The sequence below is a fragment of the Rhipicephalus microplus genome, chromosome 3, assembly GCF_043290135.1.
Source record: "Rhipicephalus microplus isolate Deutch F79 chromosome 3, USDA_Rmic, whole genome shotgun sequence".
Lineage (NCBI taxonomy): Eukaryota > Metazoa > Arthropoda > Arachnida > Ixodida > Ixodidae > Rhipicephalus > Rhipicephalus microplus.
In genome coordinates, this window is record NC_134702.1 from 115852172 (window position 1) to 115996350 (window position 144179).

General features: G+C 44.7%; 1 protein-coding gene across 5 annotated transcripts; it reads right to left on the bottom strand.

Moving 5' to 3' along the window:
• Positions 1-6817: 6817 nt before the first annotated feature.
• LOC142803886 (neprilysin-1-like) lies at positions 6818-69148 on the bottom strand. Of its 5 annotated transcripts, none has more exons than XM_075890155.1 (12): positions 69044-69148; positions 60392-60583; positions 48442-48744; positions 43087-43224; positions 38029-38208; positions 30860-31022; positions 23486-23578; positions 20050-20334; positions 18636-18833; positions 9283-9515; positions 8672-8818; positions 6818-7605 (listed from the first exon to the last, which is right to left on the bottom strand). In XM_075890155.1, exons 1-12 carry the CDS (start codon positions 69044-69046, stop codon positions 7267-7269), a joined length of 2274 nt encoding a protein of 757 aa, XP_075746270.1. In that variant the 5' UTR covers positions 69047-69148; the 3' UTR covers positions 6818-7266. The 5 variants fall into 5 exon arrangements, with proteins under 5 accessions (XP_075746270.1, XP_075746273.1, XP_075746269.1 ...); XM_075890154.1 differs by lacking the exon at positions 69044-69148 and adding an exon at positions 60684-60791 and having other exon boundaries at positions 6819-7605; XM_075890156.1 differs by lacking the exons at positions 8672-8818; positions 69044-69148 and adding an exon at positions 60684-60791 and having other exon boundaries at positions 6819-7605.
• Between the last annotated feature and the right edge of the window lie 75031 nt (positions 69149-144179).

Here is a 144179-nt window from a genome sequence, read left to right on the forward strand (position 1 = left end):
GACACATAATAACTTTGCAGTGGCATAGTATTAGTTGTTATTTTACACATATGAGCTGAGCAACATCGCAGTTGAGGCCAGCAGCAAGACATACATGCAGTGCACTGGAGCATCACCTCACATAGTGTACAGTCTTTGCCCACCAGTAAACTCAATATTTTTCAAGCAGACTAATAGACAGCTGTATGGGAACTGTGTTGATGTGCAAACTTTGAAGTCTTCTTGAGGAGTGTTTTTAATCATTGTTGTCCAAGTGAAGTAGCTACCCAAGGCCACAACTGGTGGGAATGTGGTGGTTTCCTCTCTCCAAAAGCCCTCTTACCAGCTGCCTCAATGTTAGCATAAGGCGAATTCACGAACTGAAAAAATAATTGGTCTTTGTTTTCTTGGCCGAAAGAGTCGCTTCCACCATTGAGCCACCACGACGCGCCAGAATAGAAACTTTTAGCTAAATAAAGTTGATTCTACTTTTGAGAAGTGTTTTGGGAAAACGAAATGACAGCTATAGCTGTCAATATAAACACTGTTTGCACCAAGGAGCTTAGTAGCTTATAATTGTATTATTCATGTTTTGTCTAGAATTTACTCGTGCTGTGCCAACTTTCAGCCCAAGTGTCCTAACATGCTTTGTTAGTGGGTTGTGAATGAGCCAAGCTATGTAAATAAACAGAGTGATATTGCAGACATGTACAAAATATTGATGCACAGCCCTTTTCTTTAGCATGACATTGTCAAGGGCTTTATTCTTGTGTTTTTTATAAAAACTGCTTGTCACTGGGCAGCAGCAGAAAACTATGCATCAAGCTTTTGCGAGATAATTCGAGAAACACCGTGTTCAGACATAACAGTGCCGGTGGATATCTCTCGTAAGTTACTTTCTGTAGTATATTCAAAATGAGTGTATTAGAATTGTTTTATAGCCATTCATTTTAATATTTACACCTGAGTGTATGTATGTATGGGTGTACATATGTATATGTGTGTGTGCGTATATGTATGTATGTATGTATGTATGTATGTATGTATGTATGTATGTATGTATGTATGTATGTATGTATGTATCTTTTAAATGAGAATCGGTTTATCATTGGTGAGTAAGTTTGGTAATGATTTGGCTGAATTTGTTTCTAGTTATTTCTCTTTTGAGCCATTATAGATTTCAATTTGTTTTGTACTGCATAAAAATAAATGTAACCTTACACAGAATATGTGTGTTCGAAGAAGTTTCATTTACCAACCTACAGTCATGGGCAAGAAATTGGGTAAAATGTAACGAACCTGCGAAGATTACTTTCGAGCATAGCTACTCTACATGGCATATCTCGTACACATTGCGTTGGTTGAATATGTCGATTTCAACCTTTCAATTTTAATCAGAATAAGCAAGCTATCACCCGTGGTTGTATATGTGTGTGATATTTATGCATACTGTGATACCGGTTCGCAATTACAATTAAGGTCACAAACCTAGTCAAGCTAAATACACGATTTTTGTCCATGCTCCTTTCATCTGCACTGGATCTGTTGTTAATAAAAAATAAACTTCAGTTTAGAAATTTATTCTAGTAGCCAAAAGCAGGGTATCTCTTTATCACACAAATCAAATTGCCATTGTTCTGTTCCATTCTGGACAATACGAGACCCTCTCAGCAGAACTCGATTAAATGCTATAGTTCATTTTAACCATTGACAGCGACATTACACTGAAGCGTGCAGCATGACAAATAGCGGGAGAGAAGACACAAACTAATCACTCTGTTTGCATCAGCTCTAACTGTCCGTGCTCTTTGGTCTTGCTGCATGTGATGATGCCCACCAAATTAACACGAAAGCGTGTCCCTACAAAGGCAGTCAACTTGGCTGCAAGCAATTAGCTCACTGCATGTGTAGATTTTCTTCAAAACACCGTGAAGACTGATTGCTGGTCGAATATCCAAACACGTGAAAAGTAATATACCAGGTATGATATTGGTATTTAAGCACTGGACACTTTTGCGATAAGAGAGGATGGAGGAGAAAATTATGAACCCTGAATTGTTTAATTTTTGAAGGAGCACAGTACAGCGCTTTTGGGTCAAAAGGGGAGTGAAAGAAGCAAGTGCGAAAGCCTACTTCTCAAAAACTTAGTACCCGCCACCACGCATAATGTCAGGCCGGGCAACCTCTCGAAAAAAAAAAGTGCTCAGTGATTCTGCGAATCGAACCAAGTACCTCCTAGATTGTAGTTGAGCGCTGTAACCGCTCGTCCACTGCAGCAGTGCTTGTGTTCGCCTTATTGCTGATATATCGTCATTCCTTCGAATGAAGCCAAATGCAAAAACGTCCCGTGAAACTTTGTCAAAAATAGAAAAAATAGTTAGAATGCGTTTTCCCAAGGTTACTAGAAGATAGAAACCGCCACGTGTGATTGTATAACCGTGTGCTATTTATTCTTGTACATTACTGTCATGACGTTGGGATAGCCGGCTCTAACGTATGCTACCTTCTCATAGTTTTCCAAATATAGATAAGAAAATAAAAATATATATCGGCCTGTGACAACGCTAATCAACTATTATGAGTTCACTGTCACTAGTGTCACTTTCACTAGATGAATGCTCAGTTTGCTTTCATTATCGTTATTTAGGAAAGTTTTGGCTCATTAACTCAACTCTCTTAATTAGCATTGATTCTCACACCTAAGGACAGTCACACTTCATCTCGCTTTCTGAGTGGCTGTCACTCTCATATAACGCGTACTCCACTTTTTTATGCTCTCCGAGCATCTGACCCTGTTTTGCGGAGACTTTCCCTGACGTCTGCTGGGCCAGAAAATTGTCTTTATTATCTATCAATTTCAAGCTTTCGCGAAGCCGAAATGAGAGTCTCTCTCTCTTTTCATTCTTTTCGCACGTGTGATAACGTCTCTCGACCTCAAGACTCGTATACACGTCCCTTGCTTTGCGCACTCAAACAATCCTGGGCGAAATATTTGCACCGTGTTTTGTGAAAAGCATTAGCACTGAGATACCTCCCGACGAGTCTCCCTCATTTTACGTAGACATATACCTAAGCGTAAGCGTAAGCACGTTCTCGCATTCCGGCTTTATAAAAATGCTGCGGTGCATGGAACCAGCGAAATTGCGCTCACAATTTCATTTGATTACTGCTGTTATCTATTTCCGCACAATTCGTCTGCAGGCACTAAAGTCGCTCATGTGTCTTGTAATAAGAATATTGTAACAAAGGCTACCTTTGACTATAGGTACAAAACACCCTTACGTTCACCACTATACCGTGCTTGATTGCACCGAATTAGTTAAGTAGCAGCGCAGCTTCAATGAAATGTAAGGTAACTGGTCGCGTTAAATAGGGGAAGACATTCGAGGCACATTTTCAAACATTGCATGCATCGATTTATGTGTAGTTTCATTTATGTGGTACACCTGGAGTGTTGTTTACTTGTACTTGGCGAGATAGTGCATGGATTGCTCGATGACTTAAGGCCATCGAGCAATTTCGTTTTTAGCTACAGTCGTTGATGAAAGGCGAGTGCTTGGCTTTGCACAGCCCGCCAAAACGCCTATTACAACGTACGCGGCATCCCGTAAGCGCTGTAGCAGACGCTCGCGGAACTGAAACTTAGATGCAGCAAATCATTGGCTGTCATCGTATACTCTCGATGCTAGACGCTTTGCGTGCTACCTTGATATTATCGGCACACGCTTCTTTCTTTCCTTGTCGTTTCATCAGCTATCGTGTGTCCTCCTTGCCCTCTTAAGTGCCAAATAAGTTAAATTCATACCCGCGCTATAGTAATCCCTCCAGATAAGAGAACTTTTGACTAAGAAAATGCGTAGCCAAAGAGAAAGCTTTGTGAATTCGGCCCCTAGTTTCTGCCGACAAAAAGTAACTGCAAACTAGAGCTTTGCGTCTAGTAAATCAGCCTCTTCATTATAGCCTGCCGCTTTCCCTTATTACGAACGCCATAAAACTAAAACAACAATATGACGATTATGAAGAGATAGCTGTTCTATCGGTCTCCTTCGCATGCTCTAGTGCTGGCACAGTTCGTTCTCTACAAATCCATGAGAATATATAACACATCACCATGTTTCGGCAAAGTCCGTGGGGGCCTTACAAGAGCAGAGGTGTACGCGACAACCTTCGTTGGCGCTAACTGGCTGTCAACGTATGATGATGATGATGATCCTTGATACTCTGGCGCACACCCACAAAGGGGTATCGGCCAAGAATCGGGCGTGGGCAGACCACTGGCCGGGTTTCTTCTTCTTTTCTTCTCATGGTTCATACGCAATGCAGGAGTTGGCCGAGTATAAGGCAATTTGTTTCAGTATTCTCTTCGCAATATTTTTGTATAAGCTAGAAATAGCTAATATAACAAACCTAGTTACGGATTATTGGTATTGATTTGTTTAATGGATTAAGAATTCAGCTCAAGATTCTTTTAGGCTCACTGACTAATTCCTCCATGGCATAGAAAACATCGTTGTGACTGTAGCCCAGAGTAGAGGTGTGAAAAAAAGAACGACTCATTCAGATAATTCCAAGGCCAGATATCGAAGAGATGGTGGTATGAATGTTCTCCTGAGTACGTGTACCGGTGACAGGATCAAAAGCAATGACTAATTGTTTCTTTCTCATCACAGGAGATACACAGAGGAGATTGCACTCGACTTGCTCTATGCAAGTAAAAGTTGGAGGTAATCTGGCGGCGAAGTTTGGTTATAGCCACCTCATTCATTTTAATCCGCCATAAGTCACTTTTTCAGGGAAATAAAAGGGGCTTTACAGAGGTGCTTCCATGCTTTACAAGCACGTGTCCTGAATACATGTTTCACAGTACAACATCAAATAGATGCTAATATTGCGTAGTACAAGCGCACATTGTCATCGGCCGTCGAAACATGGGATTAATATAATGGCATCAAAGTTTAAAGCCAGTCAGCGTAATTATCTTGAAAATGTAGTAATCATGAAAAAAAATATTTGTAAAAATAACACAGTGAATTTTAACTTGGGCACTTTTCAAGCAATCCATTGAAAAAGTTATATTTACCTGAAAGGTAAATAAACTGAATGATCACTAGATTGCAGAACGGCACTGGCCCCGCCGTAGTAGTTCAGTGGCTAAGGTCACTGCGGGTGAGCATATTCAATGGAGACGAAAATGCTGTAGGCCCGTGCGCTCAGATTTAGATACACGTTAAAAACCCAGGTGGTCGAAACTTTTGGAGCTCTCCACTACGGCGTCTCTCATAACCATAGAGTAGTTTTGGGAGTGCACATATCAATCATTACAGAACAGCGCTGGGCCCAGCATAAATGAAGTCCAGCGCGTAAAAAGCAACACATTTAGAAAACAAACACGTAATTTTTATTCGGGCTGGCGCCCATAATTGACAAGAAGAGACTATGCTGTTCAGATAGTGCACGCTTCTGTGCACTGCTTTTAGCACATCCTATCACTGCGACACGAAGTCTTGCAACTTTCTCCTTCATCGTACAGCCTTCGCTAGATTCAAGATTTGAACCTGGCTCTGCGATCACTTCTTCGTCACACTATTCTTTTGCTCTCGGGCAAATACTGGAAACAAGTTCCAAATCTCATAATTCTTCTCAGTTACCGGAGCACCCGGGGCTTGATCGTGCTTCTTGGGCGGCCACTTTGCCGCGGCAGCGTTCCTTGACAAGTGATGTCGCAACGATGCCCATATTTGGGCGATTTTGGGGTGGCATGCATCGGCTACCACAGTACTGCAGAGCGAAAAACTTGGCTAAATTGATCAAAAAATTTACCCGGGTTTGCAAGTCACGTTAACTCTATTGAAATATACACTATTGAAGGGTTGTTTAATTCAAAGATTGTTGCACGGAATACATGAGAAAACCAACATAGATTTTCCAAAAGTTGGTCGTTCTGAAATAATCACTCATGCGAGATCCGGATAATAAAGAATGAATAATAATAATAATAATAATAATAATAATAATAATAATAATAATAATAATAATAATAATAATAATATTAATGAAAATATTAATAATAATACAACTACTACTATTATTGAATTAATGGAAATTATTACGGCGTTGCGCGCAGCGAAGAACATCTGATTTTGTTTGTATAGTGCCAATACAGCATACGTCTATACTGTCCAGTTTGTGTTCTTGCTGTGGAACATTGTCATATATATTGGGCATCATAAACTGTGCTATGCAACCATGAAACTTTACGCATTTCTTGCTCAAATTTGTGTATCATTGCGTTTTTGAGGTCTTAAATACAAAAATGAATGCCTAAGCGTGCTATAGCACATGCAAGGACACCAGTAAATCCACCCATTTTTTAGCCGGAAGCCGGAAGTCATTTGGTCTCGGTCTGGCCGTTTCCAACGCTTCTAGAAGGCAGGGAAACGCAGCGAGTGCACTGACCAAATTTGCTAAATGACAATGCGGATTGGTTGAACACGTGCATCCGATGAAGACACAAGCGCTTCGGCAGACGTTGCATGCTGTGTTCAGTTGTCGTAAATGTTGGACAAATTGCCTGTTGATAGGTCTCAGGAGGTTATAACGTAGCCACGTGAACAATAATAAACGCACGAATAATGATGATATTTTGGTGCGGAGCGCTTCAGAGGCCCGAGCTAGTTCATGTTCATTCATTAGTAAATGCATCATAATAAAAGCCTGATAAATGACACTATAAAATAAACAGATAAGATATTATTGGTACGTTAACATGAAGCAACATGACAAAATGCTGCATTTATTTTCAAACAAAAACAACAAATATATTTACCGATTTTAAACTTTCAGTCATTTACCCCACTCAAAATCGGTTTGATGTCTTCACTGTCGGGTTGTAAATATTCACATAGACATTTGTGTTCAATTGAATATTTCGTGATACAATTTTGAAACACAAACTTGCCGAAGTGTAATATTTTTTCTTTAAGAGTACCTCTAAAAAGATTGGTCATATTTATTTCCTTATCCCTAAAACCTGAGCTCTTTCATACAATATCTTTCTGACCTCTTCGAAAGTCTGGACTAAGCTTTATTTACCCGAGATAGTGAAACACTTGTAGGTAAGCTGATGATACCGATACAAAGGTGTGTACCAGGTAATATATGGCAAGCATGATATTTCAAGTCGGAATAGCATGTTCAACTGTTGTTTTTTTATCTCGTTTGTTTTATTGCGCAATTATAAACAAATTACTATGCGTATAATTGAAGTGTGTAAAGATGGACATCACTTTACGACCAGAAGTTGCACTTCTCTTTCGGGTTCATCGGTTGTCCCGCAGCACAGCCAAACGCATTCGAGAATTCCGGCATGTTCATAATCGGCACGACACACCGGGAGCGAAACGGCGCGTAATGGTCAGCTACGTTGCTCACTTCGGAGCACCACTTGATGCAGTGGCCAATGAAGAACAGACGTTCTGCCGACATGTTGAGGCCACCCAATGTGAGCCTCCGCTCGCGGTAAGGCAGCGAAGAGAAGGCTCTGTAAGCAATTTTCACGCCCACAAAGTCGTCTATGTTCTCGGAGTCGCTGAAGTCATCCAATTCCTGACGGGCCTTCTGCCGTACCTGCAAATTTTGAAATCGCGATAGTGTGAAGTCTCAGAGTAACACCACGCCAGTAATAATTACAGAAGGTACAGCGTGCAGCTTCAGTTTACTGCAAGCTCCTTCGCAAAACATGCCACGCTGAAAATAACAAGAATGAATGTTCCATGGCAATTTCATTATCCACAAATATTGAGGAATATTGCTACTTTATTGAAAAACGAAAATTATCTCTACCAAATTGAGTGCATAGCTGACGTTAGTAGTAAAGTACCGACAGCACCTGTTACCTTTTCAAGCATTTGATCTCTCATAAAAGGGAATTATGGATGGCCATGATAGTTCAGCAACTGTGACAGTTCGTTCAGTTAATAAATAAGCATTACATTGTGCATGACGTTGAGGCACAAAAGAGCCCGATACACACCCAATAAGCGTATCGTGTAGTTGCCTTTTGAGAGCAATATTCGGTTCTGCTCAGTGCTTTGCTGTCAGATGAAAGCTTTGCAGGTTAACAAGATCTCCTCAGCTTTTTACGTTACTGTATTTTCTTCAGTTATGCGGTACGACTTAGCGCAACCATAAATCTCTTACAATCAGCTCCTTGCAAGTAAAGTACTCCCAATGGCCAAGCTCCAAATAGGCTTTGGACTGCCGGAAAATTGCGCTGCAGCATTGACATTTCTGTCTCACCCCCACTCAGCATCTTACGCTTGAAGATCTTTGAAACGATGAGCATCTGAGCCCTCCATATGTGCAGTCAGTCGACAGCTTCGAGCCCAGGCAGTCGACATCACAACGTCAGCTTTGAACTAGTTACCAATGGCTAGAAATACAAACTTTATGGACGTTTAATGAAGAATCATAAAAAGAGCCCATTTTTAATGAATTAAGAATTAATCTTAGTCTAAGTGCTTCATAAAGTAAAAAGTATTGGAGGGGCAAAGAAAGGGACCTATTCGCATAGATCTCTTAGTTGTCTTGGAGCTTTTATTTTTCTCATATACTCCATTTTGTATGTATTTTGTGTTTAAAAACGAAGTTTCGCTTTCTCTTCATATCCAAGGGTCCGAGTTCACGTACTTACAGCGGCTCCGTGAGACTGTCGTAAACAGAGCGCTCTCTGAGTGTATTCCCTTGTGAACGAAGCTGAGGCCCAGGGACGTAATTCGGCCATTTCGTCGTATGCTATTCCTGTGACATCATAGGCGTGCATCATCTCGTTGCCTAGTATCTGCAAGTTGGTGATTTGTTCGTTGTTTATAAAACTGTGCAATGGGAAAGAACTTAGAAAACACTTATAAGTCTCTCTGTAAATAGGAAACGCGCCTAAGCACAACATGTAGGAGAAATGAATAATGCTGCAGCAAAACACATATGAAGTGAAAACACATATTGAGTGACAAGCACAAATGAAGCACCTATAAAATTATTTATATGACATAAGGGAAACGCTTTCTTTCCAGTAACGCTTTCTCATTTGTCGCTTCCCCTCCCTCCATCCCCTCTCAACGCTTGTTTCAAGTTTATTCGCTGTCCCGGCCCATAGGCGACTAAATTTTGGGATCATGGCGTGCTAGATGAGGTGAGCTTGAGACACGAGTTCCAAAAGCTGGTTGCCCACTTTTATTGCCACGAACCAAAATTTTCGAATGCTTAGCTTAACATCGTTCATTTAATTGAAATGACAACACTCACCGTTCCCAAGGAGCCATAATTGAGAGCCGGTGAACTCTCGTCGTAAAAGAATGGACGCGATATAATGGCTGTCGGTATGACAAGGGCGTTCTGGGAAGGTTCGTAATATGCTTTGACTTGAGTCTCATCGTAACGCCACGTCCTCGAGTCGGCCCACAGACTACGGACGGAAAGCGATAGCGCCTTTATCCACGATGGGAAGAGGCGGTCGAGGGGTACGTCTGGGCACGAATCTGTTGATTTCAAAACGAAAACCAAATGTGGTTTAAAGTGACTTTATTGATTTAGCACGTGTGTGCTATATATATATATATATATATATATATATATATATATATATATATATATATATATATATATATATATATATATATATATATATATATATATATATATATATATATATATATATATATATATATATATATATATATATATATATATATATATATGCTACATTGCAACATCTGCGGACAAGAATATATCGGCCAAACAGACACGCCATTTCGGCTGCACTTCAATAATCACCGGTACCACGCCACTTCACTGCCGAAGCTACCTTTATCTAGACATCTGCGCCTGCCAAATCACAGTTTTGAAAATATCAGCGTAACTCTTTTGCAGTCAGGTTTCTCAAACAGACGCGAGCGCGAACAGCGTGAGGCATATTTTATTTTCAAATTTCGAACATTAGTAGCCGGCATAAACGAGGACCCCGGAAAACTCAACTGCCTCCGAGAAGTAAGCCAGGAGGAAATTGGTGACAAAGATTGATAGCTGGAGACCATGCTTTTTTCTGACTGACTCGTACGTGTACACTGTTCTTTCTTGTTTTTGTTTTTTTCTTTTTTCACCTTTTTTCTTCCTTTTTTTTCCACATGCACATACAAAGTGTTTACGTTCGCCTACCAATTGATGACCACTGAAGGGAAACGGACGAAGAATAAAGTAAATAGCCGACCGACCCATTACCGAGAAACCCTTCCTTTACGTACGCCGCACGCCGACCGACCCATTACGGGGAAACCCTTTCTTTACGCACGCCGTCACGGACCCTCCCGGCACCGCGGCGACAATCTTGGGTCGCCCGACACACGTCGAGAACTGAACAGCACGTGATATGAACCGTATGTGGACGTACACGGACAGTTGGTTTCGTTCTCAGTGTTGACAGTGGTTCTTCCTCTTTTTTACTTTCTTTCTTTTCTTTGTTTTTCTTTTTTCGTCTTTCTTCTTTCCCTTTTTTTTGTTTTTTTTAGTTCCCTCTCACTCTCGCAAACATCTTGAAGGCGAGAGGGACGCGGCAGCAACGAAGTTTGGAAGTTCATGTTAGTAAAACCAACACCACCTAGATAAGTTTAGGTGGTGTTGGTAAAACTCATCCCCTGATGAAGGGAGGACCCCTCCCGAAACTGTTGGGAAATAAATATATTTATCCTTGTTGACAACGTTCCTGTTGTGCCATATCCCATACCTATATACATACATATATATATATATATATATATATATATATATATATATATATATATATAGTGCGTGGTTGGTTCAGTTGAAATAAAAGATATTCCACAAGAGAAATCACAAACATTTCTGGAAAGGTACCCTTAAAATTAAAAGCCCCACTATGCAATCAAAACCTTATTTCTCACAAATGTTTTGCACAATTCTAAGCTGAGTGTGCTTAAAGTCAGTCTCAAACGCATCGTAGCCGAGGCACGTTACCAACTGAAAGATATGCCTAGAGCAACTTTCCGCAGTACCAGTACTCACTAGAGACATTTCGTCAATTTAAAACCTGTGACGAAATCGTAGTTGTTACATTGAAAACCACCTCTAAAAATTGCCACTGTCATCTTTCTGGACCTTTATGCCGACGCTTTGCTCACCAAAATTCCTTTCGATCACTCGGTTTATTTGCCCCTTCATTCAATGATCAATCAATTCATGCTTGTTCAATTAACTTGATACCGAAAGTGGTTACAAAAGTATGTTGGACCTACAACCTTGTTTACCTAGTTAGTGGGCGAATCTCTAACATGCGCTTTTTCATGCGGGGCATTTTAGGCGCGAAGTTGCTTAACCCGTGGGGCATGATCACCGACGTGTTTAGTAGTAGTAGTAGTAGTAGTAGTAGTAGTAGTTGTGGTGGTGGTGGTGGTGGTGGTGGTGGTGGTGGTGGTGGTGGTGGTGGTGGTGGTGGTGGTGGTGGTGGTGGTGGTGGTGGTGGTGGTGGTGGTGGTGGTGGTGGTGGTGGTGGTGGTGGTGGTGGTGGTGGTGGTGGTGGTGGTGGTGGTGGTGGTGGTGGTGGTGGTGGTGGTGGTGGTGGTGGTGGTGGTGGTGGTGGTGGTGGTGGTGGTGGTGGTGGTGGTGGTGGTGGTGGTGGTGGTGGTGGTGGTGGTGGTGGTGGTGGTGGTGGTGGTGGTGGTGGTGGTGGTGGTGGTGGTGGTGGTGGTGGTGGTGGTGGTGGTGGTGGTGGTGGTGGTGGTGGTGGTGGTGGTGGTGGTGGTGGTGGTGGTGGTGGTGGTGGTGGTGGTGGTGGTGGTGGTGGTGGTGGTGGTGGTGGTGGTGGTGGTGGTGGTGGTGGTGGTGGTGGTGGTGGTGGTGGTGGTGGTGGTGGTGGTGGTGGTGGTGGTGGTGGTGGTGGTGGTGGTGGTGGTGGTGGTGGTGGTGGTGGTGGTGGTGGTGGTGGTGGTGGTGGTGGTGGTGGTGGTGGTGGTGGTGGTGGTGGTGGTGGTGGTGGTGGTGGTGGTGGTGGTGGTGGTGGTGGTGGTGGTGGTGGTGGTGGTGGTGGTGGTGGTGGTGGTGGTGGTGGTGGTGGTGGTGGTGGTGGTGGTGGTGGTGGTGGTGGTGGTGGTGGTGGTGGTGGTGGTGGTGGTGGTGGTGGTGGTGGTGGTGGTGGTGGTGGTGGTGGTGGTGGTGGTGGTGGTGGTGGTGGTGGTGGTGGTGGTGGTGGTGGTGGTGGTGGTGGTGGTGGTGGTGGTGGTGGTGGTGGTGGTGGTGGTGGTGGTGGTGGTGGTGGTGGTGGTGGTGGTGGTGGTGGTGGTGGTGGTGGTGGTGGTGGTGGTGGTGGTGGTGGTGGTGGTGGTGGTGGTGGTGGTGGTGGTGGTGGTGGTGGTGGTGGTGGTGGTGGTGGTGGTGGTGGTGGTGGTGGTGGTGGTGGTGGTGGTGGTGGTGGTGGTGGTGGTGGTGGTGGTGGTGGTGGTGGTGGTGGTGGTGGTGGTGGTGGTGGTGGTGGTGGTGGTGGTGGTGGTGGTGGTGGTGGTGGTGGTGGTGGTGGTGGTGGTGGTGGTGGTGGTGGTGGTGGTGGTGGTGGTGGTGGTGGTGGTGGTGGTGGTGGTGGTGGTGGTGGTGGTGGTGGTGGTGGTGGTGGTGGTGGTGGTGGTGGTGGTGGTGGTGGTGGTGGTGGTGGTGGTGGTGGTGGTGGTGGTGGTGGTGGTGGTGGTGGTGGTGGTGGTGGTGGTGGTGGTGGTGGTGGTGGTGGTGGTGGTGGTGGTGGTGGTGGTGGTGGTGGTGGTGGTGGTGGTGGTGGTGGTGGTGGTGGTGGTGGTGGTGGTGGTGGTGGTGGTGGTGGTGGTGGTGGTGGTGGTGGTGGTGGTGGTGGTGGTGGTGGTGGTGGTGGTGGTGGTGGTGGTGGTGGTGGTGGTGGTGGTGGTGGTGGTAGTAGTAGTAGTAGTAGTAGTAGTAGTAGTAGTAGTAGATAGTCACCTCTGGTTTAGTCCTTGGAAGGTCCGCTGAATAGCGGTACTTGTATATGATGAATATATGATGAAAAGATGCGAGATGGCGCTACTTTGAATGTTCAGTATATTAACGGACGGATGAACAGACACACAGACCGACAGACAGAAAAAGCCTTTGCAGACAAGGCGAATCGCCGGACAAACAGATGGAGAGAACGACGAACTGACATACATGGATGGACGGATGGACAGACTCACAGATGAACGAACGCATGAATGGACGGGAGGGATGGACGCATAGACACTGGAGTTGATGGAATCACAGACGAAAGTATGGGTGGAAGGAAAGATGGACATACGGACGGATGGACAGAACCACGGATGCACACACGGACGCATAGACGGACGGTGGACGGACGAACTGGCGGACGCACAGACAGACACATGAACGGTCGCACGGACAGGCGCAAGGATGGACGGACTGATGAGCACTTCACCCCACTCATCATCATTCACTCCGCGAATATGGTGTAATTCGTTTTAGTAATACGTAGTCCCCAAATTGGCGTCGGCGGTGTTGTATACACCCCCACTACGCATGCTGGCGTCTGCGTCTCGTGCCAAAGGTCGCCCTCCCCGCCCCCTCTCACTTCGTAAGGAGAAGCAGGCACCGTCTGCTAGAAAAAACGAACTGCTCACGCTGCACATCTGTTCACTTTCCACCCCATAGATGTAGGCACCAGATCGCGTGCTTGAATAATTCAGTCCAGGGCATCCCTACTTGGTTTCGCTTGACTTGGCGCTTTGCTTGACTCGAGTATCAGCGATGGAAGCAACAATACCTTCAGCAAGTAGTTGGGCAAAACCTGACATTAGCGTCATACCACTCGTTCGTGGCAACACTTCTCCTTCATTCAATAAATAAGAATAATAAAGACAAATTACACTAAAGCTTTCCCAAATCATACCCAATTAGGCGACATTCAAGCGATACCCCCCCCCACTCTGCGACGCCTTTACTCGTGTTTCTCCCCCCCCCCCCCACGGAAATCTGCCAGTGGCTTTTTTGATTACATGTGAGGAGCAAAGGTGTAGTCAATATGTATATGAATCAGTACATATGTATTGACAGGATAGCTCCAAAGGTATATTATATCTAATAAATATAGATGGCAACAAATAGAAAACTTTTATAGTATTCTAAATAGAGCAGCATTGAAATCAACATAATGTATCCCCTTTAAAAATACAGCAGATAGACGTAATTGTGCATTATTTGCGCTAAACACTGTGCTGAAGAACCAAAACTGTCGTGTTTACATGAGAGGTAAAAGCAGAAATTTGTATATATCAGGTGACTAGTCCCAAAGTGTAGACATGAGCTCAGCTTTAGTTGTGAATATGAAAAATATACCAAAAAAGCTTTTCTCAAGTCAAATTAGGATTGCGTGCAATTTTAATTTTATGTGATTTTTCTGTTTCAAGTTTCAGTGCCAGTTGATTGAATTAACCATTCGCTATATACATTCTTACAATTCAATCTGTTAAGGTTTCCATCGCCTGCATGCCTTGTGTTACGGGCGGGTGCAAAAAAACGTTCGCACAGAGAGTGGAAAGTTGGTGTCAATGACAGAGTTTATCAACGCCCCAGTTTTATCATTTTGTTGAGACATGAAAGGCATCACATCAGTAGGTAGAAAATTCTGAGCTTTTGCAAGAGGAGAAAGAGGTAGCGATTTTCAAGGCACATTTTTGTAATCGTATGGTCGGTTTGGTTTAAATAAGGGCTAAAGGAAGGGGCGAATAATAATTTGCCCCATAAATTCTTGATGCCAACTTATGTAAATACCAGTAAAAATGTTTCTTCGCAACAGACGTAATTTGGGCAACAAGAATCAACATGTAGACCTGATGACCCATTCTCGCCTAACTTTCTATAGTTTTCTGATCGGAGTAAGCTTAGCTTAGGAAGCATAGCTTTGTATCTGCCGCCCGACAGCAATATCTCCTCATAGCCTTATTCACGGAAAACTGGTATATGCATTTGCGTTTAGGCCTCTTCGAGCATAACTTATCTTCCTCAGGTGAGATTGGTTCGGATAGAATCATAATTATATTATTATACCCTTGTTACTAATACCAGGTCAAAGCTGCAAGCATTTAGGCGAAACAGAAGCAGGTTTTGATGGCAATGAAACTAGCTTTAGCAATATATTTCGGTGTAAAATTCTATCGCGCGTTTATTGCAATCGTACTCTAGGACGCCTATCACTTTGAGACAGTGGTAGCCTCCACAACTTGTATCCTCCACTTACTTTCTTTCTCTAAACGTTCTCACTGCTTTGTTTCGAACAAATAACTCTACGTGGTCAAAATGTGATAAATGCTATCTGTTTCACAACCTTCTATCATTCGAAACAGTTTATTTATATACTTAGTTGGATTAATAGTGTCACCCAATTCCTTCAATCTTCTAGTATTTAAATAGACTCACTATTACAAGATGAAGTGCGCAGAAAGATAAATTTTCAACTCCATAGTATCTTGTTGTACGAGTCTAGTGTTAACTAAAATTTCCATAGGCTCATTCTTAGCATCTCAATTACTACTTTCGTAGGAATACTTTGCACTCAGCAGTCGACGATAGAAGCTATAGAAGTCTTTCTGACTAACGAATTTTCGTTCTCGTAGCAGTGGTATGAAGGTGTGTTAGGACCATAACTAACGCATCTGTATCTCACAGAAAAAAAAATGTTTACTATAAAATATTCTTGTTGCAGATTCGCGCTAATGCACTCGCACTCTTGTACATACGGCATATAAAACTAAGTTGTCTTATTTCGGAGGATATTGAATGTACCGAACGATTGCTATGTCTTTTTACGGATCAGAAGTAAAATTGCGAATGTTCAAATCTGTTGACCTTTCTAAAGACGATAGTCTTTCTTGTGGACCTTTGACCCAAAAAGTTTGTCCCTCTGTCTTTCCATTTGTCTGTTTGTAAACGCCTAACGATACCCTAAACGGTCGAGCTCATCCGCAGCGCCCACCAATATTGCTCAAGATTTAGCATTCAAACTTGTGCGATTGTCAATAAAAAAGGAATTATTGCGCATATCTTTGGACCATAACAACGCGTCAATATTTTGTTTGTGTGACTCTTTTTTTAGTAGGCAAGGCGCACATAAGTAATTCTAAGGGCCGTAGCACTTTTCACGCGGCGCTAACGATTCAACGCTTGCACGAAAAGGCAAGTATTTCCAACGTTTTGCTCAGACGGCATGGTGGTGGCACCTATTCATCGCCTTGCGTTCTACACCTTATCGCCCCCAAGATGGGCGTGCAGGCTGCGCAATTTGTTTTCCAAGATGACTGCCAGATAGCGCTCGTGCCTAACGTGTGACGCCACTCGATGCGCTCGTTCGCCTCCGCTGCACGCTCGAGGCACTCTGACGGAGCGCCTCCAGAATACGATTCACCAATTTTTTTTTTTTTTTGTGAACAACTTCAAATACACGTTTTTTTCGCTCTCTCGAGACGCAAGACTTTCATCTTTCGACGAAATTCGCAGTGTAACATGCAGATACGCGGCCGTTTTTTTGTTATGTCTCACACGCAAGTTGCTGTTGGTTTTGTCCAACAACTACTAGTCTTTGCTTTTCTACCACATCAATGTTGCAAGGTGGGTACTTCACTTAATAGCAGTAACCGTATATGTGGGTGCCATTTTCATAACAATGTTTGCCTGATACAGCACACTATCTCAAGCAGTAAACAATGCAAAATTACGGCTACAACTACATTCAATGTCTGGAACTTTTTTGTTCCATGTTTCTGCCCAAAAAAATGATGTCTCGGGGTGCCCCCGTTGGTAGAGGTTGCTGAGATCCCTAAGCAGACCTGGAGCTCCGCTCTCGCAAGTTGGCCGAAAGACTACCGTACAACATGACTGACGCAGTCGCCAACCAGCCCATCCCAGCACAGCCAGCACCATCGGCTGCCCCGTCGACCTGCCCCGGTGCTACCCGTCAGCGGGACCCACCAATCTTCAGCGGCAGTAGTGAGCAAGAAGTCGAAGACTGGCTCTCCTTGTACGAACGCGTGAGTGCCAGCAACAAATGAGACAACGACTCTAAGCTTGCCTATGTCATCTTTTATTTGGCTGACGTCGCCAAGCTATGGTTCACCAACCGCGAAACCGCCATCGCCAGCTGGTCCACCTTCAAGACCCTCGTGACCGAAGCGTTCGGCCGACCAGAGGTCCGCAAGCTCCGCGCGGACCAACGTCGGCGCCACCGAGACCAGCAACCTGGTGAGACCTTTACTAGCTATATTGAGGATGTGCTCGACCTCTGCAGGCGTGTTAACTCATTCATGCCTGAAGAAGAGAAAATTCGACATATTCTCAAAGGCATCGAGGATGGCGCATTCCAGATGTTGCTGGCGAAGAGCCCGACCACGGTGGCAGTCCTCGTAAGCCTGTGCCAGAGCTTCAATGAATTACGTCGTCAGCGTTCCATCGCCCGACAGAGTGTCCCATCACCAGATTCGATCTCGGCCGTCGCACTCGCCAATAGCAACGTTCACCAAGGAACTCTGTCGAACCAGATTAGAGACTTCATCAGGGAGGAAGTCGCCCGACAGCTTTCCCTGCTGCCGCATAGTGACGCGCCCACGACAAGCCTCCCTTCGAATATGCAGCAGGCCATACGCACTGAAATTTGCATTGCACTCCCTACAGTCCCGGCCTCTTACCCGTGCACTTCGGTGCCATCTGATCTCTCAACTGCTGGCTACGCACCAACTGCGCCGCCTTCACCTCTCAGCTACGCAGCTGTGGTCGCGCGGCCCCCACCGCATCCAGTCGCCTTATCGGCACCACCTCCTCCGGCCTCGCCTCCAGTCTACAGGAGGCGAGGCCGGAGGAGGCCGGGTCTTTTTTATTCTTAGTTAAATATTTCGGATCAAAATGTTTACTGAGAAAATGAATTCTTCCCATGTAAAAAGGACAAAGGATGCCCCGCCACGGTGGTCTAGTGGCTAAGGTACTCGGCTGCTGACCCACAGATCACGGGATCAAATCCCGGCTGTGGCGGCTGCATTTCCGATGGAGGCGGAAATGTTGTAGGCCCGTGTACTCAGATTTCGGTGCACGTTAAAGAACCCCAGGTGGTCGAAATTTCCGGAGCCCTCCACTATGGCGTCTCTCATAATCATATAGTGGTTTTGGGACGTTAAACCCTACAAATCAATCAATCAGGACAAAGGATACAAAGAAACAACCCCATAAGCTAGAACAGCAGGATATTGTGTAATTGAATTAAAACATGAGTCCACACTGTCTGCAATGCAGCGACGGATATCTGCAGCGAAAGGAAAACCTAAAACGCCTTAAATCGACCTGGTAGGATTTGTAGTTGCCATAGCACGTACATCAAGAAAATGATACTATTCCCAAATGTGATACGTTTTTGAAGACTATTTGAACGCACCTTCGCACATAACTTTGAGTGAAACAACCATGTTGGTTCTTGAATTGCTAAGGTAAGTCAAGTTACAGTGCAAGGAAGCTCGAGAAATTCCATTATAATCGCACCTATTCTTCAGAAGACTAACGTTTGATGGCCCACTCTAAGTCACGCAAACTGTATAAAAAAAATCAGCCCTTACTGTAAAGTTTTTCCAAGTAGTCATTTTCAAGACGCTGTCCTGGACTTCCCACGAAGTTCCTCATGTAGGCCAATTTTTTGACTACCACTGTTTGATCTTCTCCTGTGACCCAATTTGATAACTTGAATTCTTCATGTAAAGCATCTCGAATATTAGACAGCATTGTCTTTACTGCTTCCACCATAGACGACTTGACCACTGCATAGAATAAAAAAATGTTCACACAAATACAAAAATTAAGCACAATTCCTGCACCATAGAATTGATGTTTCATGTAGCCACATGCCAAGATCAGGTAATATGCCGTGCTCTCTGACGTGGAGTGAAAGGCGATGAGGCAGGCATGCATTTTTTTCAGGTAGCGGAACGTGCACCATCCCAGCATGGGTGTACACCGAATCGGCCCCTAAGACCATCTTACAAATGAGGCCTGCTGAATGCTTTGGGGCGTTGGCATGTTTGTTCGAACTGCTTTTGCACGAAGATTGGCTCGTTTCTGTGCTGTACGTCAATACGAGACTTCTAAGAGACAGGCACAGAGGTGTCAGAGGAAACGTACGGTTGATAAAAACTTCCACAAACAAGTTTTCCACAATGCGTTGCGACAGTAAACACTAACAAGCCTATCCCAACCTTGCGGGAGAGTTCGCTAAAGTTAGCTGAAACTGCTACAAATTATGCAACAAAAGTTGAGGGTTTGCAGACAATTGGTCAATCTTAGTTGGTTCTGGCGAAAAAGGAACAGATTAGGCACCACTATTCAAGGCTAGCTGGTAGTTCGTCAAACTTAGCCGGTGCTGGCGAAAAGCTAGGTGAGAAGAGCCAACACGAGGCTACGGTAGCCGACATTCAGTGCCTGCAGTGGTCGTAATGGGTGAGAAAACGTGGCAGATTTGTTTAATGTGCATTGTACAATACGTGTTATTTCGTTCTGATACTACGATTCTTGGCACTGCCGTTAGACTGGTGTTTTTCATAGAAACAGGAAAATGGATAGATATTGAGAGATAGATAGATAGATAGATAGATAGATAGATAGATAGATAGATAGATAGATAGATAGATAGATAGATAGATAGATAGATAGATAGATAGATAGATAGATAGATAGATAGATAGATAGATAGATAGATAGATAGATAGATAGATAGATAGATAGATAGATAGATAGATAGATAGATAGATAGATAGATAGATAGACACAATCATATTTACAACAATGTGTGAAAAATAGTGAAGTCACCGCCAGGATGCTTTGAATGTTTGTCACAACGAAGAAGCTACCGGTCTGTTATGGGTAAATATTAGTGAATGTCGCAGTTCATCATCACTCGTCGGAGTAATTTTACTGTAGATTCAAGCGTTGTGACAATCACCTCAAATCACGAATGATGAAATAAATAAATAAACACACCTCCCTGAAGGTAAGGGCTCATGAGTGCCAAGTGCATAGCCTTGCCCGCGTGCTCGTAGCAAGCGTCACTCGCGGGTCTCCGCTTAGCCAGCAAATCAGGCACTGTGTATCGCACCAGCTGCCTGTAAATGCTCCAGGCAACCAGGTAGCGAAGACCAATCTCACCCACAACCTGGTCCTTTAGTGCATCCACAAGAATATTCAGCGCAGGCTCTTCGACGAGAATCTCATCTATTGCTGTATAGGTGCCATTGGTGTAGGTTGTGATGGCATTGACCCATCGATCTGTTAAATATTCAAACAACGGAACACAAAAATTTGGCTGAGAATTTGAGCAGTTGAAGTAAAAACATTATTATTACTATTTCGCACAATAATGCAAGCAGGCAATAGGGTTTCGACAGCGAAGTTTCTGCACTTGACCATTGATCGTCGTATTTCATGCGTTCGCTTAGATTCTGTGCATACACCTCGTTACCTACCATACGCGATCCCTGAATCGCACATATTTCCGTCAGCCTAAATGGTTTTGTGCAGCAATATTTTTGAAAGAGGGTACTTTTTTGGTCTTAAGTGGGGTCGGGCAGGCACATGGTTATTCGCGCTATGCATGCACGACGAAAAAATCTTCAGAGAGGAGAGGAGACTGGCCGGAGAGTCATGCATTGGCTATGCTACTACCGTGAATACACCATCACCTTCATTTCTTTAGTGATTATTCAAGCTTTTCTGTTTCCAGCCTTTTGTCACTTTGGTGAATTCGAGGTGGATTTGCGAAATAAATTTGGCTGGTTCTTGCTACCAAGAGCAAGGTATACGTTGCCCTGCAAGTAGAGCATGTTTTGAGAGCATTCTGTTGAGTCACGATTGGTGTACATGTTGACCCATGGACTTACATTGGGCTATGAGACCTGATTTTGTGAGTAGGTGAGACTCAGCGAGATCTTTTATATTTCGTTGCTACTCAGCGTAAAGCGTACAGCATATTTCAACATTTTAGTCACCCACCCCACAGCGTTCTACACTTTCAACTGAACACATCATCGTGCACTTTTTTCCACCCATACAAAAATTATGCATTTACTTCTGTGTAACTTATCGAGAAAAACAAACCACTTGGTGGCAAGAGCCATCTCCCCCACTGAAAAGAAAGGCTTCTGATATCAATGCAACCATTACATTGACAGTGGATCTAAAGCGGGAGCCACTTTCACTGAAGCCACATCCTCAAGTTGAGATACATCTGCATCTCAGCTCTATTACAAATGCCTCGCAGATTCTGCTCTGAATCAAATGAACAGTATAATCAGAAACAAGACATGCAAATTTGGCAGATCCCACATACATTGAGAATCAACATTATGCGAAGAATGCGGAACTTTTTTTGTAGAGGTAAATTGTATGAAATGACCCTCTATATATGTATAAATGTACACGCACAGACATACCTCGAAAAGTTGCAGATGTTCATATAACCAGTTGTTTGCACTTGCGAAATGATGCTAACAGGACAACGAGTATTAGCGAAACCAGAAACAAAAAGCTTATATTAGGCGCTGGTGCTCACGATGATGGCAGCCCTGACAACTGTGAATTAAATCAACACCAGTGCATGGCACTTAAATACAGTTATCGTTGACACGACATGACGGCTGTATCATAGAAGTCCATATGAAACGTTTATAAAATTGATATCGAGAACGGCAACCACAATAGACGTTGCAAGAACATTAGGGTCGATTTGAAAGGTAGTTCCGAGACCTGGCGTTGCCTTGTGGTAGCATGCTTGATTGCCACGCAGAATGCTTGGATTCGATTCCTGCTGGGCCCCTGACAATTATTTTTGCATGCCTCGGGTCAACGCTGCCGATGTCCGGTTTTTCTTATCGCTCATGCGTTAAGATTGTATATGTGTTTTTACTGTTCCTGGATAGATATTAAGTGTCAATAACTTGTGGCACATACCCTGATACCAGTGGCAAATACCCACCCGTGGTTATTAGTTTGACGACGTATTGCACCGTAGTGTTATTGGTACGATGCAATATACATCAGAGTACTTATTGGATGCGAAGCAGCATATGCTCCAGTCTGTGTCCATCCTTCTCTCATGTGGCAGCTTCCCTACTGCACATACCTCAATTCTTCCCACTCCCCCTCTTTTTGCGCAGATGGCGATAGCGCTGCCTGCACTTTTTCTCATCTCCTATTCCTCTCTATGCATCACAGCTGTGAGCTCATATATATTGAAGCGCACGTGCTACCGTTCCGCTATCCTTCGCAACGGCAATATATACCTCAGCGTTGGCGCCAGTTGTAGCGGCATTGGCAGCGTAAGCTGTGACAGCAACGCAAGCTATGAAAGCTTTAGCGCAAGCAACGTAAGCAGCACGTTTGAGCAGGAGGGGCCTCTGGACGCAGATCGTAAAGGCCACACTGGCAAGCGAATGCACCCTAAATGGCAACACTGGCAAGCGGATTCACAACTCCGTGCTCACGAAGCTGAACGTCGACGGTAACGCCGCCAAGGAGACTCGCTCGCTGGATTTCATGCCGACCAGTTGTGCCCTCGCGATCCCCGACGACAGCGTAGCTTTGGCCGACTGGACTTGCCCTACGCCATCTCTTGACGCCGACAAGAGCGCTCGCCATCGGACTCCTGCGACCGTGTCCATCTTTCCAATCTACCCTTTACTTCTGTCACTCACTGTCCCTTCGCCTCGCTCTCTCCTTTCTCTCTCTATATATACCTTTTATTCCTATCCCTCCAGCTCCTTCTTACCCCCATCTTTTGTGAGCCTCTGTTGAGGTGTCGCACCTGATGCAGACAGTTACGGGGCTCACTCTTCTCTTTTTTTTCTCTTTAAGAACCACATAAGAAGAAGCCGGCAAGTCAGTCTCGAAGGTGCGAGGCAACCCGAAGCCGAAGCGCAACGGAAACGCCGAGCTGCGCTAGGTGTTGACATTACGGTGCGATGATTACACACACAGAGTAATATATACTTTGGAGGAAGGCTTAAATAGGTTGTACACAACATATGCATAACTAACTCCTTACACAAATTAAACACACACGGAAACATACGATCGGAAGTAAAAAAAAACAAAAGAGAATAGCCAGTGCTGCTTTGCATTCTCACCTGGTTGCCTTTAGTGGAAGATAGCGCTGTTTCTTTTCCTAATTAAGCACCTCTAGCCGAATTCATTTGCCACGTTTCATGTGAACAAGCAGGAAATGCAGTATATAGAAAATATTTTCCACGCGTTGTAAAACATGTACACCAGTTACTTTTATTTTGGTTTACAGGTATTCAGCATTCGTCTCACTGTTCCGAAAGTGTTCGTCAATCTCATTTAATTATTAGCTTCTAGTACACACTTGCGCATTTTGAGCAGGACAGTTCAAACACGATATTGGCAGAAAACAAGCACGAACCTTTAGTGACGTATGGACTCGTGTATGTGTGGAGGTCGCCAACGGCCACAAAAGAGGGGATGTCAATGGTATGATCGTTGACGATGCTCCTAACTGCAAAACCGAATACGCACGTTAAAATGGAAAATAGAGCGCAGTACAACAAGATTTTAGATTTACATATTTAGATTTTAATAGGCCGTATCATCCTACCTAATTGCTGCAACGCGGCTGCATGCCCTAAGTAGGAATCAGTTGATGTTTTAATGAAAACCTACAGAGTGAGAAACTCGCTGTGGATATTCCAAAAGTGACATTTTAGAAGCTACTTAAGCGATAATTATAACGCAACATTAAAGTGCATGAAATATTTCAACGAGAAAATAATAATGCTCAACTATGGTGGTTTCAAAAGAAGAGATGCAACCCGGAACTTATTTTGCAACAAATCATCATATTCAGTCTCATTTATTAGTATTATTGTGATGTGTTGCTTGACTCCCATTCAGTGTAACGTCTCACATGAATATATACTGGGTTTCACGTCATTTGAATTTAAATACCAATGCTATACATTTCATTCAAAACTTCTCCGTAACCTATGTCTTGCCACTATAGCACCGTAATTGAAGTGAGGGCTGCAACCACTGTCCCGGCACCCGGCAGTGTATGCTATGGTAGTCCTGCACCATATTGTTCACGTTACTTTGGTGCTCACGCAGGCGGTCGTTAACGTAAATGCTGGTCTGACCTGCATAATTCTTTCCACCCGTCACCAGAATCGAGTAGACGGTGCTTTCTGCAGAGGGAACGCTATTTCTCACAGGTTATTTTCAATGGGCATGCCATTTCGCCTTGGTTAAAGAAGATTAGTCAGGCCTAAAGCGTTTACGTGGCATACAGAGCATTTGATACACTGCAGAGACTATGCAAGCAAAAACAACACTCCATTTATTGATCTGTTGTGGACAGGTGAGGCAACGTTCTCTGCTATGTCATCATCATTGTCATCAGCCTGACTACATCCACTGCAAGACAAAGGCCTCTCCCTTGATCCGCCAGTCAACTCGGTCCTGTGCTTGCTGCTGCCATTTTGTACCCGCAAACTACCTAATCTCATCTGTCCACCTAACTCTGCGTCACCCCCAAGCCCGCTTGCCTTCTCTGGGAATCAAGTCAGTTATCTTTCATGACCAGTCGTTATCCTGCCTACGCACTACATGCCCGGCCCATGTCCATTTCTTCTCCTTGATTTCAACTATGATATCCGTAAACCCGGTTTCTTCCCTGATACAATTTGCTCTCTTCTTGTCTCTTAGGTTTAGACATAGAATTTTCTTTTACATCGCTTGCTCCGTCGTCACAGTAGGCGTCGTGTATCCAATTCAACTGACGTGTTGAAAAGTTTATGTCGGGAAGAACGATTGCATGCGTGAACACCGAAAACACGTGCATGATGCGGTACAGGGACACCAAGGCATTCACTGCCGAGACTGTGGAGGCAGTCCTTTTTTTCAATCAATGCTCCATAATGTCAAGGCACTGGTTCAAGCTAACCCACCCGCATTTGCGCCTCACTGGATTAGTGGCAAAAGTTATGGGCTGCATACCCGAAGATCACGGGTTATATCTCGGCTGCCGCATTCTGACGGAGGCGAAATGATAGAGGCCTGCGTACTGTGTGATGTCAGTGCATGGAAAAGAACACCTTAGAGCCCTACACCACGTGGCGTGTCTGATAACAACATGGTGGTTCTGGGGCGTAAAAGTCCACATAATAATATTGTTACGTCTACGAGAGGGGTTTATTCAGAGCCGACGCAACGGTCGACTGGACGGTATATAGGAGTGAACGCGCACCAGCGAGCTCTTGTCGTTGTTGTTGTTGTTGCCCCTTCGCACTGGCACATACCCACTATGGGGGATTGGCCATGAAATCTAGAAGTATCCTATATGAGATATATTAAAAGGTTTATCCTTAATGAAAAAACTAATGATGTAATAGAAAATAATAATTAACTAAAAAGGAATATTAAACTAATCAAATAATTGAAGATTGAATCAAGAAGAGAAAAGGTGAGGTAATACTACAGTGGAAGACAGAAATTTTGAGTAGACCAGACAATCGAGCTTATCTCACCCGGTCACAATCAAATGAATATGCAAATTTCATTCAAAATTAGACAAGTGTCTTCAGAAATATATTTAAGCAGGCATTATTATGACATGCGCTTTGATTCTCGAATGAAATTGCATACAGCATCGAATACGCTCCTGTGGCAATGTCCCAAGCTAAAGGCACCGAAACTTAGAACATTATCTGCAGTTAAATTTAAACCTACTGCTTGAAACGGAACAATTAAAAGTCTTTTCCTAATTAATGAATAGTTTTTACATGTTATAAAGAAATGCTCTATTGTTTCCGTTTCTTCGCAGAATGGACACAGGGGGGATATCGCCAGACCAGCTCTGTGCAAGTAAAAGTTTAATGAAGGGACACGAGCTCTTGTCATCAACCGAACGTCCTCTTCTCTTGCCACCTACCTGTTCCCCGCTACACAAGTGCACATACCTAAATTACATATGTGATAACATTTTCCTCCGCGCAGACGAAACCCACTGGGCGAGTCAAACAGTCTTTCGATGAATAAAGCGCTTCAAACGTGCAACATGAGCAAGTTCAGTTTTTGCAGACCGTCGGTCGTTCGAATGGAGACGCGCTATGCGGTAAACTAAAGCACTGATACGGTCTAGAACAAAATAAGGCTCCGCATAGTGTGCTAGCAGTTTCTCGCTCAAACCGCGTTTTCTAGTTGGTGTCCACAGCAACACTACGTCGCCGCGATTGTACGTCACGTGTCAGCGTCGGGGGTCAAAATGTGCCTTCGCGCGATCTTGCAAATCAAGAATGCGCAAATAAGCAAGGCGTCTAGCTTCTTCTGCCCAACAGATGATCTCAGATATGCATTGATCATGGTGGTCCAAACACGGGAAGATGGTATTCAGGGTATGACGAGGTGGTCGAGGATATAGAAGAAAGAAAGGACTGTAGCCGGTAGTTTCATGCTGTGCGGTGTTCAATGCATATGTGATAAAAGGCAGAATACTGTCCCAGTCCTTGTGATGTGATGCGACATACATAGACAGCATGTTCGAGAGAGTTATGTTCATTCGTTCAGTTAGACCGTTGGTTTGCGGATGATATGGTGTAGAGTGCCGGAACCTTGAGTCACAGACACGAAGCATCTTTTCCACTACGTCTACTGCTAATTGTCGGCCACGGTCACTGATTACATTTTTGGGAGGTCCATGTCGAATAATTACAAAACGTAGCTAGAAGAGAGACACATCGGCTTCAGTTGCAGATGGTATGGCAGCTGTCTCGCAGTATCGTGTTAAAGGGTCGGTGCAGACGACTATCCAGCGATTTGCATGAGAAGACCGGAGAAAGGACCCAAAGAGGTCCATCCCGGCTTGCTCGAATAGAGTTCTAGGGGGCGGCAGCGGATGTTTTGCCCTGGAGGAGCACTTATTGGGCGCTTATGACGTTGGCACTCGTTACAGCTGATACGTATTGTTTCGTCATCTGGTGCATTTTGGGCCAGTAGAAGCATTCTTTGAGACGGCAAAGAGTTTTTGCTGTGCCTAGATGACCGGATGTTGTGTCATCATGCATATCCACTAAGACACAAACCCGAAGACTCTCCGGAACAAGCAGAAGATATCGTGAGCCGGTGCAGGTGTAATTCTTTTTGTAAACTAGCCCGTCTTGGATGCAGAAGCGTGTAGGCGATGATTTTGGTTTGGTAGCAAGAAGTTGCTGTATGGTGCTGTCCCCTTGTTGCTCATCCTTAAAGGCCTTGGCATCATGAAATGGTTGGTACAGTGATGCGATGTAGGTGTCGAGTTGTCGAAGTTGTCCGCGTCACATTCCGTCGTTGGAAGCGGTAGTCGCGAAAGACAATTTGCATCAGCGTGTCGTCGGCCGCTTTTATAGGAAACCCTGAAGTCGTATTCTTGTAGACGAAGTGCCCAGCGCGCCAGCCGACCAGATGGGTCACGCAGATTGACCAACCAGCAGAGAACATGATGGTCTGTCATGACGGTAAAGGGGCGTCCGTACAGGTAGGACCGGAAGCGCTGCACTGCGAAGACTACTGCAAGGCATTCTTGCTCTGTGACTGTGTAGTTAGGCTCGGACTTGCTGAGTGAGCGACTTGCATACGCTACGACGTGTTCTTGGTTATCCAAGCGCTGAACCAGGACAGCACCTACACCAGTACCGCTGGCGTCTGTGTGAAGCTCAGTGGGAGCCAGAGGATTGAAGTGTCGAAGAATCGGAGTAGACGTCAAAAGAAATTCAACTCCGAAAAAGCAGACTCACACTCAGGGGTCCAGTCAAGCTGCGCAGCTTTCTGAAGCAGACACGTGAGCGGGTATGTGATATTGGCAAAGCCAGGAATAAATAGGCGAAAATATGAACAAAGCCTCAAAAAGCTGCGGAGTTCTTTCACCGAGTGAGGTTGCTTGAATGCTTCCACTGCGGCCGTCTTGGCGGGATCTGGTCGTATGCCTTCTTTGTCTACTAAGTGTTCAAGGACGAGTGTTTGGCACTCTCCAAAACGACATTTCTTTGAGTTAAGCACCAAGCGACCTTTGCTTAGGCAGTCCAGCACGAGGCCGAGGCACGTGTTGTGCTCACAAAAGGTGAGCCCAAAAATTACAACGTCGTCCAAGTAACACATACACACTTCCCAGTTCAATCGACGCAGAATGTTGTCCATAAAGCGCTCAAAAGTTGCAGGTGCGTTGCAGAGTCCAAACGGCATCACAATAAATTCAAATAGTCCATGTTGTAACAAATGCCGTTTTTGCCTTGTCTTCCTCGTGCATTAGAATCTGCCAGTAGCCTGACCTCAAATCCACAGCCGAAAAATAAGAGGCCGATGACAGACAGTCGATAGCATCATCAATCCGCGGGAGTGGGTATACGTCTTTTATAGGGATGGCGTTGAGATGGTGGTAGTCAACACAAAATCGCCATGTCCCATCCTTCTTCTTCACTAAAATTATTGGAGCGGCCCACGGACTACATGATTCTTGAATTACATTTTTCTTGAGCATCTCTCAAACCTGTTCATTGATCACTGCACGCTCCGAAGGTGATACACGATATGGTTTCTGCCGGAGAGGTCTGTGGGATGTCGTGTCGATTTGGTGCTTTATACGAGAAGCAGGAAATGACGGTGGATCGTGCTGAGCGAAATCAAATACTCCGGCATGTTTGCGCAGAATACTCGCCAGTTCAATACGTTCCTTGGGGCTGAGTGACTTTTCAATCATAGCCATAATGGCATGCAGAATATCGCAATGGGTCATATCCGGGCAATCGCTGCTTTCTTAGAGGATGGCAAGCGAAAATACTTGATGTTCACGAATCTCTGCAAGTTTCCGACCCTCCGGAAGCACTGTTGGTTCATCAGAGCAGTTAATCACCCATAAACCAGTGTGCCCTTGCGCAACCAATAGCGTGCAGTAAGGTATTAAAACTGTCTTCTTTATGACACTGAGATGCACGGGCTCCACATTTGCGTCAAATGTTTTCTCGCTTGCAGGTGAACAGACAACAGGGACACATTTCGCAGACAATGGCGGCACATTAGAGTCCCCGGAAACGCAAAGAGCACTTTCCTGACAGGGCGAGTTTTCTATAAACGCAACTGGGATATCAGAATATACTGTAATTTGTCCTGTGCGACAATTGACAGTGGCACCACATAGCTTCAAGAAATCGAGTCCCAGAATAATGTCATGCGTAGTATGAGGGAGAACAGCAAACTCTGCAACAAAGTTCTTGCAAGCCAAACTAACAGTCACAGTGCAGACACCAACAGGTTGTAACACCTCTCCGCTCACTCCACGAAACGTATCAGGACGGTTCCAACAAAACATAACTTTTCGCCCAAGAAGGCTGGTGAAAACTAAACTCATCACTGGCATCATTTCACCTGTGTCCACCAACGCCATTGTTGGTACACCATCGATAAGCACTCGAACCTTATTTATAAACATGGAAGCTAATGGAGGTATATCTGTTGAAATTGAAGACTGTCTGGCGACCTCACCTCCACCGGCCGCGCCGGCTAGTTTTCCGTAGGAGGCTTGGAGTGGCGGCGCCGATGAGATGGTGATCGGTTGGCGCGAGGGGCAGGCGGTGGTGTCACACTGCGGTCAGAGGCCGGAGATTGGTTTTGTAGTGGTCCTGAAATTTTATAAGACGCGCTTTCCGGAAATTTCGGTGCTCGGGTAACGCCGGAACGGTTATAACTCGGTGATCGGTCAGTCCTTGGCGGCTGCCGGTAGTTGAAATACCTGGCAATGTGGCCTTCGAAGCCACAGTTGTAGCAGACGTGTAGAGGACGCCCACCGAACAAATACGGAGACCACTCAGATGTGAAGGGTTGGTGACGACCTTGCTGAGCAGGGGCAGCCCACCTCTGTGTGGTGGGGCCGTGATGAAGGCGTTGGCCATAGCGCTGGTCGGCCGCTAATGAGTCACGATGTGGCCGCGGATTTCCAGTTTCGCTGATGTCTGCCATACATACCGATAGTGGCAAAGGAGCTAATGGCGCCGCCGTGTAGTGGGGTGGATTGGTAGGAGGATAAGGAATGGTCTTGTCAACCCCAATACCTTGTCGCTGCAGCTCTTTACGCACTATTGCCCGAATGGTAGCGGCAAGGTCGGTGGGCGGGCTCACGTCGACGCTGGCGACAGTTGTCACATTTGCCAGCCTACCGAATTTCGGGGCCATGCGGCGAGTCTTCAGTTTTTCAAACGTGTGGCAGTGCTGTTGGACGTCGGAGACAGAGGTGAGGTCATCCCTGCCTATTGATCTCGGCCGTCTACGAGAGGGAATAAAACCCTCTAGTAGACGTAACAATATTACTATCCCGCACGATATTGCCGAGGAAGACGCACAAATTAGGCAACGAATGAATAAGCACCCCATTCCTGGCACAGTCATGGTTTAAGGATGACTACTTAGCCGGGCTTTGGGACAAACATGAACACGTGTTGCGATTTGCTGTTAAAGTATTGATTAGGCTGGTCGTTATTCTAATTTTTACGTACAAATTTTGCAATGGTCCAAAATAAATATAAATTAGAGATCAGCACTACTTTTTGCCCGGCTCTATGATTTTATTATGTTCTTGCTCTGTAAAATTTGCCATCATCATCCCAGACCTACTAGGCTAAGCTTGAACACTTGTGAATCAGTAAGAAATACTGTGTCCTATATTGAAGAGTACCCAACTACAGACCCATTTTAAAAACTTTAACCTGCTTTTCTCAATAGCGTCATTCTCAATATCAAAAAGAAGAATGTTACTCACGATGTTTTTCGTATTTGACGATCTTCGAGGCCAGCTGATTATTATGGCTGCTGGGCTTGCCACCATACCAGCGGAGCAACTTTGCGTAATAATCCTGGTTAAAGCTGTCTGGGTAGTTGGTGCGACCTTTCAACCAACTTCTTTCTTCGCCGCTGAAACGAAGCTGCCAGAAAATTAGAAAAAAAAGAGGTTTAGGGTGCGACACTTTGTTAAATACTACATATCTCATCATTTGGTGAATTACAAGGGAAATGTTTTACGCTGCACAGAGCACACGTGTTTTGCGCATTGACAATATATTAAGATGCACAGCATTTCAGGGTCTTGCAGTTGTACGCTGTCGCTACCGCTTCTCGTCGTCTGGCATCGTGTAAGCAAAACCATGCACAACGTACTGTTAAGGGCTCGAGGTCGATGGCATGTACGGCGGGTTTCTTTACGGTAGCTGGCACCCCGCCATTGTCTACATAGCCGATGCTCACCAGTGAGGAGACGCGTTTTGAAGTGACTGAACGAACGTTTATTTACATGACAGTTGAAAGATGAAAGTGTACAGAGATTCAGCAAAGAATCAGCTATGTACAAAGATTCCACTCATGATTCAGCTTGTCATTGAGCTATTATTTACAAAATTTTCTGGCTTTTATAGCCGGTTGATTTTTTACACGGCAGTCCGGAGAAGGCGGTGACCACTGTTGCGGCGAATCCGGGGGCGTGATGTCTCAGTGGTCCACCAACCAGAAAAGGTGCAGCAATTGGGCCACTCGTGAGTAGAAGAACGTGGGTGAACATGTACAATAGTAATCACGAGTGCACCACACAATGACGCACTCGGCCCACGCCTTGAAGGCACCGCAGGGTGAGGAGGTAGAGTCAGAAGAGGTAAAGTTGAGCTCCTCCTGGAGTGATGAGTGCGGCGAGTTGGGCAGGTTGGTAACGATGCATGACTAAGAAATCTTAGCGCCACAGAACGGAAACAAAAGAAAGAAACGTAGACAACACGAGCGCTAACTTCAAACCAAGTTTATTAGGAAACACACATGAATATATACGAACTCAAATCACAGAAATCTCACGCCTACTTTTTTACACATATATTGTTATACAACGTCATACAAAAACAAAAAATGTAATATCAGGAAATAAACAGGTAAACGCGCATGTGTAAATGGAACCAAGAAAACTTAGAAAAAAACTTAACAGCCCCCCGAAAAACCCTACAAACGAAAAATGTGACACCAACTGCGCATGCTTACCTCGGTGAAACTATGAAAACGTGCTCATTAGGAATGAAAATTCTTTATCGTGAAGGAGTACAGACGGATGACTCACGCACTTCTCGCCACGTTTTCGGATGAAGCAGGCCTCAACTAATTCTCGGGTTAACTGCTCTCTGTGACGGAATAGCACAGCTGTTTGATCGAACATTGGAGTACAGCCACACTGACGGCAATGTAATGCCAAGTGGGATGTCGGTGTGCCTTTCAAAGAGCTGTGGTGCTCGCGTAGACGGATATTGAGACACCGCCCAGGATATTGAGACACCGCCCGTTTTTCATAGTTTCACCGAGGTAAGCATGCGCAGTTGGTGTCACATTTTTCGTTTGTAGGGTTTTTCGGGGGGCTGTTAAGTTTTTTTCTAAGTTTTCTTGGTTCCATTTACACATGCGCGTTTACCTGTTTATTTCCTGATATTACATTTTTTGTTTTTGTATGACGTTGTATAACAATATATGTGTAAAAAAGTAGGCGTGAGATTTCTGTGATTTGAGTTCGTATATATTCATGTGTGTTTCCTAATAAACTTGGTTTGAAGTTAGCGCTCGTGTTGTCTACGTTTCTTTCTTTTGTTTCCGTTCTGTGGCGCTAAGATTTCTTAGTCTCCTCCTGGAGGATGGCCGCTGAGACGAACGTCAGCAGCGGCCCTCGACTGCTTTCAGCTACAGGCTTCTAGAACTCTCTCGAACGTGGCAGTCCAAACGTTCGGTCCCTGAAAACGGCTTCTTCGACGCGTTTCCACGTTTCCGGGCTGTCGGTACTTTTGTGGCAATTCGCATCAGTGACGACAGCTGAGTCGGGAGGTTGACTCTCAGAGAATTGCCACAGTGGCACCGTCCCACGCTATTCCAGCCCGTTCGACAAAAGGGTTGTCTTGCGAAGCTTTCGTTGAGACCCGACCACTCCCTGGAACCTTTACAGGATGTCATATAGCTGACTGGGCGCCGATGGGGTTGAAAGCATCCTAGCAGACTGGCTTGCGCGCCATGGCGTCTGCCTAGATGAACTGCTGGGCCAAACGTAACTGTACCCAGATGCAATGAATTAATTATAGTAGGGCAGCAAAACAGGAAAGTAATAGTGGAGGAGTGAGGAAAAGGAGTGGATAAGGCAAAGCAGAGCATATTAGCCTATAGCTCCACGTTGGCGAATTGATGTGTAACACATTAAGTGTATAGCATAGTCACGCACCGCAAATTAGCAGCCGAAAAGGAACGTCAGGCTGCGAACCGGAAGAATGTGGGGAGAAAGAAAGGTGAGACCATTTATGTAGGTTGTGAAAAAAGGTAAACCGTGTATTGCTTAGCCATGTATAGTGTGGTGTGGAAAAAACGAGGGAAGGGAAAAAGAAGAAAAGGAGGAACAAGAGTGTGAAAATGTTTTTGCACGTGTCAGGGCGTTCTGTTCAGTTATGCTCTTGTTTTGTCAGGATGATCTTTTGATTAGTTATGTCAGGCTTTTATTTACTGTATATTTCAGCCTATCCTGAGCTACCTTGGCACTCGTTGTTTTTTTATTGTGCCGTCAGCGTTTATTGAAACCCGAACAGCGGCAAGCCTAAGAGATGTATAGTGCGCGCCATCTAGTTATTACTATTGACAGGCGCACGCATTCTTTGTGGCAGGTCTGTGCATATATAGTTCATGGTGAAAACTGGACGACGTGCACTATACCATTCCGAAGATTTGCCACTATTCGGGTTTGATTTAACACCAACATTACTTGCAGAGTATCCAAAGGGTGCTAACTGTTCCGATTGCGGACCCTCCGGAGTAGAGCATTAGCTCGGGTGGTCGGAAAAACAATGACTAAAATTACCACCTACGAACATGTTCTGACCTTGCTTGTGTGCACCTCACTCCAGCTTCTAAAGCGGAATATTGACTTGCATAAATTAGCAAGTATTTATGCGTTTCTCTGCGTGGCTTTGAGGTAAATAACTTAGCCAGCCACGCGAAATGGCTTTGTAGCATTGAAGTTGTGCACAAGCCTGCATGCAGCGAGTCCGTCGGCTCGTCTGTCTACCTCTCAAAACGCCCTCCCGCACCGTTAAAGAAAAAACGCAAGGAGCACGCAAATATGTTCAGTGACCTTCATTTCGGGCCCAACAAGGTCAAGCACGTACGAGACAGTGGTAAAATAACTGACACCTTTTGAAGCACACAAGAGTTTGTGTTGCGTACTTGAATCCTAGCTCAAGAAAGGCCACTTGAGAAATATAGTAGTGACTTGAAATATCAGGAAGCACAACGTAACTTTCTGGCATTGCAAGAATTGATAATAAGGGAAAGAGTGTTGTTTGCTTCGCACTATCCAAAACCATGCGAGAAAATGCTAGAAATCAGTTGGCGGTACAAAAATCAGAGAAAACATGCAGGGTGGTGGATAGGGTAGCACAGTGAAACTAAGTATGACTTAAAAGGGAGAAAGTGCACATGCGGTCTCAAAGCATCGACATGAAATCTACCCCCCCCCTCGCCCCCCCTCCAAAAAAAGAAGAAACAAAAGCGAAAGAAAGTTGCTGTTGCAGGTGCAACCACTTTCACATACGCAAACACTCACCAGTCTTTACAAAGAAGGGTTCGTTGTGTCACAAGCCTAATCATTTTGCGAATTGCTGTGCATCAGACCCCGCAAGCGACGTTCGCAAAGGGCAAGGAGAGGACTTTCACATCCTCGAGATCCCCACGGCAAGGCTCCAGAGCGATACGGTGGTTAAGCTCAAGTTAACAAGCATGATATCCAGTTTATAGTTAACACCACATCGCAAGCGAGCTTGTTCTCCTTGTCCATTTGCTGAAACTACGCGTAGCAAATATGTTGAAGCCGATGAACTCGGCCCTGCTGTCATATAGTGGTGTCACCAAGTTGTGTTTGGGAACCTGTACGCAAGCAGTAAGCTCTCAGAATATTACTAATTCGGTCACGCTTTTAGTTCTGAAAAATCATCGGTAGGCTATTCTCGAACTTGAGGCAAGTGAATCTCTGTTACTAGTCAAGAGGACACAAAGCGTCTTAGACATTTCTTAAAATTACGCAGAACAGCATGCGTTGTCACGAGCTAGATGTCCTGGTCATTCAATACCATTTGTCTAATTCCTGATCATAAAGCTCAATATTTCAAACTTGACCTAATCCATCATTTGCACAACAACGCATTATAACTCCGTTCAACCTGTCGCATTTTCTTGAGGAATGGAGAATGATATCTATATGCCCGCTACAAGAAATCGAAATATCATAAAGAAAAGTGATAATTTACCAATGATGAAGGCTATTGTTTCAAAAATGCAACATCCTAGGCGCGTACCTTACTCGAATGAATAGCTTTACTAGACCAGAGCAGTAAACAAAGCTCGAACAAGTACTGTGGAAGGAATATCCGACCTCGATATACCATATGCCACCTGTCTCTGTCATGCTCTATTTCAAAAAAAGTTCTTTGAAAGAAAAAGTATAGACTTTGAGAAATAACGACGCAAGCACTGTGACATACCTGGCTCATGAAATTACACCATTTTCAAAACTTGCTTGTGAGCCATTGACAGACGTGAATGCCCTTGGGATAAACTTGAAGACAATAATACACGACTGCATTGCCAATTTTTTCCCATTAAAACTAGGAAAACAAGAAAATACAACCAATAGGTAACGCGTCAAGTAATACATGCCAAATGAAACGTCAAAAGGTGACGTCGTTCCTTGAAAAAGACAAAGTCAATCAGTCCAGAAATTTAAACTAATGAGCGCCAAACGAGAGCTGAAACTAAAGCGGAACGAGTCTCGAAAACAATACAATGATACCCTCTCACCTTAGTTTCAAAAACTGGTGCAAAGAAGTTTTGAGATCACTTTCGTGCGCGTACCACTTTAATGCCGCAACGTCCTCAGGACGAAAATGTTGTTCAAGCTGATGCAGTCAACAAATATTTTCCGTTTGTATTTATTACAGACAACGGGTTTCTTTCCCCAGCTGCTTTGCAGGATCGAGCATGCATCTACTTACCATATCTGATTCGAAAATCTTGAACCTTCTACTCGGAATAGATGCGAAAAATTCTAGCGGTCCTGATAATGTTGCAAACCAATTTCCGAAAAAATACGCAGAATACTGCAGCCGACACGATCGCATCATTTATCACATGTCAGTTTCAACTGCGCGTGTGCCAAATGACTAGAGGAAAGCAAAGGTAATACCACGTCATAAACCAGGTGACATGAACGCTTCTTCTAACTACCGAACCATTTCTCTTATCAGTACATCATGCAAGATCCTAATACATATAATATTGAAACACGGCACTGTAAATCTTGAAGAAAACCACGTACTAACATCTAGCCAGCATGGGTTTAGACGCGGGATGTCAACCGCAACGCAGTTCACTGAAGTTGTTCACGATCTTGCACGGGTGATTGACGATCGCGGCCATAAAGGAAATGTATTCCTAGATTTCAGCAAAGCGCTTGATCGTATTTGGCACAGCAAGGTAATTGCAAAACTAGAAGCAATCATTGGCAGTTTCAGCATTTCTGCTTGAATTGGTAATTTTTTCTCCTAGCGTTCGCAATTTGTCTTTCTCAATAAAACATTATCCAATATTGTTTCAATCTCCTCTAGTGTGCGACAAGGTTAGGTCTTAGGACGACTTTCATTTTATATATATAATATTGACATTGTTACTGACGTGCAATGCGACATAAAGCTTTTCGCGGATGACTGTGTTATGTATGAAGAAATAAAATGTTATGAAGACTACGTCCCTCTAAACAGACAACTTAACGTAATGAAAACATGGCGTGAACAATAGCGAATGCCTATCAACCCTATAGCGAATCCGTGTCAATGACGGTGTCAACAAAAAAAACACTGTAGAGTTTGCCTACTCATTTAATGGCACTAAACCTTGAAGTTTATAAACACAAGTATCAAGGACTAACGCTGACATCTGACCTCAAGTGAAAGAAACATTTTGCCAACATCTCAAAAACCACCCGTACGTTGTTCTTCCTTAAAAGGTCGCTCAAGTCTTCTCCCAGTCACATCACACTACAAAGTTATACAACCTTTGTGTGGCCAGTGCTGGAATCCGCTAGCACTGTTTGGTTCCCCACAATGTTACCAACGTACCCCAACTAAAAAAGTCTGAGAAAAAGCGATACGATTCATTGACAACAAATACAATTCCACTGATTCACCAACTAAACTTAGATTCTTTCAGACCACACATTTGCAGAAGGAGCAAAATAAGCTAGCTTAAAGCTTATGCACAGCATTCTGCATCATCGCTTTAACACAATTTTTTCAATTTACATCACCTTTTCTAGGTCCCGTATATCACGCAATCGACACAATAAAATGCTAGCTGAATACTTCTTTAACTCTGACATATTCCAATATTCATTTTTCCCTACTGCAGTTAGGAAGGTGAACCTTGACCCAACAACTGCAAACATTCAATCACCGTCAACCTTCTGTGGTGCGATAGAAAATATGCATTAAACACGAAAAAGAAACGATTTATGTTTACGCACATTTTTCTACCATTGTTTACATGATTGTTTATGTTACAATACGTTTTGGTAGTGTTATTATTGCGTTGTAAATACTAATGTTGTACTGAAGAAAAACATGATTTAAATGTACACTATGCATTTTAGACATCTCTACCCTACCCTATTTTTATATACGATACACAATTGTGGTCTGTAACGTGCTGTCTTTTTTTCCTTGTGTTATGCTTGCTCACATTGTGTCAGTATGTCTACCAGTCTTGGTCTCCGTGTGAGACTGGCAGTATTGACACAAATAAATAAATAAAAAAATAAATATTATGAGTATTATATGACGTGCTTTATGTACAACGTCTACGCCGCAAAAAAAGTTTGCTCACCTCAATAACTCGTTTTTTATTGGTGAATAGGTAGTCCTGTGGTTGAAAGTAAAGTATGGCTGGCACTCCCAAGTCCAGCGAACATCTTACAATCATATCAATTGGATCCACTAATTGAATTCTTGTCTCGTTGTGGATATCAAGGTTCATGTTTCTCATCCACGTCACCAGATCCTCAGCCTTCAAATATATATGAAGTAAAAGTGCATGTAATTGATGAGATAAAAGCGCACAAAATCAACAATAAGGTTAACGTTGTGATTTTTTTATTTACTAAATTTCCCTTTTAGCCTTCTATGAGCTACAAAATGTTATGCTTTCAAAAAGACTATAACTAGGCATGTAAAATGAACACCGTTGCCTACATACTGAAGAAGTAAGTGAGCAAATAGGATGGCCTGTCTGCCGTGAATTCCTTTTCCGAATATACGCTACTTTTCACCAGGCACTGCAATGGAATGAAATGAAGTAGTGGTGGACGAAATGGCCGAGAACTCCAACTAAAATGATAAAGAAGATATTTCCAACAAACTTCATGCATCGCGCTAATATAATTCATTCAAATTGGTCAGCAAAGTTTTGCTTTGCGGCATCTCATGGCCGCATACGCACCGCATAATAAAGGGGTGGTATTCAGACGTACACTATACTTCAACGGGGGAAGGGGTTTGTTGGCGCACAGGATGGGATCATCAGGTTGCTGATGTTAAGAGCTGTTGATTTTGAAACATGCAATTCTGTTGAAACATGCAACTCTACCTGTGACACTTTTTGTATGCAACAACATAAACGAACAATGTAAACATGACAAACTGGGCGTGTCAGTGCTGGATATTGGAAGCGTAAGACTGGACGACGGTAAGCATCAAAAGGAACAGTACACACAAATGGAGCGCCATTGTGTGCGTACTGTACTTTTTGTCTGCTGGCATCATCACGCCTTGCACTTTGAATAGGACTACCACGATCAGCAATAGATTATCTATCTATCTATCTATCTATCTATCTATCTATCTATCTATCTATCTATCTATCTATTTATCTATATATCTAGTTATCTATTTATCTATCCATCTATCTATCTATCTATCCATCTATCTATCTATCTATCTATCTATCTATCTATCTATCTATTTATCAATCTTTCCGAATGGCTTCTACTTTGGACTGTCAATCGAGGACCCCATTTTGCACGTTCAGCATTACAAGCTGGGCGGGATCTCCGTCATAAGAACCAGAGATTTGAGCTCACAAAAGCCTTCAGCAACATTGCCCATTATCTGTTTTTGAGTACCTGCATCAACACAGTTTGTGTGGGCGAACTCACTCCTATGTCCGAGTTTTTTTTTAACACGAGAGGACAGCAGAGGTCAGCGTTGAGCTCTGCTGAGCTCTGTTGAGTGTTTTCAACTTGAGCTCAAAAACACTCAATTTAGGCAGTCGAGGTACTCCTCAAAAGTAAGCTTTAGCTCATCTTCTCTTTAATTTTCGGGATATAGGATTGTCATTGCTGTTGTCTCACACTTTAAATCTCAAACACAGCACCAATGCCTATGACGTCATCATTAGGTAACCAAAGGGAGCTGTGCATACACAGAAAATTCTACAGCAGGCGGTACGGATAATTGAAGCTTGCGTCAGACGTCAAGGGCTTTAATGCTTGCCTCAGAAGTGCATATTGCTCACCCTTCGGGAGAAGCACAAAAAGCAAGATTTTTTCACCCCCCTCCCAACTTTCCCCTCCAGGATAAGCGTCTTAGCGCGAAATAAACCAATAGCAAAAGCCTCTATGATAAGGATGCTCAGCCTTTATAAACAGAATGTTATTATGACCAGGACATGCCGACATTTGAACGTAGTGCCCTCTTTCGTCTGCGACAGCGGTGGCCGGTCGCAACTGTATGCAAGATAGACAAAAAATTATTACTGCCCACAAGAAAGCTGGTTACCAGAAAGGACCACGCTTATATGTAGCAGAGACCCACTGCCACATTTGTTAAATTGACAATATAGCACTACAAACCATGTGGCTTTCTAGAGTGTTTATCATTTAAAATTGAGACCACTTGTGTTTCCAATCTGGGGCTGTTAAATTGACCCGAGAACCCATAACCTTAGTAGTTCAATAGTGTAATTTAACCACAATGCCCCAGTTCTTAGCTGGTCAAAGTAAAGAGAGCAAAAAACAAATAGAGAGTAAATGATGAGCATAAGACGTGCGCTGTCTAGTATCGTTTGCTCTGCATTCGTTTTTTTTTTTTTGCTGTTTTCCACGACCAGCTATGATTCGTTACCAACTTTCTCAGTTTTTAATGCTACTTAGTGCCTCAGCCTGTTTCTGCTACATATACCTGGGAGTTCTTTTTGATAACTGTAGCTTCTTTTTCGTAAGATAGAAAACTTTCGGTTTATTTTCTATTCGGTTGTGGCAACATGCTGTTGCTTCCGCCAAGCTATGGCACACGTAAAAATGTCCTGAAATCCTGGCTATTGCTAATAAACACTCAGTAGCTTGGAAGATGTCTCACTAGAAACACTCAGGCGAATACACATGTTTCCTAAAAAGTACCTTGGTATGAAACAACCACTCTCTGGCTCTTTTATGACTTTGGTTCAGAAATATATAAATATTACCTGTTTATCTGGCAAGTAGATGGGGGATACCATTAGGCAGCTTCGAAGAGACATTTTCGCCCTGGGACTCAACAGTACGTTAGAGGAGATGGTGGAGACCCATCTGACCACGCAGTACGGAAGGAAATTGTGAATACCAGCCAGAAAACGGCATGTGTTGCAACCCTACAATATCTCACAAAACCAACATATCCATTCAAAGAGCGTGTCTAAAATAAAGTTTGTATACCCCACGTACAGAAAGAATCGATTATAGTCCAAGCACGAGTGAGGAAGGTTGAATTGTCACAATAAAACCAGCACAACAATTCGAGGCTGACGTCTATTGTGCCGTACATAATTTGCGTGTCATCATTATCATGTTTGCGCCTGGCATTCGTGCTCGTTGTCCATTGAAGCCATGAAATACTAAAATTGGTATACGGGATGTTTGCAAAACTGCAACGAGGGCGCTGCAGTTTCGTAGTCATATTTTACGTGACGTGCATGTTTTCATTATCGTGTTGGACGTGTAATTTATTTTCGTCGTCAATCACGTCACCTGATAGCGAATTTGGTATGTGAAGCTTGCGAAACAACCGCGAGGGCATCATGAGCGTGGCATGTTGTCACGCTCCTATATGACACGCATGTCAGGAATATCATGTTTGCACCAGTCACATGCCTTCGTCAGCGATTTACGTCACGTAATACCAAATATGATATATATGAAGCTAGCGAAACGATCACGAGCACATCATGGACGTGCAAAGCAGTGATGTTTTACATGACACGCATGTCATGATTATCATGTTTGCGCCAGACATATAACTTTATCTTCTATCCACGTCACGTAATACCGAATTCGGTATGTGTGAAGCTAGCGAACCAACCGCGTGGGCATCATGAGTGTGGAATGTTGTCATCTTTTTACATGACACGCATGTCATGATTTCCACATGAGGAAAATCATGATGAAACCATGCAGCCATGTCACACCGTGCCAGATTTTCGATATGTCACGCGTACAAAACTACTACATCAGCAGCAAGACCTTGGCATGTGAATCATAACATTAATGAAACGCATATCACGATTTTGATGTTTTGATTAGTAACTTATGATTGTGATGCAGTCATGTTATACCATACGAATTTTTTGTACAGATTCCGTTATTCAAATGGCCATGATAGCTAAAAGTTGTTGGCGACTAGATAGATAGATAGACAAATAGATAGATAGATAGATAGATAGATAGATAGATAGATAGATAGATAGATAGATAGATAGATAGATAGATAGATAGATAGATAGATAGATAGATAGATAGATAGATAGATAGATAGATAGATAGATAGATAGATAGATAGATAGATAGATAGATAGATAGATAGATAGATAGATAGATAGATAGATAGATAGATAGATAGATATGGTTAAACTCACCGAACTTTGCTAAGAAATGTTTCGCATTTCTGAATTTCCCCATTCCTAGAAATATAAAACTAAGGCCTCCTATCACACGAAATTGCGGATGGAAAAGAAAAGGCCAAGGCTCCGAAAAAACGCTTTCAAAGCAATCAAAAAACGGATTATGTTGACATGACCGAGATCCACAGACACCTGGATTTTTCGGGCACCGTGGTGAACTATAGAAGGCGACGCATTATCAGGAGCGTCAATCGAAACTAATGCACAGGAGGTAGAAGATGCGGTCGTCGCATTAGCCTTTGCCAAGATTACCGACACAGACGTCAGCAGTTATCTGAATCGGTTGTTCGCAATTACTACACTACTGAGCGTATTTGTGCAAAAGTTGATATATTCTTAATTAGAACACTCAATATCACGCCAAGTTTTTTGGTCATGAGCCTACTTCTTACTTCTCGGTAATGAGGCCAGCCACAGTCTGCCTTGACTTTTCGTCTCCGGAGCCCGAAGCCCGACCCAGAAAAGAATTGAATATCTGAAGAAATTACGTAAGTGACACGCGACAGAAATGAGGCTGATAGTTAAATTAGGTAACGTTATGTATTTGTCATGCTTCATTATCCCTCCGGGTGCGAATTTCTAACTAAACTGCATGAAGTCGTGTGGAGGCGATACCAAATGTGCTTATTTTCAATTCCACATATGTTCCCTGACGTCGGTCTAACTACATTTACACCTCAGTAAATGCGGCGCCGACCTCTTCCACACACTCTGGAGCTGTACCAGTATACGTGTGCATTGTAGCCCACAGGACGCATGTGACCACGACGCAGCAGTGCCAGGCCACAATGCTCAGCTGCGGAACTATCTATCGGGCATGGGTCACGAGGTGGGGAGAGGCACCCGCCAAGGTCCAGGGTTTCCTGGCTGAATAAGCGTCCTAGCTTTTCGCGATCGAGAAAACCCTTTCCGTTGGTTTGTGTTTGATAGGTTTAGTCTTGCTACAGTAATTACCTCATTTCTGTTGTTCTTCAGGAGAGACATGCAGGATTTGTATAGTCCAGCCGCTTTCTGCCATGGAGCCTGGTTTGTAAGTGGTATTCTGCTTTCATTCAGGAATCTTATGATGAGATATCGTATGGTGACAGCAATCTGGAATGTACGAAATGATAAACAAGTTCACGCGTAAGTTCTGTGCAACGGTATGATATTGTAAAATGAATCCTCAATAAGTTACAATACTACCACGGACAGTTGAGAGTTGGACAATAATCCTACATTTGCTAAGCTTGCTTGCTGCTTTCTTTACCGAAAAAGTACACCATGTGCCAAAGTCAGTGCATCTACCGTTGCAAAAAAGCAACAATACATTTGTTACAACGCATCCAACTGATTCATGCAGCCCCGACACGGTGGTATTGTGGCTGAAGAACTCGGCTGCTGACCCGCAGGTCGCGGGAGCGCATCCCGGCTGCGGCGGCTGCATTTCCGATGAAGGCGGCAATGTTGTAGGCACGTGTGCTCAGATTTGGGTGCACGTAAAGAATCCGAGGTGGTCGAAATTTCTGGAGCCCTCCATTACGGCGTCTCTCATAATCATATGACGATTTTAGAACAATAAACCGCACATATCAATCATCCATCACTGATTCACCCAAGCCAACTTGGAACGTTCTTTATTTCAAGTCAGCCCAAAGCCAGGCTAATTTGAGGGCACTGATATTGCGAGTGTTACGTATTGGCCCAGCCCCGTCTCTTGATTCTGGTGTTCAGGCGTTTTTTAGAAGACGAACACTACACATAAATAATCCGTTTATACGTCATGAATGTGAAAGGGTGATAATTCTAGCGAATCGTAGCACGCAATATAACTTTGAAGTTGACAGCTAAATTCCAAATATTCGCGACATGTCAAACGTAGAATTACTAGAGGAGGTGAATGTTTCATATGGGGAATACGCCACGTAGTCCTGCAAATACGTTTTGTAAAACGGAAAAGTTCTTGCTTACGCTCCAGTTCTCTGTACGTTCAAATTAAACAGATATTCTACACTGAATTTTCGGCGCCTCCATTGCAAAAAGCTTGTGATTGTTTTAGTGACGAAGCTCCTTATTTTCTAGGGCAATCCCTTCCTCCAGCGAACCCAGTAGCGTCTCTCTTATCATACAATAGATGGTGCTCTCCCATAAGGATGCATTGATGTACCAGCATTGATGTATGCAAATGATAAAGTGCAAATGACCGGCAACAAGGAAGATTTGCGGAGATTGATGGACACCTGCGGTAATGAGGGAGATAGGTTATATTTCAGATTCAGTAAGGAAAAATCAGCAGTTATGAATTTTAATGATAATGAAGGTAGTGAGCTTAGAATACAGGAGGTCACGCTAGAGAAAACAAATAAATACAAATATCTGGGCGTACGGATAAGCAATGGGGCCGAGTACCTAAGGGAACACGAAATATACGTGATGACTAAAGGTAACAGGAATGCAGCGGTGATGAAAAACCGGGCACTGTGAAAATACAGTAGGTATGATGTTCTGAGAGGAACATGGAAAGGGGTCATGGTTCCTGGTCTGACGTTCAGCAATGCGGTCTTGTGCATGAGATGAAAAGTTCAAGCAAGATTGCAAATTAAGCAACGTGGAAAAGGTAGGCTTGTCTTAAGAGCTTAGTGGAATACACTAAGTTAGTGTGTGCAAGGTGATATGAGATGGACATAATTTGAGGGCAGAGAAGCTAGTGGCCAGATAAAATTTTAGAAGCAATTGAGAGAAATGGGGGAGGAGCGTTGGGCTAGGAAGGTATTCGACTACTTGTACTTGAAGAATGTCAATACAAAATGAATGAAGCGAACCATAGAATTGACTGGTAAATACTTAAAAAACAGCAGGGGGCCGAACTAAAAAGAATTGTCAGTTAAGGCGAAAGTGAAGGAAGCTGAGACTGATATGTGGAGAAATGGCATGATTGAAAAGTCTGCACTGGAAATATATCGAACTTTTCAGCAGGAAGTTGTCAAGAAAAGGGTATATGATAAAACTCGGGCTGGTTCTCTACTGTTTGAGGCCAGGACGGGAGTATTGCGAACCAAGACATATTGGACCAAATACGAAGGGGGAGACACGGTATGCAGTGCGTGAGGAGAGGAAGAGGAAACTGCCGAACACTTGATAATTTTTTATAACAGGCTTCACCCATCATCCAAAACTATAGTTCAGGATGATGGCGCAGAAATTTTCAGAGCACTGGGGTTAAGGGACAAGGAGGGCAAAATAGACTTTAAGCGGGTAGAATTACTAAAAGGAGGTTATTTGATTGGTGCCTAAAGTTAAAGCATGCGTAAAAATGAAACCCTAACTGCAAAGAACGTGTCCTCAACCTCACTATTTTAAGAAAAAAAAAATAAATCTAGTTTTTGGTTCACTAAGAATAAAGCTTGGTGGCGTTAGCCACCGCCTGATCTAAAGGGTACAGCCATATCAATCCATCCAATCTATCCATTCATGCACACTGCAGTTGGGTGACGATATACTAGATGGCGCTGTACAAATTTCGTATCGTCATGGCCACTTCTCGCCTAGTTTTCTAGATGGCGCTGGCCTAGAGAAATGTGCGCAATATGGCGGTCAGTTAAATAAATACTAGATGGCGTTGGAGATGAAGCTGATCTGTGATTGGCTGCTACGTGGGGATTCACCGGCGCGCCCGTTATCTCTCAATCTTCTAGAGCGTCGCCGTACGTATAGACCACGAGCGCGGCTGCAGGCGGATCCCAATACGCTGCCCACTGAGGACGCTGCATCGAACCATGCGCATCGAGAAAGGGATCCCGATAGAGTGTGAGTAGAGCAAGGCGCTGGGAAACAAGCTTATAGAGATGTGGACTCCGGAATCGCGAGAGCGGGATGCAGCGAGGTTGTCGGAGTTTTGTCAGGCGAGGCTTTCGGAAAATTAACGGTATTAGCAAAATTCTATGGTTCTTCGCCCCACCTTACTATGATCCACTCTGGAGAGATGTTGAAACTTTTTTTCATCTCGTTCTCGTTAGAACAGACAATTCTAAAATACGTGCGTAAACGGTGTGGGGCTGGAATGAAGTTTCATATATATTGTATATATCGGTAGGATAAGTATTATATTGTCTATGTTTTCATTTTTCGTCCCGAATTGTCGCTATAAATGATGACGTCCCTTCCTAGCACGCGCACTTGTATACTCACTTATGCAAAAATATACCAAAAAACCGTAAACGTTAGGCACGGAAGATATAACTTTCTTTGAATCTGGAACGATACGAATCACCTTGCCCACGTTGCCACACGTACAAGCTACGTGCACTGCAGCTCTCTAAACAGAATAGCAACGTCAAACTACACAGCCCACGCTATTCCGCAGCAGAGCCAATTTAATTGGGCCAAGCAAACGTGACGTCCAGGCCCTCGCCACATGCTTGGTCTGCAATGCATCTCTCGGTCTCTTCGCAGCTTCACAGGGCTGCTGCTCAGTCAAACGAGTACACGCAGCTCGTATGTCAATTGTGAATTTCTTACGAACGCTACAGCTTCTAATTGTTTATAAGACGAAGTATGTGTGAAGCGAGTGCGTTTACCTTTTTCTCACTTTATTGCATTTAGGCAGACCTAGGAAGCATGGAGCCTTAACAATATTGTTACAAAGCATGCGCGCTTGAAACTCTTTTTCAAAACGTTCTTCTCAAGAAACGTTTAAAAGTCACTTTCAAATATATATTTTGATAAAAGTCACTGTAAAGGAGACTATTTGCTGCATTCCGAAACATTGAAAAGACTGAATTCCAGCGCAGGACAAGGGAAAGAAGAAGATCAGTGATAGAAGTCGAAATGCTGTTGATTAAATTTCACCTAGTGTCCTTGTTCTTTCCACATAAGAAATACATGAACCGAAAATGCTTCGTAGGAGGTGCCTTGCGGCCAACACATTATTATTAACGTTTTAAGAAGGCATCATGTCCCGGTTTCGTCACTTCTTTGAAAGTAAGAAATCCACAGAAAAGTAAGCGGTGTAGAAGTGAGCACACCCAGTCGGGCGATTGCGTGGGTGAGCTAAGCACTGCAGATGAAGCACGTATGTTATTCTGTCGGCATTAAAACAGCGTCACAATATCAATGTAATGTGCGGCATCGAGTGAAATGCGATGGTTGATAACTAATGGTGCTGCCTCTGCCCAATATTTCATATCTTCCCTCACCATATGCTCCAGCTCTCAATATCGCAATGAAATAATGAACGTGGCGTTTTGTGGGCTCACGTTATTTTGTGATATTCACCCCAGTATTGAAAGCTGTGGAAAGCGCTTTTTGAAAAATTCATATTTATAGACTTGTACAAACCTACAGCCTGTTCATTCATTTATTGGCACGCCAACGTTTAAATTATTATGAGGGCAAGTCAGTAATTACCTGGACTTTTTAGAACTTTTGTGATATTGCACAGATTGTCTTCTGTTCTCGCGAAATTCATGGATATAATGTTGTGGTAATGCTGTGCAAGTTTTAGCTTAATTCCTCTTCTTCTTTTCTCTTGATATATCCTAGCTGCTGCTATAGAAGTGTGCACCAAAGCGGTACAACGAGCAGTGAACAGTTTCCTCTCGACAGAGGGTGTGAGAGGATCAGACATTCGTTGCCGACCCTCGGGATATGTTACAAAATACACCGTCACGTAAAGGTGTGGTTTTGGGGATCGAGAACTACTGGCAAATTGCAACAAAGGCCAATGTTTCTTTTTGAATAAACTTTTTGTTTCCCCATGACAATGCACAACCAAACAAGACTTATCACATCATTTAAAAAGATCAACAATATTAGGTTTGAGTTATTAGAACGCCCTTCTTACAGCCGAGACTTAGCTCCATGTGTATTTTGTTTTCTTGAACCGCTCAAGATTTAGCGAGGTGGCCGATTTGCCACAGATTTAGACGTGGCTTCCCGAACCATCGAAAACCTTTAATTTAGAAAAAAAACGTAAATCGCTTGACTATTGGGCAAAGTGCATTGCGGAGAAGAAAATCAAGTAAAAATGATGTGCATAGTAGAACCCTACATTTACACTAATCAATTGTAAATGAAAAGTATAAAATACAAGATATTCTTGATTCCCACTTGTATACTTTTTATCAAGCTACGAAGGTTCAAAGAGCTTTTGCTTTCATTCTTTTCTGCAGCAGTGCTTCAAATGATGTTCTTGTGAGTGCTTTTGAGAGCATCAATGATGCCAGAGGTGGTAACCAAAGCTATTTTGCTTTCTTGTATCACTTGCCTTGCATTTAGCACATTGGCTATTGGATTCAAACGAAATATCGAAAGTCACCGTTTACATCATACTTGGGACAACTGGCTCACTCCTCTGTGGGTTCCGCAAACATAGCTGTAAAAATCTTGGCATGGGTCTTTCGTTTCGTCGAGCTTTGACTGCAGCCACTGTGCCGCGAACCGGCAAGTGTACGATGTGCACGTGTCTTCGTCTGAATTTCGCTGCGGTCGCAGGTGATCAGAAGGTCGTGCGGGTGGCAGAGGCTCAGCGGGTGGTGTAACCGCTGGTCCATGCTCAACAGGTGGTGGATGCGGCATTTTCGAGGAGAGAGACATCGGAATCACGAGCCCGTCCAAGCTGTCGGTCTTGTATTCCTGACCAGGCATAAAACATGAAGTTAGTTTTTGCAAGTCAATTCTTCATGCAGTTTCAAACGCCGCTCCGCAAAGACGATCCTACATAGGGTGGAACAGTCAAAATGATTTTTCACAATATTTGTACCTTATAAGAGCAAGCAAATAAATATATAGGTAAATAAAGATAAGGAGAAGAACTCGCATCGACTTGCTTCAATTCATTAGGGCTATCAGGCAGAAAAGAAACCCAGTGTTAGTTAAGTGTTTTTGGATATTGGCTCCTCACCATTTGGACGATTCCTAGTATGGACTGAGCGGCTTTATAATTTTCAGCAGTATAGGTTCGTAATGACATAGCATGTGTTATCAATGACAATGACAGACTAGGCCTGTAATGAAGGCGAACAAGTATGTTCACTGTCGATTAATGTTTTTTTAAACTGATTAGCGATCTGTTTGTTGCTTCGGTAATCGAGAACCAATTTAAGTAATCTGAGGCAATTCATAAACAAGTCATAAAAATGAACAGTCTAATATTTCACTTGAGTGTACACATGAGTGAGCAAAAAAGTACAATGTCAATCGCCACTGCACAAAAATACAAGCTCCCTCTCTCTCAGTCTACTGAAACCGTAATAAATAACTGACAACACACAATTTTCGATTCATCAGACAGCATTTGTAAAAAATTATTTTGAGGAAACGAAGCGTGCCAACTAGAAGAAACAACGACCTATGTGAGGCATTTTAATTTCAATTCTACAAAGATACTACTACGTAAAAAAGTAGCTAACGCTCTCATTTAACAATCAGTATAGCACAAAAGTGTAAACTATAATTACAGAGGTAGTCGAGTGCTTACTTGCGTTGTTTCAGCAACAGCGAGAAATCGCAAGATCTGGTTAGGAATGGCAAGCAGCTCGCAACTCACTGCCCACACCTCAAGCACAATTCACGCAAAAAATAGCACACACAAGACGACTGTGCACTAACAACTGTTACATTTCGAGAGCTAGGGCGCGCTCATTGATTGATTGATTGATTGATTTGTGAGGTTTAACGTACCAAAACCACCATATGATTATGAGGGACGCCGTAGTGGAGAACTCCGGAAATTTTGACCTCCTGGGGTTCTTTAACGTGCACCCAAATCTGACTACACGGGCCTACAACATTTCCGCTTCCATTGGAAATGCAGCCGCCACAGCCAGGGTTTGATCCTGCGAGGCGCGCTGTTCAAACAGAAAAAAAGACGCACGAAACGAGCTGAGCGCACACGTTACACAAGGCAAGCGCGAAGAACTGCTACAATTCTTCCTGCGTCAAGTGTTAGCAGCGAGGTCTTTTATAGGCGCAGCCGTGGCAGTTTGCGAAGTAACCTTTTTGCTCAACCGAATACAAGTCTGATAAGCGCAAGCGCAGGAGAGACCATGCTTGGTGGAGACAATGACGTTGAGAGTGCACCCAACCCACTGATATCTCGCCACTAATAACAGAAACGCGCTCATGTTCTGAAGCTCTGAGCACTGCTAAATGATTTATGATGAATATTGCTGCATGCATGTTGACCTTTTGTGGGACGATGCACGTGTGTGCCGGACGAAGAGGATGATGAGTGGTCGTCACTCGGTGTCTGGTGAACTAGTCACACCGCTGTTGCTGGTTAGAAATATATTACATCCACAGCCTCGTCGCTACGTCGTTTCAACTATTCCGTAACATATTTGGTGGAGGTGAAACATTCCCCGTTTTCACCACGAAGCTTCGCAGTGGCTGCACTGTCCAGCCTCCGGCTATGGCTTCCAATGATAACAACCCGTCACCACATTCAGTTGGAGCACCAGCTACTACGTACCTTGCGATGTCCCACCCCCGTAATCCCGGTACGTTCTCCGCCCAGCCTGGCCTTGACGTCGACTACTGGCTCCACATGTACGAGCGCATTAGCCTGTCTCCACGATGGGACCCTACCAGGATGCTCGCCAACGTAAACATTTACTTGGATGGCATCCCGCGTGTATGATTCGACGCTCATGAGACCGAGCTCACCAGCTGGGACATCTTCGAGGAACGATTACGCGACATCTTTGGGGACCCGTCCGGTCGACAAATGGCCGCACGACAAGAACTTGCCATCCGTGTACAGTCATCAACCGAGTCGCATGTCTCGTACATACAGGACATGCTCGCGTTGTGCCGCAAAGTGGACGAGCAAAAGACCGAGAGCAACAAGGTGGGCCACCTACTCAAGGACTTCGCGGACGACGCGTTCAGCTTGCTCGTGTACAACAACGTCACTACCGTTGATCTCATAATTTAGGAATGCCGCCAATTTGAAATGGCCAAAAACCACCGAGTTCTGCCTCAATTTTCGCGGCTCCCAAACACGGCTGTCTTGTCAACCTGTACTGATCTCGGTTCCACACAACCCTTGTACGAGAATGTTACACGCATCGTTTGGCGCGAGCTTGAGGTGGCCCGTTCGGCGCCGTTTCATCCACTTCCACTCGACGAGGGCACCGTGCAAACACCTCCGGTGGTGTCAGTCATTCGGGCAGTCGTGTGGCAAGAAATTGCTAACATTGGTTTTCCTGTCGCCTGATCCGTTTCCCGACCGGACTACAGACCGATCCCAATGAATGCACCACGCCATGACCCATAGTTTCTGCCAAGCTCCCACAATCCGACGGAATGGAGAACAGCAGACGACAAGCCAATCTGCCACCGAGTTGGCCATGACTCTCGCTACTGCCGCAGCACTTCGACGCCACCCCGTTGTAGCCAATTTTCTTCTTCTCCTTGGCCATACGCGGACCCCTGTCGGTATTCGCCCAGCCATGAGTACCCTGCTTCTGACGCACCTAAAAGCCGCTCTACCACTCGTTCACTGCTACCGCAACGCCGCCGTTCTCCGTCGCCTTAACCCCCCCGCTATCCATCACTGACTAACTATGGATGTTTCCAGACGGAAAACTAGGGTTTGCAGCTCCTGGAGGTAGTGCTGCATCATAGGCGACTGACCCAAATCCTCTGTTTACGCTCCCTACTAATAAGAACTTGCTCAAAGTGCATGTGGACGGTCTCTCTTTGACGGCTTTAGTTGACACTGGAGCTCAGTTGTCTATAATGAGTGCTCGTCCCTGTCGCAGCCTCAAAAAAAGTACTAACGCTTGCCGCAACATAAGCCATCCGTGTCGCCAATGGTGGAACTGTGACCGTCATTGGCATGTGTACCGCTCATATTTGCCCTGCCGGCCGCCATGTTCCTGCTTTATTCACCGAGCTCGAAAATTGCCCTCGTGACCTCATCTTCGGGATGGACTTCTTATCGACGCATTCTGCCCTGATCGACCGTTCTGGTGGCACACTGTTTAGAACTTCCTCTTATTCCAGATTCTCGCCCCGAGCTGCCGAAAAGCTTCTGTACCGCAGACTTCAGTCAGATACCGCCAAAAGCCCTCAAATTCTTTGATTTGGCAACAGAATCAGCCGTTGTTGATGGTGATTATGTCGTCACGCCTATTCCTGATGTTCTCCTGGCATGCAACATCACTCTGCCACATTCCGTCGTAATCATGACCTCTAACCAAACATGTCTGCCAGTTATCAATTTTGGTTTCACGCAGCAAGTACTACCACTCAGAATTTCAGTCGCCACGCTTCGACCCTGAATAGACGACAATGTCACTGCTTTTGCGGCAGACGCATGCTGTGGTCTTCCATGTTGCCCGCAGGATGCCACATTCCTCAATGCGGCCTTGCGCCCAATGATCGACCCGAAACTCAAACCTGAGCAGTCTGACGCCCGATACCGCCTTTAGGCTTCGTACCGTGACATATTTGACATTAACAGCAGTCCACTCGGTCAGACTTCCCTCCTGAAGCACTGCATTAATAATGCTGATTCTCCTCCTATTTACTGCACACCATACCGGGTGTCTGCCGCAGAGAGCAAGGTAATTCAAGAAGTCACCAAGATCCCAGCCAAAGGAGTTATTGAACACTCCTCGAGCCCTTGGGCACCTCCTGTTGCGCTCGTTAAAAAAAAGATGACACGTGGCGGTTCAGCGTTGATTACCGCCTTCTTAATCGAATCAAGAAAAAGGACGTTTGTCCTTTGCCCCGAATTGACGACGCCCTCGATTGTCATCACGGCACGCGATAGTTTTCTTCAATTGACCTACGTTCTGGCTATTGGCAGATTGTGGTGGACGAGAAAGACCAAGAAAAGACTGCGTTTGTAACTCCCGACGGCCTATACCAATTCAAGGTGATGCAGTTTGGGCTATGCAACGCCCCAGCTACGTTTGAGCGTATGATGGACTCGCTATTACAAGGTTCAAGTGGTCATCATGTCTGTGCTACTTGGATGATGTCCTTGTATATTCGTTACATTTGAGACGCACCTCCAGCGTTTGTCAGCGGTTCTCGACATGTTCCGCACTGCTGGCCTTCAACTAAACTCGTTGAAATGTACCTTCGGCGGCCAGCAGATTATGGTGTTGGGCCACTTTGTCGACACATCAGGTGTGCAGCCTGACCGTGAGAAAGTTCGTGCCGTCACAATCTTTCCTGTGTTCTAGTCTGTCAAGGATGTTCAGAGATTGGTGGGACTTTTTTCTTATTTTAAAAGGTTCGGAAAGAATTTTGCAGCGATCGCTCGACCACTCACCGACCTTTTGAAAAAAGACGTGAAGTTTACGTGGGGTTCCGCTCAAGCTGCTGCTTTTTCTCACCTCATCACCCCCCTCGCGGCTCCACCTATATTGGCACACTTTGACCGTTCACTCCGACAGAAGTTGGAACCGATGCGAGTGTTCATGGGATTGGAGCGATTTTAGCCAACGCCAGCATGGACACGACCGAGTTATCGCCTACGCTAGCCGCCTTCTCACAGCTGCCGAGCGCAACTAATAAATAACAGAGCGTGGATGCCTTGCTCTTGTTTGGGCATTCACGAAGTTCCGCCCATATTTTGTATAGTGCGAATTTCTCTGTAATGACGAACAACCATGCGCTACGTTGGCTTTCGTCACTGAAGGATCCTACTGGCCGGCTTGGCCACTGGGCTCTGCGACTGCAAGAATATACCTATACAGTCACGTACAAGTCGGGACGCCTACATCAGGAGGCAGACTGTCTCTCCCACCACTCGGTCGATGAATTGAGCACCATCCCTCACACGGACACCGATGCTTGCGTCTTCTCCGTTTCGCAACTCACCCGCATCGGTGACGAGCAACGCCGTGATTCATTCTTGCGTGCTATAATAGAACATCTCGAATCACCATTTTCGACAGGTCCCATCACTCATACGTCCCCCACGATGGTGTCCTACCCAGACGGACCAGCCCAGCTGCTCGTCATTTCAAAACACCTCCACTCAGCAGTTTTCCACGAACTCCATGAGCTTGCAACTGCCAGTCACCTCGGTGTGTCACGCACTTATGACCGGATTTATCGGTGCTTGTTTTGGCCAGAGCATTCACGTTCAGTCAGAAGATATGTCACGGCTTGTGATAAATGTCACCACCTCAAAACACCAGCGATGCTTCCCGCTGGGCACATTTAATCACTTGACATTTCGTCAGGACCTTTCTTCTACTCGGCCCTTTTCTCTTGTCTTCTTCTGGCAACAGGTGTATAGCAGTGGCCACAGACTACGCCACGCGCTCCGCCATCACACGAGCACTTCCAAGAAGCTGCGCCACAGATGCCTCCGACTTCCTCCTCAAGGACGTGATCTTGCAACATGGAGCTCCACACGAGCTGCTTACAGACAGTGGCCGCACTTTTCTATCAAAAGTCACAGCCGATATCCTTCAGTCATGTGAAACGAGGCACAAGCTCACTACGTCGTACCACACGCAGACAAATAGACTCACGGAGCGTCTGAATCGAACACTTACAGGCATGCTTGCGAAATACGTTTCTCCAACCACTGTGAATGAGACCTTGCTAAGCCATACGTCACATTTGCATATAACTCTTCTCGGCAAGACGCTGCCACTTACTCCCCATTTTTTCTGTTGTTCAGCCGAGAACCTACATTACGCCTAGATACAGACATTCTGTCCACCGCGACACCGACCAGCGAATACGCCCTTGACGCTATCACTCGGGCTGCCCATGAACGCGAAATTGCCCGCACTCGCCTTCTGGCCTCTCAAGATAACCAGCGGCGTTTGTACAATTAACGGCACCGCGAAGTGCACTTCTTACCTGGTTTATTGGTACTGTTGTGGTCCCCGACCCGTCAAGTCGGCCTATCGGAAATCTTCTTTCGCGCTACAAAGGTCCATATTGAGTCCTTCGTGAGGTTACTCCTATGACATACGAAATTCGCTCTGCTGCCCCATCGCCTTCAACTGCCCCACAAACCACCGATATTGTACATGTCGCACGCTTGAAGCCTTACGACTCTCCCGCTGACGTTGACATCTACATGCACCGAGACGGCGCTTCTGCCACCGGGGATTGTGCTACATGCATGTTGAGATTTTGTGGGATGATGCGCGTAGACGCCGGACGAACAGAACGAAGTGTGATCTTCGCTTGGTGTCTGCAAAACTCAGTATGGACTGCACTATCTACAGCAAACAATTTGACGTTATTGAGTATGATTAGCAGTTTATTTTAGCAAACCTGAAAAAATTTCACTTGCTATGGATACCTGGCCACTGCGGGATTTATCCAAATGAGATGGCTGACTCGTTAGCTAAAGCATCTTTAAACGGACCACTCTTACCTATTTTACCCGATTTCGCCTACGTAATAGCACTCAGATATAGAAATGCTTGTTTGCACAAAGAAATAGAAAAATTATCATTAGATAAAGGCAGAGACTTCGTACATCTAAGGTATTGCTGGAACAAACAGTGGTGTGTATCTCAGCAGTTAGAAATTACAATCACCAGATTACGATGCTGAATTCCGCATCTGAATTACTACCTACCTAAAGCTGGACTAACAGCATCTCCGTTGTGTCTCTTTTGCAAGGAATCAGAATCAATAGATCATTTCTTTTTATCCTGTCAATGATATGCTTATCAAAGGAAAAGAGACCTGGTCGAATCAATTGAGAAGCTAGGTTTAAAATTAAACGTAGAACTAATTTTATCCTTCGGAGGGATTACATTAGGTCATAGCCACAGGGAGGTTTTCTCTGCTGTGTGCGAGTACATAATGGCAACAAAAAGATTACCCTGTTAGCCTATTGTTATTATTCACGGCTATGAGACTACCTGAATGCCTGACTTAGCACACTTGATGATCCTGCCGCCCGGTTCTTGGCCAATGCCCCTTTGTGGGTGAGGGCCAGCAAAGCTGAAGGTTCATCATCATCATCATCATCACCGGTGAGTGATGCCGCTGGTGCTGGTTTGAAATATATTTCATCCACATCCTCGTCTATGCGGCGTCCCTTGTCTTCCGTAGCAAAATAAATGGCTTGACGTTATTACCAATATGAATGGCTTGGCGTTATTATAACAGATAACGTACTGTCTATGGCGTAGTGGTTAGCGCTGCGCATTGAGATTAGAGAGGGTGCTGGTTCGGGGCCGCGTGACAGATGTTCACATTGTGTTTTCCCCACTGGAATTTTTGAGTATATATTTTGTGAAGTCACTTCTGTGATTGAAGGACGTCAGCATAGCCGTTGTGAAGCGCAGCCTGAAGCACTTTTGTGTTAACAAGGCGAAAGCACCACATCAGCTTAAATAAACACTGTGAATGAAATGCATGAATTCGTACTGCCCATTCAACAGTACAGAAGTTTTGTAAAGTTCATAGAGAATTCAGCTTTAGGAGACTAAAACCTCATCTAAAATCATCTACGAGGTCAGAATGACTTTTGAAGATATGAAACCCAAAAAAGCAGTCAGAGCCGACGACGTAGCATTCAATATGATTCAAGATAGTAAGACTTTGATCTTGTATATTTAGAACGCTCCACTAAATGCGCTAGGGAGATTTGCAGATTCCAAGCACTTTGTCAATACAGCAGAAAAGGGACTTGAACTCCTTCAAAAATGTTATTCGTCAGCGGACTTTCTGTTGATGTCAAACATTCCTGGGTACATTTAATACGACAAGGCCGAACCTCCAATTTAACAACTGAGATTGCGCTATGGCTTCGTAAAGTGGTAAGCTTATGGCGTTTCTTCCATTATTATGGTAATTCATAAATCTGCTGAATACAATACCTACTCTGTATAGCTTTCATGCACTATAACTAAACATTCGAATCGGTTGAGGCGTTTGCAGTACTGCGAGTCTTGCGTCAGCATGGGCACATGAAACATATCGGAAGGTATTACTTATCGATTACAGCATGTCATTTCTACTACCGTTGTGTTAAAGAAATTACGGCAAATTTCGATGAAAGAAAGCCGCCTTCACCAGAAAAAGTTTCTCCAGTATTATTCACTGTCTACGTAGGGTAAATCTCCCAAAAATAGAACACCGTAATAACAGCAGAGAAGGTTAGCGTACTCGTGAGCAGTGTGAAATCTTCCAATGACATGTCGCTCGTGAGCAATTGTGGCAACTTTTTTTAGATAAATTGCAAATTATTAGGCCAGATTTAAAAATCAATGCCAATAGTAGCAAGGCAAGAATAACAGCAAAGCCATGTTTAGCAACCTGGAGAGAGAAGGGAACTTTGTTATAGACTACCCAACGCTGGAATGAATATAAGCATATGAAAAAACGTAAATAACCGAAATATATTATGGAGCTAGAAGCTATAATACATACATCTGCAAAGCATGTCCGGCAAACGTGACCTTGAAGTGTGGAATTGGTATAGTAATGCTAGCCAGTAAGTGTTAAAAGAAAAACAAACATGAGCTAGTTGCTGTTTCATCATTCAGTAGCAAAAAACAGCTTACTCCTTTAGTGAGCCGCCCCGCCGTGGTGGTCTAGTGGCTAAGGTACTCGGCTGCTGACCCACAGGTCGTGGGTTCAAATCCCGGCTGCGGCAGCTGCATTTCCGATGGAGGCGGAAATGTCATAGGCCCGTGTGCTCAGATTTGGGTGCACGTTAAAGAACCCCAGGTGGTCAAAATTTCCGGAGCCCTCCACTACGGCGTCTCTCATGATCATATGGTGATTTTGGGACGTTAAACCCCACATATCAATCAAATCATGGGACGTTAAACCCCACATATCAATCAAATCAATCAAATCCTTTAGTGAGCCACCAGTATTATCTATTGGGAGTGATACATGATGGACCACCAGGAAGCTTGACTGATGACGGAACAGCAATCATTCATCCACCAATACTATCTATTAAAAGAGATGCATGATGAACAACAAGGAAGCTGAACTAATGAAGGACCAGCAATCAATTCAGTGGTATGTGCCAGACATAGAAAAATAGTAGAGCAGTGGAGTGCATGAGATAACAAAATTAGCCCATGTTCGTTGACTCACCACTTCAAGGCAACGTGAACTAACTGCGTGAGAGACGTAGCACAGCACAATGACTTGAATGTTGTTATTTTAATTGTAGTAAAAACTGAAAAAACGTACACTCACCAATTAAATTAAACGAAAAACAGGAGATATGAGATATCGGCTCCCAATACAGACGCCGTGTTTTTATGATACTCGCATTCTGCGCTGCAACGCCAGTTTTATTTTTTTATAGTCGTACATAAGAGTGTTTTCTTTGGCTATTATGTTTTCTCGTCAGATGAGTTTTTTTTTCCATCCATCATGTTAAGTGTATCGGGAACGTCGTTGCGGAAGACTCTTGCTATTTCGGCCACCTGGGCTATTTACCTTGCGTTTAAAGTGAAGTAAACTGAGTACAACCTATTGGCATGCATCTGAGCGGTGGCCAGTATGCGACCAAATGTAGTGCTGTGAAGTACATGTCAGCAGTAGAGTACCGTACTCATCAGGTACGCGTGCCGGCACCCCGAAAACGCCAGCGTACATCAAGCCAAATGTTGCTAAAACGGAAAAGTAGAAAAAATGTGCCCTCTCTCTTCCGGCTGAGTTTGCCGCTTTAGAAATACACGGGAACAAGAGATACTAGAACGCATTGACGCTAAACCAGTGGTGGTACCCTGCACGTGTTTCCGGCAATACTAAATTGCGGCAAGTACCCAAATTGCGGGAATCAATGCTATTTCAAGCTGCCAGGAAATGTAGTGGCCATACTGTAATGCGCAAAAAAAAATGGACGAAAACAAGATGTATAAAAAAAGGACAAACAAATGCTGTTCTTTTTCTCTAATCCATGTTTCTGCACATTTTCGCGCAGTACATTATGGATAAGTACTAACTTGTCCAACAAGCCATTCTTTTGAAGTGTAGTAGCCTTTGTAGAATTATAAAGCTCTAGTCAAGCGTTACGAGGTTGTTCGGCATCTTTATGTAAATTGAATAGCGGGGGGCATGCTGAGTGCTTACGAGGCATGCCTAATATTATACGTACATGTTATCTCATGGTACAGTGTAACCTCTGAATTGACGCTGGGGCAGAGGGGTTAGTAGCCCCATGAAGTGCACGCTCGCCAATCATGTGCACGTAACATGCAGCGATCCTGATTATTTTTGCTCCAAGCTTGACTTTAGCTCGAACAAATGAAAACATGTTAGTTATGTGATATAAAAGTGGATAACCGACACTACCACCCCTATACCGTCGTAGTTCTGACGCAAGACTTTGTTACAGCCCTTTTGGCAGACAGCTTCCATCACCAGAGAGTCTCTGTTGTAAAAAAAACGGTGGTTCCTACGCCAAGTGAAAATCAGTTTCATGCGACACAGTCAGCGCGTAATTATTCATGCCATTTTTTATTTCTTGATCGTGCTTTACGGGGTGGTTTCGCGCAATTTCTTAAGTGTAGCAGTGTTGCACGAAACTTTGGCTTACCAGCAACGTCTACTACACTGACGCTTAAAGGGTTACTTCTATCCGGTCGTAACATCAGCATTACCATGCGACCATGGACGCAAGTATTATTGAAACTAAGTCCACTCTATGGTGCGATGCTCTAAATGCCGCGAAAGGTCGGAAAAGCGCCCGACCTGTCTTGTTCTATTTGTCCGGTCCACGTTAACAGCAGTTCAGGAATAGTTCAAATAAAAAAGAATAACCAACCATATTCTGTTCGGTAGTTATCGTACTGCGAGCACTGCTCGTTTCACGTGTGAGCAAACAGAAATAATAAATACCCCACGCGCATAATAAATTCCTAAATAATTATAGGCTTTACGTTAGATCTGAGCGTTCATGCTCTTTTGTGGAAAGAGATTGGCTAAATACAAATCTAATAGGACGTAAATATTGATAACAGCGTACGCCACTGTGTACCTCGAACTGATTTGAACCGCACGGCTTGGCTCGTTAGACAATCTAAAATCGCATTACTGTGCAGGGGCATGGGCCCGCCATGGTGGTCTAGTGGCTAAGGTACTCGGCTGCGGGCCCGCAGGCCGCGAGATAGAATTGCGGCGGCGGTGGCTGCATTTCCGATGAAGGCAGAAATGCTGTAGGTCCGTGTGCTCAGATTTGGGCGCACGTTAAGAACCCCAGGTGGTCGAAATTTCCGGAGCCCTCCACTACGGCGTCTCTCATAATCGTGTGGTGGTTTTGGGACGTTTAACCCCACATATAATAACTGTGCAGTCGCGTGGTACTCACCGCATCGGTAGTAAACTCCTTGAGCTGTGTCGACAGCAGAAAAAGAATCACGCACAAGCTGAGCAAGACTACTGGCAGAGCCGCGAGCAGGCACAAAGAGAAGTTGCTCCATATGTTATCTCTCCGACATCGTGGATCTTCGTAACTGCCGTTGACAAGTTGGTGCTTCTCCAAATTGTCTGTATCTAGATCCTGCGTCATGAGTTTATAGCGTAGATATAGCTGATTGGAAATTTGTGGGCGGTATCGACAAAACTCTGCGTGATACGAACAGCTTCCAAGAATGACTCACAATTAGACATTCTGAGGCAGCCAAAACTTCACCGTTTATCGTTTCAGTATACTCTTCAGCGGATGAAACTGACCACAAACACGTGCACACATCCATACCAAATGCTGTGCGACGTATTTCTGTCGTGATGTACCCACGTAAGCATTTTGGGGGGGGGAGGCAGGTGGGGAAAGGAGGTTGAATTAGCTTTTTGTTCAATGCCTATGCATATACTAAACCTACACACCTCAAGAACGTAACCGATGTATGTATTAAAATTTTGATCGGAATGTCACTGCGAAGTTTAAGTTATCGAAGGTTAATGCATAAAACTGCAGGGAATAAAAGGGCGTATCTTAAAGCAAAGGCATAGCGCTAAAAAAAAGAGACAAGTGACATTATAGGCAGCTTTTCGCTAGTGGAGCTAAGCATGGAGAAACTGCATAGCTGGGCGGCCTTGCTTCTGTCTTTTTAGATTACTGTTTCATTCTCCCTCTATTCTTCTTTCTTCTTTCACTCATTTCTCGTGTAGTACGAAAAATTCCAATACATAGAAAGGATTCGATATGTTAAGAACTGGAATTTGCAAACCTGAATTCAAAAGACTGCTGACGGGAAGGTCATAGAATGAAATCTCGGCCTTTGAGTTCACGCTTCTGAGAGAGACAAAATTGAACTTATATTTAGGTGGTCGTTAAGAAAATTCTGACAGCTGAAACTTGATGTCGCTTGACAACTGAGTTTCTCGTTATCATATTGAAGTTTTGGGACGTTTAAACTTAAAAAGTATTATTAAAGACGAGGCATATCCTAGCGAATTGCGGTTACTTTGAGCGTTTTTGTTTATCTATCTATCAGTGATGTCTTGTTCAGGAAATTTTCTCCTTTTCGGGCAATTTCCGCCGGTCATTTTGAGCCAATTAGAAAAAAGAAATCTTTTTGATAATTCAGGGAATTTCAGAAATAGTTAAATTCTTCTGTGGCGAAAAGTAATTAGCCGTCACAGTGCACATTCATCTGCTGTGGTCGGTTCTGGCACATCCACCACGCAAGCATAGGAAGGAATAAGCTTTACTTTGTATCCGGTGTGTTAGTGGTCTAGGTCTCGCCATAGCATTTGAGATTTTTTCTATAATTCCGTGTAGCGATGATTAGTTCACCATTGCGGTTAGACTTCAAGCCAAGAATGTGCAGTGAACTAAGAGTATATCAATTTATCAAGTCATGCTTTTGTTATGGGGCATCATTTCAAACCTTCTCAAAACTTGTCAGTCATCATTTCAAAGCTTCTCAGTCCATGAGACACGTGTAATTATAGAATGTGTGTGCGTGTAGGGAGGTGGAAATTTGTACTGTTGTGCAGGGAAATAGGCTGTCAATTTCGTCAACGTTCCCAGAAGAAAATTTCCGAAATAGGGAATTATCATGTGTCCTAGCGAGAATTCCTCAGCGTAGTACGAAACATCACTTTATCTATCTATCTATCTATCTATCTATCTATCTATCTATCTATCTATCTATTTATCTATTTATCTATCTATCTATCTATCTATCTATCTATTAATCTATCTATATCTATCTATCTATCTATCTATCTATCTAGCCGCCTATGACTTTTAGCTCTCCTGGCCGTTTGGGTATTGCTATCAATACCAAACTTAGTATGGCATAACACCACTGTATTGCGAGCATACTTGACTAGCAATAACATGAAAATAATGACATGTATGCCATGAATGTCATGATTTACATTTCATGACCTTGCTGCTCTTGCGATAGTTTCGTTCACATGGCATGTTGCAAAATTGGTATGGCATGGCATGATTGCACGGCGAACACAAGCGACATACACTAACATGAAAATTGCGACATGCGTGTTATGTGACACGACTACATTTCACGCTCATGATGCGTTCTCAATCATTTGGCTAGCGTCACATATACCAAAGTTGGTTCTACGGTACTTGAATGGACGACATAGGTAAATGACACATCCAAACATAATAATCACGACATGCGTGTCATGTAACAACATGACTACATGCCACACTCATGATGCGCTACCGGCCGTTTCGCTAGCTTCACCTATGCCAAACTTGGTATTACGTGACGTCAATAGATGACGTATGTATGTTTCTGGTGCAAACATGATAATTATGAGATGCGTGTCATGTGAGAACATGACTACATGCCACGGTAAAGGCGCATATACACTTCGACGTGACACGGCGCGCGTGCACGCAGGCGTTCGTCAAACTCTGGGAACAAGTGGGTCGTTGTTGCTAAAGACCATACGACCAGGTTTGCCATCACCGGAGCGCTCCCCACCAGCACTGCTACTTACGTTGCCGAATTTCGCTCCACGATGTAATTCTACATCACGGCGCTTCTCGAAAATTGCTCACTAATCGTGGACGCGGATTTTTATCACGCGTACTCGACGACCTTTTGCGCTCTTCCTCAACTCAACACAAACTGACCACTTCCTACCATCCTCAAACAAATGGCCTTACTGAGCGCCTAAATCACACTCTCACGGACATACTCTCGATGTATGTTTCATCTGACCACCATGACTGAGATATAGCGCTACCTCACGTGACGTTCACCTATAATTCATCTCGTCATGATACAGCAGGATATTCACCTTTTTATATGCTCTATGACCGTAATCCACCCTTACCACTGGACACCCTACTACCGACTACTACACCTCCGCCGAGCGAATACGCACGTGATGCTATCGCTCGTGCCGACCACGCACGTCAGATTGCCCGCTCTAGGCTGTTGGCTTCACAAGCAACCCAGAAGGCTCTCTACGACAGCAAGCATGTCGACGTTGATTCTCACCTGGTTCTCTAATTCTTCTCTGGTACCCAGTTCTTCGCGTTGGATTATCAGAGAAGTTGATATCTCCGTACAAGAGACCTTACCGTATCATACAACGGGTAACGGACGTTACCTATGAGGCCATTCCAGTCTCCGGGACTGACCTGTCTGCAAACACCCCCAGTGATGTAGTCCACGTGAGTAGGTTGAAATCGTACCACCCTCCTTCTGAAGAACACGTGTAAAGTGCACCCAGTCGGTGCTTTTACAACCGCGGGTAATGCTACGTAGCTATTGCATTAAAGGTGAACCATTCTGTGATCAAAAGACGACAATGAGGACTGGTTTGCTCACTCTGTGTGCCGCGCTCCGATTTTATCGGTGTAAATACACTGCGAAATAGTCACGTCACTGTTACATCGTGCATAATGAATAGCACAGCATAAACGGAGACATCTTCTTTATTCCCTCTTCTTCTTCTCCCCGTGCGGCCACCGAGCGCGTGCCACCGCACAGCGCTGTAGTCGGTAGCGACGCCTTATACCACATATTCCCTCTTGCAAAAAAAAGAATAAAATAAAAAAAATAAAAATAAATGATAGAAACACACAAAACTGTTTTTGTCTATTTCCTAACGAAGTCCTTCAATTTCTTTGGGGTCTTCTTTTTACGCTTGCTTTTCCTTGCAGGCGCATTAAATCCTGGACTGGTCAAAGCTTGCGTGCCGTCTGGTGGAGATGATACGGGGTCTGCCCTTTCATGACCATCCGCTCTTGATGTGTCCCATTGGGGCGCACTAGATGACCGATCAGATGCAGGGGACCAGTTCATAAGGGCAGAGGTTTCGGGCTGTAATGCATGAGAAGACCGATTAAATGCAGGTGTCCAGTTCATAACAGCAGGGGTGCCCGATTTCATTTTGTTGACCGCTCCGGAGTGAACTGCGATTAACTTAGATGCGTTCCACACACGCCCATCGTCCAAAAGGTACGAGGCCGGTCCCCGTTTTCCAATGATCTTCTTGGGCGCGGAAAATTGTGAAGACAGCTTACCGTGAGCTGCAGTTGTCTTAACGCGCACGTAATCACCAACGACGAAACTGGGTTCCTTGGCTCCACGTTTTTCATCGGTGTAGCTCTTCGAGATCATTTGCTTCTTTTTGACATGCTCTCGTAGCTGTTCAATCGCCCTTGACGGGTCCATGCTGAAGCATCTGTCGGGCAATCCCAATATGTCAAGTCTGGTGCGAGGTTGGCGTCGATGAAGAAGAACAGCGGGTGTCGCACCAGTAGTCGCGTGAGGCGTACAGCGATATACTTGCAGGTAATCAAGCATGGCTGTTCGTACGTCACGACGTTCAAGCAGGGCTAGTTGAATGTACGACTTCAGCACCCTATTGAATCTCTCCACCAAGCCGTTAGCTTGTGGGTAATACACGGAAGAGTTGTAGTGCGTTATTCCACGCTCCGTGAGAAACTCGTCAAAGCTTGCTGAAGAGAACTGTGGTCCATGATCGGATACAATACTACGTGGGTAGCCTTCTCGCGCAAAAAGTTCAAGTAAAAACTTCTTCACTGTAGACGTGGTCGCATCTCGCACGAACGCCACTTCAGGCCACTTGCTATAATAGTCAATAACAGTAATCGCAAAACGGCAGTCGGCCGAAGCTTGCGTGAAAGGTCCCACAATGTCGATGGCAATTTTTTCCCACGCCGCGTCAGGAAGAGGAACAGGTTGCAGTGGCGCTGGAAAGGTACGTGCGGACTTGTCACAAGACTGGCAAATCACGCATGTGTGCACCAGTTCTTCAATGTGACTATCCATGCATGGCCACCAATAGGACTCTCTCAGGCGAGCTTTGGTACGACTAATGCCTGGATGTGACTCGTGGGCCAGATCCATAAGGCGGCGTGTCAAAGTTGCAGGCACGACAATCCTGTCACCCCGGCATAGGATATTACTTACAACAGAGAGTTCAGCCTTCACGTAAAAGTAAGGTAGCAATTCTTTTGACAGTGATTTCTTGTCAGGCCAAGAAGTAGTCGTGAAGTGCTTAACTTCACAGATAATCTGATCATTGGCACTTGCTTCTTGAAGTTCTGGCATGGTAACTACGGGAGACAACAAACAGATAAACTCCTCTTCTGGTGCATCGCGGATTAAACTCTGGACGGGTAGCCTGGAGAGAGCGTCAGCCACGACGTTTTCGCTACCTTTCCTGTATTCGACGGTATAGTTGTAGCAGAGCAACCGTGAGGACCAGCGCGCAATCCTTAATGGTCGGTGACCGGTGCCTTTCGTCGAAAGAAGCGTAACCAGCGCTGCGTGATCCGTTCGTAAGATGAAAGGTCGTCCCCATAGATAAACGTGCCAGTGTTCGCAAGCCCAAACACAGGCAAGGGCCTCACGTTCGCCGACTGAGTATTTCCGCTCATGCGGTTGAAGTGTGCGGGAGGCGAATGCGACAGTTTGCAGTGAGGTCCCGTTGTCTTGCTGAAGTACTGCACCTAATCCATATCCTGAAGCATCAGTTGTAACGAACACAGGCAAGTGAGGATCGAAAAGATGAAGCACTTCGCAAGATGTGAGCAGAGATTTCAGGCGCTCCAAACTGCTCTGTGCTGCCGCACTCCAAACGAAAGAGGCTTGTCCTCGTAGCAAGGCGCGCATTGGCTCGACAACATCCGAAAAATGAGGAATGAACTTGGAATAGAAGCCTGCAAGCCCCAGTAGCGAGCGGAGTTCGTTAACATTTGTAGGTGATGGTGCCTTTGTTATCGCCTCAATGGATGACATCAACGGACATAATCCTTTGGCGCTCACAACGTGACCTAGAAAAGTCAACTCTGCCACGTCAAAGACACACTTGTTGTTGAGCCGGAGGCCAGCATCAGAAAGACGTTGCAATACAGCGCGCAAGTTTCCCAAATGGTCCTCTCGGGATCGCCCATACACGATGATGTCATCAATGTAAAATAGGACACATTTGCACCCTTTCAAGATCATGTGCATCATTTTCTGGAACGCTGATGGCGCCGACGCCAGTCCGAAGCAAACCCTCTTGAAGCGAAATAGTCCATCGTGAGTGATGAACGTGGTAAGGTCACGGCTCTCTAAACTGAGCGGTAACTGGTGATATGCAGAAGCTAAGTCTAGCTTCGAGAAACGCTGTGCCCCAGCCAGGCTGTTCAGGAGCTCCTCAGTTTGTGGCAAAGGAAAACTGTCTACTACCACAGCTTTGTTTGGCTCCCGTAAGTCAACACACATACGAATCGAGCCGTCTTTTTTTCTGGCTACGACAATAGGGGAGACCCACTCAGAAGAGTCGACACGCTCAATGATGCCCTGAGCTTCTAATTTCTGAACTTCTGCCGAGACTTGCTCACGAATGACAAGTGGCAGTCGTCTCAGTTTGCTGGCCACCGGTTGTACAGACGCGCGAACTCTGACCTTGTGAGTGAAACCTCTCACAGTTCCCAGCTCTTTTGCAAATAGGTGCTCAAACTCAGAACGTAATTCTGGAGGTAGCACCGGAGTTTCTTGCGTCATTAGAAGACACCTGAGCGGTGACCCTTGGATCTTCATATCCAGAGCAGCGATGCCGTCTAATCCCAGAATGGTCGTTCCCCCAGGCACAACGTATAGTAGAACAGAAGTGCATCGGCCGTGAAATGAGGCAGTAGCAATGAAGCATCCTTGTATAGGAATTGCTGCCTTTGAATAATCGAGAAGCTGGACGGATGTAGACTTCAGTGGATACGCTTTAGAAAAATAGCGTTGGTAAAGTTCTTCGGCCAGGATCGAAACCGATGATCCTGTATCGATCAAAAATGGTACAGAAATTCCTTCTATTTCCAACGCTGCGTAAATTCCCTTCTTACGGCTCCAGATCTGACAAACACTTAAATGGTCGTCTGGATCAGCTGTATCGTTACCTTCCGCTACATGCTGAACATTCTTCTCAAACTTTCGCAATGACTTGCACACCTTTTCAAGATGGCCAATTTTCTCACATTGTCGACACCTATGTGCTTTGGCCTTGCACAGAGAGCTATTTGCAAGGTGTGCCGTAGAACCACAACGATAACATACTTGCTCTTTCGGAGATATGCGACTTTGACCGTGCATGTTATAGCAAGTACATGTGCTACAATGCCGTTCTCTGTGATTTGAAGTATCTTTTACACGATGAACTTGCAAGTCATTTTGTGCAAGTTCTCTTGCTTCATTAGTCGCTTGATCATGCTGTTTGGCAATGGTAAGAGCCTTAGAAAGCGTGAGAGACTCTTCCAGCAGAAGGCGTTCACGTAAGTATCCACTTGTGGTTTTCTCTATGAGCTGGTCGCGTATCATGTCGTCCGTTAGATCACCGAAATTGCATGCTCCTACAAGACTTCTCAGCGCGGTGACATAATCAGCCGCAGTCTCACCTGGGGCCTGCGTACGTTGACGGAAACGGTGACGCGCTGCAGTGACGTTCAACGTGGTTTTGAAGTGACCTTCCAGCGTCGCGATGGCGCGGTCGAACACATCAGGACTAGGGGACGTCAGTGTACCTGCCGCAGCGCTCGCAGGCACGAGGCACGGGTCGTCAGTAGTCGTCAGAGTCTGGAAGATACGTTGTCCTTCCAAGCCCAAGCAGTTGAGCAGGATCGCCTTCCGACGAATGGCAGGTAGGTCGAAGGCGCCCGAAGCAACCATGTAATTCTTGAAAGCCTGGATCCATTGCTCCCATGGAATGTCCGGGTGTCCAGGTGACGACAGGAACGGAGGTGGCGGCTGTAGCCCCGAAATACTCATCGTAGAAGATAGTAGGCAATAAACGAGGGCACAGATGAGGTTCAGGCCGGTAGCACATGGGCTGGTGAATCCTCGTCGCCAAAATATGTTACATCGTGCATAATGAATAGCACAGCATAAACGGAGACATCTTCTTTATTCCCTCTTCTTCTTCTCCCCGTGCGGCCACCGAGCGCGTGCCACCGCACAGCGCTGTAGTCGGTAGCGACGCCTTATACCACAGTCACGTCTCATTTTACGTAACAATATGACGTCAGAGCTCAATTTAGCGCCGATTCCGTATGGCAAAGACGCTGACGGGTGTCCAAATGGCATGCACTCGCAAGTACTGCAAATTTCCGCATTCCACGATCGGCAAAGCATTACTGGTGAGGACGTCACCTAATCAGTGCTGTGGACGCCAGTGGTTCGCATCGTCATTTTGGAGCGAGCGCTTTCCGACCCCTTTAACATAAAAATTCTATCACGTGCATCCTAAACCTTTTATTCCAGACACGTGTGGCCAGTATCCGTATACCACGGGCCGCGGTACGCAGGTATGCGTCACATCTGCTCCAGAACAGTGAGAGCAGACATTTACCGAAATATGAGAGTACGGGAAAACCAGAGAAACAGCCTTTTCAATCGTTGCACAACATTCAATCTGCTATTGCAAAAGCTACAAGCATTCCACCGAAGCGTATCTAACATGCGGCCATAGCAAAGATGCTTCAGGCTCTCAGTCAAATGTGCACAAACACGTTTCCTCTCACCATGGCATTCCTCTGTAGTTCTGGATACGTCCTCGAACCCCGAGGTTAACTGTGTCCAGCAGGGAACTACTTACAAGTGAGGTTTGTAGGCGTGGCAAAACCTTCTACATGGAATTAGGCGTATATTGGCGACGATGATCGTGAGGATGATGACTCCTCTAATGAAAGGCTCACACCCACCAAGAAAAGAATAATTCACATATAAACTTGTTACTTATAAGTTTGGTTACGAATGAATTACAGAAGAGCAAGAATTATAGTGATAGTAAGTTATAAATTTCAAAAAAAACGCCAATAATTAAATTTCTTTGTTCATCTGGACAGCCATCCCGTTGACAGTAACCAAAGGAGAAGCATGATGACGCGTCTACACTCGCTTTGTAACACAGCGCGAAATAGAGAAAGGCTTCTGAGCAGGAGTTACGATCGTAAAAATACAGACATTGTTCTGTAATAGTAGAATCTAGACACCCAACGATGTGGAAGACGATTAATGCATGCGTGTATATTCAAAAAAAGAACATAAACTAAAGCCACACTGCAAGGTAAGGCAAGATCCCGCTGCTCAGGTTCTCCGTGTAATGCAGGAGTTAGCAGGAAGAGTGGAATATGCATCGTCTCTTTGGAAAAAGTATTTGACGATTTGGAGTACTTGGTACTCCACTGAGGGCAAAAAGCCGTCGCAACCACGTAGTGAATGCCTGTCATAGGCGGTATACCTGGATGTGATGTCACGAGTATCAGTAGACATAGATTGATGAAATGAATGTAGTGACGCTTTATTTACGCTGCAACGTTTTCAGGGTGCAACACCTATAATGGTTCATGCTCTTTGTAGCGAACAGTTATGAACACAACGCAGGTATGAATGCAACATTAGTTAATGAGCAGCCTCAGAATGAATACCGTATAGTGAGGGAATGGTTTCATATATTCCAACAATATGTGCTTTTTTGCTCACTGGTGTAGCGTCTGGTGGCCTGTTATGATGCTGCCGGTTATTTTTACGGGAATGAAGAAGCACGTTGCCTCACCACACAGCTGTACCTAAATGAGCAAATATGCCCTTGTTATACAAGGTTGTAGCTGTAGGTGGTAGGTGTAAGCCACTCTCTCGCACTCTCAGGCGCATAAAATAAGTCCTAGGTGCTTTTGCATGGCCTGTTATAGTGTCGTCTAAAAATTACAAAGAGTACGATGCGATTTCACTATATTGCTTCGTTGTACAAGCATCAGTATCGCAGTCGGTTCATTTTATTTTTGTGTTGCAATGTCTGAGAACAGCTCGACAGAGCAGTGCCTCTGTCTGAAGGCGTCGCAGGACGCACTCTCCCATTTTTTAGAGTCCTTCGCTGATGTAGAATACGCGAAGCGTCGCTCACGGTATTAGTCTCTGATTTCGTGGAACCTTTTAAAGGTCTGGGACGTCGAGGCCCATCAAGGGATTCTCTCTGGAAGTAAGCGCATGAGCCGCTTCATGTGCAGCCGCTTCATACTGGAGACCCTGATGTCCTGAAATTCATATAACACATTTTTTTTATAGATTCGTGGTCCCTGATGCTCAATTTGAATAGTTTACTAGTAATCGAAGAGATTTACTCTGCGAGATAGCTTACGCAGCTTCGAGAGACCGTAAATATTTGTTTTAATTTATGATGTGATACCGCCAATGCAATGGCTACCTCCTTCACCTGAGTTGACTTTGCGGCTTTGAAAGTGAGACCGTCCACTTGCGTTTTTTTTTATGTATCGCCACCGCCGTGTCGTAACCTCTGGGCGACGGTCTTATCACGCCGACGTAATAAACCCCATCGCAGAAAACAAATCGTTTTCCGAGAGCCTCAGCACGTGCTTGAGTTTTATCCATGTGCGTTCAATATCGCACCCATGCCTGATATCAATAGGTGGTCTTTAGAGGCACCTTAGCGCCATCTGCTTAAGACACGTACAGATGCAACCAAAAGTGTGCAGACCACAGGATCGCGTGATGGAATGCATCAACGCGGCAGCTACCGATGAGACATGACGCCTGCTGCAGGGCGCAAGCACGTCCCATCTTATCATTTGGCTTCTTATGTAGCTCTGTTGGACGCGGTTGTGGCGCTCGTAGCCAAAGCGACAACTGGGTGTCGTTTTTTTAGCTCCATCGAATCTGTACCATTCTTTGACATAGCGGCTGTGACGGGGCCGGTTCAAGCGCCGGCTCACGTTGTTATTGACACCGGCGTATAAGAACACATCAGCATAGCCAGCATTGATTGATATGTGGGGTTCGACATACAAAAACCACCATATGTATATGAGAGACGCCGTAGAGGAGGGCTTCGGAAAGTTCGACCACCTGGAGTTCTTTAACGTGCCCCCAAATCTGAGCACATGGTCCTGCAACATTTCCGCCTACATCGAAAATACAGCTGCCACAGCCGCGATTCGAGTTTGCGACCTGCGGGTCAGCAGCCGAGTACCTTGGCCACTAGACCACCACGACGAAGCAAGCATAGCGAGCATCCCACAACCTGACGAAACCAAATGCACAAAATAAATTTTTCACAGACCAGCTTGCCTTTGTCGGGCTAATCCAAGTTGCACTGAAATGAGCTTAGTTAGGTCAAAGTTAATGTAGCCGAAATTAATCAAACATGAAAAGTTACACGGCATTAAACACCTTTACTCTCAAAAGCGTCCTGCGCAGCAACAGATGTTTATATTAGGAAGATCGAGGCGTGATTTGCATTATTCTGCGACACACAACTCGAGTACTTCGGATGGGCTTCGATGTCGGGCACATTATTCAGGTATATTAAAGAAATAATGTCAAGTTTTAATTAAATTTCTATTTAGATAAATGAGACTCAACCCGGTCAGAAGTAGTCGGCATCTTGCCGAGTTCGGATCCTCTGGGCTCATAAGAATTCCACTTCAATTACGTTAAGTAAACGTGTTATTTTAATAACATGTTGCCAAATAAAGCGTTTTGTAATAAAATTGGTTTGATGATACTATGACCAAATAAGCCTAATAAAATTTTTATATATTATTTATTACTATACCTGAAATGCTTCTACAGAAGGGGTTTACATAATGGGGGGGGGGGGGGGGCTATCTACAACGACAGTTCTATGATATGTTTGAACATGGCTGAATCGGGTTGAAACACTGCTTTGCTAAGAAGGTCCTTCCAGTCCCTTGATGTCAGGCTGAAGAAGGAATATGCATAGGAGACAGTGTGAGGTTTAGGGGGGTATATGGTCTCTTCGTGGATGGTCCGGCTTGAGTGGCGATGAGCGGAAATATTGAGCTTAACTTTGGCTGATTTATAAAAGAACTAGTTAAAGACAAAGGCGGGCGACTAGACGGCGTGATACAAGGCTAGGAAGGTTTCCTTGTGATCTGGGTTTCGATGAACTAGACTTGTAGGAACAGTCTAAAAAATGACACGTACAGCACGGCTCTGCAATGGTTCCATCATGGTGAACTGGTTGTGCTGGTATGGGTCCCACAGGGCACATGCGTATTCAAGTTTCGGCCTGACTAACGAGCAGTAAGTTAGAAGCTTGGCTGAGGTTGGTGCTAATGGGTAATACGCCACAAGAAACCGAGAACCCGATGAGAAGAATTTGTTATGCTAGTTATATGGGTGTGCCATGATAGGTCAGAAGAGAGATTATTACCGAAATAATTCTTGGTGCTAACAGCGGATATTGAAGACTCACATATGATAAATTCGAGAGCAAGGTATGACTTCTTTTGGTGAAAATTAAGAAGTTCTTGGTGTGTTTATTGATATGAGCCACTTGTGACTCTATCTACTTTAGTGTTTGCCTAATTAGCTCAGGTACATATATTTATTTACCTTAGATATCCCACGCGAATTTACAGTAGAGATGGTACTTTGGTTGGAGTTCAGACTAATATTTAGTCATATTTATTATTCATACTAACTGGCACTCATTGAATATATATTATCCTAATTAGTATGAAGACGGTAAGGAGTAACTAGTATCTTCCTGGCCTTGCTTCTGCGGGCTCATGGGGAAGCCGACATAGAATAAATGGCTGCAATAAGGTTTGCCTTGTATAGGCTAATTTTGCACGGCCAGGTTTCGGATGAGCGTGATCAGCTTTGCCTAATTAGATTTGGCTATACTTATTTCGACTAATCTTGGCTCATCAAAGCCTAACTTTGCTTAACATAAAAACACCAAGCTAAACTGGGCTTACTAAAGCCTACCTACGCCTGACTTATTTAGGTCATGAACTGCTAGACTATATTTCATTATTTTGTCTACATTATTTTCACTTAACTAAGCTCATTTAAGGTGCAACTTGGATTAGCTCGACAAAGGCAAGCTGCCCTGAAAAAATATCATTGTGCGTTTGGGTTCGTCAGGTTGCGCGATGCTCGCTATGCTTACTTATCTTAATCAACCAGTGTCAATAACAACGTCAGCCAGCGCTTGAAGCGGCCCCCTTCCAGCCACTATGAAAAAGAACGGCACAGATTCGACGGAGCAAAGAAGCGACACCCAGTTGTCGTTCTGGCTATGAACGCCGTAACCGCGTCGAATAGACCCATATGAAAAGCCAATTGACGAGACGGGACGTGCATGCGCCCTGCTGCAGTCGTCATGTCTCGTCGCTAGCTGGTGCGTCGATGCACTCTGCCTCGCGATCCCGTGTTGTGCACACTTTTGATCGCACTTGTACTTTCATCGCGACATTTCACACAAAGCGTTCCTTTCAGTCGTTTATTACCCATACATCTCTAGATTTCAATCACTTTCCTTCAAGTATCGCAACCATCACTAACTGCAAACGTTTCCACAAAACATCAGCCACTATTCTATAACCAGGAAAATCTGTTATTTGTAGTCATTGCTGTTTTTTTCTTTAATTAATGAGTATTTGTGTAAAAGCTGGTGAAATGTTGATGCTAACTGCGTCTTTTATTGTATTGTTTTATTTGCATTTATTGCACTGTTTTATGGGTATTTTTACGTATTTACCCTCTTCCCTTTTCAATGCATTTTGGCCCTGGGGTATTATATAAAGAAACAAATATTTTTTGTGAGATGTGCTTCCAATACCTTTTTTATAGAGTTGGAGAATCCCAGTGAAAAGCGTTTTAGATTTAAAGTGCTTATGAGTAAGTCAAGAGTGCGTTCAGTTACTTTATTGAGAATGACATTGACTATGCTCTCATTGTGTTCAGTTATTCTTAAGCACGGTGTTGAATATAAAATCCAGCTAGTTACATCATAAGCGAGCTGAAGCGTGTCCCTGTCTCGTTGCATCCTACGCATGTTTCAGACTCGGTGGAACAGGTGCCCTAACTGTTTCCCACTTTTCCGTAGCCTCTAGCGCAGTGTCATTTCGGGGTCTGTTGAGGACCAGGAGGCCAAGGATTCGTATTTCAGAAACCTCTCAAACGGGTGCTTCTGAAGCCGTGAAGTTTAGGGTTGTCCTGTCTTTTATGTTTTCAGAAATTTGCAGGAAATCAGATTTCGCTGTAGCGTACTGCAACCTACACTGTGGGCTGTGTAAGCGTCTCAGTAACTCAGACCAAGAATATTTTGTTTTTGCCTTGAAAATTTAAGATGTCACGCTCGCGTTCCCGTGGTCGCGCAACACCTGCGCACGCGATTTTGGCGAAAGCGATAAAAGACAATGTTTCTTTTTTGTTCCAGTCAAGCCAGTCCACTGAGGAAAAAGATATTTTCTGATTCCCGGAACCCTTAGCCAGGCAGAGCACTTTTTTAACGTAGTCCTCGTGATTGGCAACAAAAGAAACGCTGAGATCGCACAGACTAGACTCGGCTACCAACGCTGATGATGATATGTGGGTTTTAACGTCCCAAAACAACCACATGATTATGAGAGACACCGTGTTGGAGGGCTCCGGAAATTTCGACCACCTGGGTTTTTTTAACGTGCATCTAAATCCCAGTACACGGAACTGCAGCCGCCGCAGCCGGGATTCGATCCCGCGACCTGTGTGTCAGCAGCCGAGTACCTTAGCCACTAGACCACCACGGCGGGGCTTGGCTACCAGCGCTCGGACCTGCAATGGCGCCAGGGCGGCGCTGAGGTCTACAAATGCTACCAGCTTCCTAAGTAGGGCAGCACGCTGCATACCGTTGCGTTCTACTTAGAAATATGATCCCAGACTTATCCATCTGTTTCAACTTCCAATGCCCGGTGATGAACTACTTTGGCGCGAATGTTATACTGAAACTACTCCTTCAAGTTCGTACGCTCAGAAAAAAGACAATAGTGCGCACATGAAATAAGAAAGGTCGTGACGGCGCGTCACTTCACCGCACTCAACTACCAATTAAGAAAAAAGAAAGGGGAAGCGCTATATACAAGCAAAAAATGCTTATAGAGCGCGAAGTGAGCGTACAATCAACAGTTTAGACAGTCGTCTTTAATGTACTTGCTTTGTTCATTACAATGTTGTGTTTTATAAGTACTACCTCAAGTCTAGTTCTGACGCGTGCATTAACAATATTTCAGTAAATTTGTTATGAACTTACATTTCCGGAATGGCAAAATAGGTTCAAGAGCTGCACACTTCATACTAAAGGCCCGCACATCACACAGACCTTAAAAAAATGCTGCGAGCTTCCTGGGAAAACGAAACTAAACGTACTAATGAAATATTCAATTTCAGATATTTATGACAGTGCGAATTACGCAGCCAACTAACACATGGACCATCAATATTCTTAAAAATACTTATGACTAATAAATTACTGGTACACTCTGTAATTGCGACACACAAAATGCGAATATTTAGGAAATAACAAAACAAAACTTTTCAAATACAAATGCTCAGGCAACGTTCGGGTATTTAAAGTTATAAACAGCAATGAGTTCACACGTGTAATAAAAAGACACATGTATAGTCATTTCAAATGTCTCCAAACTTGATACTCAGTCGAGTTCCTTGCTATTTTACGTTGCCGCATTGAAGCTAGACACTTAGCTATTAGGTCGAGGTCAATAAGGGTTGCACGTAACAAGCAAAGACGTAATATCTACGAAACTTTCGAGGTTTTCTGGTCAGTGCGCGATTAGATGGGACACGGTTAGTTTGATGACATCACAAAGATATCGCCAATATATTTATAATAAACTATTGTGTATGGTAGTCGGTAGACGCAATAGCAAAAAAAACTATACGCAAAATGACCCCGCAGCATGTGAAGATCATTCATGACCAGAAGTTGCACTTTTGTCTAGGGTTCATCGGCGTTTCCGTAGCACAACCAAATGCATTCGAGAACTCCGGCATGTTCATCAACGGCACAATACAGCGGGAGCGTTCTGGTGCATACCGACGCGAAAAGATATGCACTTGCGTGCACGATCGGATACAGTAGCCAATGAAAAAGAGGCGTTCAGCCGATATGTTGAGGCCAACCAATGTAAGTTTTCGCTGGTCTTGCGGCAACGAAGAGAAGGCCTTGTACGCTAGTCTTGCACCCACAAAGTCGGCTATGTTCTCAGAGTCGCTAGGGTAATGTGATACCTGGCGGGTATGTTGTGGCGTCTGCGAAATTCAAAACAACGTACAGGTTTGCAAATATCAGGGGAACAGCATATTATTTGTAAATCACGCAAGGCACAGCAGACAGAACTCTTTGTGGATTAAGGTGACTGACCTCCCCAAGACATACCGGGGGCAGCAGGCACAAAGGAAGACTTTTGTCTGGTGACTTGAACGCTATTGAATGCCGAGAAAAATTAGTGTAGATATAGCAAACAACAATTTTCTACATACCAAACAGCACTGTGTTTACATAAGTCGTATGCTAGAAATTACGCAATGTTGCGTGGGCACGTCACAGAACCCATCAAGTATGCTGTCTTGTCAATTGTTTCATTTCTCGTGAAATGAAATGAAGCAATTGCACCTACTTCAGGAATAACGACACTTCGCTGAGTTGTTATTTTGCATTCTGACTTTCATGACGCAGGTTGTAAGAGGGTCTAACAAGTACAAAAACGCCTTGCTTATTTTCGTTATGTTCCCTTATATTCTGCGCAGTGCTTCATTGTAACATAAATGCTCATGTTTTAACAAGGCTTACTTAATGAACTACTATAAATTCTGTACTTTAGCTACATTTCATGATAAAAAGCTAGCATATCAGTAAGTATCTGCTTATTTTAGGGACCCCAACGCTCCGCATAGGCTTCGTAGTTCCAGAGAATAGCATCATGTTGTTGACATTGATCTCTCTCTTCACTATTCAGCATTCATTCCTTTTATGCTTAAAGAGCATTCAAATGACAAAATCTCGACTGTGGAGTACTGGCAGCATCTTGGGTGCTACAAGAACTTCACGTATGGGGTTCATATGGCGTCTCAACTTCAAGAATTGTTATACACAAGGACAGAAAAGTGTTTCCCGCAATCGCTGTAATTATTTCTCAAGCAGAAGCCACAGGAACATTTTTATAGGCTTAAATACGGGCGCTCTGACCTCTCCAATTTATCGGAACACATTGCTGTCCCTGCCCCCAAAGAGCGTTTACACATAATGCGTAAAATTTGAAAGAAACGTTATTGAGAAAGGTGGAGGCTTCGGCTTGTTGGATATTCATGAGAGCATGCTAACAGCGCAAAGTCACAGAGACAAGAAAAAATACGATGCACTGCTGTGCCGCCCAACATAATTTATTGCTGCAGGTATTTGATGTGCTTCTATCCGTGAGAGTACGTGTGCAGAATAAAAGTGAAGAATGATTAAAAAAACGACAAAACGCAATCGTTCGACACACTCCAAAGCACAAAAAATTTCGCGCTTCTGTGTAATTTGCCACAGGCGTTGCTCTAAATCCCTCTGTCGTAGGTCGTAAAGCGTTAGGCAGACTAGGAGGTACTGGAAGAACTTTCGCAATCAGCTAAAGTCTCTGGTTTTAAACTGGTGTCCTTTAGTCAAGGTAATGCGCGAGGGCGTGGTCTGTGCTCTGTGGCGGCTATCCACAGCACCATCAGCCGACGGCTGAAGAAATTGCGTCCGCTTTTCCCTACACGCCCATTGATACACCGAGGGGGAGCGTTATCTACAAGTGCTTTTTCAACAACCATGACTCGGTATTTTGTTTGCGTATAGATGGCTCACCTATAGATTTCTCACATCACTCACTAAAAGGTACGCACTCAATGTGCATGAGGAGTGAAAGTGATGTTTACCACGCTAATATACTTAATAGGCTGTGTAGTGATCAGCTCGTTTCATGCAGGTGCTCAAGAAGGCCTGCGAAGCACTTGCGTTTTAGGTGACAGCATGGATTATTGTAATTTTACTTTTCCTACAGAGAATTTTTCCTACGTATAGTTCTCATATGGCATTAAAGCTTTCAACGTACCTAGAAGTCTAAGCAGTGTTTTTAACAGCGCTTCACTTGTCTCATGAAAGCCTACAACACACATATAGCGGAAACGATGAAGCAAACTTTAGACAAGTGCTATAACTTTATTTTTTTTTCGGCTCTTCTGTTAAATTGATTTCATTGGCTTGTTGAGCCCTCATAGGGTTGTTTCCTTTGAGATAAATTTATAGTAGCCATCAGTCTTTGTGTTGCGTCATGGCCGTCGTCTCCTTTAAAGTGCGCTGTAGTATTTTATGATGCGTTACGAAGTAGTGCACCAAACTTCGCTAATTTCACTTGCCTGTACATTATATTTAAAATATACTGCTAATTTATATACCCCAAATCTAGGTGAGTGTACTCACAGCAGCGCTATGTGACCATCTTACACACCGCACCCTTTCCTTCGTATTCCCTTGCGAATGATTCTGAGGCCCATGGACGTATTTCAGCCATGTCGTCGTACAGCTTTCCTGAGAAATCGTATGCATGCATCATCTCGTGGCCCACTATCTGCAAAATGGTAATTTTTCATTCAATCTAAACAAGTGCATGCAAAACAGTCTTTTATAATGCCGCTTCCTTGAGCCGATAAGAAGAAATACGTTAGCATACAAGACACTCAGTCAAACAACGTAAGTAAATAATGAAGAAAATATACAAGCCGTTCACCAGCATATCAAGCGTTCATGCTAACCGCAGGTGACTGACCCTCAACGGTTCATGGGTAGAGGCCGTGAACAGTGGGGATGACTGAACATGGCCGAAGAAAATTTTACCGAATTTATACGTTTCGTGAAGGGTCGCACTCAAGTTGAGCGCCTGACAAGATGACCAAAGTCGTTCGTATATTATGCTGTTCAGCAAGCTGGTCTGAATAGCTATATATTGCTACCTGTAGGCTGCCACAAACCATAGTGCGAATGCGCGTGTGCGCCCGACGAAGAAGAGGAGGCTCGCTGGCTGCTCGAGCTCGGAGCCAGACTGGCCAGTGCTGCAACCGCTCTTGCAAATATATTTTTCGAATATATTCGCAATACTTTGTCTCGTTACTCACGTAACATATTTGGTGGAGGTGGAACGATCCCCGTCCTCACCACGCAGCTCCGCAGTGGCCGCATCCTCCAGCTTCCCGCCATGGCTTCCAGTGACAACGCGTCCGCTTCATCATCTGCGGCTTCTCCGACAACCTTTGTCGCCGTCCAAACACCACGTGATCCCGGGACATTTTCTGCGCAACCTGGCCTCGACGTCGACAAATGGCTTCGCCTTTATGAACGGGTCAGTCAAACTCACCGTTGGGACCCTACCATGATGCTCGCTAATGTTCTCTTCTACTTGGACGGAACCCCGCGTGTCTGGTACGAGACAAATGAGTCCGAACTCACCAGCTGGGACACGTTCAAGGAGAAGCTACGTGACATCTTTGGGGACCCGACCGGTCGCCACGCAGCTGCACGACAGGAGCTGGCTACCCGTGTCCAGTCGCCAACTGAATCGTATGTGTCATACATCCAAGAAGTTCTCGCTCTTTGCCGAAAAGTGGACGAAGCGATGTCTGAGGCTGAAAAGGTTGGACACGTTTTGAAGGGGATCGCGGACGACGCCTTCAATTTGCTGGTGTACACTAACGTCTCGACCATCGACCGTGTAATTCAAGAATGCCGCCGTTTCGAAACAGCAAAAAGCCGTCGGGTGCGCCCTCCTTTTTCTCGGTTGCCAAACACGGCGGCTACGTCCACCTGCTCCGATTCTACCGTCACACCGCCCTTTGAGCAGAGTGTAACGCGTATCGTTCGACGGGAACTTGAAGCAGCAAGTCCAGCGCCGCTTCAGCCCACTTCTTTCGAACATACGATACCGACAACCCCCGCGATCTCCGTTATTCAGGCGGTCGTACGACAAGAATTCGCCAACCGCGGGTTCCCTGATGCTTGCCCCATCTCTTGCCCCTCCTCCAGACCAATTCCCATTAATGCACCTCGACGTGACCCATTTGTTGCTCCACGATCTCGCAACCCGGCGGAATGGCGAACTCCTGACGACAAACCGATCTGCTTCCGGTGCCACCGCGTTGGACATGTCTCCCGCTACTGCCGTGCCTCCTGGACGCCGCCACATAGGAGCCAGTTTTTCGCACCTTATAGCCCATATGAAGATCTTCGCCGGTATTCGTCCAGCCGTACCGCCCCTGCTTTCGACACGTCTAACAGCCGCCTTCCTGCTCGTTCTCCGTCCCCTCAACGCCGTCGTTCCCCGTCGCCCCAGCCACGCCGCCATCACTCGCCGCCTAACTTTTCATCGTACCCGACGGAAAACTAGACAGTGCAGCCCCTGGAGGTAGTGCTGCATCATCCCTGTCTGAACCAAACCCTCCATTGACGCTTCATACGAACAAAAATCTTGTCGATGTACACGTGGACGGTATTTCTCTGTCGGCACTAGTCGACACTGGCGCTCATGTGTCCATAATCAGCGTTCATCTTTGTCGCCGCTTAAGAAAAGTACTCACGCCCCCTGCTACCGAAGCTGTACGTGTGGCCGATGGCGGCACTGTTCCTGTCATTGGCATGTGTACGGCTCGCATACGCATCGCCGACCGTTACATCCCTGTTCTATTCACGGTGCTCCAGAACTGTCCTCATGACCTCATCTTAGGGATGGACTTCCTGTCGACCCATTCTGCTCTGATCGACTGTTCCGCTGGTACTCTTTGCTTAGACCTTCCTCTTCAGCCGGATATTCACCCTGAACCTCAACACGGCCTTTCTGCCACAGACTTCCTCCGCTTACCGCCTAAAGCCCTCACATTCACCGAATTCGCCACGACCTCACCCGTATTGGATGGGAATTACATCGTCACGCCGATTCCTGATGTCCTACTGGCACGTGACGTCACCGTCCCTCACTGCATCGTAACTGTAGCCTCCAACCGGACCCGTCTACCCGTCATAAATTTCGGCTTCACAAAGCAAGTCCTCCCTGAAGGCATCCTAATTGCCACGTTGCGGTCCTTAGCCGATGATCACGTCACCACTTTCGCAGCCGACGCATGCCCCAATTTTCCTTGTCGCCCACTCGATGCCACATGCCTCGACATGTCAATACGTCCCATGATCGACCCTGACCTTCCCCCAGCGCAATCAGCCGCTCTCGCACGCCTTCTAGCTTCCTACCGTGACATCTTCGACCTTGACGACCGCCCACTCGGCCAAACTTCTCTTGTAAAGCACGGCATCAACACCGGTGATGCTGCTCCCATTCACCGTCGACCGTATCGCGTGTCCGCGTCGGAGCGCCAGATCATTCAAGCTGAAGTGAATAAGATGTTAACTAAAGGCATTATTGAGCCCTCATCAAGCCCATGGGCGTCACCCGTCGTCCTGGTTAAAAAGAAGGACAACACATGGCGTTTTTGCATCGATTACCGGCATCTAAATCGAATCACCAAAAAGGACGTGTATCCTTTACCACGTATTGATGACGCCCTCGATTGTCTCCACGGCGCACGCTACTTTTCATCCATCGACCTTCGTTCTGGTTATTGGCAGATTGCCGTAGACGAGAAAGACCAAGAAAAGACCGCCTTCATCACTCCAGATGGCCTATACCAATTCAAGGTTATGCCCTTCGGCCTATGCAATGCCCCCGCCACGTTCGAACGTATGATGGACTCTCTGCTACACGGGTTCAAATGGTCAACATGCCTGTGTTACCTAGACGACGTCCTCGTATTTGCACCTACGTTTGAGACCCACCTTGAGCGTCTGTCGGCCATTCTCGACGTCTTCCGCAAAGCTGGCCTCCAGTTGAACTCCTCGAAGTGTCACTTCGGCCGCCGACAGATTACCGTGCTGGGCCACCTTGTCGATGCTTCTGGTGTGAGACCGGACCCTGAGAAAATTCGTGCCGTCACGAATTTCCCAGTACCCCAATCCGCCAAAGATGTCCGGAGCTTTGTGGGACTTTGCTCCTACTTTAGGCGGTTCGTGAAAGATTTTGCGGCAATCGCCCAACCACTTACCGATCTTTTGAAGAAAGGCGTTCCATTTTCGTGGGGGTCCACTCAAGCTGCCGCCTTCTCTCACCTCATAACACTTTTGACGACGCCCCCTATCCTCGCCCACTTTGACCCATCTGCCCGAACTGAGGTCCGAACTGATGCCAGTGGTCACGGTATCGGAGCCGTTCTCGCCCAATGCCAACAGGGACACGACCGCGTTATCGCGTATGCTAGCCGCCTCCTTACACCTGCAGAGCGTAACTATTCGATCACAGAGCGAGAATGCCTTGCTCTTGTCTGGGCGGTCTCAAAATTTCGTCCATATTTATATGGCACTCACTTTTCCGTCGTCACCGACCACCACGCGCTCTGCTGGCTTTCATCCTTAAGAGATCCTACAGGTCGACTTGGTCGCTGGGCTCTGCGACTGCAAGAATACACCTTTTCTGTGATATACAAGTCTGGACGCCTGCACCAGGACGCCGATTGCCTTTCTCGCTATCCAGTTAACCCATCGGCCACCATACCTGACAACGACGCCTGCGTGTGCTCCGTTTCTCAACTGAACCACATAGCCGACGAGCAACGCCGTGATGCAGCCCTACGAGCTATCATTGAGCGCCTCGACTCCTCCCCATCGAACCGATCCTATCGCTCGTTCGTACTCCAGAATGGCACATTATACCGGCATAACTTCCATCCAGACGGCCCATCTCTGCTGCTTGCCATACCCAAACACCTCCGCTTGGCTGTACTCCACGAACTTCATGACGTTCCTACTGCCGGTCACCTGGGTGTGTCCCGCACATACGACCGGATTCGCCGTCGCTTCTATTGGCCAGGTCTGGCACGATCCGTCAGAAGATACGTCGCGGCGTGTGAGGAATGTCAGCGCCGCAAAACACCATCGACGCTTCCGGCTGGGCGCCTTCAACCACTCGATATTTCTACTGAACCTTTCTTTCGCGTCGGCTTGGACTTACTCGGCCCTTTTCCTCTGTCTTCTGCTGGCAACAGGTGGATAGCTGTGGCCACAGACTACGCCACACGCTACGCAATCACACGCGCCCTTCCAACAAGTTGCGCCACTGACGTCGCCGACTTTCTTCTACACGACGTGATCTTGCAACATGGTGCTCCACGCCAGCTGCTCACGGACCGAGGCCGCACATTTCTATCGAAAGTCATAGCGGACATTCTACGCTCTTGTGCAACACGCCACAAGCTCACTACGTCGTACCATCCGCAAACAAATGGCCTCACAGAACGCCTGAACCGAACCCTAACTGACATGCTTGCAAAGTACGTTTCCTCCGATCACTCCGACTGGGACATCGCTTTACCATACGTGACATTTGCCTACAATTCTTCGCGCCACGACACGGCTGGTTACTCCCCTTTTTTCTTGCTGTTCGGCCGCGAACCCACATTACCCCTCGATACGACGATTCCGTTACCAGCAGCTCCAACTTCACAATATGCTCTGGACGCCATCAGCCGGGCCGCCCACGCACGCGAAACCGCTCGTGCTCGCCTTCTGACCTCCCAAGCAAACCAACGGCGTCGGTACGACCAACGACACCGCGATGTGCACTTTTCGCCCGGTTCGTTGGTTCTGCTGTGGTCTCCGACCAGGCACGTTGGCCTGTCTGACAAGCTGCTCTCTCGGTACACAGGGCCCTACAGAGTGCTTCGTGAGGTGACTCCCGTCACTTATGAAATCACTCCTGCTGCCTCGCCGTCTTCATCCACCCCTAGGGCCAGCGACATCGTACACGTCGCACGCCTGAAGCAGTACCACTCGCCCAATGATCTTGACATCTAGATGCGCCGAGACGGCGCCTTTGCCGACGGGGGTTATATGCTACCTGTAGGCTGCCACAAACCATAGTGCGAATGCGCGTGTGCGCCCGACGAAGAAGAGGAGGCTCGCTGGCTGCTCGAGCTCGGAGCCAGACTGGCCAGTGCTGCAACCGCTCTTGCAAATATATTTTTCGAATATATTCGCAATACTTTGTCTCGTTACTCACGTAACAATATGAAACGGAATTTTATACATAACGAAGTAAACAAGGCTCTTGTAGAAAAGATACAAGCCCTGGGCCTGTACCGGAAGTTTTACAGTAAAAATTATGTAGAAAGCGGCACAGAGAGTGGGATAGTAATGTATTTATAATGATGTAATTTCAATATGTAAGGCGCAAGACGGCTAAATAAATAGGTTATGATTTGTAATGCAACAATAAAAGTAACAATTCAACTTGTATCTTTCATTTAATAAGCTTGTTCGGAACGTATTTATTTATCCAACGATTATGATCGCAGCCTTCGTAGCGAAGCAGTCAAATATTTTAGGTTTATTACAGGTATGATGAGCACAATCTTCATGATTTAGTTTAGTTCTGACCAATGGTATACAATTTATTGATCCCAAAATATCTAAAACAGGATTTCAAAAATCAGCATTCGTATGTGCCACTGAAATTACCTAAGATACCGTTGTTTCATATAGATGGCGATAAATTTTGCTACTTCAGCCTAGCGTGGCCTGAAAGTTTAGCTGTTCTTAGATCGCTGAAAGAAGTGCACTGCGAAGACCTGTCAAACATGTCTCGACATCTTTGTGTTACGTCACCGGCAAGTGGCCTAAATAAATCTCGTTGTCTTCTAAAAAGAGCTGTTCTACATTTGTTTCTAGCAATGCTCTGTCATTCGCGACAACAGTGGTGACGACGATGCGGCGAACGTGGCCACACCTTTTGGTGCCTTAACCGCGAATAGTGGCGATCCAGCGGTGCAGGGACACCTGGGCGCTTAATCTAGCCACCACCATTAAACGATGATTTTCATGGCCATGGCGCGAGACTCGGCAACCGAGCTGTCGACGAACATCAAGTTGAGTGGGTTATATAGATTACTCAGCTGGAGGCCTTCTTTGAAGCGAATGGTATTAGCACAGTGGTGAAAAAAAAGGTGCTTTTGACTTCGACGCTAATAGCGATTGTAGTAGGCCTTCTTGTGCGACACCGTGCTTGCCTCGAATTAAAACAGCTGAGTTACGAAGAAACGCTCTTCTACCTAAATACTCTCAATCCTTCGAATTGTAATGACGTCGCAGGAAGTTATACGTTCCTTACCATGGACCAAATGGCCACTGAATTTGGTGTAGGTTTTGTTGTTGGGCTCCGCTAGCACACAGATGTGTGTAACTTCGGCGCTGGCCTAGACCATAAGTTACGGGAGCACTCCGTCCGTGGTTACAGACGCATGCTCCCATAAGTTACGGGAGCACGCTGACCACCAGACGCTGTCCAAAGTAGAGAGCTCAAACAGGCCGAAGTTCAACCGATTGCCACGGCAACAGACGCCACTGCGTAGAAAGTTAGGGCTATGATTAAACCTGGTTATGAGGTAGCAGTGTGCAGTTTAGCTGGCAAATGAAGCCGGCGTCAGATCTCGGCGAAATATAAAAGGTAACGTTTTACTGCACTCGCTGCGGTATGATCAACAACAAAATGATTGACCGCACAGAAGAGAGCAAACTGTTCTTTTTAGCAGTGCATGCTAGCTAGCAAGGAGGATGTTTTCGCGTCACTACGTGGCGGATCACTCTTCTTTGCTTTGGACCTCAATGACGCATATAACGAGCTCTCCTTGGATGATGAAACGAAGAAGCTGGCCGCTATGACGTAACACACACACACAAAAGGCTGTTCTGCCATTAGCATCTTTCGTTTAGAGTTGCATCGGTTCCCGCAACTTTTCAGTACCGCATGAAAACTGTCCTGTCTGAACTTTCAATTTTACTGATGTACTTGGGCGACGTATAAGAAGCTCAAAGTCAAGACCATAACTCAACAATGCTCCGGGATCTTTTGCACCGGCTTCAAGAAAATTGTATCAAGCTGAAAGCAGCAGACTGTATTTTTTGAGTGATTCAATTGTCTACTTGGAAAAAAATACAGCTTGCAGCGGCTAGAAAAAAGACCCTCATCTCTATACGTGATTCATCACCTGCGGACGGAAGTAAACTGTGCTCTATTTTGGGTTTGCTGTCTTTCTATCTCTGGTTCCTGCCGGACATGTTGGTGGTGTATACCCTTTTTATCATCTGCTAGAAAAAAACCAATAATGAAAGCGGGCAGCGTTTGACGAAACTTCATAATTCAAAGGATGACAAACACTCCTGTGTACGCCATCGTTGACGTGTTTCAACCCTGACCAGCCACTGTTGGGAAAATGCGAAGCGCCACTGTCAGGATTATTTGCCTTCATCCCACGCCGCATGGGCAACGTAAATAAACGAATTGCTTTTCAATAAATACATTGAAAAGTGTGGAAAAGATTTATTTTCAGCTTGAGCAGGAAGCTCTGGCGCTGGTGCTCACACAAACAACGTCTAGAGGCTATTTGCTGGGCCATGAGATGGCTTTGGTGGCGGAACTCGAACTTCAAGTTGATCTTATACGAGACTGACCGGCGCCTCTAATACGGTCTACGCGGACCCAGAGGTGAGCCTTTCTCCTAAGCAAATATCGGTGCCGTATCGAATACAAGGCCGGAAAGCAAGGCCGGAACGAATACCAGGCCGGAACGTCAACGCGGACGCGTGTGGGATGCCATGTCCACAGAAGAGTGCATGCCAACATGAAATCATAATTGTTTACTCGACCCATAGGCGTTGCCTATAGTAACAGCTTCGTATCGAGCATACCGACGCTACGCTCATCCGAGGTAACAGAGCAATAGAATTTCCATGCTTGGCAGCTTGGGTTTATAGCCACTGTCAGTGACGTAAACGTCCGGTGGCGCTGCGGTGGCGCTGTCCTTTATTGGAAGTGTGTTACGGAATGCAGCCGTGTCACGCTGGGATAGCAAGTGATGAGGCGGAGGATGCACCGGTTTGTGAGTAGTGCGTCGCTACACGCGATTAGGTGCTTTCAGTGCCGAAAACAGATGGTGGTTACAATTTATTTTAAAAAATAGGTCACGAAAGTTCACGCGAAGAGCGGTTCAGATGCTAGTGGTAGTGACGCGAGCATGCAGAGTAATATTATTAATTGATATTTAGGGTTTAACGTCCCAAAATCACCATATATGATTATGAGAAACGTCGCAGTGGAAGGCTCCGGAAATTTCGACCACCTAGGGTTCTTTACTGTGCCCCCAAATCTGAGAACACGGGCCTACGACATTTCTGCGTCCATCGGAAATACAGCCACCACAGCCGGGATCGATCCCGCGACCTGCGGGTCAGCAGCCGAGTACCTAGTCACTAGACCGTCGTGGCAGCGCGAAGAGTAATGAGAACTATACGATTAAATTGTGACTGTGTGAAGAAAACCAACTCTAATATGACAAAAACAACTTTTATTCAAAGTCGGAGCAATTACTACGTATTACAAATGGCATTTCTTTCTCCCAATAACATTATGTAGGTGTAGTAAGCAATGAATTTTTTTTATTACTACAAAGAATCTTTTTTTCTGCTAGCGTTCTCTGCCCACGTTATTATTACTCAGTACAGCCTTTGCACTGCATGGAAAGACATGCTTGAAAAAATTGTCTGTGATTACACACCCTCTAATGTGTTTTAGTGTTCCGTCTCTACTTGCGGTCTCTGCTGTTTGCGAAATTATGAAGCGCGCTTTGTCGCTTGTGAACGTCTTAAGAGCAGTGTCTACCTGGCAGCGGAACAACGCGGATTGCATTTACGCTGAGTGCACTAGTTGGTACCTTCGGAAACAATGTACTGTACAAGGATGCAGTAACAATAAACGCATGCCCGGTGACCCGTGACATCTAGATAAGAGACAGGGGCAATGTTTTGAAATACAGCGCTCGCTGGACTCCATCAGTATTCCTGAAGCCGAGTTTTTTTCTTGAGCGACGACTGCCTGCTATCATTCACCTTATCGGTGAGCAAATTGCCAATTTAACTATCATGCTACGATTTACATGCCTGCATTCGCATATGTAGAGGCGATTCATCGAAGCATAACGAAAATTAGCTTAACACAAGTAGTTCCCGCACATTTCTTTGTGCCTATTACCATTCTGTGCACTGTAATGATTTGTAGCTATAGTGACCCTTGAATAAAACTGAAATGTCACTAATTTGTCTTTAATAGGTGTCATTTCTTTCTGTTGAAACTGAACAACACAAATATTGTACATGCTAAAAACCTGCTTATCTGTGAAGCAAATAAGCGACGCTGCAAACACCCATCGGCGGTAGATTCCAAGAGCGCCGAATAAAAGTTGAATAAGTTCCCTTCTAAAACCGAGGCGAAAGAAATCGTAGTACACCTAAACATCACTCTCTAGTTATGAATCGGTATTAGATTATCTGGCGTTGACTTGAAGCGCACTCGTGGATGCGCGCCGGTGATCGCTTTACCGCGAGTCCTTAGCGGTCAGGGACCTACGAAAAGTAATTAGAGATAAAATTTTGCACTAGAGCACCCAAAACTACGTCAATTTCTAACCAGCTGTTGCGCAAAATCTGCATTATTTTTGATCCACCAGAAGCATTCCCTCCTCACAAGGATGGCGCTAAGCTCATGAGCAGCTGTTCAGCCGCCATTTTCTGAACGTATGGGCTTTTATCTAGCCTTCGTTCGCCAGCTGTATCAACCTGGTGGTTACTCAGACATCCCTACAGAATACGTTCCGTCTACCAAGGATCTCAAAAGGCCTTTTGTGCCATCGGGGGCTCTACGGGCGCTGACGAGCGCAGACATAGATCTTTGTGTTGTCCTGAACTTGGTACTTTATGGATGTCCTAAACGTCTCTCACCGTGTGCCAGTGCTTATAAATGTTGTATTTGCAGAAAATGGTCGCTGACGAGCACCGCAGGCCTGCTCTAGTGGCGTGATCCAATTGTCACACCAGGGAATGTGCAGGAGCCCAGGCCCGCTAAGCTACATCGGTCGCACCACAAATCATTGGTGTTGAAAAGTCTGGCTATTGCGTCATTCTGGTGGCCACGTTAGGACCATTGAGATCGAAAATCATCCATGCTGATGCATATAGTATATAAAAGCACAACCAATGCCACATCGACAAGTGCCTATTATTTCGCCAGAAACGGTAAAAAGTGGTGTCGCAGCTTCACACCGATTATGCTGAACCAATTGAGGGATGCATGCTGTTGACAGCCATCAACTCGTCAAAGCAGATTGACAAAGCGGATCTATGCGCTCTTATTCAGGTCGCCAATCACCGGCGTAACAACTACACAGCTCCGCCAAATTTCGGCTCGATTTCGCTTGTCGGAAACAATTGTGTCGGATAATGGGCTCCAAGTCGCGAGTGAGTATTGTGCGCTTTTCATAACGGACAACAAACACATCTGCGCATTGTCGTCTATCACTCATAATCTAAAGGCTTTGCCGAGTGCGCATTGCAAACTTCAAAGATGGCCTTCTCCAGCCCTTGACGTTGGACGACATCGAAGCAAGACTAGCGAGATTATTTATAGCCTAACAAATTACTCTGATAACAACGGCAAGTTCCTTCGAAAATGCTAACTAGCTACCCAAGTTCAATCACCTTTAAACACTTACATTCAACCTATCACTCAAACTCATTCGCCGCCGCCTATATTCAAGTCCGGAGATCTGGTGTGGGTGCACAATTTTACAAGCGGGAGGCGCTGGAGTGCAGGCGTCTTGAAAGACGCCAAAGGTTCTAGGCTGGTAACAGTGGACACTCTAGATAAGTGAAGCTGGCGTCATTTGAAGCAGATTCGTCGTAGAGGTCAAGTCAGCCTTTGGTGAAGAGGCGGAGCATGCTGATTTGCTACCGTCGTGCCCTAACAACAAAGAACCAAGGGCTTCAGCACGAGAGAAGTGCTCAAGCTCGTCAACTCGAGTACCCAATGACGCTATTCCCGTTTCCTGAACAACGCCCCAACATTTTCTCTAACCAAAAACTTTCCCTCATACTCAGCCGTTTTATAAAAGTTTCTACACTGCGGAGACAAGTGCGAACACTGCAGCTTTAAAGGAGAGGGAGAACAGGTGAAAAGAACTGTGTGAATACGTGTCTTACATACTTCGAGGTTCATGCGTTATGTCACAGGCGAGATGTCCTTATATATATTGAGTTGTCTGCCAAAAAACCTGTTCTGCGCCTGTTTCTTGTCTGGGTCTGTCACTCTATCACCTGCTACAACATTGTATAACTGCGTACATGCTCATCTTGAAAAAGAACGAAGATACCAATAGATAGAATGCTCAATTTTCTGGTAGGTGAGCTTTTCGAAGCAGTGTTAATATATTGAGTAAATATACAGTTAGACCATCAAAGCCTCTGAACTATTTGATATTGATTGTGAAGGTCAAAAAAAAGGCAGATTCCACGTACAGTGGAATCGATGATATGCGAAGCGCGAATGAGAAATGTTGATTGTGTCACTTTCAAATTAGCGCAAGGTTACGAGGTGGAGGTAAATGATGTTGTACATTACTTCTATGTCATGATTATCACGTTTGGATGTATCGCCTGCCTTCGTCATCTATTCACGTCACGTGATACGAAGTTTAGCCCATGTGGAGCTAGCGAAACGACCGCGAGCACGCTATGCGCGTGGTAGGTTGCCATGGTTTTATATGACCCGCATGTCACTATTATCATGTTTGCACCAGTCATGTATTTTCGTCATCCATTGATGTCACTTTATACCAAATTTGCCTAATGTGGAGCTAGCAAAACGGCCGCAAGCGTATCATGAAGGGCCCAATATACTCCAATGTAGCATTGAAGTGTGCGCACGCTGGGCACAACGAAACGCGAGCACGCTATAGTCTGACGCCAGGCGCGACCGGCGCAATGAGCGCCCGTTGGCGCGGCCCGAAGGCAACCGGTTTGAAATGCGACATGCTGCGTTTCGCGCTGATGCGTTACCCAGACAACACTGCGTCTCCCTTTTTTCGTGACGGAAGGATGCCGGACTTGCTGAAACGCGCATGCGGGTATTAGCAGGACCGGCGCCTGGCGTGGCAACGCTGGCGTGACGCGTCGAAATGGAACGCCGGCGAGCACGCGCACTACGTCAAGTCAAAATATATTGGCGCCTTGACTGTGGCATGTATTCATGTTCTCATATGACACACATCTCTAGATTATCGTGTTTGCACCAGTCACAAAATTTGGTCATTCACTGACATCACATATTACCAAATTGGGCATGTGTGCAGCTAGCAAAATAGCCGGGAGCACCTCATGAGTGTGTCATGTAGTCATGTTGATGCATGACGTGCATGTCGTGATTATCATGTTCATACCAGTGACATACCTTGGTCATTCATTCACGTAGCGTAATACAAAATGTAGTATATATGACTCTAGCGAAACAGTCGCGAACGCATCCTGAGCTTGGCATATTGTCATGTTGTTAGAACACAGAGTTCACGATTTTTATGTTAGAGTCTGTCGCTTGTGTCCGCCATGCAGTCATGTCATACCATACAAGTTTTGCAACATGCCCTGTGTTGCAAAACTGCATGCACGAAAGCACCGCAAGTGCTCCAGGACCATGAATTGTAAATCATGACATTTATGATGCCAATGTGATAATTTTCATGTTAGTAATAGTCAAATACGTTTTTCAAATAGCGAAGTTATGCCGTACTAAGTTTGGTATCGATACCACTATTGAAACAGCCAACAGAGCTAAAAGTCTTTGGCGGCTAGATAGATAGATAGATAGATAGATAGATAGATAGATAGATAGATAGATAGATAGATAGATAGATAGACAGATAGATAGATAGATAGATAGATAGATAGATAGATAGATAGATAGATAGATAGATAGATAGATAGATAGATAGATAGATAGATAGATAGATAGATAGATAGATACGCTCAAGGTCACTGAAGTTCGCTAGGGAATGCTTCGCATTTTAAAAAATTGGCAGACCCACGTACAAATGGAATGGATGATTTGCGAAGCATGAATGAGAAATGTTGATTGTGTCACTTTCAAATTAGCACAACGTTACAAGGTGGAGGTAAATGATGCTGTACATCACTTCTAGGTCATGATTCTGACGTTTATATGTGCCGCATGCCTTCGTCACCTATTCACGTCACGTGATACCAATTGTAGTATATGTGGAGCTAGCGAAATGGCCGCGAGCACGTTATGAGCGTGGTATGTTGTCATGTTTTTTTAAGTCACGCGTGTCAGGATTATCATGTTTGCACCAGTCATATGTTTCGCCATCTATTGACGTGACGTAACACCAAATTTGGTATATCTGTAGCTAGCAAAACGGCCGCGAGCGCATCATAAAAAACCCCATATATTTCTATGTAGCGTTGACGCGCGCGCATACTGAGCACAGCGACGCTACACTAGCAAAACGCGAGTACTGTATAGTCTGACGCCAGGCACCGTCGTCCGTCGGCGCGGCCAGACGGCAACCAGCGCGAAATGCGACATGCTGCATTTCGCGCCGATGCCTTGAGTTACATTACTATATGCCGATGCGTTACCCAGACAAGACTGCGTCTCCCTCTTTTCGTGACGGAGGGACGCCTGACGCGCTGAAACACGCGCATGAGTCAAAGCAGCGCAGCGCGGCGCGTGCCTCTGAGTATATGACAGGACCGGCGCCTGGCGTCAGAACATCGGCGTGACGCGTCGAAATGAACACTCGCGAGCGCGCGCACCGCGTCACGTCGCATTGTATTGGCGCCTTGACTGTGGCATGTAGTCACGTTCTCACATGACACGCATTTCATAATTATTAAGTTGGCAGCAGTAACATACTTTCGTCATTCATTGGCGTCACGTAATACTGAATTTGGTATATGTGAAGCTAGCGAAACGGCCGCGAGCGCATGAGTGTGGCATGTAGCCACGTTGTTACATGACACGGATGTCGTGATTATCATGTTTAAATGTGTCCTTTACCCATGTCATCTGGTCACGTCACGTAATACCGAGTTTCGTTCATATGAAGCGAGCGATACGGCCGCGAGGCCCGTGTGCTCTGATTTGGGTGCACGTTAAAGAACCCCAGGTGGTCTAAATTACTGAAGCCCTCCACTATGGCATCTATCATAATCGTATGGTGGATTCGGGACTTTAAACCCCACATATCAATCAATTAATTGAAACGGCCACGAGCGCATCATGTGCGTAGCATGTAGTCATGTTGTTACACGACACGCATCTCATGATTTTCATGTTATGGTCTGTCGCTTGTGTTCACCATGTAATCATGTCATATCATACCGATTTCGCAACATCCCATGTGAAGGAAACCACCGCAAGAGCTGCAGGACAATGAAAGGTATATCACTACAATCATGGCATCGTTATCCAGATTCGCATGTTATGACAAGTCAAATATGTTCTTCATACAGTCTTGTTAAGCCATACCAGTTTGGTATTGATACCATTACTGAAACGGCTAGGAGAGCTAAAAGTCGTAGGTGGCTAGATAGATAGTTGCGTTGGGTTTTATGATGCAAAAGCAACGTTGGCTATGATGCGCCAGACTGGATAGATAGATAGATAGATAGATAGATAGATAGATAGATAGATAGATAGATAGATAGATAGATAGATAGATAGATAGATAGATAGATAGATAGATAGATAGATAGATACATAGATAGATAGATAGATAGATAGATAGATAGATAGATAGATAGATAGATAGATAGATAGATAGATAGATAGATAGATAGATAGATAGATAGATAGATATGCTCGCAAGGTCGCCGAAGTTCGCTAAAAATGTTTCGCATTTAGAAATGGCATCATAATATTGGTGTGGATGATGTAGAGTGGAGCGAAACTGGGTCCGCACGCCACTGCCGCACCTCTTTCAGCATCTCCCGTTGTCGTACGTCTGGATCTTGTCGGCGCAGCCGCGCAACTTCACAGCATGCTTCTGCCTCACGCGATCGCACATCGGGGTCAATGTCTTCGAGCGCGAGCCGCCGCCGCCCTGCGCACCCGCCAGTCTGCAGCCTTTCTCTTACGCCGACCTTCTGAACGCGCGCGCGTGCCAAAACGGCTTTTATTTTACTACACGTGCCCCCTAGCGTACGGCGCGCCGACGAACACACGATTACCAACGTCTTCGTGTGGCAGCATTCCTGTTTTTGCGCGAGCCACCGCCGCCTTGCGAGTATCGTACTTTCAAATGGGAAGCATTTTTCAGTGAACTATGGCGACTTTGAGCCTATCTAGCGATATATCTATCTCACCGCCTACGACTTTTGGCTCTTCTGGCCATTTCGATAATGGTATCGATAAAAAGTGGTATGCCATAAGACTGTATAATGAGCATTTTTAAGTGACTAGCCATAACATAAAAGTCATGATATGTATATCATGAATGTCATAATTTGCGTTTTGTGGTCCTGCTGCCTTGCAGTGGTTTCATACTTATGATATGTTGCAAAGCAAGATATTGTATGACATGACGGCATGGGGAACACAAGCGGCAGGCTCTAACATGAAAATCATGATATACGTGTGATGTAACAACATGACTACCTGCCACACTAGTGATGCGCTCACGACCGTTTCGTTAGCTTCGCATATACCAATTTTGGTATCACGGGACGTGAATGAATGACGAACGTGTGTGCTTAATGCAAACGAGGTAATCTTGCAATGTGTGCCATGTAAAAACGTGACTAGATACTGCGCTCAATGCGCTTGCAGCCGTTTTTCTGACTTCACATATACCAAATTTCATAATACGGACATGAATAGATGCCGAAGGTAAGCAACCAGTGCAAACATGATATTCATGAGATGTGTGTCATGTAACAACAGGACTACATGCCACACTCAAGGTGCCTATTCACTTCGACGTAACCCGGGGCGCGTGCGCACCAGCATTCGTTTCGTCGCGTCACACCGATGATGCCACGCCAGGTGCCGATGCCCACCCCGCTGCGTTGCTTTGATGTACGTGCGCTGGAGCACGCCCGGTGTCTCTTCATCAGGAAGCACCGACGGGCACTGGTAGAGCCGGTCGCACCTGGCGTCAGATTATAGAGTGCTGGTGTTTTGCTAGCGTTGCGTGTGCGCTCGTAAACTTTACATCGGGGTATTATGGGCCCTTCATGATGCACTTGCGGCTGTTCTGCAAGCTTCACATTTAACAAATTTGGTGTTACGTGACGTCAATAGATGACGAAGGTATATGACTAGTGCAACCATGATAATCATGACACGCGTGCCATGTAAGGACAAGACAACCTACCAGGCTCAATATGCGCTCGCGGCCGTTTCGCTAGCTGCTAATATACGAAATTTGGAATCACATGACGTGAATAGACGAAGAGAGTAAATGACACGTCCAAACATGATAATCATGATATACGTGTCATGTAAAACATGGGTACATGCAATGCTCATAACGTGCTTGCGGCCATTCGGCTAGCTTCACATGTACCAAATTCAGTGGTCATTAACCGCAGGTCGTTAGGGATAACTGATTTCTGAGCTAAGGCAAGCCGGTTAGGGTAGTAAGAAAGTTAGGTGGGCAGACAAAGTTAGTAGGTTTGCGGGCATAAAGTGGCAGCAGCAAGCACAGGACCAAGTTGACTGGCGGATCTTGAAAGAGGCCTATTTCGTGATGCAGACGTAGTCACGCTGATGATGATGATAACGGGACGTAGAATTTCCACAAAAAGCAAATTGCTTGTCGGGGTTTTCTAAACGCTCGGCGGCTCTATTTATTTGTGTGTAAGAGTACGGGTGCTTAAGGTCGCATATATACAAAGTAAACACTCACCGCTCCAAGGGCACCGTAGTTGATTTCCGGTGGACCTTCGTCATAGTACAGGGAACGAGTGATGATGGCCGTTGGTACGACAAGGAGGTTAGTACGATATTCGTAAAACGCATTGACTTCTGTCTCATCGTAAAACCACGTTGTCGAGTCGGCCCACCGATAATGGGACGAAAGCGAAAGTGTCTTGATCCACGAGGGGAAGAGGCGGCCTGGTAAAACGTCGGGGTATGGTTCTGTGTAGAACGAACAGATATTTTGTTTGAACCAATATTGTGCAAACACAGCGAACCGGTTTCGTGCGCTATAGCGCACCGAATTTCAATACACAAAATCCCCCGGAGAACTTTGAAGCATGACTTCAATAGCGACAGCTTTAAAAGTTCCACTATTTTACTTTGCAAACAAACTACTGCACCGTATTGCATGGTGAAAATGAATGACCAGTAGAGATGTCCTTCGCGCTCAGAATCACAGAAAATATGAAACACCCATGACATGAAAGATGGTTTATTGGGAGTCGTTTGGCTATTGTGGCCCGCTCTGTCTCTAGCCCATTGTGCATCGAAGTCTTCGTTTCAATGGGTCAACCACCAGCCAAATTTTGCAACTCCTCGAATTAGTGGTCAAAGAGAGTGCACAGACATCATCGATGAAAGAGAGGTGCTCGGAGTGCATAGCTGTCAGTAATGAAGGGGAGAATATAAGTTACAGGGCTCACGAAGCATTCTTACTGCACCCAGTAAACAATCGTCCCTGTGGTCCTCAGGGGCAGCACCGGAGTGATGCAAACCTTGTAACGCTCAGCCTGGTATGCAAGTGCAGTGTTCGGAATAATATGGCAAGCAGCTACCCGCAAGTGACACTGAGAATTCGAAACTGAATGGTTGTCTACTGGATGCAGTCACCGTGAGGTACTGCGCACTTCTAGTGCCGTGTTGGTATCACCGAGCTTTGTACATCAATGCAAGCGTACCGCCGCGGGTGTCTCCAAACACGTCTTTCTAGCGATCTCCATGAGGCGACCGCAGACGCCGATACTCGTAAATTTTTCCTCGCACCCCAGTTTTTGTTAGCTACCCTTCAGTAAATAAGCACCCCATGTATTTGATTGATATATATGTGGGGTATAACTTCCCAAAACCACCATTTAAATATGAAAGACACTAGAGGGCTCCGAAAATTTCGACCACGTGAGCTTTTTTAACACGCACAGAAATTTGAGTACACGGGCTTACAACATTTCCGTCTCCATCGGAAATGCAGCCACAGCAGCCGGGATTCGATCCTGCGACCTTCGTGTCAGCAGCCTAGCACCTTAGCCACTAGAGCACCGCGGCGGGGCAGGCACCCCATGTAGATCGTTATGTGCCGACAAGGCCAGCAACCATGAATTGGGTGTACGGTGTGAAAACGCTTCGAAGATCAGTCTGTTAAGTGCGCGTTCACTAGCTTGGGTGTCCAGCTCCTTGAGAATGGGAAACGGCACAAGATCGTCTTCTCGTGATAGCGTTGCTGCCTAGTCACTGACCAGAGTATCAATTTCTGTGTGGTATGCAGCCATTGGACATACATCGAGAAGCAAAGAGCTCTAAAAACTGACAGGAGCAATAGTTTTTTTTTTCGGACCTGTTTACAATGAAGTACCTTTCCTGATTTTAGGTTCGTTTTTCTTGGTAAAGCTGGTTTACTTTCTTGACTAAGATGTTCCATTCTGCTTCCTAGTCCACATTTTCCTTAGTAGGAAGCTTTGTTTCAGAAAAAAAAAAGTTGGCAGATCCAGTGCACAGTGTCCGGAATCGACGATATGCGAAGCACGAATAGGAAATGTTGATGTGTCACATTAAAATCAGCACAACGTTACGAAAAGGAGGTATATGATGCCGTACATGACTTCCGTGGCATGAATATCATATTCGGATGGGTCTTTTACTATCGCCATCCATTCAGGTCACGTGATACCTAATTTAGTATATGTGGAGCTAGCAAAACGGCCGCGAGCATGCTACGGGCGTGGATGTTGTCGTAATCTTACATGACACGCGTGTCAGGATTTTCACGTTTGCACCAGTCATAATTTTTGTCATTCATTTACGTCACGTAACACCAAATTTGATATATCTGGAGCCAGACAAATGGCCCTAAGCGCATCATGAAGGGCCGAATATACTCCAATATAGCGTTGACGCGCGCACACTCTGGGCACAGCAACGCCACGTTAGCAAAACGCGAGCACTCTGTAGTCTGACGCTAGACGCGACCAGCGTCCGTCGGCACGGCCCGGCGGCAAGCGGCGCGAAATGCGACATGTTGCATTTCATGCCAATGTGTTACCCGAACAACACTGAGTCTCCCTATTTTCGTGACGGAGGGACGCAGGCCGCGCTGCTACGTGCCTGCATCAAAACAACGCAGTGGTGCGCGCCTGCGAGTATATGGAAAGACCGGCGCCTAGCTTGGCAACACCTACATGATGAAACGAAATGAACGCCGGCGAGCATGCGCACCACGTCACGTCAAAAGGTAATGGCACCTTGACTGTATCATGTAATCGTGCTCTCACATGACACGCATCTCATGATTATCATGTTTTCCCAAGTCACATACCTTCATAAGCCATCGACGTCATGTAATACCCACTTTGGCAGATGTGAAGCTAGCGAAACGGCCACGAGCGCACCAACAGTGTTGCACGTAGTGATTTTGTTACATGACACGCATGTCGTGATTATCATGTTTGGAAGTGTCATTTATCTTTGTCATCTGTTCGCGTCACGTAATACCGAGTTTCGTACATGTGTAGCTAGCGAAGCGGCCGTGAGCACATCTTTAGCGTAGCATGTAGTAATGTTGTTACATGACACACATTTGATGTTTATCATGGTTGCCCCAGTATCACGCCTTAATCATCTATTGATGTCCCGTAATACCAAATTTGGTATAAATGAAGCTGGCAAAACGGCCGCCAGCGCATCAGGAGCGTGGCATGTAGTCATGTCGTTACGTGGCCCACATCTCATGATTATCATCATTTCCCCAGTCACATACCTTCGTCATCCATTCACGTACTGTAGTACCCAACTTGGTATATGTGACGCTGGCGAAACGGCCGCGAGCTCATGAGCGTGGCATGTAGTTATGTTGTTACGTGAGAAGCACGTCATGATTTTCATGTTAGGATCTCTCGCTTGTGTTTGCCATGCAATCATGTCATACCATACGAGTTTTGCAACATGCCATGTGAACAAGACCACCGCAAGAGCTACAGGACCAAAACACGTAAATCATGATATTCATGACATACACGACATGCTTTTCATGTTATGACTAGTCAGTTTTGTTCTTCATTTTTTTTCCTGCAAATAGACAATGTTGAATGTTGAATACTGTCATGTTATGCCATAACAAGGTTGGTATCAATGCCATTATCGAAACGGCCAGGGAAATAGAAGTCGTAGATGGCTAGATTCACAGACAGACAGACAGACAGACAGACAGACAGACAGACAGACAGACAGACAGACAGACAGACAGACAGACAGACAGACAGACAGACAGATAGATAGATAGATAGATAGATAGATAGATAGATAGATAGATAGATAGATAGATAGATAGATAGATAGATAGATAGATAGATAGATAGATAGATAGATAGATAGATAGATAGATAGATAGATAGATAGATAGATAGATAGATAGATAGATAGATAGATAGATAGATAGATAGATAGATAGATAGATAGATAGATAGATAGATAGATAGATAGATAGATAGATAGATAGATAGATAGATAGATAGATAGATAGATAGATAGATAGATAGATAGATAGATAGATAGATAGATAGATACGCTTAAAGTCACCGAAGTTCGCTAAGGTATGCTTCTAATTTGATAGCGTGTAGTTTATTTTAACTTAGGACAAGGATATCTCAATAGCACTTTTTCTGGACGATGTGATGTTCGCGATGCCTGTCAATCACGTTAAAACATGGCTTTGTAGAGATTGCTGTAATCTATGTGATGAAATAGGCAATTGATTTTACGTATCTAAACTTGCAAGAAAACTTGGTCAACCTGGGAGCGCTCTCGGAGTTACCAAAGTCAAGGCAATGTACACTCAGAAAGAGGCAAGCGATGGCGTGTTTTAGCGTGGCCACCTTGAGTTCAGTGCTCAATCCTCTTGAGACGTTATAGCCCAGACCATATCGACAAAATTTTCGCGTCCTTTATTTTCAAGTGCGAAAGACAATAAATTTTTACTCTGGACACAAATAAAGGTGGTTGTGCTTAAGCAGTCTCTCAATGGGAACTCCAGTTACAAGTTTACTGGCCATGAGCACTATTCGTGGATACATTATAGCGTCAGCTATCTGTCACAGATCTGTCTGGGAGCCTTTTTGCTAAAGAGAAGCTTCAGAAGCAGAAGCGATGGTCAATCAATTATGCCAATAATTGTGAAAAAAATTTCAACTAAGATAAGGCTGGGCACCTCACGAATTGTGATACACTTCCTTTGAATCCTACAACAGCAAAAGCAGAGATGTCAAACATATCATCTTAGGGCAGAAAGCTCTGGAAAGCATAGCAAAAAGCCTTGTAAACCGCATGTTGCGTGCACTTCGCGTCGTGCAGTCTGAACATGCAATGTCAAAAAGCATGTTTAAAGGTTACGAGGAGGGATAGCAGGACACATCGACACCAAGAAAAACGTCACAATAATTCCCACTTACTTTACAAACTGTTGAGATTTTGTGTTGTAATTCAGTGCATATATGGTGCGCAGCGCATTTTACAATGTACTGACAAACAAGAAGTTTATAAACAATATTTGTCATCTTTAAACGACTGCTTTACCTTAAAGTCATGCTCCATTCTACGCAAACACCCTAAAAAAATGAGTACCAACTGTAAAGTTTTTCCACCTCGTCGTGTCTGAGCGTTTTCCTGCACTCCCAACGTAGCTGTTCATATAGGCTTACTTTCTGATGACGAGATTTCGATCTTCTCCTGTGACCCAACTTGACGATTCGAATTCTTCACGAAGGGCCTCCCGGACATTGGACAATATCATTCTGACTGCGTCGACCATAGATGGCTTGACCACTGCATGGAATGAGAAACAGACGCAAGAACAAAATGAATATTTGCAATGCCTGCACCGTTGCAGGTGATGTTTCGTGGAGCTGTAAAAGTGCCACGCTGCTAGATGTAAAGTTGGAAATTATTTCCAAAGCCCTCTACTAAGGCATATCTCATAATTATATAGTGGTTTTCACACGTCAAACACCGCATATCTGTCAATCAACGCTGAGATAAAAGTTACAAGGCACACTTGAGCTTTTGTGCGTGTCGGAGAGTTCTGTGTGTTGGGGTGCGCAAGTTTATTCGTTAGGTGGGACAAGTTTCACAGCGGTGGCACCCACTGCACACCATCTGGTAATCGAGTTCGAGACGAACCAGCCTATACGCAGTACGCGCACAAGTAACTTTATGCAATTAAGGCTTTCTCACAACCTCAAACCTGGGACGTATTGCTGTTCATCCAATGCAATACCATGAGCCGTCAGCCACCATTATCACCTACAGACGGAACGCCAGTAAAAGCTACAGTTTAACCAGTCCTGGCGCCCCGATCAGGTGACTAATACGGGGGAAACTGCCACCTGGAAACTAACACCCCCCGCCCGTTTAACCCGTTGTGCACACGCCGGTGTTCTTCGGTGTGTTCTGCCGCATTCGTAAAGACGATGGCAACACCGCGACCGTAGTGCCTTGTTTATTGCTTTCTTTCTTTCGTTCATTTAATATTTATTTCGTTTTACACAAAAAGAAGCAAGAGCTAGAGAATGCCCAAAAGAGTAAGATCCTCTGTCAGGCCATGTGGCCTGACAGAGGATCTTACTCTTTTGGGCATTCGCAATGCATAAAAATGATGTTCATCCATGTTAAATATAGAAGCATCAGCATGTACGTACCTAAATTTAAACAGAACAATTACAGTTACGCAACATACAAAATACCTCCAGGCAACAAGAACGTTTACAAACACTTCATAAAGCGATATAATAAAACACTTCACGAAATGCAACATATCATGCAAAACACTTCAAAAGAAAAAGAACACATCATTCAAAGAGTTCATTATAACGTACCCCAATTCATTAAGTGATGAAGATTGAAACTGCAGCGATAAAAACAATAAAAACGGCATGTGTAAAGAGTGCATCAAAATGTCATTGATTAGTTATCGTAGAATGCAAGAGAAAGTTTTTTTACATATTATATAAAACGGGGTGCGTAAAAGCCTATGTCGTTCCTCACAATGGTTTTAGTCTGGGTATTTGATATTGTAGGTCCTGGCGTCCGTAGTTTGTTTGCACGAGCGGTAGCATTGTTGTTTGTTAGCGCAACTGATACCGTGGAGGTGAAATTGGTGTACTACTAATATAGAGGCTCCAATTTTTTATGAGCAATAGTAATCTATATTAGTATATTGGGTTTAGTTTTTTCAATAAACGTTTAATAAAAATTTTGTGTGGGTAAATTTTACGGCCTACCAAGATAGCTTTCGAAATTTTTTATTGTCGTTTTTGCTTTATAAATAATTTGTCGTAATTTTTCGCAGTTGTTGTTCCCAATACTAATGCGCAATAGCTAAGTTTAGTGTAAAAAAGGGCATAGTACACTACTTTTTTGTGGTATTGGTATAATATAATAATTTATATATACAGCCTACTACTTTGCTAAGGTCACTGCTTACCTTATTTACGTGATTGTCCCAAGAGAGGTTTTCTCGAAACCATTCATCCAAAAGCTTTTGAGTTGATACTCGTTCTATCTGCTCTCCTTTAAATAAAGTGTAATATTGGGCAGCATTGGTCTATTTATTGGCCTAAATACTATAGATGTAGTTTTCTTAACACTTATTTGAAGTTCGTTCGAGTTTAACCCGTCAAACAATTGATCTAAATACTCATTGTTCTCTTTTTTATTCTGTTTTATGGATGTGCTTGAAAAGAAAATATCAGTGTCATCGGCATACATGACTATGTTTGGTGGAGGTGAAATGCTCGGGAGATCATTATAGTATATGTTAAATGATTCGGCGCTTGGGATATAGCCCTGTGGTACACCAGTTCATATTTTGAGGTGTGTAGAGTTCACTTGATTAAGAGAAACATACTGAAAACGAACCGTTAAATAGCTTCGCATGAGTTTTTATGTTGTACCACGTATCCTGTTGGTGACAAGTTTCAATAACAGTATTTCGTGTATTACTCAGGGTTGTGCGTACTCACTTGATTTAGTTTTCTGAAATTGATACAGCGATGTGCTAGTTGTATCATACTTATTTAAAATCATTCTAGGCCTAAGTTAATAACAGTCTCAAGAAGTTCTTAGAAGCGCTGTATTATTGATATTGGTCAAAAATTGTGCACGGAATAGTTTGCACCCCTTCTGTGAATTGCAGAGATTCGGGCTGATTTAAATTTGCTTGGGAAAATGCTGCACTCAAACATTCTATTGATAATATGACTAGGACTGTAGAAATAATATCCGATACATATTTTACGAGAAAGACCAGTATACCGTCAGAACCAGCAGCTGCATCGCACTTAAAACTTCCGTTGATATTTTCAACTTCGCTCGGAGTCATAGAAAATAACAGGAGGGAATGAGTCGGAGATTGTTTCACTACAGGAAGTCTAAAAGCTTCTGGATTTTGAAAGGTAGTGCTATGACAGCACTGAAGAAAGTGCGAATTGAGGGCAGGGACTGCTTGGTCGGCTGTAACAGTGCCATTTACCGAAGATATTCATAAGCCTTTACAAGTAGCATTTGTTCCCGACAACTTTTTCATTTCTCACCAAATTTTTCTTGGATTAGTATATGCACACGAAAAAAACTATTTCATAGATATTTTCTGAATGTACTTGGTTACAATAGGCCTAAATTCAGCTAACTGATTAATGGTCGCGCTTGTATGAAAGAGTGGTACGTTTGATTTTTTTCAAATTGTGAGAAAAGTGTAGAATTAACCAACAGTTTCGTTAGAACATTTTACAACGCTATGTTGTGGGAAAGCTTCATCGCATGCATCAGCAATGAGTTTGTCAAAAAACTAATTGTATGCGTTATTCGGATAACTTTAAAGAATTTCCCATTCCCCCTTTATTTCCCTAATAGGTGAGCGAAAGTGGGCTAGCGTCGTTGTATTTTTGAGGATCTCTTTACCAAGTGAATGAGTGGTGCCCAGAATTTACATTGTGGCACAGCTGTACGCTTCTTGGCGGGGATGTGTTTGTCAAAACCAGCACTTCCACCTTAATGCGACTTCGATAAATACTACACAAAAGCAAGCGCACCCGACGTATTTTCAACTTTCGTTGGAGCTGTGAACAGAAGCAATGACTACCTACTGCGCCACGGTGGAACAGCGGGCACGATGGTGCTCAGCTGCTGAACCCACAGTCGCTGGTTTTACCGTATCCCAGACGCGTTTCTAGCGGCTTGTATGGTGCCTTGGACGCACCTTAAAGAACACAAGGTGGTCAAAATTTCCAGAGATACACACAACAGCGTCACTCATAATAATTGTAGCTTTGAGACGTGAAACCTAACGCATTATTATTATTATTATTATTATTATTATTATTATTATTATTATTATTATTATTATTATTATTATTATTATTATTATTATTATTATTATTATTATTATTATTACAGAATAGCCAAAGCAAGGTAACCGTTAGGCAAAGCTAGCCAAAGTGAGGCAACACAAATTTATCATAGCTGGCCTTCGGTAGACATAAGCCTGGCTTAGTGAACAGACAGGTGACAGTAGGTAGTGTTAGCCTGCGGTAGCTAACTATAGTCTCTAAAAGTGGCGCATTCCTCGAACAGCGCATCTATTAGGCGAGAAATTAGTATTGCAATTTCATGTGTTTATCGGGTGTAACAGGTATTACCTAATACAGATAAGGTTGTTCCGGAAACGAAAACCAGCGCTACGAACAGAAAAATGAGACTGACGATGATATGTGGAGTTGAACGTTCCAAAATATTCATATGATTAAAAGAGATGCCATAGTGGAGGCTCCAGAAATTTAGACCACTTGGGGTTCTCTTAACGTGTACCCAAATCTAGGAGAAAAATGAAACTAAACGCGCTTACAGATAGATAGATAGATAGATAGATAGATAGATAGATAGATAGATAGATAGATAGATAGATAGATAGATAGATAGATAGATAGATAGATAGATAGATAGATAGATAGATAGATAGATAGATAGATAGATAGATAGATAGATAGATAGATAGATAGATAGATAGATAGATAGATAGATAGATAGATAGATAGATAGATAGATAGATAGATAGATAGATAGATAGATAGATAGATAGATAGATAGTGTTGAAGACCGGGGTCTACCCGACGCGTCCCCGTTGACGTGGGTTGTTGAGACGTAAAGGTTACATCGGACACAATCTTGCGGCAGCGTGTGGTGACTTCGCGTGGAGAAAACGATGAATACAAGTTGTGGAAACAAAAAACAAACAAATTTATTGCACTATTTACAGCTACTCACTGCATAAGAGGTTACAGTTCCGCAAACCACGAGCGTGGTGAATGAACTGCAATTTCATGGTTCAGAGCGAGTTCGTGCCTTTTGCAGCGTCGTTTTAAGCCCTGTCGGGTTTCCGCCTTCTTCACTGAAGCACCATTCACGAACACGACAGAACTCAACTTCGCATAAGCCAATGACACACGGTCGCCGGATAGTTATTGCACTTGGTGATGCATTGTTCTTGCGGTCAGTTTTAGTGAAGAGGGGAAAAGTAGGGTCCTTCACGGAAAAAGTAGGTGGATAATTGCTTCCTTCCATCATTCACCGGAAGGGCACCAAAGGATTACTAACCTTGATCGCTTAGTCGTGACCTGCGCCGCCTTTCCAAACAAGACTCTTCTCTCGACCGTGGACCTGAACGGACGTGCTTTTCCACTGCTCTTCCCAGTTCTTGGACACTTCCATTACTATTTGTCCAGGGCGCTCTCGTTGGAAAGACCTACCTCGGGTTTCGAGTGAGGACTTTCACTGCCAGGACTGCTTGAAGTTTTTTTCAAAACGTGAAAGCGCCCTGCTCAACAACTTTCTTGGAATGAAGCAGGGCCGAGACATTGGTGTCTTTCTGACAGTGCAACGACGCTGCTGCTACTTTCACTGCTTGGCCGCGTTCGTTCGAACGCCTATCGCGTTGCATTGACATTCCGTTTGTGCCTGATCTCCACTACTTTGGCATGGCTTCTCCGGTTTCTACCATCGACTCCGCAGAAATGGACGCTCCAAACTCCTAAGAATATCAAGTGGACCCGGACAATGGTTCTTGGTTCACTGCTACCTACTGATGCAGGTCAAAGGCCACAATGAATTCGGCCTCCGAGTCCTTGCCTGCCAAACATCATATGAACCTAAGACCACCACTCCGACCTGTGGATGACTTTAAGGTGGTCTTCCGACCACAAGGAGCCCTGCGCCTGAGTGAATAGGCACATCAGGTTGTGGCATGTGCCATCTGCATTGCCACTGGGCTTCCGGGAGAAACAGTCAACAAGCTCTTTTTTCGCATATAAGCGGAAAAAAACATGGCGATCGTGAGCACACCAGACGAAACTATTGCTAGAAAGTTGGAAGCCGTCACTGCGCTTAATCTAGGATTGCAAGAATATGAAGTGCAAGCTTACGTGGCCGCTCTAGACAATTTTTGCAAGGGTGTCGTTATCCGCCTCGAGAAGAATACTTCACCCACCAAACTCCTCGACAACATTTACGCACCCGGCGCCTAAGTCCTCTACGCCCGGATTATGGGATCCACAAACACGCCAGTGATTACTTTTGCAGGCCTTCAAGTTCTACGTTATGTTTAATACTACCATGCCGAATACAGATGCTACAATCACCGATTTCTCAAACAAGTTTGCACGATCTGCCTTGCATTTGGACATCGGGCGGATGTATGTTCAACTCCGAGAAAACGCTGATGCCATGTGTGTGGAGTTGAAACACCAGTGCCAGAACACACCTGTACAACTTAATGCTTCCACTGCAACGTTTTACTTACACCCAGCTACGCACCCCAAATGCTCTGCAGGGGAACATAAACCTCCAAACAAGCATTACGTCAAGAATGCACTGGAGGTGAACGCGGTAACACCACCACCTACATGACCACCCAAGCGACACCAGCTTAGCTCCAAAACGATGCGCAGCCAATCCAAGAGCAGGGAAAATTTCAGGACAGACCCTCCGAATCCTTAAACAACATGCCAAGAACTGCATCCATAACCAGCACCAACACCCTGGGACTGATCCCCAAAAGAACAGAGCTGCAAGTGTGGAGAGACCAGATCTCCACCAGTCAAGAAACCAGAGCCTGATGGACAGACGCCTCGGGCTATGGTGAGTTGGCAAGCGGGGCCTCCCAGCCCGAAATCTTCTTTACCTTATTCCTCCCATTCCTCACATACAACGCACATGCCTGCACTAAGCAAGAGCTGCAAGATGCTCACAAAACCCTGAGGGACTCGCCTAAGGCTGAAGGGATCAGCATGATAGGTCAGGCAATTATTGATTTCTGTGCGGAACTTAGGGATATGTTACAGACTCGTGTTCAAGCACTTATAACAAAGGTAAATCAGCACATACAGAAAAGCTTCGCGTCATTTAGTACAGGACCCCAAGACTCACTCCCACTAGCTTCAAACACCAAAAGTCTGACCAAGCGACCTCACCCTCACATCCGGTCACCACTCTTTGCTCAGAACACAAACCACAAACAGCTACACGGGCTCCCCTGGACCTGCTTTCACCATGTGGCAGTGCAAGTGCAGGGGGTTTCGACGAAAGGGAAGCACCCTGCACAACAGTACACTGCCACTTTCGCGCACCCCCCGATATCGAGCCTCTGCAAGAGACGCACTGCAGACCTACGCACTCGGGCTTCCATACATACACAGATCAACAAACATCATCACTAGTCGCAATACTCGTATCTAAACACTTGACAACTTTAGAACACACACTGACCTCATCCATCCCACATGTGCTTGTTGAAATTATTCCTCAGAAACGCAGTCAGCATAGCTTATTTATACTAAAAATCTACATCTCTCCTTAATCTAGGAGGGATGACTTCTGGAACCTTATAACAGAAACGTGCAAGCTAGGGGAACAAGTTGTTGTGGTTTGTGATGTCAACGCCCCACACACGTTATGGGGGTACCTATCAGTCGCACGTGAAGATATCAAATTATAACGCCTCATCTGAAATCACAGATTTACACTGCTCACAGATCCGCAAGAGCCAAGCAAAATAACAACCAGCGCAACCAGAGATACGTACGTGCCATGTCCTAACATTTGTAAGGGGAGTAAGCAATCATAGCTGGTCGAATCTACGTGAAATGTTAGGTAGTGATCACTGTATCATTGCCACTACACTGCAAATCTCCAACCCCCATGCTTCAGAGCGGAAGGTACGTCTCACTAATGGGGATACATTTTGAAAACAACGCGCTTAGACTGCCAGCACTGGTACACCTTTAGGTGAACGGTTACAGTGCCTGCAACCTGACCTTGATAAAGCAACCAAGAGAACAACCACAACCCTAGACTTAGGCACGCACCTTCTACACCTGTGGGAAGCGCGCAGAAACCTCATAAAACGTTGTCGTAGGCAGAGACACAATCGCAAGCTTTCGACTTTGCATTGTTCAAATAGCATTGCAAGCCGCACAATCCGCCACAGAGCTCAAAAGTAACAATTGGCACAACTTGTGCAAGTTGCCTAATAGAACGCTAAGCACTGCGCGCACGTGGGCCATACTAAGAGCCCTTGTTGACCCGAAAAGTGCTAAGTCCTTCTCGAGGAGTATCATCCAAACACTTCTTCGCAAGCCGGATGTAGACGACATCAGCTTCTTACAGACCCTGCAAGAAAAGTACATCACTGCACTGCAGGCCCTCAACCAAAAATAAAAAGTACCTTTATACCGAGTCAAAACCACTGGATGCTGATATTACTGTGCACAAAGTTCGAGCTGCCCTTCTGATTATCAAGCGTAACAAGCACCAGGGAAAGACAACATTCAGTACTCTCTCGTTCAAAACCTCAACGACGAAGATATAGAACAGCACACAGATTTTTACGACACTCACTGGAAATCCGGAACGTTACCCCCAGAATGGAATAATGTCGAAAAAACACTGCTTATCAAGCTCAACAAACCCTTAAAACTTGGAAGCCTGCGACCAATCTCACTGACGTCTTGCCTTGGTAAATTAATGAAGCACGGTGTCTTGCAAAAACTGCAGCCATAACTTGAGGTCCAGTGATTTTTTTCCAGACACACTGAGTACCATGTTCATCTGTCAATGTAAAACATACTTCTCCAACTAAAAGAGGAAGTATTGGACAAATTTACTTCTGCGCAAGCTAGAGCTCTGCATGCATTAGACATCCGCGGTGCATTTGACAACAGCTCACATGACCTAATGCTGGAGAATCCGCATCGACATGGTGCGGACGTCGAGTTTAAAACTATATGAAAGCATTTCTAACGAACAGAATGGCAACCATAGGGTTAGGCTTTCTTCCCAGTGACATCATCAAGTTCGCAGGTAAAGGCACGCCGAAAGAATAGGTGTTGTGTCCGACACTTTTTAACATTGCCATGGCTAAATTACTACGCCTACTGGCCAGCATTCCAAGTCTACTGCATGCTTTATACGCGGACAACGTCACTATACGAGTGACCAAAGGCTCAGACGGACTAAAACAAGATGCACTTCAAGAAGCACTAAATGCAGTTCTGTCATACGCACGAGCATGTGGTTTAACGTACTCTGCAGAGCAGTCAGAACTTCAGCTCATTCGTCGATCCCAGCGAAATCCCGGCAACAGCCCGCAAATAACAGTCAACTTAGAAGACCATGTATTTCCCTACGTACAGAAACTCCACACCCTTGGAATTTATATTCAAGCTGATCTCAAGGCAACACACACCATGAAAATATTAGAACAGCAAGTTTCTCAAATCGCGCATATGATTTGCCGAATCACCAACCGAAGGCATGGACTTCAGGAGCAAGACATTCTACGTATATTTAATGCCTGCATAGTGAGCCGCATCACCTATCACGTCCCTTATTACACCCTTACAGTTGCACAAGAGAGAAGACTGGACAATCTCCTCCGCAGAACTGTCAAGGCGGCGCTTGGACTACCTACGTAAGCATCCACCAACCGTCTCCTAGCCATGGGAGTAAGAAAAACTACTCAAGTGAACTAACCGAAGCACAACATCATAGTCAGCCATGAGGACTCCGCAGCGTCCAAGTGGGCTAGGCAATCCTTCGACCCGATGTGGATACAGCACACCAGGCAAACAGCTACCCAGGGATCTCTGAGCAAGAATTACAGCCGCGTCACTTGCACTGAGCGCAACGCTCAGTGGCAGCGGACGAGGGTGAAAAACCTCGCATGGCTCATCAATCAACCGTTCCCGCTCCAGAACCGATGCCCATGTTCACCATTCCTGCTGTCTCGGAGCCTTCTAACACTTAAGAGCGATTTCAGACTATTGAAAGTACTATGATCGCTTTAACGACACAACTCACCGTCATGAGCAAAAGCCTGAAAACTCTTTCTAACATTGTTAGCCAACAGGTGTCGAGAAACATTAAAACTTGGCTCCATGGCGTAAACCATCGAAGCCGAAGGGCTGATTCTCTGAAGGACGTTAATCGTTCCTTTACATTCTCACATGCCATCAGCCTCACTGAAACCTCCGAGGACTCCAAGCTTCCAGATGCACAGGGCGCCGAAGTAGGGCTAGAGTCCCTCCCAGCCACCTTAAATTCTGAATATGGTGACTCACCTTTACTCCACATTGCCACACCGAAAACCTCAGTTACTCTTTTTAATTCAATGGAACTGTAGAGGCTTCCAATATAGGTCCAAACAGGCCCATTTCTGCTTCTATCTCTAAACATTTGAGCACCTGTGCGCCATCAATGCCCTTCAAGAGCCCGGCATGGCCATGCGCCTCTCATGCTATACCACTTTTCAACGGGACCTATTTAGCTGCTTTTTTTACAAAAAATCTTAACTACGCAAGAAGTCCACCCCGAAATTTCAATACCGTACTCGTACACTATGGTCACGGTTCTTCCCCTGCACAGAACGAGCCCCCCAGTGCATATTCTCAATATTTATTGCAAACCTAAACTCAAAAACATCACAATCTCTGACATCTTCAGACGGGCACTGAAGCTCACCCGGCATGATCCTCTTTTAATAGTGGGTGACTTCAACGCCCCTAGCAGGCTTTGGGGCTATCGCAAGGAAGAGGCGCGTGGAAGGAAACTTGCAGAGCTAACTTCCACGCTGGGCATGACTCTTCAAACAGACCTCGCGTAACGAACTCGTGTAGGTAACTCTGTCAGCCGGGACACCTGCCCCGATCTAACATTCACAAAAACATCAGACACGCTGACAGGTTCAATACCGAGAAATCTTTCGGTAATGACCACTGCACTTTCAACACTGCATTTTCTACAAGACGCCTACAAAGCTCCATCGCACAGGCTCACCTACCAAACTGGGAAGCCTTCTGGCAGTCCTTACCTGACTCTCCCATCCTGGAGATAGGTTATTCTCAGTGGGCTCACTCTGCGCTTGAAACACTAAGAAAACACATTACCAAAATAGAACTTACGGATAGTCATCCAGATGCAGATAACCATCTCCTTCATCTTTGGGAGGCCCGTCGCCGCCTCGCAAAGAGATGGCGCTGACAAAAACACAACCGCAAACTCCACATGCGGATACTGGATCACATTCAGAAGGCGGCCGAGTACGCTGCCCAGCTCGCTGACTCAAATTGGCTAGATCGCTGTAACACTGCCAGCAGGAAAATGTCCAGTCGCAATACATAGAAACTCTTCCGCAGTCTGACTGGTCCCACTCAAACGCAAGGTGAAATGCAAAAACAACTGCACCGAGCCTGTCTCAATTTTCACGGCTCCCCAACACATTCAGCCCTATGACTACGGAACCAATATCTTTGCACTCAGCACGAAACGCCAGGCTCCGCGTATCATTAAGCAGGCAGAGAGTACTCGGCACTGGATGCCCCTTTCCAGTTACGTGACCTTCGCGCCGCTCTAGCCAAAATGAGGCGGGGTACAGCTCCCGGGCGGGACAAAATTACCGTTAAAATTCTGGCAAATCTACCCGATGCAGCGCACCAGTCGCTTCTTGACTATACTAATGCGATCTGGTTCGGAAAAGCGCCCCTCCCTCTAGACTAGAAAACGTCTCTAGTAACCTTTATTCCAAAGCCAGGAAAACCGATCAACACTGGGGATCTCAGACCAATTTATCTTACTTCTTCTGTGAGGGAGCTAATGAAATCTATGGTCACAGATTGTGTCTCTCCCTTCTTGAAATAGCGCCGCATTTTCGCCGATTCTATGTACGGCTTCAGGCTCAAGAAATTTGCACAGGACATACTCCTACAACTACACCACAAAGTACTTAATCTCGCAGAACAACCCTAAAATGAGAGGATCATTCTAGAGCCTGACCTCAATCGATAACGTCATGCACGAAGTCATCTTAGCTCACCTAAGTGCCACCAACTGCGGCGAGCGAACCTTCAACTACATCCAAAAATTTTCTTACTGAGAGAGATGCGTACAATCGCATACAAGATCACGAATACGGCCCCTATTCTCTGGACACGCGAGGCACACCACAGGGCCCTGTGTTGTCGCCTCTGCTGTTCAATTCAGCTATGGCACAGCTCCCGGCCCATTTGGCTGCTGTAGACGGGGTAAAGCATGCACTTTATGTTGATGACATCACTCTGTGGGCCACACACGGATGTCTGGGCAGCATGGAGAGCAGCCTGCAAACCGCAACCCATATAGTAGACAAATATGCGGCGTACTGCGGCCTCCAGTGTTCTCCCCAGAAGTCTGAATTAGTGCACCTTCGGCTGTCGATGAAGCGCACTTCGTCCATCAACCTTTCCCTGCATACTAGACCTATTATGGAAGTGCAGGAGATTCGTGCCCTTGAACTCCACATTCACAAACACCGCATGGTCAAGACAACACTTCACAAGCTGCGTAAGGTTGGGGAACAGGTGGGCCGCAGGGTCCGCCGAGTCTCCACATGATTTTGCCACTAGTCGCATCTTGTATGTGACTCCGGACTTGCACTTACAGAAGCAGGATTAAGATTCCTGGGAGGTCACCCTTCGCAAAATTGTCAAGAGATCCCTTGATCTCCCGATCACTACTTTCAATGCAAAACTTCTTGCGTTAGGAGTGGTAGCCCTATCGGGAGCTCCTGGAGGCTCACCTAACAAATCAATACACGCGTCTGGCGCAGACCCCGTCAGACAGACGACTCCCAGATCGTGTACACATTCGGCATGAATTCCACACAGAGGAGCGGGTACGAGTGCCCGAACATTGTAAATACGCAGTTCATGTTCGACCCCTCCCCACCAATATGTCACGTGAGTCGCACGCTGGCCGTCGAGAGGCGCGGGTGTTTGCTCTCCGGTGCCAATTCGCCTCTAAACAAAACGTATTTTACACGGACATCATCAGCCCTTACCGCAGGGGTTGGTATACGGCCGCCGTGGTCCACCAAGACAAGCAGGTGGATGGTCTGTACTTCCGCGCAACAGAATACTACCCATGCTGAAGAGGTGGCCATCGCTGTGGCTATATCACATGGCAGTTCTCAAAGTATATTATCAGACCCCAAAGGAGCTTGCTGAAATTTTCAGCTGGGATGGATCACACCCCTGGCTGCCAAAATTCTTAAATCTTGTCCGCGAATAGGTTACCCCTCTCCACGTTCCACTTTGTACTTTTTTACGCGAATAGGTTACCCCTCTCCGCGTTCCACTTTGAATCTAGACTGTTGCCCATCAGGGCCTCGCAGGAAATGAGGCGGCGCACGATGCCACCCGCGCACTCATTCCCCGGGCCACTGCCTCGCCCACCGATGGCACCTGTGTTTCAGAAGAAAATGCTTCCCTCCCAACTTATAGAAAGATAATCACCCATTACCAGGACTCCCATCGGTGTTTTCCTCCATCCTGCAAATGACTTATGAAGGCGGAGAATTATTCTCTGGCTATTTACCAATGCTTTACTGTGCCCGGCAGTGCTTAACCACTTTGACTCTTTCTTTTCTGGCCTCTGCCAGCATTGTCCGGAGGTGGCTGACACCTACCACATGGTATAAGCATGCCAGCTGAATCCTTTTTTACCCTTGAACCTAAATCCAACAAGAGAGGACTAGGACGCAGCCCTGCTCGGTTGCCAGGACCTTGCTGCCCAACGAATCGTGGTCCAGCGTGCCAGGAAAGTGGCAATGACCAATGGTAGCCCTGACTAGGGACTTCACCTAGTACTGCAGGGAGGCTGACCCACTAGAAGCTGGCCTCTCTAGGAACCTCTGTTTTTTTTTCTAAATGAAGGTTAACTACTACTACTCATCAATTATTCTCCTGAAAACACTCTCTTGTACTGCGACGCCACTAGGCACCACTCCTGCAGTTTTACAGTTGGAGCAGTGGTGAACAACGATCATGACATAGTATCCTCAATTAGCGTACCTACAAAAAAAGGTATCTGCAGGGGACAAGTGTGCCGTCGCTCTGGCGTTTTCCGACACTGCCATAAACTTTCCTCACACATATGTTATTCTAATCTTTACAGGTTCACATGATACCTGTGACGCCTTCACACGGTTTATCGTCTCTCAGCACACACACCGAATTTTGAACGGTGCATAAGTGCCGACTTGTCTGGTAGACCTTGAGCATGCTTCTCTTTTCGGTCGTGACTGCGCACATGCACCTACCTGAGCACTCAATAACCGGGAACTGGAGGAAGGGCTGTGCAACCCAGATGAGGAGGACACAAACGCAGAACTTTTGTATATCAAGACACTCTCGATTACTATACACGAGAATGCATTCGGTACCCTCCACCACACCACACGCTTACACGAGACGATGCAACTGCGGTGCGTCAACTGGAGGCCAACATTTCCAAACCCCTATTTTCTCCACACCCTCCATCCTACTTCATACCCTGACAAATGCCGCGGCTGCGGAATGGTACCGACATTATTTCGCGTAACGCTGGAATGTCAGCGTCCGCCTGTAAGGCGCTCTGCCAACTGCTTTCCTATTCCTATCGCGCAAGACTGGGAGGGCTTGCTGCGTCACAAAAGCCCGAGTGGTCCGCGGGAAATGTTTCGGCGGGCACGGCGCGCAGCAGCGGCTGTTGGAGCTCTGGACTTGGAGCCCCACACGACATTTCTCTTTGTAACAAAAAGTTTCTCTCTCTCTCTTTCCAAGCAAGCCTTCATGAAGAAAACGCCTGCAGTAATATTGGCTCAAAGACCATCGAAGTTCTCACATTATTATCCCTTTGTTGCTTTTTGCCGCTGGACGCTCCCGAAAAAACGTACTGATGTTTCAGGAGGTGGGAACGTGCCCCGGCTATACCTGTCATGGTCAGCATATCGGCGACGAATGCGAGTCACAATAACAGATAGATAGATAGATAGATAGATAGATAGATAGATAGATAGATAGATAGATAGATAGATAGACAGACAGACAGACAGACAGACAGACAGATAGATAGATAGATAGATAGATAGATAGATAGATAGATAGATAGATAGATAGATAGATAGATAGATAGATAGATAGATAGATAGATAGATAGATAGATAGATAGATAGATAGATAGATAGATAGATAGATAGATAGATAGATAGATACGCTTAAGGTCACCGAAGTTCGCTAAGGTATGCTTCTAATTTGATAGCGTGTAGTTTATTTTAACTTAAGGACAAGGATATCTCAATAGCACTTTTTCTGGACGATGTGATGTTCGCGATGCCTGTCAATCACGTTAAAACATGGCTTTGTAGAGATTGCTGTAATCTATGTGATGAAATAGGCAATTGATTTTACGTATCTAAACTTGCAAGAAAACTTGGTCAACCTGGGAGCGCTCTCGGAGTTACCAAAGTCAAGGCAATGTACACTCAGAAAGAGGCAAGCGATGGCGTGTTTTAGCGTGGCCACCTATATAGATAGATATAGGTGGCCATAGATAGATAGATAGATAGATAGATAGATAGATAGATAGATAGATAGATAGATAGATAGATAGATAGATAGATAGATAGATAGATAGATAGATAGATAGATAGATAGATAGATAGATAGATAGATAGATAGGCAGGCAGGCTGGGGTGTCACAGTACTAGGCTGGGGTGTCAGCCATCTTCCTTATTTCCGACCTCTTCTTCCTCCTCGTCTCCCTACAACCCTGCCTAACGTTCATGTACACTCCCCCTCTTTGAAGACTCATCCCTCCTAGGGAGATACATGAAAACGTTTCCAATGATCGGAAACTCCAGCACACCATCATATTTGGTGTAACCGACCCTTTTGCGAAAGTCATGTTGCACTGCGATCTGCACCACGCGATAAGGTCCCATGTACATCTATCTGCTTTGTGCCGGGAAGGCCGTTTCTGACAAGCACCAGATTGTTCAGTTGTATCTGAGGTATGCGCGTGTTGTGGCGACGGTCAAAGTTCCGCTTCATACTTTCCCGGTATTGCTGGTAGGCTTCCGAAGTTTTTCGTTTTTGCGCAATTGCAGGTGGTCTGCAATGCAAAGTTCTTGATCAGCAGGAAGCACTGGAACATTTCCGAAAGCTGCAAAATATGGGCTACAGCCGATGCTCGCAGTGTGCGACCGATTGTCATGAGCGACAGCTGTCGGCAAGCAGCACTTCCATCCACCCTGAAAACCTGGATGCATTGAAATGAACTGCTTCAAATCTCGAATGATTCTTTCAGTCATGCCATTTCCTGCAGGGTGATATGGAGCACAGCATCGCAATACAACTCCTCGTTCCTTCGCCCAATCTTGCAAACGCTGACTGAGAAACGCTGGCTCATTGTCTGATATTACTATTTTGGTATTCTTGAACATCTCTCGACTCAAAAGAGTGATCACACTATTTGCGTCTTCCCTTCCCGGCCGTACAGGCACCATTCTTGTGCACTGGTCTATTGCCACTAGGAAAGACTCCGTTCTTCTTACTCCTGCAGCCTTCTTCTTGAGCTCTACGAAATCTAAATGAATGACTTCAAATGGTACATCGGAATGTTGAGGCAAAGTCATCTCGTCTGTTCTCTGAAGGTATTTGGCTTTGTGAACTTGACATTGATGACAAGACTGAGCACACCGTTGAACGTCCTCTTTCATGTGTTTCCACTGGAAACGCTGACGAATCTTGTGATATGTCCTCCAAGAGCCGTCATGTCCACTCGAGTGCGGGGAGTCGTGATAGAGCTCCAAAATTCGAGGCACCATTGTTTCTGGGACTGCGAACTTTCCATTATGGAAATTGATTTCTTCAATTCTCTCCCACAACATTGTTGCGTTGACATTTTTATGATGAGGAATTACCGAAAGTCTTGAAAGCGCATCTGCGTCCTTGAGGTGTTCTTTAGGCCTGTGGTGAACCATGAAAATAAAATGCTGGAGTTCACTCATCCACCTAGCAATTTTTTCTCGAAGCTCGGCGAGGTTAAGGATATACGTTAAGGCTTGGTGATCCGTAAAGAGCTTGGAGCTCTTGCCATCCAGGTAAGGTCTAAAATAGCGTACGGCTATTAAGACTGCCCAGGCTTCCTTCTCTGTAGTCGTGTAGTTCAGTTGAGTTTTCGAAAAGGTGTACAAATAGTACCCGACGACCCTCTGTTGACGCCTTCGTGGAGAATCAGTATCTCTCTTGTAAAGCACTGCACCTGTGCCATAATAAGAAGCATCGGTGTTCAGCTCAAAGGGCAACTTGAAATCTGGAAGAGCCAGGACCGGATCCGATGAAATAATGGTCACCAGGCTGTGGTAAACAGATTCACACTCTGCTGTCCACTGAAATGGCACATTCTTCTTAGTCATTTCTGTGAGGCATTTGGTTTGGGTCACATAATCTCTAATGAATAGCCGGAAAAGCCCTGCAAGACGCAGAAATACCCGCAAAGAGTGCAGGTCATATGGCTTCTGCATTTTTGCGATTCGTTCGACTGATTTCTGTTTTGTTGTCTTCATTTTGCCGTCAAACACTCTTCCAAGAAACACCACTTTACTTTGGAAAAACTCACTCTTCTTGTCATTAATTTTGAGCTCGGTGTCACAAAGTGCTTGAAGTACACTAGCCAGATGGTTTAAGTGCTCTTCGTCGTTGCGGCATTATACTATTATATCGTCTATGAACACGTGGCAAAACTTCCCTATAAACGGTCGGAAGACGTTGTTCATCATTTTCTGGAACCAAGCGGGTGAGTTCTTCCATCCAAATGGAAGTCGGTTATACTCATAGATGTCAAAGGGCGTGATAAAGGCAGAATATTTCTTGCACTTTTTAGAAATCGGAACTTCCCAAAATCCTTTACATGGGTCAATGCGCGAGAAAACTTTGCAGCAACCCGTGTCATCTATGATAGAGTCTATACGTGGCATAGGAAATGGAAAAAGCTCAGTCTGCTTATCAATTTGTCTGTAGTCCGTGCAGAGTAGAAGACTTCCATCTTCCTTTGGTGCAATGGTGATGGGTGAAGCGAACGTAGACGTGGATGGACGGATGGTCTGCGCATCCAACATCTTTTGAATTTCGTTCTGAAGCCACACTTTCTTCTCTCGTGACTTATTATAGGGCTTTTTTTCTCACCACCGTCGTATCACTGAGCTGGAATGGAACCTCAAACTTCATAGTTGCTGTAGGATATTCTTTCAGGCATAGCCATTTTGGGTAAAGCGTCCTAACATCTTCACCTGACGATGGTTTCCGTGGAGTCCTTAAAGGCGAAGCTTCAGCGTTGATAGCGCGGCACTTTTCTTCTGTGGTAATTTCGCCTGTCCAGTAGATATTAAGGCGAAGTGCACTGATGACTAGACGTGAAAGCAGTAGTTCATACGGAACTCCGTCGATTACCAGTGCTTGTGCAGTGACAGTGTTGCCGAGACACGATATGGTTATACAAGTCCATTTATCGTGAACATCTCGTCTTCCATCGTATCCGTGTACTTCTACTGGTCTTCCCTCTTTTTCTTTCGCCCTCTCAATAATATTTGCGTTAATAGCCATGACGCTTGCTCCGCTGTCAACTAACGCACTCCGTTCCCTTCTATCCACAAAAGCAGATATGTACATAGGCTTGTATGAGACAAATAAACAGCTTCTCTTGATGTCGTTGGTTGGAAGCCGAGACCCTCTCTATTTAGTTTTTTTGTTACGTCATCTAGCTCTTCACCATGGTTTGAGCATCCCTTGGCGGCCAAAAGGATACGGGTGTTGCAGTAGGTCTCCAGCTTGCAAGCGGGCGTCGTTCCTCAGCTCGTGTGGCCCCGGTATTCCTTGCAGCAGGTGTCATAGGTTGACGCTGGGTTCCTAGGTCCTGGAGGTAGAGATTTCGCACTCCCTGCAGAAGTTCTTCGACCGTCTTGGGTCCTCGCATTTGTATTTGCTTCTGAAGGTCTGGACCTAAACCATGAATTATAAGCGGAACCACAGACGTCTCAGGCAAAGATGAGTCCGCCAGTTGTAGCAAGCGCTTTTTCTCACAAAAATAGCCGAGTGCAGATCCAGACCTGTATTAGAACGTAATTGCTTTGTTCCATAGCGACACCTTGTTCACGCTGAAGGAGCTCAGAAAGCTTGATTTCCACTCTAACCATGGTTTGTTGCTGTGAGCGTTGAAACGTCATTCGAACCAACTCTTTGCTATGCCCGATAGGAACAGTCGCATGTTTTTCACTTTATCTTCGTCGCTGTGCCAGTAGTATTCATTGCATGCATACTCGTAAAACGTGAGCCAGGACTCGGGACTACTAGACTCTCCCTCAAACATATCTTACTTCACGTGCTCGCGACTCGGTCTGCTTAATCTTTCCGTCACGTTTACAAGCGAGCGCATTCAATCATTTTGCTGCCTATTCTGTTCTTGGTGCAGTTCAAGAAACTTGTTGATCAGCTCGACGGAACTGTCAGGCAAAGTAGCGGTAGCAGGCTTCACGTCGTTTCTTACTGTAGTCAGCACAAAATTTTCCTAATGCTGAAGTTTCATGTTGATCCTCACCGTTCTGTTAGCAAGTAAATGGTCTGGAGTGAGCTTCATTTTAGTGCTTATATAGAAAACAAATGCGTCAGTGCTCACTTCTTCCGGAAGTGCCTATTCCTCTTCATCTTGAGGCGTTGTGGTCAAGATCCGGATGCCACCGCGTTGATTTGCCCCAATGGTGAAGTTCACCCACATCTTGAAGTTCCGCAGAGATAATATGCGGCTGCGCCAATTTGTAATAACACACAGTACTAGGCTGGGGTGTCAGCCATGTTCTTTATTTCTGACCTCTTCTTCCTCCTCGTCTCCCTCCATCCCTGCCTAACGTCCACGTATAATAGATATATAGATAGATAGATAGATAGATAGATAGCTAGATAGATAGATAGATAGATAGATAGATAGATAGATAGATAGATAGATAGATAGATAGATAGATAGATAGATAGATAGATAGATAGATAGATAGATAGATAGATAGATAGATAGATAGATAGATAGATAGATAGATAGATAGATAGATAGATAGATAGATAGATAGATAGATAGTGCCATCGAATTGGGCGAAAAGGAATTACGCAACCTTTCGAAACCCTTTCACTTCTTTGCCTAAATACCCAAGTCGTTTTTTCATGTTTTCCAAGGAATAATCCAATTCGTCAGGGGACGTACATTGACAAACAATGTTTTTAGTGTGCTTTCATTCAGTGGAAGTGCCTCGTTGCGGTGGTCTTGTGGCTAAGGTATTCGGCTGCTGACCCGCAGGTGGGGGGATAGAATCGCGGCTGCGGTGGCTGCATTTTTATGGAGGCGGAATTATTGTAAGCCTGTGTACTCAGATTTGGGTGCATGTTAAAGAACTCCAGGTAGTCAAAATTTCCGAAGACTTCCACTAAGGCGTCTCTCATAATCATATGGTGGTTTTGGGACGTTAAACCTCACATATGAATCAATTCAGTGCAAGTGGATAAGCCCACAAGGTGCTTAGTTATGTACGATGAGATGACTTATCATGCTTAAAATGAAGCTATTGTGGCGTTGTGAAATGAGAGCTCACCAAAAGTGATCCTTCCGGGTTTCCTGCTACCAATTATAAAACGTAATGTTTCCAAAAACATTAAAAAACTCATACGTGTCATCAGGCATCTGGACACTCTACACCTATTCGCATCAAATAATTAAACGAGAATGCAGACAGTGTTTGCATGGTGATACTGAAAAGAAGCGATACACCTTGAATAAAAGACGCAAGAAACCCGTAGACACCTGGAATAAAAGACGCAAGATTCCCGTGAACTCACGCACGATTGTGCAAGGTTAACTCAAGCCTTGCTGCTAGTCGCAATTTTGAGACACTGCAAATTCTGGTGAGTACAAAAAACTTCTCTCCATATTATGAGCAACGCATTCCTAATTGCATTATCCCTCAATGTTATTCGTGGTATGCACTAATTACAGAAGCCTTATGACAACTACTTGATTGCGTCTTACGGCAACTAAAGCAACAAATATTCGCACCTGCCTGAAAGTAGGAACTAAGAAGTGCCAGCTGCATCGTTTTGCTGGCATGCTCGTAACAAGCGTCGCTTGCGGTTTTCCCTTGAGCCAGCATATGAGGCACTGTGTATTTCACCAGCTGCCTGTAGATGCTCCACGCAACCAGGTAGGGAAGCCCATTCTCGTCCACGGAGCCGTTCAGTATATTCACAAGGACATTCAGCGCAGGTTGTTGGACCATAATCTTGTCCTCCGCTGCATAGGTGCCGTTCGTGTACTTTGAGATTGAATTGACCCATCGGTCGGGTAAAGAATCAAAACAGACAAATATCGTGCTTAGCAATGCGAAGAAATACAGGTCAACATTTCATCACCATATTTTTTTTGTAGCAAGCTCAACTTGAGTGAAACTTCGCGACTTGCTACCGCATTTGCGATTCAATGTACCACCTTTGTTTCTGTTTTACAAAGTGTTTGCCACGCTGTTCGATATTATAAAAAATTAGCCATGCCTTCGCTCGACTATGTTAGGATATACGCAGCATGGCCTAAGGGTGCAGTAAACTCAACGTTTCACGCATGGCGTTATTTACCGACATCAAGTCCTTGATGTGCCACAGCCGAGTGGCACAAGTCAAGTGGCACTGGCGCTTTTGTTAAATTTCACCGTATACAAACTGTAAATCAGCCTCCTGGAAACACCGCTTTGCTAGCGCTCCTACCTTTGCTCCGGTGTCTCCGCAGCTCATTTAGACTTCAGTTGGTAACTTTCTACGCTCAGCCGCTAGCTGATTGCCAGGCAAATACTTCGGGATCCGAAGAGTTTAAGTTCTCCGTTCCTCCACGCCACTGAGTAGCAGTTTGGCTCTCTTTCTCTATGGCTATACCACACTGGCTAACGCCCCGCTATATGTATGTATAATTTCGGCAGACGCGACCAAAAAGAGCAGCGTGGTTCTAGGTGCACGAGCCACGTCTACGACCAGAATGAGTCTGCTGTGGCTACGACGTCACTCCTGTGGGTTGCCCCGCCGCGGTGGTCTAGTGGCTAAGGTACTCGGCTGCTGACCCGCATGGCGCGGGTTCGAATCCCGGCTGCGGCGGCTGCATTTCCGATGGAGGCGGAAATATTGTAGGCCCGTGTGCTCAGATTTGGGTGCACGTTAAAGAACCCCAGGTGGTCGAAATTTCCGGAGCCCTCCACTACGGCGTCTCTCATGATCATGAACTGCTTTTGGGACGTTAAACCCCACATATATATCAATCAATCACTCCTGTGGGTTGCGCAGACAGGCTATCCGTGCACAGTCACTGCTCCTCGCGCATGCGCAGAACGGCTCTTGTACGTGCACGTCCAACCACTCGGCCTCGGTCACTGTAGCTAACGCTAAAAAATTATAACTACTAAATTGTGACCCACGCTTGCACGTTTACAATATTTTGCCACGAGTAAGAGGGTTTAGCAGAAAAAATGCACGCACTTCTAGTGACGAATGTCTGTGTGAGATTGTGAAGCTCGCCGATATTCACATAAAATGGTCGGCCGCGGTGATGCCGATTGAGAATGCTTCTAACTGCAAAATAACAAAAACAGCTAATTTTAAAAGAAGGCCGGTTTTCATCGCAGTATTTTCAATTTCGGGAAACCACGTAGTGTTTCACCTGAAATAACACTTGTAGCATTTCTGGAGACAAAGCTGGCTAAAAGTTGTAACGGGTTGATATGGTTTGAAGTAAAATAAAAAAAACATAACCAGACGGGGGTGTTTCAGTTATCTTGTTTCAAATGCAAGCTTAACAATCTACTGTAGACAATTTGGAAACAGGCGAACCAAATCAACATAATAGCAATCTCGCTAAGTGGCAGCGGTGTAAAATAAGACCAATACCATTCGATGTCTTTGGCGACTACAAAGACCATTTAGTGGTATTTCTCAATAATAATATCATGCTGCATTAATGGCGACACATATTTTTCTCACAAAGATAAATGTCAAGCCTTACACTATTTCCCCTTCGTAAAATGACAATAAGCATATTTCCTACTCCTCTGTTTGCCTCGTCTACACAGACCACATTATCGGTATTTTTTTTTGCTAATCTGGTGTTCCTAAATATAAGGTGTATTCTTTATCAGAGTTAGTTATCAAGGCTGCAAAAGTTGACCATCAGAAACAACTGTTGGACACTGCTTTATAAGAAAAGTGAGCCCATGAAATTTCCTTTTCAAATTATTCATGGCTAGGGTTCCGTTCTCGAAGACTTCGTACTTTTAGGTAGTATTTCAAGAAGTATTGGCCAGCTGCCAGGCTATATTAGAATTACGTGCCGCGTGGTGCCAACAGGATGAAAGAGAAAGGTGCACCCTCGGCGTTATGGCGACTGGCAGTGCAGACAACGCTCTCGTGGTATATGCACACGTATACCCCATAAGATGGACCGATTTAGAGCCGCTGTGGTAGCTCAGCTGGTATCATCATCATCATCATAGGCCTCACTATTCCCACTGCAAGAAAAATCCCTCTCTCATGTTCTGCTGGTCAACTTGGTCCTGTGCTTGCATGTCTCACTTTACACCCACAAAACTCGTAATCTGATCTGCAAGCCAATTTTTCTGTCTCCCTTTAACCGGCTTGCCTTCGTCTGGAATCTAGTCTGTGAACCTCAATGACCAGTGGTTATTTTGCCTTCCCGCTACGCGACCTAGCCATGAGCATTCTTTTCTTGATTTCGACTGTGATGTCTTTAACACCCATTTATTCCCTGATACGCTCTGCTCTCTTCTTGTCTCTTAGATTTACACCGATCATTTTCCTCTTCATAGCTCGTTGCGTCGTCCTCAAATTAGGTTGGGCACTCTTTATTGGACTCCAGGATTCTGCTGTGTAGGTTAGGTATCGGCAAGATGCAGCTGTTATATACTTTCTCTTGGAGCATGAATGGTAATTTATTAATAGTAGTTCAATCCGTTATTCTTGATTTGACACTGCTTCTTTAAAGTTCCAACTCATTCCTAATCTTCTACTTTGTTCAATCGCTTGGTTCTGCTGTGCGGTTACTACCTGTTCTAGTAGACTTACTTCTTTACACCTTCAAGTGCACTGCTACCTATTTCGAGATGTTGTTCTCTTTTGAGGTCGTTCATGATTCTTGTTTTCTGCAGTATATTTTAAGACCTACTACTTTGCTCTTCTTTCTTAATTCAGTAATCACAAATTGCGATTTCCTTTTGAGTTACTCTGCAATGCAATGCTGCCGGGGAAGCACAGGAGACTAAGGCACTCTCCAATGAATTCTATCCGTAACTCTTCCAGTTCCAGAACCCTGAACATCTCCTTCAAAAACGCGGTAAATATTAGTGGGGGGATTGTATCCCCTTATATAACACCCTTTTTTATCGGTATTCTGCCGCTTTCTTTATGAAGTACTATGGCGGCATTTCATTCTCTGTAAATTTTTTTCCAGGACATTTATATATATTTAGACGATGTCCTGATTCTGCAGTGTCTGCAACACTGCTGATATTTACATCTAATCAATTGCCTTCTCGTAATATAATAAGTCTATGTATTTTGGTGGGGAGTATTCTGAGCAATTATGTATACCCCTCAAAGATGGTATGAATGCGGCCATTGTTGAGTAACCTCTTCAATATCGTCCTTGATCTCTTGGGTGATTGATTTCTAATGCTATCTTAATTTTCTTAGCGATTGCGCTTGTAAACAGCTTGTTTACGACGAAGAACAAGCTTATCAGCCTGTAAGTCATCCTTGTCGTACCCTTTGCTATAGATTAAGGGAATCCTAGCAATCTTTCAAGATTCTGGTACCCTGCCTGCCAGGAGACACTTCGTAAACAGGGTCGATAGCTTCTTGAACACAGTCTGTGCTCTATTTTTCAGCAGAATAGAAATTATCTGACCATCACCTGCAGCTTTGCCTCCTTGCATTCCCTCCAAGGCTTTCCTGACTTTTTTGTTATTGCTAACGGGATGTCATCTGTAATACTGCTAGTTCTTACAATATGGTCTTGCTTGTCTCGGCTACTGTACCGGTCTCTGTAATGCTCCTCCTCTGTTTCAACTATCATATTCGTATTGGTATTTATCATGCATTCCTTGCCCTTAAGGCATATGTCTGATTTAGATATCCCAAGTTTCCTCTTCACCGATATGACGCTTTCACCGTTATTTAGAGCATGTCCGATTCTCTACACGTTGTACCTTCTTACATTAGATACCTTACGCTAATTATTCAAATTTCAAATGTCTGCCAAATATATTTTGTCTGTCGTACTTGAGGCTTTTACGTTTCCTAATGAGGTTATCATCTCCTGTGACAGCTTGCTAGTGTGGTGTCTAACTATTGTACCTTCAATGTCTACAGCATACTCCGTAGTGATGCGTCCGCGCTAAGGCCTACGTCCTCGAGTAGAGCCGAGAATGTATTCTGAAGGCAAACTCGTAATTTCTGTACTTTCGCTTCCAGTGCTAGCTGATTGATTGTCTTCTTGCACGTCAGTTTCTGTCGTTCGTTCATCAAGCCTAGGCAAAGTCGAAAGATTGCAACTCTATGCTCCCTGCATCGTAATTTGCCAACACTTCCACATCCCATGCGGTGTCTGTGTGTGCCCGCTGTGTAAACGTTTCTTACTTTCACCATCAGAGCTCCTCCCTACCCGCTTACCGTTCACTTGTTTTCGGTAGAAGGTATTCAAGATCCGTAAATAAGTGTGTTGTGGGCATTATACTAATACCTTTCCTCTGACATTTCCAGTACTGAGGCTACAATTTTCTACTGCCTGGTAAACAGCCTGCTTGTCACCTACATTAGCATTGAAGTCGCCAATCAGTATAGTATACTGTGCTTTTACCTTACTCAATGCCGATTCCACGTCCTCATAGAAGTGTTCAACTTTCCGTCCTTATGACTGAATGTAGGTGCGTAGGCCGGCACCACCTTAATTTTGTATTGCCAATTGAGTTTAATCACCATTTTATTAATGCTATATTTCTCTATGTTATCAGCAACACTTCTGTTGTGAAGAACCCAAGCCTGAGTTCTCTTCGGTCAGCCAAGCCACGATAACGAAGAACGTGCCCAATTTGTAGCTCTGTATTGGCCTCAGCTGCTCTATTCACCTCAATGAGCTATATTACACACCATTGCACCCTCTATCTCCTGGATTAGCACAGCTAGACATTTGCCACGAGATTTGGCTCTTGCGTGAAACGTTGTTAAGTTCATACTTCAATCACAGCCTGTCCAAACCCATAGATTCTCGGCCTTTTCTGCTGCGTTGCAGATCTGACCACCACCGGGATCCGTTGCTTCGCAACCGCTGTGAACTGAGGGCCATGGGTTAATTGGCGTATCCACGTGGGAGATAGTGGTCAGATATACCAACAGGGTGGGCCAGTCTTCTCTGGTGAGGGAGTGCGTTACCAGCGGTGGTCACAGATAAAAGAATACCCGAGGCCTCTTAATGCAATTCCATCATTACGCGGATAAATATTTTACCCAATCCGGTGGGAAATGGCAAGGCATCGCTTGTTAAGATACAGAAATGGAAATGTACAAAACTAATATGGGAGCAAATAGTATCCCCTTTCAGATATAATGTCTTCTCTCGAAATAATTGAGGAGAGACCACAATGTAAGGCTGGACACAAGGTCCACTACTTGATCATTGTTTTTTCAACGACACGGCCTTATTCATTTAGTTGTCGAAAAGTGCTTAATCAGATATGGCGTTCTGGTGGTTATGACACAAGGGTAGTGACGCGAAGGTGGCAAGCAGCGGCTACCGGCCATGGGAGAAGCATTTCGATGAAACCTAAGTGCCAGTGGCTCATGTGCTGAGAATTAGGTAATTGTTCATGTGCACAAGGAGGTGTAAACTTCCAGGAACTTCGTCTGCAGCCTTTTTCTGGATGATGCCGTTGTTTTAGAACGTTTTGCTGAAGAACTTTCAAACAAGACGCCTTTCTCCGATCTCTGAATATTGTACCATTGTCTTCTCACTCATAGCGCTACACTCTAGAACGAGTCAGTTTTGTTGTTAGAGTGGGAAAGGTCTTTTTGTTGGTCCAATGGGGCATGCTCACAGGATTTCTGTAACTTTTTATCCGTTCGTTTTAATACACGTTTAACTCTTACAGAAAGTAAGATTGCTTTGAGGTTATTGAGTAATATAGCTTTTTGCCACAAACTACTCGAAAGCCATGTGTTTTTAAAGGAAGATCTAAACATCACTTCGTCTTTTGTTCAAAGTATCTGTAGTGCATATGCTCTCCCTGTCATCGTTCCTCACGTACTTCTATTAAGTTCGTCATTTTTAGTTGTAAAGAGATTAAAATTTCTCACCACGGTTCTCGTACATAACAATTCCTGAAGCCAGCAAAGTGTCCCGATTGGGCTGGACACCGCACAGTTGGAGTAAGTTTGCGTACTGCTCAATATTTTCCCTCGCCGTGAGAAGACCGCGAGCATCTAGCCAATCCATTTCTTCTCCACTGAATTGAAGCTGCCCGGGAATGAAAACAAAAACGACTTACTGAGACTTTTCACACACATTGCTTAAACTTGATGTTAAATACGGCGTATCTTCAATGAAATTGGTGAGCTGCATGTTGCGTATTATGCATAATATGGCACAACTATTTTGAGCCATAACCAAAATAAATTTGAATAGTTTTTTAGGCAGAAGAAAACACGCAAAAACAGTATTCCTTTTTGCACGCATACTGACAATGAAAGCTATGGTTGCTCTTGGTATACGTGTTGCACACCTGAAAATTGTGTAGCACAGTTTTGCTCAAACAGGCACTGCATACAGGTCAAGGATATTGGCTCAAATAGATGACTTTTCAGGATCATCGACTAAATTACTCGAGAAATTTTACATGCAACCTAAATTGAGAGGTTTGGTGAAAAATGTGTCAGCAGGTCCTCCTTTCCATTTTTCAAGAAGCACACAAACTACTGTGTATGTATTTTCAGTAGCTTGTTTTTAAGCCGTTCTTTTATCATGTGACTCTCGTGGCTCGTTTGGCCTCACCATGTTCGTAAGTCGCTTTTAGCTTTATTGTATACTTTTTCATTACTTTCGCTCATTGTGTCGAAGGTGTGTTTCATGTTCTCAAATTTTTTTTAGTTCGCTGTCACCATTCCTGCAAAGCATTTTGCAGCAGCCTGTTATCACCAGGCTTTCTTATCGCTTGAATGTATTTGGTAATATTCATTTCATCGAGTAACCAAATCACCCAAGTAGCAGTCTTAATCGTTATGAAGTCATTATTATCATCATCAGCCTGACTGCGCTTACGCAGGGCACAGGAATCTCCCACGATCCACCAATCAACCCAGTCTTGTGCTTTCTGCTGCCACTTTATACTCGCAAACTTCTTAATTTTATCTGCCCACCTAACTTTCTGTCTCCCCTCAACTCGCTTGTCTTTTCTGAGAATTCAGTCAGTTATACTTAATAACTAGCCGTTATCCTGCCAATGCACTACGTGCCAGGACCATGACCATTTTTTTCCTTTGATTTTAACTACTATGTCCTTTACCCCCTTCTTTCTTGACCCAGTCTGCTCTCTCTTTGTTTCATAACGCTAAACCTATCAATTTCCTTTCTTGTGTTCGCTGTGTCGTCCTCAATTTAAGCCGAACCTTCCTTGTAAGCATCCAGGTTTCTGCTGCGTAGGTAAGTACTGGCAAGAGGCAGCTTGCTCTTGAGGGTTAGTGCCATATTACCATTCATGGTATGACAATGCGTAAGCGTTTCAGGTCATGCAAAAACAACACTGAAAGAAACAACGACAGTAAGCACACAGCCGAACGCAGTCACTTCACCCTCCTCCCTATCTTCGTGCATTTCAAGGTGACCCTATGTGGTGAGTAATGCAAACCCGTCGGAACTTTGGTACGAGAATATTGTTTGCCTTCCGCCGCTCTCTGGAACCAGCATAACTTCAGCTTACCTTTTCATCCGCTATTTTATGCCATTAGGTTAGCCATAGATATAGATATATGTATGTATTTCGACTCCCAGCTGATGACCACTGTCTACTACTATATCTGTCATAATTTTATTTACTACTTTTAAATGCTAAGAAAATAAGATGAAGTTTGAGTCCTTTCATGGCCAATAATTTCTTTCAATGAACACACTAAAAGTCGTTTATGCATACGGAAACTACAAAATAGGCCATTCATGTCATAAAAAGTTATGATTATTTATACGTGAGTAATGAGTTGTTTCTCCTAAGCCACATTGGGCACGTATGGTCACACGTGTTCCTCCTGAGCCACACTGGGCACGTATGTTAACACTTTATAAGGAATGCATTCCAGATGTAGCGGCCTGAAATAAATTGTTGGGGGATGTTTCCCCATCCACGATTGAGAGTTCAATGTATGTAATCTAAAAGTTTGGCTTACACCCACCCTGGAGGAGTGGCCATGAGTTTAGTAGAATAGGAAAAACATTTTGAAGCTACAAAAAGAGAGCATATCTTATCTTTTTGTATAATAAATACATACCTATTATATTGATAATTGCGAAAATATAAAGGGCATAGAAACATTCAGACAATTTTGCAAAAATAAGGTTTCTTCCTTTACCTACGGCGGACAGATGGGCGAGGAAGAAGATGATGAAAGGAGCGTGAAGTGGATTTTGAAGATGATAGTTTTCTTTCTCCCCCAAACTAAAGACATTAAATACAACAGCTCTGCAAACAGTAAATTACTACAATCACATCTTTCCACATCTGCTTGCACTGTCATATATGCCCAATGTTGCTCTTGAGCAAAACTCATTTGATATCAAGATTTCTTTTATGTATTTTGTGGCCCCACTAATCAGCGTGTTTAAAAAAGTAGCGTGCTACAGCGCCTTCTGTGCCATTTTAGCTATTACAGATGTCGTAGGAGTGTCCTGTTTTTTTGTCCAATAAATTTTATTCCGTGCGCAAAGTTTTCTTACTAATTGCGAGACGCCGGAATAAAACACTACAAGAATGCGATGCATATTTATTTAGGCGTTTTTTCAAGCTCAAAATGCTCGGTAGTATTTGTGTTTTCCCACTTATAATGGCTGAAGGGGTGTGCAGCAGGCTGTGTTTGTTTGAAATATTATTTTCAGAGTTCTTTCCCCAGAGCAACAGTGAGCATCAAAGGGTTAAAAGAAGAGCCACTCTATTCTGTAGCAGTTGGATACTTTTCGCGTTTACTCTATATGCAGTCAAACCACCCGCGACGTACACTGAACGTAAAAATCGCATAGAAGTATGCGAATAGTTGGCAAAACAGCAGCGCGCAACTCGTCAGTTGGGACTAAATATCAAAGTAGGGGTACTAACCCTCAAAATTAGCAAAAATTTGAGAGTGCGCAGATTTTGAAGTTAAAGATGTCAAAATTGAGCGAGACAGAAAGAAGTGAGGAGAGAATGAATGCGTTAGAAGGTTGGTAATCTAGGGCACTAAATTGTCTAAGCTCGGAAGGACAAAAGTTCGGAATCACGTCGGCTTTTTTAAAAACAAATGTGCAGAATATGAGAGGAGAAGTGCAGGTGAGCTGCGAGTAATGTGAATTTGAGAATTAATAGGCTGTCAGGGGACATTCTACCATGCTAAGATAGTGCAACAGAACCCCCTACTTAGAGATTGCGCATCACCCTAGCATGCAATAAAAGAATTCGATTCGCATCCGATGCTGGATATTCTCAATCATATATTTACATAAAAATGGGTGATCAAGAAATCTCTAAACAAAAAGGGCCTCAGGTGCAGCCTCACTGGTGACCGCCTGTTGGGTAATGTCTTCTCTTACGAAACCAGGAATGGCTACCCGGGTGTAGTACTTGGCCACTACCTCCCTTATGAACGCAGCAATTATGAATAGGCATTGATATATAGTGCATTTTGTACCTACTCAAAATGATATTCCACTTGCGTTCTGTATTTTAATTCTCGTTACATTCAGTTTTCAGCCAAAAAGCCAGTCAGTAATTCACAGTGCAAACTGCGCCATATTGTTCGAAAATATTGGCTATTTATAGATCATTCTACTAAGATTTCGCGTAAGAAGCGAGGACTCATGATTATTCTAGAGCCCGTGTGACGGCCAGTTATAAGGCTGGTATGATAGACGGCACATAAAGGAACACCGACGCGCTTCGCCGCTTCTCAGTTGGTCGACGGCCTATGCTCCGTTCGCCAATATCAGTGTCTTGAAGTGTTGCGGAATGGGCACCTTCATTCCATTGTAATTCTATTCCTTTCAATTTAACGCATTCCCACTCTGGGAATAGCCGGGCCGTTCAACTCTATTCCTGTATTTCCTAAACAAGTGAAATAGATCTTGGTAGTTTTATTAAGCTAATAATGAACACCCTTATAAAGATGATGTCACGATATGCAGTAAGAATTGCAAAAGTACAGAAAACACGCTACCGAGTTCGACGGATAGTAGCTTGGTGAGCTATCTCACTAAATGCAACCATTTTACTAATTCTCATACGAGCAGTTCTCCACCTACATATAGTATTGGCATCGTGAGCATTTTTCAAGCAATGCGATGTTTAAATATTGTTCTTAGGTTTGAATGTGTTAATGTGTTACTGAAAATTGAGGTGGTACGAAACCACATATGCTGGTATTAGTAGGAACAGTGCACCACCGCTCAGGCACCTTGTGCCTTTGCGTCGATTATGGAGCGCTGAGCTAACTGAGCCGCACTGCTCGTGAGCGCTCAAGCTTGTCAAGGGCGTCTCGCGAGCATGAGGGTGCGTAGGGAGGTAGCAGGACTTTATGTGTTCTCCTTTTCGCAGCTATGCATTGTTTTCATAGTTGCAAACGTGTATTCGCATGTGTCGCCTATACTGAGCTGCTCGTGAGATATAGATTATGCTTTGCATGAAGTATTCACCAATTTCATGTGGGGTATCTACGGAAACCAACTTGCAGTGATAGTTTGCTTCTCTCTGCAATATCTATGGGATAATGAATTCGTTTGTACACCGAGTTATCTCTCAGTTTCTTTTCTCAAATTGGCAAATTGTTCCCACCAGATTGTTCCCACTTTTACGCCACGCCAACACTTGGCTTTGCTAACTAAACTTGGATCTAGAATTGTGACCTTCGACCTCGTTAGAATGTGTACTCAGACCTCCACGACTGATTTTACAGTAATAGCTATTAAGGCGTAACTAAACACGTTCCTCTCCAATGTCCTTTTTGTGTGGTGATGCGAAGAAAGATATACGCCGAGTGCAGGAAGCGAACGACATTGCAGAAAAGAAGAAGAAAAAAAAGGTAGTGATAATAATGAGTTGATCCCACCCCGGGACAGGGGGAGTGCGGGTTGACGAGCTCTGAGATTCAGATTCAGGTACGCCTGATCTCGTGAGCTTGATCTCCCGAATGCTTGATCTTCAGAGCACGCTACTCAATTGCCCACTACTTCTTTGGTCCCCAGGCTTGTGTCGTAAAAAGTGGTTGAGCGTTCTCGCGGTTGAGCATTCTCGCTGCCAAAAGGTCACAAGCAACAATGTGCAGAATTATGTAGTATTCTGGTTTTATTCATCGATATTTTACAACGAAATGTTATGAGCTAAATGGGAGCTTTGCAATTTAGATTTTAAAACCCAAATTGTGATTGACGGCAATTTGAATGCGGCTCTGGAAAAAGTTGAGAGAAAACAATTGCCATCTACACCTGATTGTCTCTTGCGCTTCACAAACAAGAGCTGCTCGAGCGTAAATCACTGGACTCAAGAGCCTGTGGGGTAGTGCATTATGGTAGTGTTCCTCTAGCAACCAACAGGCGCAGTGGCAGTGGCTTCCCACCCGCGCCTTCCTGCACCCCATAGACGTCCGACTCAGGAGCTTTGTGGGCGTGCAATGCCACTTGTCGACGTAGTTTTGAGTAGAGCAAAGCCAGACTCCCTTGCGCAGTTTGCTGCACTGCCAGGTGCAACTACAGCGTACAAAGCAGTTATTTAGCTAAACAGTTGGTGTATTTGTGCAATAACATTTAGGAAAAGACCTACGAATTTCTCTCCGCTCGTCAGGCGTGTCAACGAACCTCCGTAAAGTGCTTGCCGGTTCATTCGTCAGAACGACGGTGAAAACAATGCAGATGCAACAGCGTCACGCTTTACGAAAGAAGACCCCTGCTGACGCTATAGTTGCGTTGTGGATTGCTACGGACGTAAAGGACTTCAGTTAGACTGTTTTCCGCTGTTTTCGTGAAGCAGAACAGCGAGAGCACTGGATATGGAATGTTGTGTTGGGTAAGCGAATCACTCGTGTTGTCTACTGCCATTCGCGGGAGAAAGTGTGATTATGTAGGTTTCCTGTTATTGTTTTGAGTAGCTCCGATATCAAAGGTGACTGTAGTAGCTTTGATTATGAAGCTTAACAGAGCCTTTGACCGCGGTGCGCACCGTGCAACAGTAGAGAGGTACCATGCACGGTAAACATCGCACACGCCGTGACTGCCGATAATATGAAGCTCCACAGCATTACACCTGAGGGCTTTTAAGCCTATAAGTTCTGACGTTATCCAAGAAATGCGAACATGCACGTCATACAGGTAAGTCGAAAAACGATCGTTACCACAATAGGTAAATTTTTCTTTGCCGTTGGTTTCCGCGATTGCTAGAGCAATCTCGGAGGCCTCGGTTTTGCATTTAGTTGTAAACTGAAAAGGGGGACACGCATGTATCACCATTTGCAGCAAATGCAAACGAATTGAAACTGTTAACCCAACAATCTAGCATGTGTAAGAAAACAGTTCAAAGCACAGGAATCGAGATATCGATAGGGAATGCAACCACAACAGCAAAAATCGCCAAGGTTATTCGTGCCTGCCACGACGTCGTCTGCCACTTCAAGCTGCGTTCGTGCCTGTCGTGCCTGAACAATGTCGTGCCTGCCACAACATTGTTCCGTTTCTCTCTGGAGCGCCGCCGCGGTGGTCTAGTGGCTAAGGTACTCGGCTGCTGACTTTCAGGTCGTGGGAAATCCCCGCTGTGGTGGCTGCATTTCCGATAGAGGCGGAATTGTTGTAGGCCAATGTGCTCAGATTTGGGTGTACGTTAAAAAACCCCAGGTATTCAAAATTTCCGGAGCCCGCAACAACGGCGTCTCTCATATTCATATGAAGATTTAGGACGTTAAACCCCACATATCAATTAATCCGCTCTGGACAATCAGAGACCCTCTCAGCAATACTTGATTAGCTGCTATTGTTCTCTTTAACCATTCACAGTTGTATCACACTGAAGCGCCCAACATAGCAAGTAGCTAGAGAGATAATAAAAACTAATCACTCTGTGTCTACTCCGTGCTTTTTTGTCCGTGCTTTTTTGTCTTGCTGCATGTAATGATTCTCACCAAATGAGCACGAAAACGTGTCTCGACAAAGGCAGTCAACTTGGCCGCAAGCAATTAGCTCGCTGCATGTCTAGATTTTCTTCAAAACATTGTGATCACTTACCATTGCTCGGATGTCCAAACACGTCAAAAGTAATATACTAGATAATAAATTGGTATTTCGGTACTGGGATCTCATTGATAACAGAGGATGGAGGGGGAAAATATGATCCCTGAATTATGTATTTATGAATGAGCACGCGACAGCGCTTTCGGGTCAGAAGGGGAGTGAAAATTGTAAGCGCGAAAGCCACCTTCTCAAGAAATGAGTACCCGCTGCCACGCATAATCTTAGGCCGGGCAACCTCTTAAAATTAAAAAAAAGTGCTCGGTGACACGGCGAATCGCACCTAGTGCGTCCTAAATTGTACTCACCTAGATTGTAACCACTCGTCCTCTGCTGCAGTGCTTGAGATGAGAGCTAGCCAGTGCAGCATTTCCCCTATTGCTAATATATTGTGAATGCTTCAAATGACGCCAAATGCGAAACTTCCGGTGAAACTAAGTCAAAAATAGAAAAAAATTGACTGCGTTCATCCAAGGTTACTAAAAGATAAAAACCACCTAGTGTGGCTGTATAAACGTGCACTATTTAACTTGTACATTACTAACATGATGTTGAGATAGGCGGCGCTAACGTAGGCTACCTTATCATATTTGATGATTGATATGATGATTTATATGTGAGGTTTAACGTACCAAAACCACCATATGACTATGAGAGACGCCGTAGGGGAGGGCTCCGGAAGTTTCTACCACCTGAGGTTCTTTAACGTGCACCCTACCTTACCATACTTGGTACCTTACCTAACCATATTACCAAATAATTCGATATCATCGTATACTCTCGATGCAACACGCTTTTCGTGCTACCTTGCTATTATCAGCACAAATTTCTTTCTTTGCTTGCCGTTTTATCCGCTATCGTGCGTCCTCCTCGCCGTATTAGGTGCCAAATATGTTAAATTCATACCCGTGCTATCGTAATACCTCGAGATAACAGAATCCTTGGCTAATGAAATGCGTAGCCGAGAGAAATCTTTGTGAATACGGCCCCTGGAATGCTTCGTGCACGTCTTTGCATAATATTCCTGGACTAATACGGTGATAGGTGACTTTCCATTAGAAATTGGACGTCAACAAAACATTTTCTTACCAAAATAACCCTCTTCAAATGGTAGAACCAGGTGTCCATCAGACGAAAGGAAAGTATAGCATGCACGCCCAAGTCGAGCGAGCCTCTAATCATAGTATCAATGGGATCAATTGCCAAAAGTCTTGCATCGCTGTTGAAGTCCAGGTCCATGGATATCATCCAACTTACCAGGTCAGCAGTCTACCAGAGGCATATGTAAAATTATTAAGAGAGTCAACTCTTCAAAAAGACATGAAAACTGTCACAAATGTTCTTGTCATGACTCAAACCCGACGTAAGTAAGCCTGAAGAATTTCTTAGCGAAATTTTCTACTTGGGGCGTATTTATTTCGCGCCGGCAATTTCGTGGAAGTCAAGGCGTATATGTAATGACCTGCATAACTGTGATACCGCAGTATTGAAGCTTTCGCGGTAGCATCGTGTAAGCAGTATGTATCAAGATGTAAGGTGTCACTTTAATCAATGAGGTTCATACATGACAGCTAAATTCTACGGAATGTTTTACAAGTTTTGCTCAGGAGGCACTTGAGCCCATTCGGCAAACGTAATATACAAAAACATTTCTATGGGCTTACACGACTGCACGGCGAACACACGTGGAATGTAGCAAAATATCGATCATTACATGCATGGCACGTACCGCATGATTTACCTACCACGCCTATAGCACTTTCATGTCTTTTCACTGGCTTGCTATTGTTACAAGCAATGTGACAAGATTTCAAGACATGGTGTAAATTGGTGATGGGCCTAAATTACAGGTCAGGTAAGGTACATATTGGAATACACGTTTCATTGAAGTGTTATCTGCCATACCGTACCTGCATACAGAAATGCAGGATAAGCATATCGAAGTGAAGGCCATTCTAAGACATAAACTAGATTCTTGAAAGCTATGGGGCACACAGTGCAACCTGTACAGCTCTGCAGTGAAAACTACTCATTGCATCCCCAGAATCTGTGGGATCTGCTGGATATTCGACTGCACAAGTCATTGCGCCGAAACAAGGTAAAAGTAGTGTCGCATAAAAAGCAAAAAATAATTCCTTAATGTATACGGTAACTAAAGACTTTTATAATAATAACGTTTCAAAGATAATGTAATTAATACATAGATAGATAGATAGATAGATAGATAGATAGGCAGACAGATAGATAGATAGATAGATAGATAGATAGATAAATAGATAGATAGATAGATAGATAGATAGATAGATAGATAGATAGATAGATAGATAGATAGATAGATAGATAGATAGATAGATAGATAGATAGATAGATAGATAGATAGATAGATAGATAGATAGATAGATAGATAGATAGATAGATAGATAGATAGATAGATAGATAGATAGATAGATAGATAGATAGATAGATAGATAGATAGATAGATAGATAGATAGATAGATAGATAGATAGATAGATAGATAGATAGATAGATAGATAGATAGATAGATAGATAGATAGATAGATAGATAGATAGATAGATAGATAGATAGATAGATAGAACGTTGTGGAACTGCTGCCTATACGGCGAGGAGTCAAGGTTGGAAGCTTATTTGGGGAGTTATCGTTATTTAGGAATCGTATATTTCGGTAAAACGAGTAAAACCAAAGTTGGGTTTACCTCAATCCTGTTGGCCTCGATGAAAGAAATGCACATCTTGTAGATTCCTGCCGCTTTCTGCCACGCAGTCTGCTTTCAAAGTGATATTGTGCTTTCATTCAGGAATCGCATATTCAGATATCTTATGGCAGCTTTAATCTGGAATGTACGAAGTGAACATCACAAATGAGCTTGTGCATGAGTTCTGTATTATGCTATTGCATTGCAATGAAAGTAAGGCGTTGCTCATTGGTACCAAGTTCGCAAGCCTAATTTTCTTATATTTCCTGAACATGGCATCTGAAGCCTTAACTACTACCCAAGATAGCAAAAAAAAAACCCCCGCCGTATATGCTGTAACACGTGCAACGAAAGAAGTGAAATTTTTGGACTTGTTTTTTTCCCTTTCTGAGCCGCATTACTGATCAGAAGAGGAAAATGATGCTCAGGAAAGTATAGGCGATTTTATTAGTAGTTAAATTTTAGGAACAAATACAAATAATAGCACGCACTTTCAAGGTCAGAACCTGCGATCTCTGAATTACGCGTACGGGATAATGCGTATGAGGCTCCGTACGTTCTCTATGCTCTATGTTTCATATATCTGTACACAATTTACTCGCATACCACTCATAATGTTTGGCAACATTGTCTGTTAGTTCTCAGTGCTATGAATAGCAATTTTTTGCGTAAATGTGTTGAAGCCTTGTGGTGTAGTTTGGGCGAGACGACCAAGATCAGGCTGGGGATGAAAGCAGGACTTCCATTTAGGAAGCTTGAAAAAAGTGATTTATTTACATATAGAGAAAACGTTTACTGGTCCTCGTTGATCCGGCACCCACCACCTCGGCTTTCTCGGGCCCCTCGTCTCTCGTCTCTCTTCGTCCTTTGTACAAATTGAGGAAGGACAAATTGAGGAGAGGCCCTCTCCTATCCCAATGCGTTGCGAGAAGTGTGGCGGAAGTGACGTCAAATTTATGGGGCAAACAAACCGGTATGGGGCAAACAAAACAGCCGATGCTTCGCGGTGGGCTTTCAGCGGTGGCGTGCTTTTTTGCGGGTTTATAGCCCCGGCGTAAACTTAACGCGTATTGTATGGTTTGCATGCAGTAAAATGTTGCAAGCAGACCTTTCCGAGACTGTTCGTGCGTGGCAGGCCCAAGCGCGGCGTGCTAAAACTAAAATACTTCGTGGAGTGTTTTTGTGCAACAGCACAGAGCACCAGTACGTGTCGTAATCTTAATCATTCAGCTCCCGCATCATCGTACTCGAACTCACCCAGCAGTAACTTACGCGTTCTGCTCGCGCAAGGCCTTTTTTTGTTTGCCAGATTTCTAGATCTACGAATTGATTAGCAGTTCCTTGCTCGTATATAGTGTCAGTGTTGCAATGCACGATTTTGAGTGCTTGCTTCGTAGCTATTCCGTGCAACGCCAGCCTTGTGCTTGACGTACTTCACGTCGGTAAGAAGGTACCACTGTATTGTATGTGCGATTGTGCTCGTAAAGCGTGTAATTCCAGTCCACACACAACTAACACGCAGCGAGCGCACACCGTACAATACATACACATTTCGTCCGATAACTACAAAAGTTTTTTGTCCTTCCGTATGAACGATATAACTTCTACAAACGCGACACAATGCCTACAGTACTAAAAACGAAAGTTCGCGTGTGTTCTCAGGTGACGTAATCACTAAGAACCAACGGAGCGTACAGCTAAGAGCTCTGCATGCAAATACTATGCAATATTGATCAATGTCGAAGCGAAGATACGCGAAAAGTGCCAACAGGTACATCCGGTGGTGCACGCGATTCGTACCGAGTATACACTACAGCTGGGTATCACACAGCTTTCCTATAACACACGCTAAAGAAGCAGTACTCGTGAATCGACTCGGTGCCGGCAGAGAACACCCACCACTCCGCCGACGCCGCTTCGAAGGCAATCGTGAAGTGTTTGTCTACTTTTTCCGTTAGAAGGTAGTGCGGGTGTTCGTGATGCGGCGGTTTCACGAATTACGTCATGGCCTCTCCTATATGTTTCCTTACTCCATGCTTTACTCCCGTCGTTCCCGCCTTTCTCCCTCTCCCTCGGCACCTTGGTCCATTTCTCGAAAGGCAGGGGCGGCTCGCAGTAAGAGGGGGGTATCAAAGGGTGTGAACCGTGTACAAGGAGCCTGACTCTCTTTCAGCTCGAAGGGCACAATTCCTCAGTTCTGTTAAGTCGACCCATCCGCTTCCAGAAACGGCGTAGACTCTTCCGTTTCCACACACAGCTGCCACATTACGTGGGGCTTGGTTGTGGCGCCAGTGCGCCCATCTCGCGACAAGGTAGTCAGCTTCTAGTTCACGGAACCGAGTTGTGGCACCAGCGCGCCCGTCTTGAACACGTCACTGGTAGCGAGACGCAACAGACTTCTCCGCTGCCAGAAGACTCGACTCGAGAGTGGTCAACTCTCAGGTCAACCGAAGCGTTGAGACAATCACTGAAGACACTCGACCTCTCGGGGCCTTGGCACTCGCGTCACCAGTGACCATCTGTTCCTAGCAAGCACACACACTCAGGTCAGCGTGCCCATGTGACACGAGCACCGGGCACTAAAACTGCCATAATTTTACCCTATGCTAGCCCTCTCTATTGTTCTTTCTGGTGGTCAGCTCTTGAAAAGAAATTTTTAAATTCCGTGACCTCTACCGCGATAGGAACCTTTTTGAGGGTAGCATGTCATTTTTCTACACTGTTTCTGTGTGGGTAATAAACCAAGCTATGCAAAATTTTAATGCCACACTTAATGATAAACGTTGTCGTGAGAGTGCTCGTCAACATTGTTATCTGATTTGATTGCATTTCGGCAGGAAAACAGAGGCGCGAAAATATAGAAAGGAAACAATCGACTACCTCGACCAAAGTTGCCTCCTGTAAGGGCACTGCCTCGGGGAACTTCGTTGCAGGACACAATAGTGTGAGAATGTACCTGTTTCCCGCACTTGTTTTCGACAATGGCCCCACCAAATTCACAACTCTGCAGGGAGGCTCAGAATTAGGGGCACTTTTACCATTGGCGCTTTCCATTTGTCGTTAGACCTACCGGCTCTCTGGCAAGCATCACAGGTCTTCACAAAATTCTGCCCTCTCTGAAAAATCCCGGCCAATATAATTGCCGCAGCTATCTTTTCTTGGTTTTATTTATGCCCAGGTGTCCTGCCTAAGAATCATCATCACAAAGATTGAGGAGGTCCTTGCAATGTGGTAACGGCACCACCAATTTGTATTTATTTTATTTACAAAATACAGCAGGCCATGTGGCTCATGCAAGAGGAGCAGGGTACAATATAAATACATCTATAAAGCACAATTGAATATCATAAACAAGTTAGGTAACGATAAAAAACAACTTTAAATAAAATATAGATAGGAAATAGTGAAGAAGTAATTCTGTATTGATTCAGTCGAGTCTAGATGATCAATAAAAATTAGGTTCAATTCTTCTATGATGCGAGGAAAATATTTAAAGAGTTTAGATCTGGCATCATAAGGGGAGAGTGTGAGGGGATGGAAATGACGGGTTTTCCTAGTCTCAGGAAAGGTTATGTAAGGACTGGGATCCATAAAAAAATTACCATTCAACAAAGAATAGAGGAACTTCAGTCGGGATAATTTGCGCCTCATTTGAAGTGTGGGAAAACCGTTAGAATGTATAAGATCCATTACAAAATCCTCATGGCTGTATTTAGAAAAAAAATGAATCGCACGGCTTTTCTCTGTAAATTTTCAAGACAATTAATATTAGTTTTGGTGAAAGGATCCCAAATAATGGAGGCGTATTCTAACTTGGGTCTGATAAATGTTGTATAGGCTAAAGTTTTCACGTTAAGGGAAGCGTGTTTAAGCTTGTGTCGAAGTAGACATAATTTTCTGAAAGCTGAAGATGCAGTGTTAGAAATGTGGGTGCTACAGTTGAGGTTGTTAGTAATGGTAACTCCAAGATATTTGTACTCCTTAACTTGAATCAATGGGTCTTGACCAATGGAGTATGAAAACATCAGGGGTACTGTTTTCTTTAGTTATATGCAGGAGCACAGACTTAGAAGAATTTAGTTTCATGCCCCATTTATTGCGCCATTAAGAATACTGTTTAAGGCTACACGAAGCAAGAATTGGTCTTCAACTCTATTGATTTCGGTAAAAATAACGCTGAGTCTGCGAAAACGTGAACATTAATTGGGGCTTGTATGACATCTGTTATGTCGTTGCAATAAATAAGGAATAATAATGGGCCAAGTACACTTCCCTGAGGGACCACCGAGGTTACCGGGAAAGAGTCAGATTGTTGTCCGTCAATGATAACACACTGTTTCCGATGCATTAAATAGGCAGACAACCATGATAGGATGAAGTCGCGAAAACCAAGGAACTGCAATTTGCAGATTAATTGGTCATGAGGAAGTACATCAGAAGCCTTTTGAAAATCTAACAAGATAACGTCCATTTGTCCACCTCTGTCAAGAACAGAAGCGAAAGAATGTATGACAGTACTTAATTGGGTGATTGTCGAAAGACCCTTCCTAAAGCCATGTTGAAAAGAAGTTAGAGTGTCATGCTCATTCAAGAAGTTATTAATGTAATCCGAAACAATATGCTCAATCATTTTGCACGAAGATGATAAAATAGAATTCGGACGGTATTATAAGACTGAAGATGGCTTGCCCTTTTTTAAAATTGGTACAATGCATGCAATTTTCTAGTCGGGTGGAAGTATCGCGGATTCTAGAGAGACTGAAAGATTGCGACGAGAAATTCGCTTTGTGGTTCAGCATAACGCCGGAGGACGGAGTTGGGAATGCCATCATGACCGACGGAAAATTTCGTCTTCAATCGTAGAAGCATGTTAAGCACACCTTGTTGAGAAATATTGATATCCGAAAATGAGGACCGTGAAATTTGAAAAGAATCGTCAGTAGGCGGGGAGAAGACAATGCGAAAGTGGGCATTTATAATGTTAGCAATGCTTTTGGGGTTAGTTATTGCAGTACCCTAGTGGGTAATGCAAGTTATCGATTTCTTTTGCTCCTTAATAAAGTTCCAAAACTTCTGTGGATCTTCCTTTATAAAGTTAAGTAAAATGTCGCTGAAATAAATTTTTTTGCTTCTTTATTATATTCTGACAGAGCTGTAAGAACAGTGGTTAAATTAACGGTGGCCGCTGCTTTTGTTCGTAATTGTTTGGCTTTACGTTGTAACTGAATGGTACACCTATTAATCCAAGGTGTGTGTTTTGCAGGTTTTACACGTTTGGTCGGTATGAACTGATCTAAGCAGAATAAGCACATGACTTTCAACTTGGTCCACAGCTCAAGGACGTCACTTACGCGAAATTCACGAAAGCAAGATTCAAGATATTCTATTACACTGATATCGTAAGCCCGTGCAAAATCTTTCACAATCACAAGTACATTCGTGTGAGGCGTATGTTTAACATTCAACGAAAAGTATACGGCATCAATATCATGGTCCGATAGGCAAGGCTCGACAGATACATGGTAATTAGAAAATGAACGATCAAGAAAGACGACATCAAGGAGCGAGTCGATACCGGTTCCATGACTAGTAGGCTCGCGAACTACTTGTACAAGATTGTGTACAAGCATCAAATCAAAAAGAACGTTTGCGTCACGTACAGAACCAGCACCCGATTTGATATGATCCCAGTCAATGCCTGGTTGGTTAAAATCACCAACCACCAGAAGTTTACTTATATAAATTGTCAAATGTGGACACTAAACTTTAATAAGTAATCAGGGGCTGAGTCAGGTGGCCTGTAAACGGCACATAAAACAAAGACATGGTCATAAATGTTTAGTTGAACGCAGAGACTTTCAGTGTCCTTCAATTGCATCAACGAAATTACCTGAACAGACGACTTAAGCCACACCACCACCCCTAGAGGTCCTATCTCTTCGAACTATTTTGTAGCTAGGTGGGATTAAGTCCTTGTCACTAACTTCA

Coding starts and splice junctions, on each gene's coding strand:
- LOC142803886 (XM_075890154.1), bottom strand. CDS start 60,779: ATGGATGTGTGCACGTGTTTGTGGTCAGTTTCATCCGCTGAAGAGTAT. Junction 48,745..60,391: donor AGGAGTTTACTACCGATGCG/GTGAGTACCACG, acceptor ATGCCTGGTCAG/GAATACAAGACCGACAGCTT. Junction 18,834..20,049: donor GAGCCCTTACCTTCAGGGAG/GTGTGTTTATTT, acceptor TATTCTATGCAG/TGGTCAAGTCGTCTATGGTG.